Source organism: Telmatherina bonti (assembly GCF_933228915.1).
Source record: "Telmatherina bonti genome assembly, chromosome: 9".
In the NCBI taxonomy this organism is placed as follows: Eukaryota; Metazoa; Chordata; class Actinopteri; order Atheriniformes; family Telmatherinidae; genus Telmatherina; species Telmatherina bonti.
In genome coordinates, this window is record NC_136627.1 from 23568410 (window position 1) to 23712588 (window position 144179).

At 38.4% G+C, this 144179-nt stretch overlaps 7 protein-coding genes across 8 annotated transcripts; 2 read left to right on the forward strand and 5 right to left on the reverse strand.

Moving 5' to 3' along the window:
- Positions 1-8722: 8722 nt before the first annotated feature.
- Positions 8723-10862, forward strand: LOC306760169 (prolactin-releasing peptide receptor; the record flags this gene model as incomplete). Its single annotated transcript, XM_079245962.1, has 3 exons — positions 8723-9068; positions 9429-9826; positions 10635-10862. The coding sequence occupies 3 exons, from the start codon at positions 8723-8725 to the stop codon at positions 10860-10862; spliced, it is 972 nt and encodes a 323-aa protein (XP_079102088.1).
- Positions 10863-17103: 6241 nt separating this feature from the next.
- gpr184 (G protein-coupled receptor 184) lies at positions 17104-18123 on the reverse strand (the record flags this gene model as incomplete). Its single annotated transcript, XM_079245963.1, has 1 exon — positions 17104-18123. The coding sequence occupies one exon, from the start codon at positions 18121-18123 to the stop codon at positions 17104-17106; it is 1020 nt and encodes a 339-aa protein (XP_079102089.1).
- A 7741-nt stretch (positions 18124-25864) lies between these two features.
- On the reverse strand, positions 25865-67806 carry prkd2 (protein kinase D2). Its single transcript, XM_079246789.1, has 19 exons — positions 66964-67806; positions 40592-40730; positions 40080-40211; positions 39715-39914; positions 37391-37574; positions 37232-37303; positions 36958-36975; positions 35328-35487; positions 34817-34928; positions 34037-34114; positions 33634-33952; positions 33418-33470; positions 33261-33333; positions 32928-33034; positions 31530-31691; positions 31212-31310; positions 28324-28591; positions 26874-26959; positions 25865-26272 (listed from the first exon to the last, which is right to left on the reverse strand). Exons 1-19 carry the CDS (start codon positions 67288-67290, stop codon positions 26054-26056), a joined length of 2808 nt encoding a protein of 935 aa, XP_079102915.1. The 5' UTR covers positions 67291-67806; the 3' UTR covers positions 25865-26053.
- A 2438-nt stretch (positions 67807-70244) lies between these two features.
- On the reverse strand, positions 70245-90307 carry strn4 (striatin, calmodulin binding protein 4). Its single transcript, XM_079246991.1, has 18 exons — positions 89853-90307; positions 82433-82536; positions 81914-81990; positions 81662-81740; positions 81348-81533; positions 80561-80738; positions 80300-80456; positions 79630-79725; positions 79202-79320; positions 78927-79102; positions 78713-78760; positions 78500-78621; positions 78225-78392; positions 77308-77448; positions 77087-77185; positions 76713-76799; positions 76354-76542; positions 70245-73555 (listed from the first exon to the last, which is right to left on the reverse strand). The coding sequence occupies exons 1-17, from the start codon at positions 90162-90164 to the stop codon at positions 76373-76375; spliced, it is 2319 nt and encodes a 772-aa protein (XP_079103117.1). The 5' UTR covers positions 90165-90307; the 3' UTR covers positions 70245-73555; positions 76354-76372.
- Positions 90308-92318: 2011 nt separating this feature from the next.
- Positions 92319-93960, forward strand: fkrp (fukutin related protein; the record flags this gene model as incomplete). The annotated part of the gene is given in 2 exon segments (XM_079246170.1): positions 92319-93666; positions 93669-93960. Coding segments are annotated over 2 exon segments (1590 nt in total). The 3' UTR covers positions 93911-93960.
- A 4335-nt stretch (positions 93961-98295) lies between these two features.
- On the reverse strand, positions 98296-104522 carry slc1a5 (solute carrier family 1 member 5). Its single transcript, XM_079246116.1, has 8 exons — positions 103874-104522; positions 100267-100309; positions 100070-100138; positions 99809-99975; positions 99465-99698; positions 99126-99320; positions 98819-98953; positions 98296-98698 (listed from the first exon to the last, which is right to left on the reverse strand). The coding sequence occupies exons 1-8, from the start codon at positions 104404-104406 to the stop codon at positions 98461-98463; spliced, it is 1614 nt and encodes a 537-aa protein (XP_079102242.1). The 5' UTR covers positions 104407-104522; the 3' UTR covers positions 98296-98460.
- Positions 104523-123066: 18544 nt separating this feature from the next.
- On the reverse strand, positions 123067-137344 carry egln2 (egl-9 family hypoxia-inducible factor 2). Of its 2 annotated transcripts, none has more exons than XM_079246382.1 (6): positions 137102-137344; positions 134962-136405; positions 127589-127708; positions 126929-127065; positions 125344-125411; positions 123067-125245 (listed from the first exon to the last, which is right to left on the reverse strand). In XM_079246382.1, exons 2-6 carry the CDS (start codon positions 136180-136182, stop codon positions 125193-125195), a joined length of 1599 nt encoding a protein of 532 aa, XP_079102508.1. In that variant the 5' UTR covers positions 136183-136405; positions 137102-137344; the 3' UTR covers positions 123067-125192. The 2 variants fall into 2 exon arrangements, with proteins under 2 accessions (XP_079102508.1, XP_079102509.1); XM_079246383.1 differs by lacking the exon at positions 137102-137344 and adding an exon at positions 136976-137097.
- Positions 137345-144179: the final 6835 nt, after the last annotated feature.

Below are 144179 nucleotides of genomic sequence, written 5' to 3' on the forward strand. Positions count from 1 at the left end.
TAATTTCTTGCTTAACTGCACAGAAAATTACATTTGCTGGGCACAAAGGCATACCTTTATTTAAGTTCTTCTGATATATTTTGTCTTTATCCTTTGTATGTAAGAGCTGCTTCAAATTCTTTCCACTGAAGTGACAAACTCCAATCAAATTCTCAGTTTCTTTCACGTACTATATTAGAGATCTGCCACAGACTTTCTCCAAGATATGGCAATCCATATTTGTCTGTCATTTTACTCTACTTCTTTGTCAGAGCTTTCATGGTTCACCAGGAGCCATCATTCTATTGAGTGGTCTGTCTTGTATTGAACTGGTCCTGTAAATTGCTGTGACAAGAAGTGGACAGACAGAAGCTATAGGGCAGATTTTTGTGCAGCCGTGTAAAATCATCATCCCACACTCAGCATTAGTGATAAGGAGTAATTTCTGTTCAAGAGGGACTCTGTGAAAAGAGAAAAACAGCCTCAACATTTATTTGATGCTACTTTCATTGCAGCCACCATCAATCTGTCAGCAGGGCTCCTCTGAGAGGGCTTTATATTACAAAGGGCAGAACAAAGATAGATTGGTGGAGAAGTGACATTATGGCTATAGGAGTGCTGCCTTGTATGGAATAAAATTCTATTTGTTTGCTTAATTTTTTTGTCTGTCAAGTGTGTATTTGAAATAAGGAGTGTAGCAATTATGGTACGAGTTTCACCGAAGCAACAAGTGCACTTGATTTGACACATTGTGTAATTATTTATTTTGATATTTTTCTGTTTTTTCAGACGCAGTAACAGCACAGCATCTTTCCATTTGCCACAGCCTTGTGATGTGTTTTTATTTCCAAAGAAATGTTCATTTTCTCCACCACTCCCCATTGAGTGTTGGAATATATTGCAGGCAACAATGGCTTTCAAACACAGCGGAAAGATAAGGTCTTCTACCTGGCTAAATAATAGCTTGCTATTGCTGTTTTTTTTGTGTCTGCAAAGTGTGACTGTGTGTGAACGAAGACACAATAAAGGAGAAAATGTGGGAGGGTGAACATTTTGTACAGACTTGAGGGAGAGAGGAAATGTGGGTCCCTTCTCTCTCTCCCTTTCTCTGTCACTTTCACTCAGCATTGGGTGAGAAACATCTTCTCCTTGCCTGACTCCCCACATAACAGTGGGTTTTTATTTAAGCTGCAGGGAAGCAATTGCCATTACAGATTTGTGATCTGTGAGAAAAAAAGTGAAGAAGAAGTGACAAGGACCTGTCAGTAATTCACACAGGTAAGATATTGTTATCTGTATTACTTCTAATTTTCATAAAGGCATCATTTAAATAACTACTCATATATAAGTTTAATTACCTATGAATTACAGTTTCTAATTAATCCATGATAGTATTATGTTAGATTTAACTTGCAGAGCTGGAAAAATTAAACATATTGTTTTAAAAAAGTTCCTAAAATATTTCATCGTATCTAAATCAGACTGGAAATTTACCCCATACATGAAAGCTATCAAACACCATTGTCAACTTTGAGGTGGTCATAAAGGTTTTTCATGTGTAATGTTAAAAAAGCCCCAGATATTTTATCTTAGCTGTGTGGAATATGGTTTGATGCCTTGCGCATGTTGTGAGCTCACAGCTATGCAATTTGGTCAGAGCCTATTCCAATTTTAGAATAACCACATGAAAATAATTATTTTGATATCTTAAATACATATGTACGTATATATATATATATATATATACGTATAAATATATATATATATATATATATATATATATATATATATATATACGTGTATATATATACGTATATATATACGTATATATATATACGTGTATATATATATATATATATATATATATATATATATATATACGTATATATATACGTATACATACGTATATATATACGTATATACGTATATATATACATACATATATATATATATATATATATATATATATATATATATATATATATATATATATATTCTCACATGTATGTATGTATGTATGTACGTATGTATGTATTTATGAATGAATGAATGAATCAATGTGTATATATATATATATATATATGTGTTCATCTGTAATAAGTGAATAGGACTTGCTGGCCTTCAGATGTAAAAAACACTTCTATTTCAAAGATAATCATTCCAGGAGAAAATACTGTGTAACCCCTATTTTCTCCTTGGCAGGAATAAACCTACTCTGGCTGCTTGACCTTAAAGCCAACTATGTTTAGCTTGTCTTTTACAAAGCTGAATCTATTGGGGATGATTTCACCTCTTAATGGACTGGACTGTAGGCGATAATAACAATTAGCCACCTACTGATCATCAGCCCTGCTGATTATAAAAGACAGTCAAATGGCAGTGTGAAATTTCAATTCCTGAGTTTAAATCACTAGATGTTAGCATGTAATTTATCACAATACAGTAGTTAATGTTAAGTGTCTCACTCGCAGGCATTACAGTGCCAAGTCACAAAAATCTGTCATCCAAAGTTGAAATGAAATTCATTACCTGCCTGTGCTGATCATTCAGAGAGGCAATAATGCAGAGTTTGTCCCTTGAGAACTGCATCTTCACCTTTGTCCTCATCTGTATCTCACATTTGCTTAAACTCTACCCTCAGTTTTGTCTGGATGCTGCTGCTGCCTCAATATTGTGGACATAAAAGAACAAAAATTTATACAAGTTGTTTTATTATGAAATGTCATTGGACTTACAGTACAGAGAAGTGAACATAAAATAATACAGAAAAAGAGTATAATAAACATGATTAGAGAGCATCTACACAAACCATCCTTCCTGTTTTGCATTTTGAGGGTGCTCAATTCTCATCACGCCTCACAAATTAGCTGCAGGGTCTGGATGATTTCCACAAGGCCATGGCAACAGCGTTACTAGGCAAGGGTGGGTTTCTTCTGAGCTATCAAATAAGGTAGACATTTGTGAGACCAGATGGGATCAGAGAATATGCTCCTGCTGTGGAATATAGACACGTGCATAACAAATTGGGAACTGAAGACACAGGGCAGTCTGGCTATTCTCAAAGGAGAGAATGATGCTGAGAAAGTAATGGCTCGTAACAAGTTTTGGATTGGACAGTGAATATTTTCTAACACATTGATCAAACTGATTGCAGTGGCACTACAGTACACGTACTGAGTCATTCAAGTGGATCCATCTGCTAAAGATTTGATCAGCTAAGTGAATCATTTATTTTTTCTGTGAAGAGATTGGAAGACTCAGCTGTGATGTTGCCTTTATTAAAAGATTGATCGTTTATGTGGATTTAAGCACGTTGATAGAACAATTTTAGAGGCAGTCTTTTCAATCATGGCATCATCAATGGGCTTCGGTTCCCTCTAACTGGGGTCATAAACCTTGTTTACAGAAGAAAAGACTATTCTAATGAATAGTCAAAAATGACTCCTTGTATGTAGGTATTATAAGAAAGAATCATTTCAATGTCTGTGGTCTGTCTGCCAGGTATTAGATTCAATTTAGAGAACGCATCGGAGTCATTATTAACCTTTTGTTAATTTGTTTGAAGTTAATTGAATAGACTATCATGAAGCTACATATTTACAATATTCTGAAGATTAGGGGGAGTTCATGTTTAACAATTCAAATCAGGAACATTGCAGCCACCTATAAAATTGTAACAATAATGTACTTAATTCAGTCACCTTTAAAATTAAAGAGTAAACAGAGAAATATGGCACATACATTTTGAGCTGAATGATGTTAAAGAAAACAACCCAAACCAAACCATGCTGTGTTTCCCTTGATGTTCAATTCACAGAAGGAGGGAGATGCTTTGTTTTTGTTCTTGTATAAATGCTGGACTCTGGCGGGCAGGCTTGGTGTGCAAGAAGACTTTGTACCCAATATCCTTAGTAAACAGGGACACTGGAAGTGGTCATGTGGTACCGGATAATGAATGAGGCAAAACACAAAGTCACAGCACACCTTAGCATTAATAATAATAAAAACAAACAAAAGAAACAACCCAGAAAAAAACAAAATATTAAGAGATCTTCTGAAATGATCCCTTACTCAATATAATCAAGGAAGAATACAGGAAATTTGTGTTGCTCCAAGCCCTGTATGTACCTTGAAGTGTCTTTTTCAGGTGTACAATGTTTCCTGTTCTATCAGCACTAATGCAACTCCTTCAAGATGCAGATTTTTGACCTGAGTGCTCATAACAAACTGCATGGAGCTCATCCTCAGTAGTGCAGCGGATACAGCATCAATAATTTCCAAAGGGAAATTCTAACTTTAATTTGTCTGATGGATCAAACCCATCCTATTTGACTTAAATTATGTTCATACACCACCTTTCTAACATGAGTCTAATTAAGGGTGTAGGTTTGATTTTTGACATTAGTATGGATCTAAAAATACTTGACTAAAGCTCCTAGAAGACGTTATTTGATATGCTTACGTTTATTTGGATACATGGTATATATGAGTTGATAGGACATCTGTGCAGTTTGCAATCATCAGCATTACAGAAATTTTTTTCAGTCACGCAATACAAGCAATCCATAACTTCAATTCATCAACTTGATGAACCTTGAAGGAAAATATAATCATTAACAGAAAAAATTGCTAACACAGTGAGAAACCATGGGAAGAAATTCATCATCCTATATCCATTTCTTTGCTTATTCGGGGTTGGGTTGCAGGGACAGGTGCCAGAGAAGCCTACTCTTCCCTCTCAACCAGGAAATGTAATCCTTCAGTGCATCCTGGGTCTTTCCTAGGGTCTGTTCCTGGTAGGACGTGCCCAGAACACCTCATCGGGAGGCATCCTGATTCATTACCCGAGCCATCTCATCTGGTTCTTATCGGTGTGGAAGAGCAGTGGATATACTTCTGAGCCCCTTAGACCAACCATCTCACCCTGTCTTCAAGGGAGGGCCCAGTCAGACTATCAGACAGACCTTACCAAGTGGGCTGAGGATTGTGATCCTACTGTAGTTGGAGCACAGCCTCCAGTACTCCGTTAGAGGAGTAGACTACCCCAGTCTGCCAGTCCAGAGACATGTCAGCCAAGACAGCTCCCCATTATCCCCAGCCTTTAGGAACTCTGGGTAAATCTCATCCACTCCTACTGCCATAAAGGAGCTTTGTAACCACCTTGGTGACTACAGGCATTAAGATGGGAGACTCTCAGCTTCCTCATTGGAAGACATGTCGGTGGGATTGACCAACTTTCACCAACCATCAGCGTCTTGTATTGAAGTCACCAGCATACCATCTGTTATACTGCTTTCCCTTCCAGAGCCACCAGATCGACCAGAATTTTAGAGAGCCGTTCTCCAAGGCCTCTCTGAATTCATCCCATACATTAGTTTTTGCCACAGCAAATGCCTAAACTACTCCACTTAGCCTGTTGATACCTGTTTGCTGCCTCCACAGTTCCATAGCCCTAAAAAGGTCCAATAGGACTCTTTTTTTTAGCTTGACATCATCCATCACTACCAAGTACTAGGATTACTGTTGCATCAGGCACTGTCAACCTTATGGTCGCAGCTCCAATTGGCCAGCTCATAGTTTAAATCAGCATCCTTATGGCACTTACATTTTGAAAAAGAAAATCTAAATGCCATCACTTTGACTCACTGCAGTTTTATAGAATCTGCCATGCTAGAAGGAATGTTAATTTTTTTTAATAATTACTTTAATTACTATAATGCCCTGCAATGGACTGGCAACCTATCCAGGGTGTACCCTGCCTCATGCCCAATGATTTACTCCAGCTTCTCCGCAACCCTGAACTGGACTAAATGAAATGAATGAATGAACACTATGATAATCTTAATTTAAAAACAAGTTGAAACTATTATGGTACATTTCTTGTCATAATCTGTACCAAACAAAAATGTCTTTTAAAGTCATCATCATGTGAATGTCAGATAAGCACGTCGGTATGCCATATAATGAATTTGTTAGCTTTTTATTAATCAAGTATGAGTACTAAATTTTACCTTTCTCAGCATCTCAACCTCTCTCTTATCTACCCGGAAGCTTTGATCTGTCACTTGACAAAAATAACACACTGATGCAAAGTGAAAATGTTATTACTATTATTAATGGATAAATAGCGGTTGGAAAATTATTTCTTTGACTTAAACTTTACGTTGTATCACTCTAAATAACTGCTGTATCCTCCTTTATTGTCTTAGCTGAAATGAAGACACAACAGTTGTTAGCATCACTTTCTGCCAATAGCTAGCACCAAACAATAGCCTATCTTCTTGAACAGAATAAGTGAATTAACCAATCACATTAGCATGAAACAGAAGATTACAGACAATCAGAACAGTTAAAACTTACTAAAAAGGCGGGATTTGAAGCAGCAAAATTACTGATAAACATTTATCTCAGCTGTATGAGAGATAGAAAATAAGAGGGACAACTCAGAAATGGCTGGATATTGGTGGGGACATGTCTTTCAGTCAGTGTGAAAAATCATAGTTTGTTCAGTTTGTTGCAAAACAACAAGCAGTCTCAAGTGTACTGCTGAATTTAGGAGTGAATTAATATTTCATGCAAGCTCCTCTACACAAGTCCATCTCATTCTAGAATGGGTTCAAGTTGTTTCCGTAGTGCATTGTGTTTCTTTAGTTGTTTATGAGGAAAGGTTATGAATTGGAAATTATACTTTAGGCTCCAAAATCATTATATCCCAATATTTGACATTACATAAATTACTTGCAATATGACAAATAGAATATAACAAAATAGAATAAAACATTTCCTTTTAAATTTGAAAAGTGCATGTCAGTATTTTGCAATATGTTAATAAGTCACTTCACTGATATTTCCTAATTCTATTCATAATAGCTTAAAAGGTAAGCGAAAGTGGAAGGTAGTATCATAAAGACACACAACAGAACAAATTGTAATTACCGCCTGATATGATGCTGTCTGAGAACCTTATACTTTTCCACTCAGATGTCAGTTGTTTTTTTAGTGTCTAAATATTCATAATTACTTTGTCTAGACTGGATAAAGGACACGGTTACAGGTTTGCATCATGTCCCCTGAGTGCTACAACTATCTCAGAATTGCGGTGCTTTAATTACACAGGCACTACAACATGGACATGTCCAGGGCAGTACTGCAATATTACAGTTCATGTGTATTTTCACATAACGGTTGAAAAGGATGGGGTCTTGTGTATGTTATGAGTTCTAGACGAGGTCTTACTGCAATAATTATTTCCATATATTGGAAACACTGACTGATGGATAAAGGTCCAGATTTTGATTTGAGATGAGAGAAGCTGACTTTAATGAAAAAGCTTCACAGACAATCTAAAGCAATCTAAAGTGCAGGCAGTGATTTGTTTTGTAGCCATCACAGCTGTTTGCTCTTTTGTTACGTGCCAAAACTTAAAGGCCACACAGTGATGGGGAGCAGCCATTGTAGCCCTGTGCAGCATGAGAATGCAGCTGGTCGGTGGTAAAATCAAATTCCAACCAAACAACAAAACTGGTCAAATTTGATTAAAAAATTATATAATTCTGAGGAGAAAGCAGCACTTTTAAAAAGTCATTGAACCAATTGAGTTTTGAGAAATCAAATTACAACTTAGTTTAGGTTTTAATCTGATTTAAATGTTAGTTTAAACACTTCCTCAAGAAAATTAATTCCCAAACATATTTTTTACAGATACAAAAGACATGCCCAGAAAAAATTCATTTCTGCCAGTAACAGCTGTGAAGACAATGATATACATGGGATTTAGCATGGTGATCATGAGCTGTAAATCTATAAAAATTTGCATGAAAGTGAAGCAGACCCACATAGCTAAGTGCCTTATGACATTTGGAACTGAGAGCAAAAATAAAAGAATTCATGTAAGATCAAAATATATCACAGCATGAGGCATTTCTGATGCATTCAGAGGAGACAGAGCGTACCATTTTGGCATATTTACTCACTGCAGTGGTCCATACAAAAAAGAAAATGATAAAATATGACACATGATTTCAAAGTAGGAATACAAAAAACACTTTCTTTTTGTGGTAAATTAGAAATATCTTAAGACATTAACACAATGCAGATATTTACCCTTGCTGTGACTTATACCTCACATATTGCTTTGGCATTTCAGCTATTATCATAGCGCGATGTCCCATGGGACACATGCATACACTCATCTGAGATTGTGTTTATGCAAAGACCAGATTATTGATCATGTTTTTGATGATGGAAAGGCACATCAGTTAACCTTGTGTGGACAAGCTTAATAAAGATGTTTTACTTCGGCTTCAGTATTTAAGGAACTCAAAATGGAACACATATTACTTGTGTTTCTGGATTACAAGCTTTTTTTTGTATGTGAATGTGTGTTTTAAAATATAAATTTTAATTGGTTGCTATACTGTTGAGTTTGATTTACTTTTGTCTCTGAAAAAGGTTTAATTTTTTCTTTCATTAATATGAAACAATGGTGAGTGAAACTGTTGAATAATTTCTTAGTCAGTCAATTTGACATTCAAAAGAAAAACCAAACCACAGGCTGATTTCTTACTTTTGTTTAAATTTTTTGTTGATTCACAATTGCTTATGCTTCATTTAAAGGTTCACCTCCAAAAACATGGATGTCTTCATGGATGGAAATTTGAGCATGAATGATAACAGCAACCATGAAACAGAAGGACCAGAAGGCAGCAAAAGTCAAGGACTGAACCACAGTGACCCTTTGGACATGTTTATTGGCACGGAGCTTCTTCTGCAGTTCAAACCTCTCTTCCTGCCCCTCTACTGTCTAGTGGTTATAGTGGCTGGAGTTGGAAACTCTTTCCTGTTGGCTTGCATATTGACTGACAAGAAACTCCACAATGTCACCAACTTTTTCATTGGAAATTTAGCAGCCGGCGACCTGCTGATGTGTTTGAGTTGTGTTCCACTGACTGTTTCTTATGCCTTCGACAGCCATGGGTGGTCTTTCGGAAGAGCTCTTTGCCACTTGGTCCCCTTGCTGCAATGTGCCACGGTGTTTGCCTCAGTGCTTTCACTCACTGCCATTGCTGTGGACCGCTACATTGTCGTGGGTAACGGCAATAAGATATTGTCAACTTATTATTTTCAACGAATTGCTGACGATTTGAAAATGTCATTCAAACCCTAGTAATTACAGCGTGTAATTTTTCTTAGCTCATTTGGTTAATGAGATGTTTTGGGCAGAAAGGATCGCAGACTGGTCTGGTTTGACAAAGATAATTAACTTTTCAGATCAATTTAATAACTGTTGTAACCACACCTCTATGCAATGCTATGTAATTTTAACATGATTAGAAGAGGGAAGGGTATGTGTGTGTGTGAGTGCATGCATGTGTGTGTGTCTGTGTATTAGGAGGGAAGTGGGGTTACTAATATGTTTGTCTATTATTTTTGTATTTTTCTTGTCTCAGCTCATCCAGTACGGAAAAGGATCTCTGTGTGGGGTTGTGGTGCAGTGATACTGGGCGTCTGGATCTTATCACTGGTCCTTGCTGCGCCTCCATCTTTCTATACACGCTACTTGGACCTACAGCCCAGCGGCATTGACCTGGTGGTGTGTGAGGAATTTTGGCCTGATAATGGCAACCTGCGACTGATTTACTCCTGCTTCATATTAATAACCTCCTACATGATCCCACTGTTGTCAGTCAGCATATCCTACTGTGCCATAACTGTCAGTCTAAAACGTTATTCAGTGCCTGGGGAACCATCCAATAGTCAGCAACGCTGGAGTCAAAGAAGGAAGAAGACCTTCTCTCTTCTGGTGGCCTCGGTCCTGGCATTCGCTCTGTGCTGGCTCCCTCTCCAGGTGATTGTTTTACAAAATTAAAGCTAAAAAACAAGCAAGTCTAAGCTAAATTACTTTGCATGTCCTTTTTAACCACCTAAACTGCTCAGTGAAAGTTTAGAACAGTCTTCAAAGAAAGTATTCATTTTTTCTTTCTTAATCTTCTGGGAAATTATTAACTTAATAGCACTAAAAAGGCATGAAGTGAAGCTTTTACTGCCTGTGGGAAGATTGGATTTCATGCATCATTTATTATGGAGCCACATCATCAAATACAAAGCTCTCTACAACAAACATAATTTTCTTAATGAGCCATGAAAAATCTAAAAGATCAGGAGATTGAAGAAGAGGGTAAAGTTGACATTGAGGTGCATTGCAAGGACACTGCAAGGAGTACCAGTGGTTTTATATTCCCATTTAGATAAACAGCGGTGGTTTCATTTCATAACTGAAAGTGTTGCATGCCAAAAACCAAACCTTAGTAGGTAAGGTTGTTTATGTGCCACGGGGTATTCACATTGGTGAACATAAGATAATCAGATTTTATCAATTACAACTACCATGTCTAAAATGTGGTGATATACATTCCATTGTAGTTGCATTTTAGAGCTTTATTTTTTATTTAAAGTATTAACATTAGCACTCAAACAAACAGAACCCCAGCAATGAGTGTTTTGCTGAAATGCAACTTCATGTGCTGGTGTTTTGTAAAGTCGAACTGGTTTTTGATAGAAAAACATGAAATTTCCAAACATATACTAAACATTTTTAAGAACTTCTGCAACCTTAGATTAATTTAAGTTTGAACTTTTTTCATCTTGTTGTGTAGGTACTGAACCTTTTGCTGGACCTGGACTCAGACTTCCTCATCATAGGGAAGCGCTACATAAATGTCTTACAAGTTTGCTGTCATTTAGTGGCTATGAGCTCTGCTTGTTACAATCCCTTCATCTATGCCTCACTGCACAGCAAGGTGCGCATGCATCTGAAAGGCTACCTCTGTCCATGCCGCAATCGCCAGAAGAGAACAACGGACCAGACAATATCTAGAAGCTGATATTTTGGTGCAGCTTCTACGGAAACACCTGAAATGCAGAGCATGACATTACCCTCAAGCTGTTGTCTCCATCCAAATACCAATGTTAATATTCAAAGTCTAAGGCAGAATTCAACATTGCTGATAAATATTAATTCAAGTTATCTTTTACCATGCCTTTCCAGTGTTTCCTTTCTTGGACAACATGTGGTCCTTTCATGCTCCTCACCAGATCTACAGATCTCAATAGAGCCTCCTGATAGTACAAACAGGCAAAGAAGCAGCGAGAGTCCAGACAGTATGAAATAGTATGTTTATGAAAAGGAAGAAAGATTATCAGTTTGAATCCTGTTTTGTTCTTAGATGTCAGGCATGTTGGCATCAACATTAGGCAGATCCTGCCGGTTTACAAAGCTTAGCAGATGCATCAACCAGCCCTGAGGCTGTTGTGGCCAGGCAGAAAACACATGCTAGGGAGACAAGGGGTGGCTACACTGGTTTAAAAACCTGATTATACTTGCAGTAAACAACTTAACTTCTGAGACCTGACTTAATAAGGAAAACCATACAGACAGCCCACCAAGAAGAAGAACTGTGAATAAAGGACATGTGACTTTCTGTTTGTGCATTGTAAAGAATAAACTGGCTAACTGGTGCACATAGACTTTAGGATTTCTGGAAGCTCCACAATCACATCTGTGCACATGAACATTTATGTTTGTGTTTGTACATGTAGTTAAAGCCTGGAAAGACCATCATCTTCAATATGGCGAGCACTGGCAGATGAAATATGATGCTTATATGAAACCGTCATTATTTAAACTCTAATCTGAAATTAATTTATAAAGATGCTACAGTCAGCACTGTGGATTTGTCTGGAAAATAAGACTGGAACAATGATCAAATTAATATTCAGGCCACAAGAGCACAAGACAGTCACTCATAAGCATCTCTGTGTTGACATAATTCCTGTCGAGTTTCATCAAGTATGATTAAGGTTTTCAAAGCGTGTGTATCAAGTCAATTTTAGACTGCAGGGAACTGGCTAATGTGATCAAAATTTCATGTAATCTGAATTAATTTTGATCACTTAGTCATCCAGACGCAGTTTTCTGAGGAGCTCATAATTAGGCTAATTTATTTGTTAACAAAACATTACACACAATAATATGTGTAATTGTCCATCAAGAAGCACAATTAGTGCATAATTCAATGCCAAAACATTATTTGTTTGGCAAAGCTCTTGCCAAAACCAAAAAAAAATCCTGTGTTGCTTTAGTTTATTGCATCCCAGGTCTCCTGCCAATACTGGTGATGGCAAATTTTAATAATCATGAAAGTCTTTTGTTTGTTGTCCAGCAGCAGGTATGTATTGGCTTTTCTCGGTTATTTAATCAGAGTAAGGATTCAGCTCAAGGCATTTTGAATTTGGGCCAGTTGTGCTATTTATGCAATTTATACGTTTGAGTTTTCATCTAAATATTCAGACTAATTTCTACCAATCAGATCGACAAAGTACCAAAAGCAAAGCCAGCCAATAAATCAAGCCATGGTCACAGCCAATCAGTATTTAAAAACAGCCTGACGACTTTCTCTGCTGTGATTTAAGTGGAAAGTGGAGTCAGTAATGATTCATTTTTGTTGTTTTTTTTTTTTTTGTTTTGTTTTGTTTGTAACAATCTCTGAGCGAGTCATGTAATAAAACAGCCAGGTTGCTTAAATATGCACCAAGGATAGTAAGAAAAAAAAATCACCCAGAGCGTATAAATATTACATTCCAAATCACATAGCAACTCCTCTATCACACACTGACTCGATGAAAGCATTGTGGTGTTGATTAGAAACTGCTTTTAATGCATGCTATTGTTAACCAAAGGCTCCAGGAAAGTTGCTTTTACACACACATACACACACACACACACACACACACACTTATATATATATATATATATATATATATATATATATATATATATATATATATATATGTGTGTGTGTATATATATGTATATTATATGTATATATATACTAATGTATATAAACTTGACTTTTTAATATAAGTTATCATAATGAAGAAATATACTGTCTGTGTAAGAATTTCATAAGACTGTTTTCGATAGAGTATCTATTGTACTTCTTGTAGAATATGTATCAAACATCTCCAGTTTCAGTGATGCAGACTCCCATCACAGCTGTGCAACTGTCTTCAGATTCTCATTGTGATGGGATCTATTTGTTTTCTCAAATCCTACTGAACTCCCACCACTTTTTCTTAATTTCATGATGTTTCTCAAGGAGGTGCCAAGAAACTGTGATCGAGTTGTGTTGTTTTTGAGTTGTTATAACTTGAGAAATTGAAATATTTCTTCTCAAGACCAGAAACAAGTTATATTTTTGTTGTTTATGTCTTCTTGAAAGCCCTTTAAATATTGCCTAAAATCTAAAAGACTTTTTGACAATCACTTTCTATGTTTAAATAAGCAGCAGTAAATACTAAGAATTCTCTGCTGAAATTTGTGACCAGTTTAAATCTAATATATTGTTTGTTTCACATAACAGAATATTGCATGTAAAGTGTAATTAAGTTTGAGTGATAGCAGGGGTAAATTAGCTCTCCAAACAATGCTGCAAACAGATACCAGAGAGGACATCATTGTTATAAAATAAAAAAGTGGCAACTCAAATGATTTCAGTTATACAGCCAAAGTCTGTAAAAACAGTAAATGATAACAGTTTAGAAAGTTGTCTGCTGCAGCTTTGTTTCACTCCTCTTCAAAGCTGCAAAGCGAGTGAAGGACAAGCATCTCAAGCGGCGTAATCAAAGACAAATTATTGCACAGTGGGTGTAAAATGACAGATAAAATGTTTCATCTCTCTGCCTCTCACAGTCAGCATTGCCTAGAAGTAATGCTTCAGTGCTAGCGGACAGATGTCTAACTAATGAAGTCCTAAGTGTGAAGTCCATTAAAAAAGCAACAACCATTTCACAACCTCCTTCGTTATTTGCATGACTTGTACATCACTTCCTCAGTCTCGAATTACAATATAACAATGGATGGAGACAATCTTGTTCACACTCACACAGAAGGGCCATGAATAATGGAAAATAACTGCTATGGAGAAATTTAAGGCTCTTTACAATGAAGATTGTTGCACAAACTTCATGCACCAAAGAAAATGTTTAAAAAAAAAAAAAAAAAAAGGAAAAAAAGTATAAATCATGCAATTAATTATAGTAATTTGACCCATCCAATTACCATCAAGACTCGAAATGAAGTATTGCCTTGGGATAGTTAAAGCAGGAATAATCAAATGTCCTGAGTTGTTAAGTGGCTTTTGATAGATGGGGGAAATGTCAAACACTTGAACTCTGGCTGACAGTTATTGTGAGCTTTTAGAATTCATGTCTGTAATTAAGCTGTGAAAAAAGAGGAAATGTATAATTTGTTGTATTATGATAATATCAATTGTAACATGTCTTTCACAATTTAGAAGCTCAGCTGTTCACAGAAAACTTCAAATGTAGACAGAATATGTGATAAGTGATTGTTCAGTTTCTAATTGTGTGTTTTGTCTGACAATTAAAACTGTGTGCAGTGTTTTCTGTCATTATGTCTTGTATATGAACACATAGTATAATTATTGTTTAGGAGGCTGAGACGCATTTCTTTGTGGGAAGTGCTTTGTCCTTGTCTACAGTAAAACACACAAAAGCTTTAATGTTACACTTCACATGAGGGAATGGAAATGTCTCTGATTATTTTATTTTACTCACTTGTTATTTACCCTTTATATGCAGACACATTTGAGCTAATTATTCACCAAAGCTCACTATTTTAGATCTACATTCACATACTGTGAAACTACAAACCACAAGCACTGTTTTTTATCCTCTCTTGAAGTTGTGGGAGAGAGAAAAATATGTTCTGAGTCCTGGCACTCAGCTGAGTGCTAAAAATACTGTTTAAGAACAGCTTGTCAGTGCAGTGCATTTATATCCACACTATTATTACAGGTCTATGAGTCATAACAGCCAATCAATGAAACCATACCATATTGATTCTGTTGGAGCCCAGCTGCAACCTAAGCTGGCTCATTAGAAGGTGCATTTGGAGAAAGTGGACTGCTAATATTTCGGACCTAATGGTCCAGAATGACTGGAAGGAGATTTAATTTCTTCAGACTGAAATGCATGAAATATCTTTAAATGTTGATGCAAAACACATTTACTGACTGTTCCTGATCTATTTGCATCAGTTTTATGTTTTTAAGGGTATTGTAGTGAAAAAAATTTAGAACAGTCCCCAGACTTATATATTAACTTTTTGTTTTTGCAAACACATAAAACAAGGAACATTCATTGTTGAATATCCTGTTTTTACTGATTCTAAGGCTTGGTAAGTGTCTCATTTGAACAAGCAACATGGAAGGGCAACTATGCCAAAGTTGGTATCAAGCCCATATCATGTAAATCTAGCTGAAGTATCGCCAAAACAATAAGGGATAAGATGGACAATGCTTGTGATGTGACAAAGAGAAGCAATGGGAAAATGCTTATGTAATGCAAATAGCAACACATTTGTGACTGGCTCTCTTTTTGCAACATATTTACACAAAATATTGCTCTACTCAAGAATTATACACCTCAACTTGGTGTACTTATATTGTATTGCAGGTACTTGTATTATAAAAAATATTGTATTAAATAGTTCATCTTCCCTGATGGCCCTTTACTTTTAGAACAATTATCATTTTTAGGGGAAAATAACATAAAAATAATTAGTCTCAGGATAAAATACAATGGTAAATACCTTTTTTAGTGCTTTTAGTACACAATGGACACAGTGGTTTAAAAGCCTGCTGGAACATTACTTGTCTGAATTGAATCGGCAAAGTTCAGAAGATTACATGTCTTATATGGCCCACTGCTGTTTCTATGTACCGCATTTTTTCAGTAGATTTTACAAGAGTATTAGGACGTGGATGGGAAAACTACTTATTAACAACAAGAACACATAAGTGTTATTGAAATGAGCTTTGTTATTATTTTATTCCATTTTTTCTGGTGTACATCAACATGTGATGTCTCACAGTAATATACAGTAATTATATATATTTGCTTTAATATGTTTTCCTAAAATACCTGGATGCAGGTGGCTTTACTGCAGATATTGTTCAAGTTGAGTTCAGCAAAAAGATGCAATCCCATTTCCACCAATAGGCATCACGCAAAAAAACTTCAATAACATCATTTTAGAAAAAGGCGATGTTACATTTTTCATCTACAATTTAAAAACCATATAAAGGACAGTGTGGACAAAAACAGCATTTTAATGTTAAAACATCAAGTTCTCTCCTGGTTATGTATTGACTTAATAGAAAACGCTAAGAAAATGAAGTCAATGTATAAATATCAGAAAGAAGAACAACTGCAATGTTGTTGATATGCTATATTTCTTTCTGTCTCTTTTCTTTCTTCTCTATTTCGTTTTTGTTTTTTGGAACTTGCATCATATTTACAGAATCTCAACTTTTTCTGACACGTTGCTATCTCTAGAAAATTAAGTTCTTAAATTTGGTTGATTGGTCACCGGTCAGACACAAATTATACTAGGAGGAGTGAGACTGTCAGTCAAACATGATTAGCAAGCTTTATTCACCATTTTGACACCAATCGTCAACACATTTCAAAGGGCAATGCAGGCTTCTATACCCTCCAATACAGGTACAGGTACAATACCAAAACTCCAACATATCAACTGCAAAACAAAACAAAAAATGAATATTTACACATACATATACATACATGCATATAAATAATTCAGCAACAAACTTTGCAGCATAAACATAAGCATAAACGTTTCATTTATCTCAGCTAATTCCCCTTCCTCATTAATATGGTTTGCTCCACAAGCTCTTAAGCAGGTAACTGGGCTGACTTCCTTCCTTTACCTCCACTGAAATGCCAAATAGTAATACCTGCTGAGCCTTTCATTTGACACAGTTGAAAATTTAACAAAATAGAAAAGCATCAGCAGTTGTAAAATCTGCAAATACTGATAAATAGTGATGGCAGTAATGTAATGTTTAATATATTATATATGTATATATATATATATATATATATATATATATATATATATATATATATATATATATATATATATATATATATATATATATATATATATATATATACATACATACATACTATATCTGTGTATGTTCAGGATTTACAACCTTATCCGTTTATCTGTCACTATCATATTAGGCTACTAAATTGCTTTTCTCCATGTTGTGCAGGTACAGTAGAGCCCTCTGTTGGTTTCCGTCCACACGATCTCCAGCAATACTGGAGTTTCTCTTTAATTCCATTTGTGACCAACACATACAGAACAGGGTCCACAACACAGTTCACACTGGACAGTGCCAGTGTGAATGTAAACGTGAAGTGTATTTTTCGTTCAAATCCGCAGTAACTTCCTTTTGATGTGTGGTCATCATTGTTGAAGAAGACGACTGAGCGAGCAAGTAAAAGAATGTGATATGGAGCAAAGCAAAAGGAGAAGATGATTATCACCCCATAAGAGAGGAGGCGAACCTTCCTTTTCGCCTGGGCATTCAGGCCAGGACTTTGTCCCACAGTGGTCATTATCTTCCAGTAGCTTACTGCCAAAACTAGCAGGGGCAGCAGAAAACCAAAAACTACTCTGAGGAGATTAAATTTGGCCACATGTTTCGTCATAGGGTACGTCTCATAGCAAGCACCTTTTTTTTCATCATGTGCATCTGCATGATTGTCATAGACCAGCACAAAGATGTGCAACACTGTCACTGCAACATAAACAATTCCACACTGGAACCAGGCGTAGACGGGTGTACGGTTCGTTCTGAAGCGCAGTGGGTAGCAGACCACCAGGCAGCGGTCCACAGAGATACAGCAGAGTAAGTAGATGCTGATATACATGTTGGAGTAGTAAAAGAAGCCAATTACGTTGCAGGAATTCACACTTAGCACCCACTTGTGGTCATGATGGTAGTAATTAATCCAAAGAGGCAAGGTGGCAATGAAAAGCAAGTCAGAGATAGACAAGCTGAGCAAGAAAATCCCCAGGATATTTTTCTGCTTGACTTGTTTCAAAATGGGGAAAATCGTCAGCACGTTGAAGATTAAACCAAAGATAAAATTAAAGATGTATAAAGACATCAGAATGTCGGTGATGGCACTTGCTTCAGTTCCAACACAATTTTCAGTTCCCACCAAGTCGGATGTGTTATTCATTGTCTCTCAGTCTTCTTTCACTTTTCTTGTTAGAAATTTACCTGAAAAAGGAGCAAAAGAGCTAAATTAAATGATGTACTGTGATTGACATTTTTTGTGGAACAGCAACATGACATTAAATTACACCCACCAGAATTTGGAATACATGTCTCTGATATTTCAATATGTCCCATCTTATTTTTAGAGTGAACCAAGTTTAAGAGGAAAAAACAAATCATTTGGTTATGCTGATGTATCCAAATGTGATGCTATGTAACTCTGAATTACATTATGCTAACCCTCAAGCTCACTGACGGTACAAGGTAGAAAAAATCAACATCCATACATCCATTCATCCATCCACTTTCTTAACTGCTCCAAATACAGTCCAATTCAGGGTCATGGAAAGCTGGTGCTTATCCCAGCAGTCACTGGGAGAGCGGCCTGGACAGGTCACTAGTCCATCCCAAAGACAACACAGATAAACAAAGAACCATTTATGCTCACAATCACTAAAGGGACCATTTAGACCAGGGGTCTCTAATTCCACTCCTTGTGAGCTACCATCCTGCAGGTTTTAGGGTTTGACCCAAATCAATGGCTCATTGGGCAGGTGCAGAAGATAAGTTTTTGGAGAGTCCTTTCCTTTGAATCAACCGTGTTGTACCAGGGAAACACTAAGACCTGCAGGATGGTAGGTCACTAGAACTGGAGTTGGAAACCTCTGATTTAGACAAACCCAGATTTAAATTTATACTGACACTGACAACCTGATAATTTGATTTCCTGTATAGTTTCAATTTAATATGATAGCTGTCACACTAGTAAGGTGTGGGTGTTAACAGTGGTTTGAAAATGAGTAATGTAAGCATCTAGCACATTATGAATTATTCTCTTGCTGATTTTTGATGTGTCAACAGATTACAAGGGGAAGTTATTGCCCAGTGTTTCAAGAGATGGACAGGCAGACAGACAGGCAAATGTCACCTCTTGAGATGGTAACTGCTGATGTACATGTTTAGTAGAAACATTATTGTTTTTTGACTCCTTGGCAAAATTTTCCACTCTTAAAATAGCACAAGAATGCATAAAAAAATTCAGCTTAAAACAGCAAATATTAACCACAATAAGGTAAATTGCTATGGGAAGTCTTCTTTTAGTGTTAATCGTTTAAGCAATGATAGAATTTTATAGTGATTTTGTTTCATGTGTTTTAAAATGAAGGTTTCATTTTAGTTTTCAGAATAATAAAATCTAAAGTGTGGATCTCTGTGGTATTATTCAAATGTCTCCTGTCTATTGGGGGCTCCATCTGGCTCAGCACCATATGTTTACGGGCTCAGGAAGCATCTAAATGTAATTAACATTGGGAAAACTCAATAAGAAGGGAGCCATCTGAAGTCAGACCACTTGAAGTGAACGATAATGTGGAGCTTTGCATGTGGGCATCTGTGTAGTGGTGTTTTTTATGGTGGGTTTCATGTTATGGATTATTCATTATTTATTCATAAGAAATAGGAAATTTGCATTAGGGAACTACAATGAAACTGGAAACTTTTGGTAATTCCTCCATCAGACACTTTCTGTAAACCTTCACAGGTTGTGTCATTATTAGTCTGTATTATATGACGAATACCACTTTGGGATTCCCCGCTTGTAACTGTCTGTAACTCAGTTTATTCTTAATCTTGACTGGACCAGTTCAGGCTTAATTTTGGCCTGACAGTGCCAACTATGTATTTGTTTATGATATATGCAAACATAGATAGTGTTTGTACTGCCTGTAGCTTCTCCTCTCTGACGCGTTCATGCCAATTTTCTGTTCCTTACTAATTCAAAAAATGTTGAAGCTAATGTTTTAACCTTACCTCTCTAATACCAGGACAGTGTTTAAAACTGCTGTAATCCAACTTTAAATTTCTACAAACACTCCTTGTCAAGCCGCTTTCTTTTCTCTAACTTGCTATAGCTGTCATCACTGGGAGAGCATCTAAGATTCAACAATGTAGAGAATCAACGTTTCAACCTAATTATTCTTAAACATTCACTCAAACAATCTCAAGTATGATGTGCTTCCATTGGCAGTAACCTACTTACGGTTTGAAATAAAAGCTACTGGTGTTTGCTTTAAAAAGCAAAGTGAAATGTGATAAACATTACCTCACATTTTTTACTTTGTTTTCACTTTTTTTTTTGGAAGTCTTGTGTGAAGTAAAAACAATATAACTTTAGATAATGTCAACTAAAAATGACCTTACCTGTTCGTTTTGATGAGTCTTTTGTTGCCAAAGAAAAAGGAAAAAGTCCAAGAGGCAAAGATTTTCAGTTTTCTTCAGCTTCAGTTCAGGCAGATCATTCAGATCAGAAAACACACTTCAGGAAAGAGTCCTCAGAGCTGCTGACAAGCAGAGAAACAACCATTTTAAATGATTGCCCAGTAAAGATAACTGCATTTAGTAGAATCTGGATACAGCAAGGATTTCTACCTTATGAGATCATTTTGTTGGGGTGGAGATGGTTTCCAGCTGACAGTAACAGCAGAACTGCCTGTGCAGTCCAGAAAGGGGAAGAAATATGTGTAGTAGGAGGAGAGAAGGTTTGCACGCTTGTAATACAGGAAGTAGTGAGGTGTGGACCAAGAGGAAACGGTAATGGGGTAGATAAAGTGCATGTTAATGCTGTGAAAGACAGAAAAACAACCCCACATGAGATTTACTGTAACTTTGTGGGCAGACAGCATTACACATGTTTTATGGTTTCTAACAATGTGAAATATAAAGGTAAGCCGTTTACACTACAGCCTGCATGCAGGTAAAAACAGAGCAAAACTATTGATTTTTTTCTTATCATTCATTTTCTAGTGAAGCTTGTTACCAAATTTGAACTTTTTATTTAAGCGAACAGTGAACCACAGCAAAGTAAGACCGTTTCAGTGCTACTGTTGTTTCTCCAAAATGGTCTGTGGTTTTACACCCCATACATGCAATCATAAACTTAAAGACTCTCAGGGACATTGAGGTTTTAAAGCAACCATTTAAAAATGTGAAATTATATGAAAGTTGAAATGAGGAATTTCTAAAGTAGCTAGCTGTTACTTTTGAAATTCTGATACTACTACCTTAAAATGTGAACACATTGAGGGTAATATGTTTAACTTATGTCTAACAGTAGTTCTGTCTCTTAAAGGGGATGTTTGAGCAGAGGATTGTGTTTCAAGCGCAGCAAGTTTTTATTGCTCTTGTGTTTGAGCATGTCCCATCAGGCAAGACTTGCTTTGGCTTACACAGGTATTTTACCTGCTTGTGTCTTGGTGCAGCACTTGTGATTAAAAAAAAACTGGCATAATTTAACAAAAATAATCACACCGTGGATGATGTTATAGCTTATAATCACACATTGATAAAGATGCACTGATGATAAGATAGAATTGACAGGATTTTTACATTCATCATGTAAAAATATTCTTGTCCAAATGGAACATTGTTCATTTTATTTAATCATTTTTTACTATTTCATAAAATAAAGATCCAATCGAAGTTTATATCCACACTAATTCTTCAGCTTTGTACTTTTACTGAATCATATTTATTTTCAAAACTCCTCTATAGGAGTCATTAGTTCTAAACGTTGGTCAAGCCACATGTGCTGTCTGCTCCATGATGTAGTCATGTGTAAGATGGAAAAACAAATGTGTGGCTCAACGCGGCAGTTCCACATTCGACCCAAGTTGAAGGAAGGCAGAGTATGATTCATTGTTTCCTGCCCACATGGGGGAAGATCTTAAAAAAAAAAAAAAAAAATATATATATATATATAAAAGTTTTGTGCGGGGAGGAAGAAAATGCTGATGAAGTGCAGCAAACCTCTGTCGACCAGAGTTTGAATTCAGTCATCCAGCACAAATATTTCCATGGTATTGATGGTTTCACTAGCAGTTGTCCATTTTTACTTTGTTTCTTCTTTTGCAGGTGTTTTCTTTCTGTTTTGCAGGTTTTCTCATAGTATGTTTTTTAGAGGCACAAGCAACACCTACTGTGCTCTGCTCATTTATGATCCACACCAACCTGTAGCTGGGGTGCCTTCCTGTTTGGACTGAAATTCTCAGACTCATCATTTCGTCATTATGCGCACTACACACATTACTGTAGGCACAGTCACAACCTAAAAGACTAATACTGGCCAGCAAATTTTTTCATGACTTTGGACTGAATCTGTTACTCTACTGTAGGTATGTATGGCTGAGAAAAATTAGGTGGAGTATAGAATGTTATTAAACCTTGTATTATGTTGGGAAAAAAAAAATCACATTGATTATGTTGCGGGTCATTTTGACCCACACTGTGTAATACTTCTCACAACATTAAAAAAAATCTAGTTCAATCAATAACAACTTTTTCAAATTATGTAAACATTTAGAAAAGAGACATTCATTACAATTTTTTAACCACAACACCATTTTTAATAACTAATTTTGTTTTAAACTTGCCCCATTTTCTCTATTTTTTTCTCAGTTAGAACATTTTCAATCTCCTCCAGATGATGGACAGACAGTAACTGTGTTTTCTACAGAGGTAATTCTTGCAAGTTCTGGCTTATTTTTTCTGACTGTTAACAAACATATAGCTTTCTCTTTTGAAGTTCATGTCCAAGGCAGCAGGATGCAAAGAAGTTGTCACATGTGATGTTATGCACCTCCAGGTGGCTTTTCAGTGTACACTTACATATTTTATGCATTTATTTTTAAGCCATACTTGGCAGGCTTGTTGGGAGTGGACTGTAAGAATCGACAGCTACATTTCCAGTATGCAGAGCACAGTTTACTTATATTGTAAATGAGAGGGGCCCTTTGAGGCCCCCTTTTGGATCAGGTCCCCAAGCATTTGTACACAGGCTCTACTTGTTATATCACCTGCCATCACAAATGCAAAAGTGTGGTCATGTAGATCTCCGGTCTATTTCTCAATAGATCAATAATAATGATAATAATAAAAAAAAAGAAAACATCTGAAAGCATTTGTAGCAATTAGCTGAGGAAAAAGCATTGTTAATCATTTAAAGTATGTTCTTTGAAGCAATTAAAGGACCATAAACTGGCTACAGTACAAAGAAATTACAGTGCTTGTCTGGAAACTTCACATGTTTAGTAAAATCCAAAGTTAACAGTTCAGATGCAATAAGTATTTCAAAAGAATAATTTTAATTATATATTTTTAAGAAGCTTTTGTATAAATTAGGTACAGAAGATATGTTCTTTCCCTCCCTCAACACCATTTCATAACATTTAGACAATTCCCATTTTTCCACACTGTCAAACTGAATTCACTCTTAAATTCTGCTTTTGCAACTCTGGAGTAATTGTCTTCTGGCCTGGCAATTTTTGGGCAAATCCACATTTTTTTTTTTTTTTTTAAACTTGACAATAGAAGTAGGAAAAGAAGCAGAATCATATTAACAAATCAATAAGCAACAAGCTCAGGTTGATGTGTTAATTATCTGCACCAAGTACAAATAATCCCAAACAAATTGACTAATTTTATGAACCTTACCCATAAATATTCTTTAGGCTGGTGAGTATGCTGCTTTCTAATGTTCTTATGTCTCATAAACTTGTACTGTTGAACGCATTTGGTACAAAACATGAGAGAGAAATATCTTAATTTATAAAAAAAAAAAAAACATCCTTCAATAACTGAAGATAAAGCAAGCCAGAGCTTTTAGCAGAAAGCACTCAGCAGTCTTTCCCATAAATTAAATGAAGCAAAACAGAATCTTAAATTCTGGTTTCTGTGACAAGGCTCGACTCCAATTATTTTGCTTACTGAGTGGTAGGTTTTTTTCTTACTTGACATTGCAAAGCTAATAGCCTGAAAAAGTGTGTTCCATATATAACTCTCAACATTTGACAGCGATAAAAGCAAACAGATGCAAACAGTGTCGGAGAAAATTTGGCAAAGATGATGGCCATAATATAGGAGAAAAAAAGGTGAATTTTCACCTGAATTGACTGAAGCATACCCATCACAGAAAGGAAAACAAGTCTTTGCCGCTGTACTGTCATAGACCACTTCAGTTTCACTCAGACAGAGGAGTGTTAAAAAAAAATTTAATCTTTCCGTTGTCAGCTTAGTGTAATTTTGTTTTCCTGGTAACTATATTCATAAATCCATCACGTCTTTAATTAAGTCCATGTCGGGTCCATATCAGAGCAGTGCTGGGGCACCGTTATCAGTACATGTGAACAGAAATTACGAGAGGCGCATCTAGAATAATTTGTCTTCTTTCTGCAAGGGAAAACAACTGTCAGTCAGTGAGGTAAGAAGGAATTCACCCCCCCCCACCCCCTCGCCTCCACACACAGACACCCACCCACACACACACACACACACACACACACACACACACACACACATACACTTTTGTCGTGTTTTTTTCAAAGCTTCCTATCCAGCACAGAGACCCTGAGTGACAGATATTGCTTTAATATAATGTTGGGAAAAAAAACAATTGTCTGAATGTGGATAAGAAGAATTTTATTTGGAGATCTGTACATGCTCAGTTTTGTGCACGTTTTCTCATGAGAATGCAGGAAAAAGTGTGCAGATAGCATAGAAATAAAATGATAGAAGATAAACAGAACATTGTTGAAGTTTGTATTATTTGTTATGAAGGCCAGCATCATCATTCAAACACATTTTACACAGTCTAAATATATTTGACAACTACATAAACTTCAGGTTAAACATTTTTATACTAGACCATCATAACTACAACATGTTGAATGGCATATCTAGATAACTCTACTACACAAAAACATGCAAAATATTAACAAAAAAGGTAGTCAATAAATGACCTAGATACACAGAAAAACCTAGATTGGGGACCTAAAATCAATGCTTCGTCCAAGCTGTTAGGGACTTCTCTCCTCCTGCTGTATTATCTGCTCATCACGTACAATAAAATACCAATGTGACAGTATGTTAGTCATCTTTTAAATGAGCTAGTTGATTTCAAAGCTGAATGACAGTCAGTAGCCAGTATATTGTCACAAAGGAAGCAATTTTCAACACTTACCAGCAGCAACTGAAGCAGATGTTTCATAATCTGTTAGCTGGAGGCAGCAAATGGCATCTGTAATTTCAGATAATTTTCAAGGACTATATTGGCTCAAGTTGAAATTGCAAGAAGTTTTACTTTTTCTAGGTCAATACTACTAGTCTGATTTGAATTTACGGCAGGATATGAAATTATGGGGATCTAATTAAGAGTCAAAATCAATTTCATGCAAATGTGTTGACATTAGTAATTGCCAGAATATGTTATTTGTCATTGTAAAGTGCACCATTACTGAAATGCGTAGAGAAACAATTAGTAGATTTTAGGGGAAGATGTACATTATAAATGCCTGAAGGTAATATCAACTGGTGAGCTGGGTCATTTGCTTTTGAAAGAAAATGCAGGTGTTTTTCTTTGAAAAGAAAAACACCTGCATTTCTTGGATTGTGGCAAAATACTGTTTCTTGCCTCACTTTGAGGACTGTGGCAGTAGAAGAAAAAAAAAACATACTACATGTGAAAGTTTGACTTTCTGATATTGTGTATAAAAAGTCGTCATGCAAAGAGAGAATGTGAAACAGATTCAGGCAGTTTTCATGAGGTCATCAATTCAAAATCGATAAAAGCCAAAAAAAAAGAAAACAAAAAAAAAAAAAAAAAAGCAGGGGTAGATCATTAAATTAAGTGATAAGGACCCCTGCTTGGAGGAGAAAATTTTCATTTCTTGTAGTAAAACTGGCACACAGCAGATGCTGAGCATGAAGACTCTAAACAACTGGACACTGTTGTCGCTTGAAGCCTATCATTCTCTGCAAAGTGGTGTTTTGTTTTTTTCCAGAGTCTGTGTAAACCATAATCATTTCTGTCTCCCGTGTAAATAAGTCCCTTGTCTCTGTGGTCAGAGAATGCTGACCCTCTCAGTAAGGCCTTGCACATCTGCATCCTCCCCACCATCGTCATCATCTGACGCCGTTGCAGGGGGCACAAGGTGAGCGGGGTATGACAGAGTATGCTCACGGGCAAACATTTGCCAGCGGCTGTCGTCGCTCTCATGGGTGATGTAACGCTCGCCAAGTTTAGTCTCCAGCTCCCGCAAGTCCAACCACGTCTGGTAGTCCTGAGAAATGATGAATATACAAGGATGATATTTCAGCCTCAGGGACATGAAAGTTAGACTGATGCTCAAAGGGCTTTTATGGATTCGATGGGTTTGTAGTAACATGGGATCACTTACGCTTTGTGTGTGAGCGTATGTGTGTGTGTGTTTATCTTGATGTGGATGACACAGAAATGGAAAAACACTGAAATCTTAAATGACATTTTTTATCTAGATGGATCTCCTGTGACATCGTAATTTATGAATGGACCGTCTTTTAACAAAACCAACAGCAGACAAGCTTCCAAGTAAAGACGTCTGGTCCTGTTTTTTCCATCTTCAGCATGTTTATTTTAAAGGAAATATCAAAGAGCAGTACACTACCGAGTACTTATACCGAGTACGGTATATAATATCAACCCTGAGCTCAGATATCAATGTAGACTTTCTGTGTTTAAGTGTGTGTGTTAGTCACATGAAGTGATCTTGTTATTGTAAGATATTGTTTTGCTACTACGAGACTGTCTCCTGAGAGGCTGCCACATCTTTAATGTTTATCAGTGGATTTCAATATCCTTCCGCATAGAAATGAAAGAATAGGGCTCGTGTTTCAGTGTTTTACCTGTAAATATGTGTGGCTCAGACTTTTGTCCACGCTGTAACGTTTCCTCATCTTCACTTGCAGCAGATTATTGATCAAGTCAATTGCTGGAAACAGAAAAAGTATTCAGACTACTGACATATATTAAAATACCTTTAACCTGTTTGCCCTCCTCAGGCATGTGTGCATTGTGTGCATCAACACTTTTGGTGATAATTTTGAACACAAATGACAGCTTGTGGCAGGATTTTTTGCAGGAACTCCTCTTTAGTTAATTTAACTCTTCTTTGTCTTTTATACTTTATGCTTTTATACACTTAATGCTTGCAGAATTTTGCACGTTTTGGCAAACATTTGTATCATTTGGACCAAAAGTGTTCACACAAAAGAAGAAATGCTAATAAACTCTTATCTATCAATATCCTTTAGCTTTCTTTTCTTCTTCAGAAATTACCTACTTGCTTAAAAGTTCCAAACATTCAATTATATTATCATTAACTGTGGGTTTGGGTTTTGCCGGGTTGCTGTCCTGGTTTGATATTATCCTTGTTTTTATACCCTGTACTAGTTTGTTCCTTAGTTTCACTTCTTAGTTGTCTATGGTCTCATTTCCTCTTTTTATTTGGAGTTCACCCCCCATTGTGTACTGCATTAAGTTTTACTTCCAGTTTATTAGCACACCTGGTTTAATTTGCTTGATCTGTTCCTGGCTAGATGTCCTGAGTACGTAAACCCCCTGGTTTTGCATTGACGTCCATTAAAACAACTTCTTTTTATTTTAATGTCATTGCATCTTTCAATCTGGTCATATACTGAAAAAATGTCAAATTATTACTCATGGTCACATCACAGTAGTTTTCATGATAATGACATTAAAAAAAAAAAAAAAAGTTCTATTAATGGAAGTGAGGCATTTTTGGTGATAAAAGGTGACCAGAAGGAGAATCTGCCCAAATAGGAAAATGCTAATACAATCCAGTTTTATTGCTAATTTTTGACAAATCCAGGACTCCTATCACTACAAAAACACAACTCCCTTACTATTTATAATACAGAAATTGCTTTGAGTTTTTTTTGTGGTTTGTTGTAATATATTAAATTATTCAAATAATCAAGCTAACATTTAAGCTTAAAACCCTAACGTTTTTTCACATTTGGTTGTTAAAAACAAGTTTGTAGACGTTTAAGGTATTTGGTCATTTAAAAGATAAGAGATGAAAAAGAAAAATAAACATTTTTTTTCTATGCAAATACATTTTTGCCATGCATTTGTAGAAAAGATATTTGAAACTTGAGGAGAGAACCAAAGTTAAATACAGTTGAGACAGTTTCACAGTGCTTAGTAATGTCCTTCCTCATTTCAAGACATTCCTCATTTCCTTAATAACTTTACATTTTACAAGAAACACAAGAGGAAAATTAGTGTCCTACGATGTTTTGTGACAGTTTTGCCAATAATTTGTAGTATTACCATCTTTTGAGATCTGTCTCCAGGGGTTGGGTGGGTACATGAAAGCCGCATTGTGGATCTGATCATTGATATCCTCATCCTCATTGAAGGGGAAAGTCCCACTGAGGCTGACATACATGATGACACCAACTGACCACATGTCCAGTGATCGGTTATAGCCCTGATTCAGCAGAACCTCTGGCGCCAGATAGGCAGGTGTGCCAACCACAGAGCGACGGAAAGACTTCTCACCGATGATTCGTGCAAAGCCAAAGTCACACAGCTTCACCTGAGAGAGGAAACCAGACAGGAGCAGAGTGCAGGGTGTTATGCAATGATAGTAGACATAATGATGAAAATGGAAATTTGAAGAGATGATTGTAGATAATATCTATTCTATGTTCCTAACTATTACACATGTACTGTTTTAGGTTCATCCATCCATTATTTTCTACTGCTTATCCAGGGTAGCGTCATGGAGGAAGCTGTGTAAGCAGAGGAGCCCAGACTTTCCTCTCCCTCTCTGTTTGTGTTAATTTCTTCTAAATAATCAATGCAAATTACAATTATTATTTTATGTTATTTAATAATCTAGATTTTATTGCACAAAACTACTTATGTTTTGTTTTTTTTTGTTTTTTTAATCAAATCACTCCAAAAATGTACACTCGAGGATCATTTTTCTAAAGACAAAACAGAAAACTTTAACAGATCAGTACAGACGTCAAAGAGACATTGTGAAACCTCTTCTGCTGCTTACTGGAAAAAATTGACATCTGCATTTATATATGTGATATCATTGTATTATGACCACCGTTAATAATCTGACACAAGAATTTTAGATTTCTTATAAGTATTATGAAAAAGGCAGCAGGAAGACACCATGGCCGTCTAACATCTTGAAACTACAGCAGCCAGTATAGGACAAAAAGCATAGATGGAGAATAGTGATGCTTTTGCCCTGCAAGCCGGTGCACAGTGATTAACACACTGGAGCAGCGAGAAAGGTTTAATACTTTGATGAGTTGGGAAATCTTTTTCATCGTCATTTATAAAATGAAGGACCATGCATATGCAGCAGCAGCGCAGGGACCATTTAACCATCACCAAGAAAGAAAAAAAGGGCACCTAAAGATGTGTAACTTTTTTACTACAACATTCCAAACTTCTTGGATGACACAATGACATCTATCATGTGTATTTTTAGAGCCACTGCTACCCAGCAGTGTCTCAAGGCTGAAAAACAGCATTTTACAACTTTTTCATCCAGGACACTGTGTGACATCTCTGAACAGAGTTTTGCTTCACACTACAAAACACACTGGCTGTTTTGTACTGTGAAAACAGCACAGCATCACTGATTCAGCAAAGAAACACAAGAAGATTAAAACAAAGAAAGGAACAATTAGTTATTGATAGGGGATGTGTGATGGGGAAAATGGCAAAAGTTCTGTAGTGTTTATTTAAGAGACAGAATGACTAGAGCTTTCAAAACAGGAGGATCAACTTTGGGCTTGCCTTCCACAGATGGGAAGACCTCAAGAAGGAGAAAGATTTTAAAAGGGATGCTGAAGTTGCCAGCTTTCTCCTCGACTCTTCGACTGCACGACCTAAATTAACCTCAAACGAAGAGCAGATCCTGCTAAAATACGGCAGCCTCGTTTCAGTAGCTTTTAAAGTGACTGTATATGTTGGCTTTTTGTCACAATAAATGTGAGCTTATAAAGCCTTTCCACCACGTAAAGCAAGGTTTTAGTCTAGCTTTTAGTCTAGCTTTACCGTGATGGAAAGAGACTTAAAGAGTGTAAACGTAAACGTTCGAACAGATGAGTACAACCAGATTCCACAGTCTGTGTGGTGGCGGTCTTGTTATCTGTGTACTTATTGGATACAGCAGTTGTTTTCGACAAGTCATCTCCATACCATGAATTTGTTCTGCTCACGCACGAATTAGCACAGTGTTTTGGCATGGTTCAGTGGCTCAGCAGAGAGATACACAGCTGGAGATGACTTGCTGAAGTTTTGTTTTTCGGGCGGGGTGGGGGGGCTTTCTGATACACGACAGCTACCGTTGTTGCGAAAGGTGTTCGAAAGAGTGATGTACTCGAATATATAATTTGTTTGAATGTGATACACGATTTGAACATTAGATTGAACATTTTCTCTTTAACATGAGAACACTTCCTTTATATCACCTTAACAGCCCCATTCATCCCCTGAACTCGCAAATGGTTAATATTTTTCTTTTAAGGATTGAGGCCAGGAGATGATGGTAACTAGTTTTTCTCCCTATATGCCCATAGTAGAAAAATGTTCAGTGGTATTTTTTGCAACATTGGTTTGTGTTGCATGGAAATTATTTTACTGCAAAAGGCATTGCTATTCTGTTTATGCTATGGCAGAAAGGAGTTAGTGAAAAACAAGTCACATTTTGCAGAGGACATTTTGATGAGCACCATCTAGGGCCTACTGTCTCCCTACTATTCCAGCCCAAAATATTACTCCACCACCACTTTGCTGACATTGCAGCCTTGTTGGGACGTTGTGTCTGTCCACCAAACATTCAGAACACAGCATACATCAGTGACTAAACTGTTTGCAAACTGGACTTCATCTACTGTATTTCAGAGTCCTCTGCAAATGTTGCACTTTATGAGCATTGACAGGTTTTTTTTAATTAAACCTGTCTGAGATTATTATCAGTGATCTGAGAAAACAACACAAGCAACACTTTCCACAGAAAAACTATAACCAAAATGTTCAGCTGAAATCCTTCCACCCATGATGATATGAAACACTGTGTGAATTAAATAAAATAATTCTTAGATAATATATGCAAACTTCTGATCACATGATAAACACAGCTGAGAGTTTGAAGTGTTAATAGAAGTGTGGGGTTTTGTGTGTACCTGTGGAAAGGGATCAGCAGAGGCCAGAAGCACATTCTCTGGTTTCAGATCACAGTGAACGATGTTTTTGAAGTGCAGATGTCTGAGTGCTGCAAGAATCTGCACACAGACACATGCATGCTGAAATGCATAACCACTGAAGTACAAACAGGATGTAGGGCAGTCTAAAAAGCTCAAAACCCTTGGGTTTTTTTAGACATTATTTTCATGCTGCCCACACAGTTAACATAAAGCTAGAACTCAAAGCACCTAAATATCTCGCTATCATTGAAGCATATGTACAAACAAGTTTATCCGTTACTGGGTTTGCATACACACCTGCGTGATGAGGAATTTTGTAAGCCTCTCTGGCAATCTGCCTTTCTCACTGGAGAGAATCATCTCCAGCATGTCCCCATGCAGCTTCTCCATCACCACAAACACTTTCTCTGGTGTTTCAAACATGCACTCTAGGTTGACAATACCTAGGTGGCGTAAACTCTGAGAAACGTCACACAAGAAGATTGGGGAGGAAAGATTTAATAATGCGAGGTAAAGGAACTGCAATAAATCTGTAGAACTGCAACATACTGTGACAGGAAATATCAGAGACAGTAGACCACAGAACACTAGATATAAAGCAGTAAGGTAGACAGATCGGCAGTGGGGATTTTGATATTTGCAAGAAAGGTGAACCCTGCTGAAAATGAGATGGTGCATCTCAAGCGGTCATCTTTCTGATATATTTCAGAAGGATAACAGTGAAAAACTTCATTTCTAAAACATATTTTACTCGAATTGTGAATATTGAAATCCACCTTGAAGAACAAAGTGTGCTGAATGGAATTAGTCACCTATTGTGACTCACACCTGTAAATAAGATTAAAGAAAAAAACAAAATAGACTTTTGCATCTCTGCCACCATCTGCTGGGGAATATTGTTCTGTACAAGTCTTTCTGACATCTTTGTTGAGATAACCCATGTTCTTTAGTTCAGAATGGCACATTAGCTATACCCTGTTAGTTTAAAAAATGTCTTGTTCATCATAATAAGCAAAACAGGGATAATCTGCCTATAAATATGAAGGAGTCGTAATAATCGCTAAGAATTTTGCCAGTGCCACTAAATTGACAAGACGCTGTATTGATCCCCTCTTGTATGTCAACACCATATTGGATCTTGGCAAATTATCCATTTGTTACAGGACTAAACTGAAGAAAGATGCCTGGATCTTGTGCAGTTTGGGGCTGAACAAACAATTACAACTTTTAACATGATAACCAGGAATTGAAATTTTAGTAACAGATGATGAAAGGAAAAATAACAGTTGTCACTGAAATAAGTAGAAAATATGAAAATTATGACATTGCTTTTTAGTTATGGTTTAACAGAAATAATTTTTGAAAAAAACAAGGAAAAAAACATGATAAACTAATGAATTATATGTCACTCATAAACTAATGTTTTGTTGTACAATCCTTTGAGGCAATCAAGTGTTTTCTGTAACTCTCAATCAGCACATGATGACAGGTATTTTGGCCGACTGTTCATCAAGTTTTTTGGGGGGTTTTTTGAAATTGAAAAGCAAAATCTTATTTCCCTAAATATAATTAATTGATTACTATTTTTTTTAAGTCTCTAGTTATTTGAGTGACTATTGTGAATTTTGTCTTTTCTTTGTTTTTATTTTTATCCTTTTGTGGAGAATCAGAAAAGTGACAAATACACTTATTCACCTGCAGGATGGCCACTTCATTCCTCAGCTGGCTCTCTTGCTTGGTGGGAAACCTAAGTTTATCTATGACTTTAACTGCAACGTCTCTCCCTGTCTTCCTGTGCTTTCCTGAAAAAAAAAAGCAGTATAGGTATGGATGTTTGTGAACTGAAAAAAACTTTATAATGTTCTAAGGAATCATTTGCTAACTAAACATTAATTTCTTATTGGACTTATTATAAGTTATAAAAACTTATTTGACCAATGACAAACATTTTTTTGAAATAATGAAATAAAAACTACCAGTCAAATCCCGACGTCTACATGATCATCATTACTAACCAGATCTACATACCTCCATAAACTACACCAAATTGCCCAGATCCGAGGACTTCGTCAGCAAAAATCTGGTACACTGTACCAATATCCTGTAAGAAAGGAATACTCTGTTGGGTCAACATCACACTTGAACAATATAAAATTTAAGGAAATCTCTAAAATCCATGTCATACCACATTTTCTTGTATTTGACTGTTGGACACAGATATGCTGACAGATGCTTGTCCTACAAAAACAGTAAAAGGTACAGATTAAACAGGATTGTGGTGACTCCTGAGCTGTGTATTTTTATAATAATTGTATGAATGCAATCATTATCTTGATTGCGCTTTATCACAAAAAGCTTTGCAGTGTCTGCTCTTTATCTAAGCAGTGCTTTGTCCTCTTACTGTGAGGTGTATTCCCTTCAGCTGGTGGTGCATCCTGAAAAATGACTGGCATGAGTGCCTGGCGAATGGCGCACTCCCATGCTTTTGCCACCTCACGCCCAATGCCACTGTTAGGGGCCACCTGGCTTGGAGAAGGAGGCATCTGAGGGAGAGCCTGGGGACTGCTGGGGGATATAGAGTGGAGGGTGTTGGGATCCTCCCCTACAAAGTAGCACATATTGCCTGTGATAAGCTCGAAGCAGTGAGGATTGGTGCCTTGCGGGACGAGAGTGAAGTTGCTAGCAGGACGGACCTCCAGAATCTCAGAAAGAGGGATCTCCTGCATTAGTGAGGAAAAATATAAGTTCACTCTTCCTATGTGTGTATTTGGATCAGAGTATTTCCTGGAGTATACTAAGCTTACCTTGTAGTATTTGTTGGTGGTGTTATTCTGGAAAAGGATAATGCACTTACAGTCCAGACGCCAGTAGTGCCTTTTCCTCTGTTTGGGAGTAAGGTGGGATCGGAGGGGACAATAAAGGTTAGGCAGGGCAATAAGGAGTGTGATGTACAGAGGACAGAGAATGAGGAACTGGGTGATGATAATAAACAAAATTCATGGATCAGCAGGAAAAGCCAGATGCAAAGTTGCCAGATGAGGTCAAAGACAAGTAAGGGTATAAGCTGCACAATACAAGAATGGAAATAACGAAAAGGGGGAAAGAGACAAAAGTGAAAGGGGGGAAAAGAGTGTTAGCGTAGTCAGAAAGGAAAAAGAATATAAAAGAACATAGATGCAAATATATTTCTTGAAAGGTCAAATACAGGCTTTAAACATTAGAAGACAGTAAGAGCAGAGATTGATTTTAGACTACATATCTGCTGACTGCCACAGGGCTGTCAGAGAAAGTCATCTCTGTCATCAATCTTGTGCTCCATACATGCACATACTAACACACATTCCTACTTTCACACCAAAAGTACAGATAAAATAGAACCAATGACGGCAGAGACCGACAAATCAAAGTAGAAACTGCTGCAGGAAAAAGCTGTTTGACACAAAACATAAATTGATGCCTTTTGGTTTTAAGTGTCTGGAAGTAAATGAAAAAGAAGCTGAAAAAAAAGTCCATCCTTTCATCTCAGTTGATTTAGACTGGCATTTACAGAGAACCTAGTATGGGAAATCTGAGTGGTATTTTACCAGTGTGTCTTTGTTACTGTAATGAACCATCCATCCTTCTTTGATAGCGGTGCTGGATCGTCGGGTTGTCTGCCTTACTGACTGGACCACTCTCATTAATGGGATGTAAACACTAGAAAAGAGGAAGAGAATTTGACTTACTCTTTACATCACTTTCTAAACAGATGCCTGTTGGTGTTATTGTCAGAGGTTTTGTTATAACGGAGGTCATGGGTACAACCTGGGGTGATCACCAATCCATCACAGAGCAAACACAGGTGAAAAAGACAAATATGCACACTCACACTTGCTCATACAGTAAGTTCTGAATCACCAGTTAAGCTGGCATGCATGTTTTTGTACTATTGTAAAAATCCAGAGCATTCATGCATGCACAAGGACAACATGCAAACTGCAGACAGAAAGGCCCCAACTGAGATTACAACCAAAGATCCTGCTGAGAAGACACAGTACTGAACACGCCATCATGCAGCTGCTGTAACTTATCCCGATGTTTAAAACTTTCTCATACCTTTGGTCTCCACTGGTTCCGTCCTGGTTTTTTTCAGGAGAAAAGGACCCAGGGATACTACAGGCCTCATCTGAGTCATCCATTGAAGATTTGTCTGACGAGTCGTACTCACAGCTGTAGTCCATGGGTACCTCGGGGTCTGCACTGGGACTCAGGATGTCTGAGGCAAAAACAAAGGATGTAAGGGGCTAAGTGTGACCTTACAGGTACATCTCAGAAAATTAGAATATTACGAAAAAGTTCAATATTTTTTGTCAATCATTTCAGAATGTGAAACCTGTATATCATATAGATTTGTTACACATAGAATGAAACATTTCAAACATTTATTTCCTAAAATTTTGATGACTGTGGCTTATAGATAATGAAAACCCAAAATGCAGCGTCTCAGAAAATTTTAACATTACATAAGATTAATGAAAAAAAAATATTTTAAACAGAAATGTCAGGCTTCTGAAAATTATGTTCATTTCCATGCACTCAGTACTTGCTTGGGCCTCCTTTTGCATGAATTAGTGCATTAGTGCGGCGTGGCAATGGAAGTGATCAGCGTGTGGCACTGCTCAGGTGTAATGGAAGTCCAGGTTGCTTTGATAGCAGCCTTCAGATCATCTACATTGTTGGGTCTGGTGTCTCTCATCTTCCTTTTGACAATACACTTCAAAACACAAAACACTTCAGAAAACACAGTGGTCCAACACCAGCAAATGACATGGCTCCCCAAACCATCACTGACTGTGGAAACTTCACACTGGACTTCCAGCAACATGGATTCTGTACCTCTCCACTCTTCCTCCAGACTCTGGGACCTTCATTTCCAAATGAAATGCAGAATTGCTTTCATCTGGTTCAGGACTGGCTTGACACGAGGAATGTGACATTTGTAGCCCATGTCTAGGATTCATCTGTGCGTAGTGGCTCTTGATGTGCAGAGTCCAGCTGCAGTCCACTCCTTGTGAAGCTCCCCAAATTCTTGAATAGATGTTGCTTGACAATGCTCTCAAGGCTGAGGTTATCCCTTTTGCTGGTGCATCTTTTCCTTCCACTCAAATTTCCATTAATACACTTTGATACAGCACTCTGTGAACAACCAACTTCTTTAGAAATGACCTTTTATGGCTTTCCCTCCTTGTGGAGGGTCAGTGATCATCTTCTGGACATCTGTCAAGTCAGCCGTCTTCCCCATGGTTGTGTATCCATCTGACCCAGACTGAGAGACCATTTAAAGGTTTAGGATACCTTTGCAGGTATTTTGAGTTAATTAGTTGATGACACCATGACTTTCTAAGATTAAAGTTTTTCACAATATTGTAATTTTCTGCGACACTGCATTTTGGGTTTTCATTATCTATAAGCCACAATTATCAAAATTTCAAAGACTGAATATTTGAAATGTTTTACTCTATGTGTAATGAATCTATAAAATATATAGGTTTCACATTCTGATATGATAAAAAAATATTGAACTTTTTCAAAATATTTAAATTTTCTTAGATGTACCTGTGTTTAATGTGCTGTGACAAGTACCACCACTTCCTCATGCAAAAAGAAAAAAACTACTAAAACCAGTTATTGATGCAAAAATGGTGCAACTTTGCATGAATCAGTACAAAATACTGATAAAACTTACCAGAGTTACTTCTGTTCTCTGAGAAGATAAAAAAGATTAGTAGCAGTGAGTTTTTAGTGAGACAATGAGTTATAACATATATGGTTATTGAATTTGACAATGAAAATGGGCAAATGAGAAATTGTATCAAATATACTACCACCAGTAAAAAGTTTGGACACACTTTGCCACTGGATTTAAAAAGAAAGTGTGTCCAAGCTTTTGAGTGGTAGTGTACATGCACACTTAAGGGGTTCCTGAACACATTAAGAGTGTAGCTGGTTTCTCCTCTCACCTCCAATGGTCTCTCCAAGGCAGTCATTGGGAACCTTGTATGCACAGCGTTTATGGCAGTTAAACTTGCAGTCTGGGAACAATGCAAGTTAAATAGGAATGGATTAATATTCTGCATGACATTACACATACAGATAAGTGTGTCTTTTTCTAAACTCACCTTTGCACTGTAGACCTTGCCTAAACAGTCCCCTAAGAAGCCTCTTGCAATACTGACACACCGTCGGCCGTGTATACGAGTGAACGGCAAATGTGTGAGGCACCTTCACTTTGCTCATCAACATTTTGTCCAGATGAACTGGTCGACCTGTATAGAAGCGCCGTGTCTCACTGGGTGTCCGTGGCTAGGAGAACATAAAAGACAACAAGATTATTAGCTCAACCAAAGGTGAAAAAAATATTAAACTACTTATGAAACATATTGTTCTTGTTCACTTGAGCAGTCTGGATTTAACATTTTAAACTTGCAATGTAAAATTTCAAGTTTTATATGTGTTCTTCAAGAAGTATTTAAAACAACAATCGTCAAGTTTCATACTGTCTAAACAGGTTTAATCACTAAACAGTCATCCTACACACACACACATTATCATATACATATTTTTTATATATATATATATATATATATATATATATATATATATATATATATATATATATATATATATAGGTTTTATTTTATTTATCTAAATTGATTACCTACATTTTACCATAGTCGACCTATCACCCACTTAATGCTAAATATTGTAATATAATGTAATTTAAAAAAATCCAAAATATGAAACATCTATTTATCTAATAAAAGAAAAATAATAGATTTCTGTGGTAGTGAACTTAGAAATGTTCTGTTATTTTTAAGTTTCTTGTTTTTTACGGCATTAGCAGTTAATCTGGACTGGTATAAGTGGCCTTTCTCTTTTTTTTTAACTTAAACAAAAGATGGGATGGTGTAAAATTTGTTTTAATTCACTGTTTGATTTTATATTAATTCATCTTCTCAGATACCCATTTTCTAAATTTACCATCCCTGTTCTTCGCTCGTCATGCATGAGTTGTTAGAAATGTTATATTATTATATTTTTCACTAACATAACATCTTATATCTGAAGAAACAAGAAGTGATGTTATCCTTTTTTTTCCATTTTTATTTATTTGCCAGTGGGCAGCAGTGTATGGAAAGACTCACTAACATTGATTGAAGTGGTTAAGTATTTTTTATACATGTATATGCAAAGAAACAGATTTTGAATAGGTGTTTGTGGTGGAAACTATGAGTGAAAACACTCAAGAGGGACCTACCAGATGTTGCAGATTGTGTGAGAAAACCCCCAAGACATTTAGTTACTTCTAATTTAGCAGAAATCACTGCACAAAGGTTGACTTTAACTAATGAGGATGATAGTTTAGTCAGGTGATACGATGGATGTAAAGTTGGGATCTTATCAGGCTTAGATTGCTTCGAATAAAATTGATTCAAATGACTAATTTTTCCATCTGGCAAAAAAAAAAAACAGTGCAGCTTGTAGAGAAACTGTCTGGCAAAAATCAGAGATTATGTAACACAAACCAATTTAATGAACATTTTACCAAACAGGTGGTTTCTTAAGAGTTTTATTCTACCCACTCAGTCTCATTCACCTGTTTATGATCTCTGCACTTTGCAAGGTAAATATTACCTAGGTGTAATACAAATTCCTTATTTTCTTTAATGCACCAAGGTATAAAGGCCACCTAGCAACCCAAATGACACAAAGAGCCCCTTTTGAACAGCTAGATAACCCCAACTCCTTCACTCATAAAATAATATGTGATAAAGTGAAGTGTATCACTTTTCTTTTTGCTGTTAAGCAGTTTTTTTGTGTTTCCCTACTGAAAAGAGATACTTGTGACAGAACATGGCACAATATTAGCATGTCAGTCAACCAGTGTGAAGTTACCAGTTTGACAAGTACAGGTCTAAAACCTTAAAAAGCAAAGCTTTGTTGCATTTTTATTGTGCAAGTTCTATGCACGTTTATCATTTTAGGCTTATGTTGTCCGCCTATTCAAATCCTTCTCATGGATCTTATTGTAATTGCTGTAAATTAGGAAAGAAGAATCAGCCAGCAATAAACGCAATTAACTAATCTTTTTAAGATTTCAAGCAATGGTTATAAAACACCCACAGTGGAATGTAGTCCTACAGGCAGTTTTAAACGTTTTGAGATGATTATCAGAAAACCTCTGTAACTACTTATGTTCGCAAGCTGTTTGAGAAGTAAGAGCAAAGACGTTTGAGTTCCTTAAAAAAAGCAGAGCAAAATGACTTTTTTTTTCTTACGACTGTTAAAATGCATCCAAATCCTTTGAAAAATCTAAACTTCTGGCTAAAATGAGTTTTAAAATATTTTTACTCATTTCTCATCTATATTCAGTTGCATAAATGTTCTCCACCAGAAGGCACAATTTTGGACCACAGCAATATGTGAAAGAGTTTCGGAGTACCATTTGAGTTTGAGAGCGAATAAGACTGGTGTCTTCAGCGCAGGTGGAGGCCGTCCCGACACTGTACACTGACTCTGTGGTGGAGAGCCGCAGGGACTGGCTGCTGCTCAGAGAAGTTGTCGACAGACGTCGTTTGCGGGCTCCACTGCAGTTGTTTGGAATGCTGAATGCACAGCGCTTGTGGTAGTTTAGTCCACATCCTACAGGGGGCAGCATAGATCAAAGAGTCAGTGAGCAGGACATTAATCAAGCAGCCAGGTGGTGGGGGGGGGTGTCATAGGTGTGACAGTTCATTTCACAGAGAAATTCTCAGAATCATCAAAGCGTATATCCTAATTCACACTTCATCTCTGTCTCTTTCTCACCATCACACTTGAGTCCTTGTCTGACCAGTCCAAACAGCATCTCTCCACAGTGATCACAGAAGGCCGGGGCCCGGTACGAATGAACATTGAGTGCATGGGGCCGAATCTGGAAATCTTCAAATGTGGCTGCCGCTAAATGAGATAACAGGGACACAATGTGGTTACAGTGGGTGTCAAGATCCAATCATGCATGTAAAATATGGCAAAGCATAGAGTGATTGTATGGATAAGACGGGACAAGGATGTGAAAACAGACATGAGTTCTTTCTGATGGATGAATAGTGTGGTTTGAAACAATGAAAGGAGAGATTAGCCTTGTGGAAGAAAGAATAGTAAAATTAGCTGATGAGGACTGATCTGCAATAGGGAACAAAGACGGAAAAACAGAGGAAGGAAGGAGGAAGGAAGGAAGTAGGAAGGCCATTTAAATTTTGATATGTCCATTTTGCACTACAAAGGGACATTATAGCCATAAGAGATGAGATGAGAAAAGATGAGAAGATATTACTTACCAGAGAGCACCACCTCTACCAGATCTCCCTCCAGAATGTCACTTGCCGCTTTAACAAGTTGCAGAATGTTGTTAGTGGATGTGTCATGCTTGAACAGCAAAATCTTGTCATAAATTCCATAAAAGCCGCACTCTGGGAACTAAAACATTCAACAAAGGAAAAAGCATTTATTAGCATACTAGTAAAAATAACTAAGCAGCACACATTTTTTTTCAACTTCCTCATCATACTGCTACTGTACACAGCCATTTCTGTGTTAGCATATATTATCAAGAAAGTATAATTATAATATACAATGAGTCCCTTTAGAAGGGGCTTAGGCCTCAGAACCATAAATAAGTGAAACCCATTGCTGTTCATTGTTAACCCAAAGCTTCAACTACCACACTGTTGCTTTAACTTTTTACATCTCAGTTTCTTCCTTCAGTACTTTGAGTTTTCAGGGTTTTAGTTCCTTCAACCAAATGTTACCACCATTGGTTGCTATATTCATCACTACTGCCACTTTGTGAAGTTTAATGACCAGTGTCATCACCAGTTTTTGAGTCTGGATCTGGAAGCTCACCACTCCAATCTTGACCCTAAGACATCCAGCCCAAACTCGGAAAAGATTTTCCTCTGTACTTTTCCCACTACATTATGGCACTCTGTAAATGCCAGAAAAGAAAAAAAAAAGAATAAAGACCACCTGATGTGGCATATTGTCGATGGTTGAGGGGACAATCCCAGAGGAATTTGATGAAAGGTGATCTATTTTCTTTTTTTATGCCATACCTAACTGCATCTTACATCCCGTATGTGCTGCGCAGCCTGCACCAGGGGTCCTGCCTGGTTTAGTAGACCCCAGTTTGGTTCATGCTTCTGTGCAGTCATGATCAGTGGCTATTTTGACTTCTTTTTTAAAAAAGGATATTGGAAGTTGCCATGACTGGGAATTATATACATTCCTAGATCACTGAACACTCCTGCAACTTGTTAAAACTGCAAGCGACATTCAGGAGGGAGATTGGGAGGAGGTTATGTTCCCTGCAAAGTAATCTCTCCTTATCTCTTCTTTTCTCTTATGACTGTGGTTCTCAGTCAGAGCAACTTCCAGCAACCTCATAGAAACAAAGCCATACACCTTGTCCCATGCACACAAAGGTAACCACTGATACGTAAAATACACAGGCTGAATTCCACATATCAAGCAACTCGATCAATGTGGAAAGCAAGACAAAAGAGAAACTTTATCCTATCTTCCTATCAGTCATAGAGGAGTACACACACACACACACACACACACACGCATGCACACACACCCAGGTGCTTCCATTAAGCTCTTCCACAGATATGAGAGATGAGAGTGTCAGTCAGAAGTTAGCAGAGCGAGGGAGGCTGTCATAGGGAAACCCTGCTCTCCTGAATAGTTAATAGGGTCTGGATCACTTCAGTGGCCTAAACACACAGTACACCACAGGCACACACGCAGATATTTACATACGTTAATACCTTTTAATAGAAACTGCTACATCAGGAGCTAATGGGGATCTATATAAACAAAAAGAATTTTTCAGAAAGTCCTGAATCACATCTCTTTTAGTAAATACAAGAGAGACCAGAACAAGGAAAAGAAAAATACAGTTAGCTTTAGACTTGAGAGATTTCACCCAACACACACATGCTCACACAAGCAAGCAAAGTCCTCCTTACTGTGCTCTTTTTGTTTTTTGTTTTTACCCTTATGGAGTCAAGATTCACTATTTCACCTTGCGATAGAGACCAAAGGACGGGGCACCCTGCTCTCTGCCTCAGAATGATACAATAATATACACATACACTATCATTTAACAACAGACACACCTCCATTACAAAAAGCAAAACACACCCTGTCTTTTGCCGTGTCTCCCCCTCTCTCACCACATACACAATCTGTCTCTCCAACAGGCTCTCCACACCACCACATCTGAAAAAAAAAAAACAGGCCTGGCTTGTGTTGCTGCCAAGCCACACACTGACTCCACGCCCCAGCTGTGCTACTGCTGCTGACCATAGTCAACAGCAAGACACAAAAAAAGCAATACAGCACTTTTTATTCTTTTTTGCTTCAAAAACCTTCAGACATCCTTTAAGCTAACCTAAAAAGATGTAACCAAATAAGAGACACACGTGGTGCTTAATAGGACACACAGTTTATTGAAATGGGAAGGCTGTATCAAATCAGTAGAGTGCAACCATCCAAACGATGCTTATTTTGTTTCTTAGTTGGTTTTCTGAAAAAAGTTGTTTGTCCTATTTGCACAAAGCACTGATGAGAAGTGCTGTAATGTCACTGATCATAAAAATCCTGCTGTTTACTGAGGAAAACTTCAGGACCTGCTGTCACAAAGGCTGTTTTTTTTTTTTTTTAAGACAAGAAGGCGATAAATACACTGTAATACAACATACTGATTAGATTAGCTTCTTTAAACAATGGCTTTGTTCACCTCCAGTAGATTTAATGGTTTCTAGTTGTGTACATAGCTCTGGTTTCCCAGCATGTGAGATTTCTATTTCTAATATTTCATTGTAGACTCATACTCTAAAGAAATAAATGTTCCACCTGCGACAGAAGCTAGGAGATGTGAACTACTCTGTAGCGGTGGTTCGTCATGATTAGTCTACAAAACAAGATAAACCTGGAAACAAATATCTTAACACTAAAATGATACAAAGCAACAACGCATAGTGCAAAACTTGATTATTGTGTATCTTGCTGTCTTTTTACATCAGTCAGTGTTTTATAGAAGTTTTTGGGCTTATTTTTGTCACTTTTGCAGCACATCTTAACATTCATTGTTTTCTTTGAAACTTGAGTCATGGCTATTTTTTGTATAGTTTTCATCTACTTTTGTACAGTTTACATTTCCATTACATGTAATGGGGGGGGGGGGGGGGGTTTGCATCTTTTTGTGTCACTTTTCTGGACAGTTTTTTTTAGAAGCTCTTAAAATCACATATGTTTTTTGGGGGTTTTTGGTTTTTTTTTTTGTTTTGGTTTTTTTTTTGCATTTATTTTATTCGCCAAGGTGTTTTTATGGTATTTCGTTTGTTTGTTTAGTTTTTTAAAGTAATTTTTATCTATTGATTTTCTTGAGACTTAATTACATACTTCATCTATAAGAATGTAGCCCCCATGGGACCCTATGCGTAGCAGGACTTCCCAGCTGTTTTTTCATGGGGTATTTCACCTTACATTGTTTAGCTCTGAGGACTTCAGATCTATGTGAGTCAGAGGCAGAAGGGTGCTGCTAGCTGCTGAATGACAAGCTTTATCATGGCTCTATGAATGGAAATTTCAGCACAAAAGAGCTCCAACAAAATGGATTATATATTACAGGGGTCCTATTGTGGTATTTTGAGTTTTTCTGAGCTTTCTACAGTGTTACAGTGTTGAGCCCTCATCAGACATGTGAATGGCACTGTTTTTTATCACCTAAATGCATGTTTGAGTTTGAGTTTGAGTTTCAGCACTCGCTCCGTTCGGTGTCCATGGCGACGAAAAACGCGTCGTTTTAGAGAGTTTTTTCTACTTGGAAATCCTTGTGACGTCCCGGGGGATAAGGTTTGGTGATTGGTTACCTTCTACTGGTTAACAAGGGCATGTACAAATACATCAGGCGGGTGGAAAACATCAGATAAAGTTATTTCCAACGATGGCTGGTGAGTTTACCAAAGAGAGACATCCTGCTGCATTCATTGCTGTGGGTTGCTGTTTTCCACTTTGTTTTCAGGATCTGCTTCAGGTTCCAACATGTAGGGCTGTATGTTATGTGTTGACATTGTATTTTTTTATTTTTTTTATTGAGTTCATATTAGCCTAATCCTTCTGTTTACGAGATGTTACAATGACGGCGAAAGCAGGTGCGGTGCGCGCTCCTGATGTAGTGCAGTGGTGGGAGGCAGGGCTTAATGTGGAAGAGTCTCAATCCACTCGTTTTGCCCACAGGCTGATCTGACAGCCTACGGAGAGGGTCGGTCTGAAGTAAATAAAGTGATTTGTGACAAAAACTCGATCAATCCCAGCCCTTCTGGTCTCAGAAATAAAAATAAATTAGCCTGAAATGCACATAATAGTTCCACTTTAATGTGGACTGAATTGATTTTTGGCATCAATGCTCCGAAACTGTAATTTGTCAAATGACGCACCAAGCTCATAGTGAAACAGTGCGGTCAGACTGATGGCTTTCCTTTACATACATCAGTACTTGGGATTGCCACAATGAATATCAAATGCTGCCATTTGCAGTTAGAAACACCCACAGAAACAAGATCTGAGGAGACTTCCAGTTCTTCTCTTACGCTGTTTAAAACTACACAGTCTGCTGTTAATCCCACACTGTTACTGTCACTGCTAACTTAATTCTTACTGAGAAACTCCAGAAATAAGGCGAGTCATATTATCCTGAACTTACTTTCCAAAATATACACAATGCACCAACCACAAGTGCAGCTGCCACATCTGTGCAAACCATAAACCTTTACAGCTCTACTGAAGAGCATAACAGTGAGACTCTGTAAACTATCATTCCCTCTAAGAAAACCATGATTTGCTATTTTCCTACTCTAAGTTTCAGTTACAGTATAAGCATTCAATGGAACCATCACAAAACCAACTAATTACTTCTGTATAGCAGCAGGGTGAGGAACAGTCTTATTTGATTTAGAATTATGTAATCTGTGCTGTACTGTACATTTACCTGTGAGGGCAAAGGTCAGGGAGTATTGTTAACATGAGATTGTGTCTTCGTCTGTGTGTGTGTGTGTGTGTGTGTGTGTGTGTGTGTGTGTGTGCGTGTGTGTGTGTGCAGTCTGCAAACAAAAAGCTTGTTGTATTGTCATATATGCTTTAGTATGGAGTAGTGCAGCTTGCCTGGAGATGGGGTGGGACTGTGGCTGCTTTCTTTAGGTTGTCAAGGATCAGGTTGCCTGCTGTTGCCTGCACGATCCCTGCAGCTCTTCGGGCCAATGAGCCCATTAGAAATAAAATTATTTATGAACTAGTCTTTCTTTGTCCAGTGCACTGCTTTTGTTTCTCATCACTTTTATTTTCCCCTTTGATTGTAACACTTTAGAACTTTCCTTGCATTTTTTTTACTTTTCTTCTTTCAATAAAATATTTTCATTTTATTTAAGTTTCTTAAACAAAGTGCAGCCAAAAGGAAACAAGGATCATAATAAAGGGAAGTGAAGGTGCAAAGAAAAACCCTAGCTCTGTCACCTTTTCTAATCTTTGCCAGATCATTTTCCTTAATGAGATGCAGATTTTGATAGACTTTAAACAATCTTCATCTCCACTGCTCTGTTAAACTATTTAGGTCACTTTTAAAGTTTTTTTTATTAGTCTTATACTAGAATAAATTACTTTGAGATAAAATTTAATTTCAGATTAAATATAAAAAATAATTACAGTATTTTATATTTAAATCACTTAGATAATTAATTAAAGTGAATTTATCCAAATAAATTAAATTGTAAATTAATTACAAAGACATGTCAAAAGTTAAAAGTGCAGGCTTTCATTCTATTGAAAAAAATAAATACGAAATAAGTTCAAATTTGATCACTGCAAAACAATTAAAAATCTGTAAAGATTTATGTCAATGTTGCATAGTCATTGTTTTAATTACACAAACTTTGAGAAGTACAGGGAGTAATTGTATTAGTATTGCAAATGTAGCATAACGGTATCATTTTAGTTCCTCAGGCCCTCTATTGTTGTTTGTTTCATAATTTGCCCGTAGTTTTCAGTAAGTAACAGACCTTCCAGACCAGCAAGTTCAGCATCTGAACTATTCAACAATAAAGCCATGATCATATAAAAGCTGCAGAATGTGGGATCATTTTCCTTCTGAAATAAAAAAGGCTTTCCCAGAAAAATATGTCATATGTTGCTTTACCATAACAGTAAGCATGAATGTATAAATAAGAAAGATTATCATGTGAACACCGTAACAGGGTCCTTCTCCCCTTCAGTCAAGATTTGCTATAAAAATTTTCAGGACAATTTCCTATTTCATAGCAGGTAATCAATTTAGGATCAGTTCAATATAACTTAGTTCAGTTCAGATACACATCACTATTCTGCATCAAAAGAAATAGTAAACGTAAAAAAAATGCATCAAATTTAAAAACAATCCTGTGAGTTTTCCTACTTTGTATGGGTTTTTAACTTACGTTTGTGGAGGCAGTTCTCTGACAGTGTTTTGTAGATCACGTGGTGATTTCTATTCCACAGCTGGGCTCATTGTTGTTTTTTTTTACTACTTTTTGCTTTCCAGACATTTCTCTGGATTCTCAGAATCTTTCCCTCATATAATAACTCGTACTGGGTAAAATACACAATTTCTTTGCATTTTGCTTAAACCAAACTGCCTGGCCAGAAAAACAGTCGCCACCAAAATAAAAGGTCAAACATTCTAATATATTGTTGGTCTGCCTTGAGCTTTGATTACGGCACGCATTCACTAGGATATTGCTTCAGTTGTGCAATGTCATGAGCTTTGTTTCAAGCTAGTGTTGCAATGGTTTTTCAACAAGCTCTTGTATTGATGATGGGTAGGTCCGACCTCTGCAAAGCTTTCTCCAGCAGGTCTGGACTTTTTGGTGGTCAGTCTATGTGTGAACTGATATGTCATGCTCCCTGAACCACTCTTTCACAATTTGAGCCTGATGAATCCGTGCATTATCAATTTTAGAAATTTACCTGTGCCTTCAAGATAAAAAAAATCTATTAATGGAATAACCTGATCATATATTCAGGCAGTCATTGAACTTCATTCTTTAGCCACATAATGTTGCTGAACATAGACATGACCAACTGCAGCCACAGAAGATCACAGACTGTCCCTACAGACTTGTGCAGTATGCACTGACTAGGCACAACAGGTGCATCACCTCATCTGCTTTCCTTCTTGACCTGATGCACCCATCACTCTGGAACATGGTAAATCTGAACTCATCAGACCACATGAGCTTCTTTCATTCATCCAGTCTTTAATAGTTCTTGCAAATTGAAGAAATTTTTGCTTTGGTTAGGAGTTAGAGTTAAAAAACTTGTTGTCAGTTGAAAGATAATCACCTATGCAGTAATTATCCAGTAAGTTTTTTTTTTGCTTAGTTAAATACAGGTGGAAAATTGCAACACACAGTGTAGTTTGACTTATTAATGTCTTAAGTGACTGGAATCTTGTTTTTTTTTTTTTTTTGTCAAAAGTGAACATTAGTTGTCAATTCCCATCTGATTGAGGCCTAACCAGCATGGATAGCTGTCACTTTTCCTGTTGTGTGTCTGAAAGCTGCTGCTACTGTCAGTAAAACATAAAAGGGACAAAAGGAAACATTCTCCATTTAAATTGTGTCAATTTGAAGAAACAAATCCTCAATGAAAGATTGATCATCTCATTATAGCATTGTAATATAATGAAAAACATTTTTTGTGAGTGAAATCTGAGCCCACAATTATATTCAAACAGTTTTAATACAACGCTGACCAAAATTTCCTCTAATATGTTTTCATCCTGTAAGTTTGCTCAATTCTTTGTCGACCACCTCAGCAGTCATATGAGAAAGATCACATGCTTAGAGGTAGTGACTAAGATTTTTTGCCTGACAGCAACAGGCACAAACAAACTGGAACCCGTAGAATATGAAACCCAGAACTAACACCTCCTTCCTCTTCTACTTTACTTTGTGTTTCTGCCCCTGCATCATAGAACCATATGGTAAATTCACGTAACAAGGAAGTCTTTACACAAGCTAAAGAGTTTTATTTATTCAAAGACAGTCAAGAAAAACAGCAATGAATTTAAAAGCCATCGCCTTATTAAAGCATAAACATTCATGCCCAGTTGAGTTATTTCTATTTCACCCTATGGCCATGTCAAACAACAACACAGAGGTCTTCAAATATACACTCTCTTTATATACAGGACACCGCATGTATAAAGAACACAGAGACAAATAAGGACTGCTGAGAAACCTGGTTGCTTCTGCTTTTCATCTTTCTTATCACTTCCCCTCAAGCAGCGAAGCATGAGCCACCTTCAGCAAGCTGCACAGAGGCATTTACACTCTGGTACACACACCAACTTATTGATTCAACTTGTTTGCAAAAACCTCTTGCTATAAAATTAATAGGCATCTTACTGAAGTAACTTTGCATCAGTCATGCAATCAACACCAAGCCTTCTGTTTATATGCGGTCAAAATGTGATAGTAACTTTACCAAACTGTGAATATTTAGGGTGTAACTTATAACCTTGGCAATTTATTTAGGCCATTAGTGTTTTCTCTTGGTTTCCTTGACTTGATAATTATCACATTAGGAAAATTAAGAAAAAATGGCTATCCAGCCTGCACAGAGAAATCTACATTGTCAATGCTGAATTCTCTGCTTTGGTTATAGAGAGACCTTGATTTGTTACCTGTTGGTCGAGGACCAGGTTTGTGTTTACACAGCTCTCCACTTTAGATAAACAAAACAGTCATGTAGAATCAATATGGACTATCTTCAGTAATGACAGCACATGCATAATAACTGGGAATCAGCCTGGCTATAATACAAGACCCGCTGTATGTGACACTGAACACAGCAATGTAAACATTGTGACCTCTACATCCCTACATGGTCCTCCTCACTGATGGGTTTCTGCAGCAGGAGCTGGTTATCACAACAGGAACCTGATCCAGCCATTTTATAGTCAAGAGGAAACATACTGCATCCTTTCAAACAACAGACATTGTTTAAACATCCACGTCTTACTGCGTAAGAAATCATACACTAAAAACCAGCAAAAGTGTGTGCGTTACACACTCACATTCTAATGGTTGGGGATAAGTTCAGATACACCTGTTTTCAGTCTCGGAGAATCGTTACTTGAAATCACCTTTTTAATGAGTGAGGCAGGGGAGCTGGAAAGAGCCTCGCCTTTCTGAAAATGATGAGGTTTTTAATGAGGTATTGTCCTGGCAACCAGCATGTAAAGACGTCAATGTCCTGCCCTCATTAGCTCCTGACAACAACTTGGCGCAACTGGGGAATTTATCCTTTTGTGCTGACAGAGTTGGTGATGGAACAAATGTAATACTGGCACGTTGATCTATTTTTAACTCTTGTGAGGTCACACGCTTATGAAAACATGGAGCAGATTATGAATATGACAAGCATCCCTGTCTTTGCTGAGTCATCAGTTACATGTCTGCACTGCTAACCATGCGGACCTTAAGTAAGTAAAAGGCGAAAATGAGCTGTCTTAAAAAAAAAAAACCCACTCATATTACACATTAAATCACAAGAGTGAGTGATGGCTCTCTCCCAGGAGGACACGGAATAAAATAATAACCATGACGTAAGATAACCCCAGGGCTTGGCAGACAGAAGGAATGAAAACAAAATAAGATGAGTCAAGGAAAGGTGACTGAAAAGTTCATTCATGTATGACGCAAACAATGCCTCACTGACGTCGCAAACAAGATGTCTTTTTAGATCACCTGTAGTCTCAGATGAATGCTGAAATGAATGAACAAAAATTTATCGTATTTCAATGTTGACTCCCCTCATGCAAAATGTAGAAACACAACAGCTTGAATGTGAGCTGACATTATGTCAGAGAGCATGATCTTTGCATGGTGTCATTAAAAACCACATGCAAAAAACACATTTCTTCCTGCATTTGGTACTTTTCCTGTTGAACCAGTACCCAGTGAAGAAAGTAGACATGCTCGTGGGAGTTATAATCTTGCTTTTTTGTTGTAGATTCTCAGTCATCTAGATCATGATAATGTGTCTGAATAGAAAGCGCTTCTCTTTCTTGGTTCTTAAAGATGTTTTATTGTTCAAATAATGTTAGATAAAAAATAGCTGCCATAGACAGATGTTATTTCATTTACTGAATTGAGCAGAAAAAAATCATTCTTAAATATGCAGGATAATGTTTTGGGTTTTTTTTCCTCTTTCTAAGGAGTGCTATGAGGTTGGCAGACACTGAAGTTATGTGCATTTCTGGAGCAATTGCTTCTCATCAGCATCATGAGGCTGAGAAATCAAACTATACAACTTTTTCTCTGGCCGGAGAGCACTCACAGGGCTGGTAGGATGCAAAACAGATGCCAATTTAGCCGTCGATAGGGGGCACGTCACAGAGGAAATCTGCACAAGTTCCGTTGTGCACCTTTATAGTTTAGTTGCCATCTGCGTACGGTAGGGCTGGCAAAATGTGCTCTTGCTTTTGAGCACATTTGCTGTTTAGAAGCTAGTTAATGCATAATTACTGCACAAATTCAACATGAATCTCTAGAAATCAGGAAACAAATTGTAACAATACTGCAAGCAGAGGTGCATGTCAGGTCTGGAAGAGGTGAGTGTCAAGCCTTCGCAAACCTACGTGGAGCATATGGCGATGATGGCGTAACTGACCTTATGCAGACACCACACAAGTATTAGTCCAGTTTTAGGAGATACTGACTTAATTGCTGCAGTGACTGTTTACACATGTTTATTGGATTTGTTGGATTGTGCTGTAAATCTGTTTAAGTCATTTTGCTCCTGACTGGTCAAACACCATTTAATGCTGTATAATTGCTAGTGATTGCCAACTGGTGAAACAGGGATTTGCAGCATGAAATTTTGTTTGGCCGACTGGCGCAACATGTGAAATAGCAGTAACATTCGAAGTAGCACAACCTCAGACTACAAGGCAATCTGCGATTTTTCCAAAAGCACTACCTGTTGCCTCACATGTCACTCTGGTGGTATGTCATGTTTTCCTCTGGCTCCAGTTGTGTGTGTGTTCATTTATGCTTGCTGTGCCGAGTAAAGACTTGACTGCATGCAAACCCAGGGAATATTGTGATTACGAGAACTGAGGAGCTCATGTAAGAGAAAATGTAATTTTTTTAATGCAAGACTTTATTGATGGTAATGGTTACAACTAAGTTTGGTTTAGGCAATCCGTTAAAATTATGAATGTTAGAGTTAGGGTCTGGGAAAGGTTTGGGGTTAGGGTTAGCATTTTGAGCAAAACAGGAGGGGTGGGGCATCATTGAGAGCAGAGACATAATGAGATTTGCATCCCATAGCAGCATGTTTCTACATTCCATACACACCCTCACCTCCATGTAAACTATAAGAAACATCTTGCAAATTGTCAATGACATGCGAACAATAAGAACTTCAAACACAAATGCATGTAATTCTAAATCATATTCACAATTCTGTGTATGTGCATGTACTGAATCCATATGACCTTTTATATTAATTATTCCTGTCAAAATTAAATTGATGTATCCATTAACAGAATGGATGCAAATACTAAACTACAAAAGTCCCAAAGAGTACTGTACAGTCATGCATGCAGTGGAAGAAGTTTAGTCTTAAGAACAGGGACAAAGCATCTCATTCTGCTCTCAGCATCTAGGTGGACAGAGAGGTAATATGAGAGCCAAAACCAGTCATGGGAGAGGGGCCACTTTTGCTCTGAACCAGCCTTTGTTGTTAGCAGCTACCCTCTACATCAACCTTACTATCCCCCTCCATCCTTGGCTTGGTTCTGAGTAGGTTAGCAGATAGGAATATACTGGACTTAATCCACTTTGTGTGCACTGAACAAATGACTGTTTCATGACAAGGACAGACAACAAACTAAACTTTATGCAATGAGATCACAACCTGAGTATGAAGGAAAAGAAGATGAATAAAATTTAAAATGATAAATCTTTTATTTTTCACTTAAAATTATCCAGTCATTGTAACATCAAAATATAGTTGTGAAATGCATTCTTGTCACCGATTTAAGGATATGTGAAATGTATTTCTCAAAATAAAGAAAATCGTCTATACAGCATTTCTAGATGCACTGCCTGGCCAAAAAGAAGCTGGATTTAACCTGACAAATAAGTACAAGCCTCTTATTGGATAATTACTGCATGGGTCATTATTTTTTTTAGCTGGCAACAAGTTATTCAAGTGATGCAGTGAGAAACTTCTAATTTCCTAAACAGCCTTCTTGAAGGACACATCATCTGATAGACTTCAGTTCGTTCATGTAAATGACAAGTCCTCCTCCCAAACTACAGTAAGTCATGGAGTTCCTCAAGGTTCTGTACTTGGACCAGTACTCTTCACGCTATATATGCTCCCTTTAGGCAAAATTATTAGACAGCATGGAATAAACTTTCATTGTTATGCAGATGATACTCAACTATACTTATCCTTTAAACCAGATGAAACAAATCAGCCCAGTAGGCTACAAAATTGTCTCATAGACATAAAGACTTGGATGTCTAGAAATTTTCTCCTCTTAAACTCAGATAAGACTGAAGTAATTCTCGTTGGATCTGAAAAACTCAGAGCTAAATTTTCCGGTTTTGTAATGAACCTGGATGGCATTACTTTAGCTTCCAGTGCTACAGTGAGAAACCTTGGAGTAATATTTGACCCTGACCTGTCCTTTGGTCCACATATTAAGCAGGTTACTAAAACAGCCTTCTTTCATTTACGTAATATAGCCAAAATTAGGGACATTCTGTCTCAGAGTGATGCAGAAAAACTGGTTCACGCTTTTGTTACTTCGAGACTAGATTACTGTAACTCTCTATTACTGGGCTGTCCTAAATATGCCCTGAAAAGCCTTCAGCTGATCCAGAATTCTGCAGCCAGAGTCCTGACCAGAACCAGCAGGAGAGATCATATTTCTCCAGTTTTAGCCTCTCTTCATTGGCTGCCTGTTGAATCTAGAATAGAATTTAAAATCCTTCTCATTACATATAAAGCCCTCCACAGCCAGGCACCACTATATATCAAAGACCTCATAGTTCCTTATATACCAAGCAGAGTACTTCGTTCGCAGACTGCAGGCTTACTTGTGGTTCCTAGAGTCTCAAAGAGCCGAGCAGGAGGCAGAGCCTTTGGTTATCAGGCCCCTCTCTTATGGAATAAGCTCCCAGTTAGTGTTAGGGAAGCAGACACCCTCCCCACCTTTAAGACTAGGCTGAAGACTTATCTTTTTGATAAGTCCTATAGCTAGGGATGGTTAGCATCCCTTAGTTATGCTGCTGTAGGTTTAGACTGCTGAGGGACATTTCCTGATACACTGAGCTTCTTTCTTTTTCTCTTTATCTCTTTCTTTTACCCCCCCCCCATAACAGTGTTGCATCATTAACATGTATGTCTCCTGTCTCAGCAGGTCTCCCTGGCCGGGAGTAGCAGTTCCTGTTGTCTGTTGTCTTTCTGTCCTCTTCCCCCCACACAGCAGAGGCAGATGGCTGCCTGTCCTGAGCCGGGTTCTGCCGGAGGTTTCCTTCCTGTTAAAAGGGAGTTTTTTCCTTCCCACTGTTGCCAGTGTGCTTGCTCAGGATGGGAGATTGAGTTGGACTCAACTCAATCTGTTGGTTTCCTTATATAGGCTATTATGAATTGGCCTTCATTATGTTTTCCCCTCTGTCTGTAAAGCGTCTTGAGATGGCATTGCCGTGATTTGACGCTATATAAATAAAGTTGAATTGAATTGAATCATGTGGTCATGGAAAAGATTTCTGTTTAAGAAGAGTCAAATCACTGGCATGCATCAAGCAGAGAAAACATCTAAGGAGATTGCAGAAACAACTATTACTGGGTTAAGAACTGTCCAACACATTAAGAACTGGAAGGATAGCAGGTAACCTTTGTCTTCCAGAAAGAAATGCGATCAGAAAAACATCTTGAACAATGGTGATCAGCATTTACTTAAATGTTTGGTGAAATCAGAGCACCAGTAGCACTAAGGGCTGTCTTTAACTCTTTCTCCGCCATTGACGAGATATTCCGTCATTCACGTTACAACGCTTCCCCGCCGATGACGAGATCTTCCGGCAATCCGTGTTTTCGCGCTTAAAATGTGGGCGGGGCTGCGGCTGATTTAGTAAATAAACACAAATAACTGGTATCATATAGCAACACAGTAAACAACTCTATCACACTTATAACTAACAATGCCGGCTCCGCAGAAAACGTACTCCGCTACAGAGGTCCTCAAAATGATTATGGACTCCGACAACTCTGTCTTTGATTTGTCAGAGGAGACTGACAGTGACAGGGAAGATGAGGATGAGAGAGAGATCGGATGCCGTGATGAGGGAGAAATTGGACGCCGAAACGAGAAAGAAGTCGGGGGAGGTGAGAAACGAGACGACAGGGGACACGGACATGGAAGAGACGACGATCACAGCCAGACCGAAGTAACTTTTAGGGGGCGTGACAGGAAAAGACGAGCCGTCAGGTGTGGGACAAGACGAGGCGCACCGACTCGTCGTCGTGATGACAGTGGTTGGTCAGGTGATGACACGGAGTGGAGGGACTCAAGGCAGAGATCTCGATCTGGGCTCCCAAATGCCAGAGGCTCAAGAAGTAAGACATCGTTTTATTTAGCATTTGAATAAATAAATGTTTTCTGTAATTTCCGCTGATTTCCCCCTTGATTTGAATTATGTGGTTTAAACAGTGATGCGGCTAATTTGTGTATTTTTATGGAATTAGGGAGTCATTTTGTGCTTCATGCACACACCTTCATCATGAAAATCATATGATATGATCAAAACAGCCTTCAAGAGGCAATCGATGTGGCTGTTGGTAAAGGAAAAAGAGCTGCTGCGCTCAGTGCGGCTTTTATTCTCTGCGCTTAGTTGCGCTCTCTGGTCCTGATAGATAGATAGATAGATAGATAGACAGATAGACAGATAGATAGATAGATGTGCTAATAAATATATTCATATATTCCCTCATACACAGCCAAAAAAATAAACAAAATGTACACACACACACATCATATATATATATATATATATATATATATATATATATATATATATATATATATATATACACACACACACATACATATACACACGTATAGAATATGTATAGATAAATAGAATTTCCTTCTATTATTTATAGATCGAAATCAGCAAAGAGGACGAGGACGTGTTCAAATACAAAGAGATGCTGCCACCGGTGAAGATGGGGGGGCCCGTGAACACCATCCACCTGAAGTTCCTCAACCTTGTAGAGAGTGGCTGGAAAGGGACTGGAAGCCAGTAAACATTCCTTTTACTGAGGTTCCAGGGCCAATCAATGCAGCTGCAGCTCTTCATTCAGAGCAGCCAGTCGATTTTGTTGAGTTGTTCATTTCTGATGAACTTCTTCAGACTATTGTAAACCAGACTAATTTGTATGCAAATCAGTGCATTGAAGCTCAGAGCAATGCTTCATCACATGCTCGCATCCATGCATGGAAACCAGTAACAGTTTCAGAAATGAAAACCTTTCTGGGTCTTTTTTTTCTCACTGGTATAATTCGCAAACCCGAACTGGAAATGTACTGGTCAACAGATGAAATGTTGGCTACTCCCTTCTTTAACAAAGTTATGTCCCGAAACAGATTTGAAATCATTTGGAGATTTCTCCACTTTAGTGATAATGAAACAAGACCAGCCAATTGCAATGATAATCTGTACAAAGTCCGCTCTGTCCTTGATTATCTTGTGACAAAATTTCAGGAAATGTATCAACCCAACACAAACATTTGCATTGATGAGGGAATGCTTCTCTGGCATGGGCGCCTGGCTTTTAGGGTGTACAACCCCCAAAAACCAGTAAAATATGGGATCAAATCCTACATTCTATGTGATTCGGAGACCGGGTACTGCTTCAACCTAAAACCCTACTGCGGAGAAAGTGCCCCACTTGGAGACACAGTTGTCTCTCTACTTGACTGCTTAGCAGGTCATGGCTACAAGTTGTACATGGAAAACTACTATAACTCTGTTGCCCTATGTGAGCGTCTGCTCGACTGAAAAACCCATGTCTGTGGCACACTGAGAAAGAACAGGGGGGAACCATCAGTGATCCGAGATGCTGGAAATGCAGATCTTAGGAGAGAAGGAGAGCCACTTGTGCGTCACAAAAAAAATGTCATGGTCTTAGCTTGGCGAGACAAGCAGATAGTAAAAATGGTTACAATATTCCATCCAAATGAGATGAAAACAATTCAGGTTTGGCAAAGAGGACATAAAGACAGGGTTTCCAAACAAAAGCCAACTTGCATTGTGGAATACAACAATGCCATGAATGGAGTAGATAAATTAGATCAAAATATTGTCTACTACCCCTTTGTCAGAAAGTCCCACAAGTGGACAAAGAAATTTATCACATATTTATTTGAAATCAGTTTATTCAACGCTTTCATCATCTACAAAGCAAAAACCCCATCTGGCAAATGCAGCACGCTTTTGGCATTCATTCAGAGTGTTGTGAAGTCATGGACCAGTCAGGTCCCCGTGAGACAGGCTGAAGGTCCCGAAACCCATGCTGAGGAGGGACGAGACAACCCCACTGCTCAGAAAACCCCTAGAGCTCCTTACATGACCGACCCCAAGAAAAGATTAGATGTCATATTTGCTGCACATCCACTTGTCCCCATCCTGCCAACAGCCAAAAAAGATCACCCAACCAGAAGGTGCAGGGTTTGCACACGTAAGGGGTTGCGTAAGGAAACATCTTATTACTGCAAAGGCTGTGGTGTCCCCTTACACTTTGGACAGTGTTACACTGTGTACCATTCAAAAGCAAATTATAACGCGTAAAAAAAGACAAAAAACTGTTAATCCCAATCACAACAAAATCAATCAATCAACTAATCAATCCTAATTAGGATGGAAATAGGTTTTATGACTGTCCAGTTATTTGTTAGTGATAATTCTGGACAATTTAGTTACAAATGCAATTTATTCTGCAAATTTTTCCAGGTTTTTGTTCAATTTTTGCAGTGCTTGCTTGAAGAAAGAGAATACGATGGATTTATTTATTCATTTATCTATTTGTTATTTAAGAGAAATTGATGGAAATATCTAAAGTCTGTGATATAATCTGCCACGAAAGGAAATTTTTTTTCTAGTGTTGGTGAGCCCTAACATTCTAAAAAAATGTTAGGATATTTTCAAATATATTATTATTATTATTATTATTATTATTATATTATTATATTTGGTTAACTGTGATGCTTTTTTAGTATTTGTAAATAAAAATGTAAATAGCCAATCAGTTTTGTACTGACAATAAATGTTTATCAAAAAAAGTCGTTTTCTGAGATTGTTTTTCAAAATGTTTTTTTTTTTACAAAAATGACCAATATTCAACAGTTGATAACTCAAGAATGAATAAAGATAGAAAAATAGTTTCTTCTTTATTTGAAAGGTCAGATTGTCTTCTTTCTTTTGATAAATGCAGTGTTAACATACTTCAAACACAACATTTCAGGCGGCCTTCAAAGATCGCTGGATATTATCAAAATGCCTGGCGCTGGCTAGCAACTAATTCACAGTTGTCTGGCGGGGAAAGAGTTTTAATACTGAAAGTAAGAGAACTTCCAAATGAGCAATACAAAGGGAATTCAAGGGATTGAGACTGAACAGCTGTGTAGCCTTAAGAAAACCACTACTCAGTGAGGCTTCACTTTGTTACAGAGCATAAAGATTGAACTCAATGGGTGAAGGTCATGTGGTCTGATGAGTCCAGATTTACCCTGTTCCAGAGTGATGGGTGCATCACGGCAAGAAGAGAGGCAGATTAAGTAATGCACCCACTATGCCTAGTACATACTGTACAAGTCTGTATGGGAAGTCTATGATCTGGGGTTACTGATACCGGTCAGGTCGGCAACATTATGTGTCCAAAGAATGAGTTCTGCTGATTTTTGGAATACACTAAATAACCAAGTTATTCCATCAATGGATGTTTTTTCTTTCCTATGCATGGGCATATTCCAACATTACAATGCAAGGACTGATCAGGCTCAAATTGTGAAAGAGTGGTTCAAGGACCATGACATATCATTTTTACACAAAGACTGGCCACCACAGAGTCCAGACTTTAACCCCACTGAGAATCTTTGGTATCCGCCAGAGAAAGCATTGTGGAGAAGTCTGATTCTCCCTTCATTATTTACAAGATCTTAATGAAAAATTACTGCAGCACTTGATGGAAAAAAAAGTTTTTGACAAGTGATATAGATAAAAACTGAGAACTTATATAATCAAATATCTTTTGAAGGCATGCTGTAATATCTTCTTTTACTATTTAGAAGGCTTATACCACATTTATTATTATATTTCAAATGTGACATCAGGTAGTCTCTTTTCTCCTACCATTACTATATTTGATAATTTACTATCATTAATGAACCTTCAGTGAAAGAGTCATGAAGTTAAAATGTACCTGTGTGACGATTGCAAGAGTGTTTGCACATTTTCAGTGTTCCTAAGAGTGCCATGAGCTCACACACACACACACACACACACACACAAAACTGCCTGCCGGTGGCCACAATAAGCCACATTACTGCATTCTGAGTCATCCTCTCCACTTTTATTTCAGCCCCTCTCTACTTTCCACATGCTTTCTTTGCTTGTTTTCTTCTCCTTGTGTGTTGCACAGCTTTGGTTTAGAAGAGAAAAGAAAAAGGGCCAGAGGAGAAACAGAGTAGGAGAAAAGAAAAAGTGCTACCAGCTATATATTAAACTCAGGTCATTTGACAAATGCATGATTATATTTAGAGAGGTGAGTTTCTGTAGCCTAAAGTAGCATCAGAATTATTTCTGATGATTTTGTTTTCATAATAATAAAAACAAAACAGTTTTTAAATATTTTAGTTAATAAAATCTGAAAGATTGTCCAGTTTTCTGTATATTTCCACATGCCCCAAAACCCAACTCAGCACAGTCACCCATGATACTTCTGCCTAGAGTCAGTAGCAGTCCTTAGTTTAAACTGTGTAAAGTTCAGAGCCACATATATTTCAACAAAGTTCGCACATAGGCAAGATACTCTAGCACACAAACCAGTTTCTACCATTTAACCAGGAAGAACTGCAACAAGCAAAAACATGTTTCACCAAATAAGGGTTAATGATTTTCCAATGAACAAATTCTTTTGGCCAAATATTTGTAGTAAGAGCCTGAATATTGCAGGCATATCAGTTTGGTCATTTCCCTAAATATTTCTAATCTTAACCAAAACTGAAGATCATCATAGCAAGCCTTATTTAGACCATAAAAACTATTTGTAAAGGCAATCAATTAAAAAACGGAACAAAGCCGGCTAAAAAGGAAGTATACCTCATCAGCTGTTATATGTCCTGCCACCAGAGTAGGGATGTGTGTGTGTGTGTATGGTTTGTCCACTTGTTCACTCAGTCACTTTACATTTCAATAGATACATGTTGCAAAATGTACAAACCAAATGTGAGGCGATAGAAAGTGTCAACTCGTGCAATACATGAGAATGTAAAGATAGGATGGGAGTGCTAAGCTTTAAAATGTTCTTTCCAACCTTTGTTGTCTGGTTGGATTTTGTCTAGTTTCACAAACAAACTCATAAATCTAGTCAGGAATAGACTAGATGAAAGGAAGAAGAAGATTAGACTTACCAGAATCAACTGAAATACACAATTTAATGCAATACCGGCTTATCAAAAAGCAGATATTTTATCCAGATTAACTAATTCTAATATTTTCGAATCAATTTATCAGTGTTTATTGAAATGAGTTATATGCAATTGACTTCATGAGCACATGACCTATGTGTAAAACAGTGAATCTTTTAAAGTAATAATTCAAGTATTTGGTGGAGACTAAAAGATTCCCTACAGCTCATGTTAAGAACTCCAGACCTGTGGACTACACACTGTTGCACATTTGGTTCTTTCACTGACCAGTCTTCAGTAGGCTTATTGATGTCATGTGTTTATCTACTGAGGTAAGACTGTGGTTTTCCCATTTCCCTTCAAAACTGTACCCTGCATGAAGGCACACACACCTTATGTGTCTATGCTACACTAACACCCTCTGCACTTATGCCCCTTACCGACCAAACCCATCCTGTCAACTCTCACACTGACCCTATTGTCTGCAATAGTTTCCCAAGAGTAATATCTCTCTCCCACACAAACACGTACACACACATTTCAAACACATACTAGAACAGCAAAAAGTTTCAAGCCCTCTGGGTCCCCCCGTGATTTCTATGAGATCATGTAAGATCTGTTAGTGCACTTACGAGTGTCTCTCAAGAGAGTAAAGGAGAGTAAAGATAAAATTTGACCTCAGTTAGCAATATAGTCAAAGAACCAAAAGCAAGACACAAATTACTGACAAGTCTTTCACTTTTGGGGCATTTCAAGGGTATTTATTAACTCAACATTCTTCACATATTTATTTTATCTAGCCTTGATCTTGGGTGCATTCCTTTCTGTAAAAAAAAACAAAAAAAAAAAAAAACAGGAGAAAAACCAAAAACCTTGTGTTTTCTCTGACATGAGAAGAATTTTTGCTCCATCCTGATCACACAAACATTCCACATTGTTAAATGCCACCAAATGCAGCTGAGCTCTGCTCTGCGGTTTCCAATTGGATTATGGCACAAACCCGTTTTCAGTATTACTAATAACTGGATTAGTATCATAAGGTCCCCTTTGCTCAGAACAAGACAAAGAATGCAGGGGTCTGAGAAGCCCTTGGATAAGCCCTTAGAACACAAGAAGTGAGGCAAATGTATAGGTTAAAGGAAAACCCATACTGCATAACCCGTCCTTACGCACATGATACCTCCTAGATGTTTTAGAATCATGATCTCAGCAGCTTCTAAATGCTTACAAAAAATAATCATCTATCATAATCACTTTGTATCCATCATGTTGCTGCAGTTTGGGAACCACTGTGTCCTTTGATTATTTAAATGTCCTGCCATGCAGGCCAAACTTCCCCTTGAGCGCTCTGCCAACAGCTAGGAAACACCAAGCATGGTTAGCAATGCAAAGCTGTCCCGCTACCATGCAAATCAAAAGAGAGAACCAGCACACACACACACACACACACGCGCACACACACACACACACACACACACACAAACACAGTAAAGGACTGGTATTACTAAGCATACATGCTGCTGTTGGTTTAGCCATTTAAGAATAAATATAATTTCCTTTTCAACAGTATGATTTTTATAGATTAAGTAATTATAGTTACTGAGAGGTACCGCAACATTCGCTAAAGCTGCATTATTTGGTAATCACATACAAATAACACTCTTTCTCATGCATGCTGCCTGGTTAAATACTGACCAAAAAGTTTATTTGCCCATAATACACACACATATACATACACACATATATACATACACACATATATATATATATATATATATATATATATATATATATATATATATATATATATATATATATATATATATATATATATATATATATATATATATCCTTCAAAAACTTAGACAAAACCTTAACAGCAGATCTGAATTCTGAGAGAAAGTGTGAGATGGTTTCTTGTTCATTATCATCATGTTGTGTCTTATTTTAGATCCCACCCCTCCCATTTAAAGTATTCATCATTTTATTTCATTTCATGTTATTAGTCTGATTAAATTAAGCTAAAGATGTACATGATCGTGTGCTGTTTTCACACAAAGAGAAGAACCTTGTGTGTCACTCTGGGCCCTTTATCTGGAAAATCAGGGTCACTTGTTCCGTTACTGAGCATGTGTGAAGAATACATGTACAAGTAAGAGAGGTAAACAGGAGGTGCTGTGTATGATCCCATTCCCAGGGCCAAACATCTTCTCCAGGGAAAGAGATAAAGAAACAGCAACTTCCAAAACGGAGGTGAAAACAATGGTCAGGGCAGGGGCTCTCACTCCCAGCTGCGTGTGTGTATATTTATGTATTTGAAGTTAAGAGAGCACATGTGTGCAATGACCATCCACATAAAAGAACCATCTGCCCTTGTCTCCCTGTTTCAGAGGTTCATGTCACAGCATAATCAAATTGTGTTTTTCTTTTTTTTTTTTTAAAGGCGCAAACCTTAAACCTTTAAAGCTCAGCCTAAGAACAACTGGTGTGATAAGTCAAATTTTTTTCAAACTCAAGTCTTAATTTGGCCCTTTAACAAAGTTTTTAAAGATTGTTTCGCGTAACTATTTATGTTTTGGTATTTTTATCATTTATTACCACGCAATAGATCAAAATGATTGTAGTCTTCTGCTTTTTGGTGTCCACCAGGGGGCAGAAGACCAGATTATTATGGTGTACACAAAGGTTTTGAGTAAAGTTTCTACCATAAAGTGTTTCAAAATGTCTTAAACTGTATGTATTAAACATGATATGTTTAGCTTCATTGGGCTAACTGTCTTTCAGTGTTTTGCATAATATATCATTTTAATTTTTTTCAACACCAATTGATCCGTCACAATCCCGGCTGCATTAGTGTGTTGCACAACTCACTATATATGAACCTCACCATTCCCACCAGGTTGCTGTCAGTTCAGTAGTAAACCTCATCATTATCTGTTGGCAATGAAGAGGTTAATTTGCAAACATGTTAAACAATCTGGCAAGGTGAAAGACAGTGATGGCGCTCAGCAAGTTCTCACATGTGTTCATACTCATATATGCACATAACACACCCTGTGACACACGCAAATAACTGGGCATTTCCTTGATGACGAAAACAACACGCTGCTGGCGCAGAGAGACTTTGCTAGCTTGCCACACCTTTTTGCAAACTAAAGGCAGAGAATATTATCTAAATCTACACTGATGATCTTTTGCAGTAGAGGACTCCTGACTGATGGAAACATTTGATAACTCAGTGTGTCTAGAAATAACACAACTGCTACATCTCATCTCTTAGGCCTGATTTCTTCACTTGTTTGAAGTCTTTGCAAGAGGGCAAACAGCCTGAAGGAGGGATGATCTGATAAGACGTGGTAGTTGCAGTGGGTAAAACGATCAGTGAATAAACATGGGGTCTGGTGCATTTTACAAAGGAAAGGAAAAGCAAAGAGAAAAATGGATGGAGTGAAAAAATTTAAGGGAAAAAGAAGTGACTCAGTGAGGCCTGTTCTACGAAAGGAGTAAATGCACCAGAGCTGAAACATGGCAGAATAGAGACGGACGTCTGGTTTCCTGGACCCACTCTTCATTCTTCCTGGATCCAGAGTGGGAGGGGGTGGGGCAAACTTCAAAAGATGTGGGAAGATTTTTTTGACTTAAGTCCCATTTAAACTGTCGCAAAATTCAGATTGGTAAACTGTAATTTATGGTCATCATTTAGAGGGAGCAATGCTAAAACTAGACGCAATGTCGAGGAGAGTGTGATTGCCCACTGAGAAGTGAACGGAAAAATTTGTCAATGGAACACAAGGAGGGATCCTGTGAATAAACAAAGCCGATGACTCACCCTTTCTGGGATGGGAGAGATGATCGTGGGTAGGGGTGTGGGTACTGAACTACCTTCAGTAAACCTCCAAACAAACTAATGCAGGCATTCACGCGTGCACACACAGTCCAACTCATGTGCCACATTCAGTTGGCCAAGCCAGGACAAGCTACCTATTGTCCAACTCTCCCACCTAAAGCTGCAGCTCCAAGCAGGGCAGGAGTGTTGTATTTAGGGGATTTTGGGGATTGTTAAGCATATCCGTGTGTGTGTGTGTGTGTGTGTGTGTGTGTGTGTATTTGTGTGTGTTACTGGAGTAACACGATTTGAAAAAGATCGGGCTATGCATGTTTTCGTTTGAAAAAATGAAGTGGGGTTTTTTTTTTTCCATTTTTTCCTCTCTTTGCTTCAATTTCAAGAAAATAAACAGTGAAAGCTATGAAGTATGAATAACAATGCACGCCTCCACCTATTCCCTCTGGACCACACTCAACAAAAACACCTCTTAGCTGTATAGTTCAAGTGTTTTTAAAAAAGGGACTTTCACAAGATTTTTTTGTCCAAGTTTGAACCAAACTTGTATTAAACTAATGAATTCATGAGAAATGTGTCCACTACACTGCTTGTGCAGATAGAAGCAGAGGATGGAGTCCTCTATGAAAAAAAAGGGAAGCTGATGTAGCCTAAAATGCAACATGTATATTTTGTGGGATGTGTGGAAACTTGAGCACCAAGAGGGACAAAGGGAAAGCAGAGAAACCCAACACAGATCATTTTAAAGCAGCCTGTGGTGTAATTATCCTACAGTCCACCGACCAATCACCGCTTATCTGGGGAGATACAAACAAGGTTAACACAAACTTCCAACTTTCAGGTTGAAAAAGGGCTTTGATCAACCTATGTCCATTCAAATATCAACACCCTTTATAATTTTAAATTTTAAAAGAGTTTTAACCCCGTTGGCACATCTTTGCTGAGATTTCAGTTGACATGAATGAAATAAGCAATTAACACAACTGAACATTTTCTCTTGACTTCTGACTGTGCCAAAAACCCAGAAACATAGGTTCAGACATCAGAAATAAGAGATTCCTTCTCGGGAATGGACTCTGTCAACCTTGTCTTCTCTCTGATCAAACTGAACCAAGACTGAACCGAACTGAAAGTAGCAGATGTAGAGCTGACCTGCATGTTGGTGGATGGAAGCATACTGAGAGAAACAAAACTGTTGAGTTATAACTTAGCTGTTTAAAGCAGGAAGGGATTCAGTTCATGGAAAAATGTTAAAAATTTAAATATTAAAATATTGTCAAAAACGGGAAAGTTATCTTACATCATGCAATCTGAAAGAATGTTGTATTTACTGTCTTTGCACAGATTTCCACTAAAGTGACTAAGTCCACTAAGTTTGTTAAAGATATGAAATAATTAAATTCAAACTGTGCAACTCTTCTTCAAAGGTTAATATTTTGGATCCCCGCTCCACACACACACACACTTCTGCTTCAGCTGTTTTCTCCTGTCTTCTGTGATCCTTTGTCAGTTTTTTTTCTTACTTTGAAGCTGCATGTTGGGTTACCCATGAGTGTGTGTGTGTGTGTGTGTGTGTGTGTGTGTGTGTGTGTGTGTGTGTATGGAAGTGTGGTCCCCCCTCAACCACTTTTCCTTATAATTAATCATAAGCCAACACACCTGGTCTCCATGTGCATTATAATATTCAAACCCAAACTGTCAACCTGTTGTTTGCCATCGTTCTGATGTTACCGAAATGCTGCAGGTTTGCTGAGATTTGTTCATGTTCTTGTTTTTACTTTGTCTTTTGCATGTTGCTTTTTTTTCTGCTAACAAACATTAAGTTTCCCGCTACTTCTGTATTCAAGCTTCCACCTTTATAATGATGCTTTTGCTTGCAAATGTTAGCTACAGTTCTCTTAAAAAGACAGGATTGCCCTGAATGTACATTGCTTCCTGTTACAGAGAGGATGTCACTATTTCTCCTCCTCCAAACATCTTTGTTTTAATGCACGTGTGTTTTGAAGTTTTCAGTTGAATAAAAGTTGATAAACACTTGTGGAGAAGAGGGTGTGTGTTGGGGGATTATGCGTTTTTTTATATGCAATGCAAAGTTTGAGTTATCTTTACCTTTATCTTTCCCTTTCCTTTCTTTCTTGTTTTTGTTTTTAAATTTGAATTATGTTTGTTATTTTTTAACTTGTCTCTGTAAAGCACTTTGGTGCAATACAAATAAACTTTTCCTGCTTTGCTATACTTGCTAGGCAAGATACCAGAATAAATTTAAGGCCAGCATTGACTAATTAGGAAAAGAAATCAATGAAGCGCTCAGCATTGAGACTAAAATTGGCCTTTTTGTGATCTGATGGCATGAAATGCAAAACTTCTAACGTTGCACTGGGGAGAAGTGAAAGGGTCTTATGACAATCAAAAGATCACAAAAATGGTAGGGGATTTCATCCTGCAACAGAAGCAAATCAAACCTCACTTATCTTCATTTGTTCATTTAACATTCAGAAACTGATTTTGCACCTGAAGAGCGTTTTGTAGAAGAAAACCAAGAAAAAAACAAAAAACAAAAAAAACAAAAAAAACAATGCCTCTAAATAATCCATACTTCTAAGCCAAAATGAAAAAAAAAACTAATCTATTCAAAGTGGCACATGTATTTGCTATGTACAATAAACTGGTGTTTCCTGTACAACACATCTGTGGCCCCAAGGGTAAACATCTGGATGAAACGTACTCTGAGCCTGTCAAACATCCCTCTGCTTCTCTGCTGTGCTAGATGTGGCTAAAGAAAGCCTAACTAAAAAGTGTCTTCTTCCAACAATGTAAGGAAAAATGCTAATTGTCAAAATTACAACAGAATGCTGCACGATTCCCCAGAGTGAAAGAAGGACACGAGAAAGAAGAGAAAACGACAACCCAAACTTTTCATTTCACACATAGTTGGAAAAACAACACAGGAAAAACAAACAAAATGAAAATTTGGCTTGATGATCGATGCACATCGGTCATTTTCTGCCCATTTTTTTTTTGCCAAACATGCCACCATCCTTAGTCTGCACTTTTCTTACCTTGGTGTCAACAATGGAGCAGGCAATTTGTTTCACGTAAGCCAGATCAGCAGTCTGCGGCATCAGAACAGATTCTCTGGTCAGACCAATCTGGATGATGAAAGAAACCCCTGCTGGAGTGGGAGGCAGGGAGGGCATAACAGCACCACCAGGACACTGCACTGGTATCAGGTCCATCACAGGAAAACCACCCTGAGCGGGCACAGATGTCGATGGTATCTGGGTCCCTTGTTGCACCACAGCTGAGACAGGGGGAGAAGTGCCCCCAGGAGGGAAGAAGACCTGGGCCATTGCCCCTGAGGGCATACAGGGGCTAGCATTCGCCATTCAGAGTCCACAGACTAGTCTGCTGGCTGCCTGAAGCTCTCAACATACACAATGACGAGCACACGCCCAGGTGCAATGTAAAGTTCTCAGAAAAGCCACAGTCATTCAAACAGTCCCAGTGGAACAGAGGAAACGTGGACACAAACTAAACATGCAGTGCCTGTTCCTCTGGGTCCCCTGTCTGCCCCCTTTCAGTGGATCAAGGAAGAAATCCCTCTCCAGGAAGCAGGGCTTCTGTCTCCTCTCTCACACACTTCTTTCTTGTCGTAAGACTTCTTCTATTCTCCTGGCATGACAAGAATTAGCAACACTCAAAAAAAGAAAGATAAACTGCGGGAGAACTACCCTCCTGCTGCTGTTGCGTCTCCCTCCTTTTTGTCCAAAGACGTTGCTCTGCAAAGGAGAAAGTCCAAACTTGGTTGTGAAAGTCCCACCTGTGGGTGAGAGTACAAAAAAAAAAGAAGAAGAAAACAAAACAATGCCAAACTCTGTTGTGCTCTGTTCCAGGGTTGGGTAACAAAATGGCCTCCTTAGACAGGAAACCGTGAGAATAAGGGAGAGCAACACAGTGCACTCCTTTTACAAGTCTTCTTACCCTGTTTCAGTTTCAACCCCAGTACAGTCTTTTTTTTGTCAAAAAGCTCAGACAGAGCTGTCTGAGGGTACCTCCCTCTGCCCTCCCTCCTGCCCTCTCATCTGTGCTCTTGCCACAACCAAGGAGGAAGTGAAATGATTGACACATTGTGAGGCCAATAGATGTTCAGTAAGTTCCGCCCTCTCAGTCCTTTCTTCCAAGCTGCTCCCCCTCCCTTTCCTCTTTCTTTCCTCCTTCCTTGGCTATTCGACTTGTTTGCTCCCTCCCTCAGACGAGGTCAGCGAAGATCCTCTTACAGTGCCTGAGGGGGCAGCTCCACAATGAAAGAAAAAAAAAAACATCACTTCCTCATCCTCCCACCAAACTTCACCGGCCACTTTAAGGCCCACTGTAGAGCTGTATTTTCTGTTGGGTTTTTTTTTCTTTTGAAGCATTTTTTTTTCGCATGCTTGGACAACAAAACTCTTTAAGTCAGTTTTAGTAAACCAGAAATCCCACAGGCTGGGAAACGTGGGGTGTTTCATAACGTGAACATGACAAATTACAGGCTTGGTTACCACAGTTATCAGCAAGACTGACTCCATATGGTAATCTTATCATCTGCAAGATGAAACAATGCATGTGAAAATAGTGGTTCTCTAGTTTAGGTCACAAACCACTCTAGATGCTCAACTCCACACATACTGTTTGCTGCTTATCTATTTTCTTGACACCACAAACTTTCAATAATATCATCTTCCAAATTGAACTTGTTTTAAAAACTAGAGTAACCTCTGACAAACATCCATGTGATATCAGACCTCAATAATTCAGTAACTTCAAACATTGCTGAGTATTTTTCAACCACAAGAGGGCGCTGTTTTTTAAAGCAAGACATTTCCAAGCCTTGCAGTCGTTGCGTATCAAATCTTTTTTTTTTAAAAATCTCGTTTACAACTGTGCATATCCCCTTTGTTTAGCAATAGTCTATAAATATTTGGGAACTCAAGAGACCAGTTTTTGAACTTCTGGAAGAGTAATGTTTTCCCATTCCTTTTTATTTTGCATGTGCGTTCATTTTTTCAGTTAATGAAAAGTATGGACAAGCAGGCATGTAGGCCAGTCCAGCACCAGGATTCTTCTATTACAAAGCCATATTTTAGTAATGGAAGGACCATATGCAATTTATCATCGTCTTGCTGCAAGTCAATCCATAAAAAAGAAGGGTTGGCTGGATAGGCATGCATGTTGATCTATAACCTGCAGAATCCTTTCAGCATTGATGGTGCCTTCCCAGATCTGCATGTTGCCAGTTCTGCCAGGAACAATCCCACTTTATACCATCAGAGATGTCTTTCAATTGTCATTTTGAGCTGATAAACTCAACAGATTTTCTCTTAGGTTCAGAAAAAGTCTGTTGATTTCCTGAAATAATTCTAAATTTGGGTTCCTCTGAGCATAAAACAGTTTCCCACTTTGTCTCAGTTCATTTTAATTGAGGTTTTCCACAGAGAATTCAGAGGTGTTTCTGGATCTGGATTACGTTTACCAATGAATTGTTTGCACAAAAGACCTTTAACCTGCTTTTGTTAGTATTATGACAAACTCCGGAAGTGCTTTCTGGACATGTTCCTGTGACTATGCCGCATCTTACCTGGTTTTAATGCGGCTGCTTGAGGACCTAAAGATCTTGGGCACTCAGTATTGATTTGCACACAGAAATGTTCTCAGAAGATATGCATTGTAGAAACATATACATATAACTAAGCAAAGTTTTGGCAATGTTACTTTAATGAACTGTATTTTTAAAATTCTCTAATTTTCAGTCATTTTTTCCCAGATTGGTGTAATTCTGCAAATCCTTCATTTTAAGAAACTTGTTCTGTAAAATGTAGTTTTTTAGATCTGTTCCCATTATATCTAATCGGTCCAACGCTCAGAGGCTTCTGTTTAGTTCCATTTGATTCTCCTACAATTAGTTGCCCCACTTCACCTTATTTTCCTATAGATATATTGCTAAACCTTATCATCGTTTGAGATTCTTTTTCTAAAGAAATAATACATTTATTGGATTTGCAAAACCATTAGTTTTTTTATTTATTTATTTATTTATTTATTTATATTGTTCCAATCTTTTCAAAACTGGGACTGCATGAAGTTAAGTTTTTCAGGTCTGATTTTTAAACAGACCAATAAAAATCAGTATCACATTTTTTTTTCATCCTCCTACAGCTGAAAGTGCAATAAGCTGCAGAAAAAAAAACCAATATTCCTTTATTCTTCCTTTCTTCCCTTAAAAGAATTCCATCTAGAACAAGAAAGACACAACACTCGCTTCACTGTACAAAATTTTCATTTTTTTTTTTTGTTTTCTTTTCTTCCTTAATGACATCCAACAGGGACCCGTAAACAAAAAGATTCATTTGATACAAGCTAGAATGCAGTTCAAAAATATATAATAAAACAAAATCAATAAAAAGCAGGTATTTTGTCCCTTGTAGTTTGAGTAAATTGTTTGAGTACAGCTTAATATGATGTACAAAATATCACACAGTGATAAATTGCTAATAATAAAAAAAAATAAAAAATAAAAAAACCACAAAGAAATGAGAGTCCTTTACCCTTGGCCTCTGACTGGTAACTTTTTTTTTTTTTTTTAAACATTTTCAAAATGTTTCTTGCTTCTTTTTTTTTTTAACCATTTTAGTTTGTTTTTTTTACAAGATTTACATTGCCATTATTAATCACAAGCAATTTCTATGCCTAGCGAGGAAGAATGATTCACTTATGATACTACAGTTTTCTTACATATCGATAAATCATATGAAAAAAAATGCGAGAAAGTAAAAAGGAAATGATAGACATTTACACATAATGGCAGCTCTAGTCATCATTTACAACCTCTGTTTCGATATCATTTTTTGATGTGTCATACTGATTTGTCTTCTTTTTGTTCCTCAGTGAGGGCACAGTAGCTCAGAGTGAAAAAAATAAGCAGCAGCTGACCATCAGTAGCTTGCTATCAAATGGGTGTGAGCCACAGCAGGTTGCACCCTCGTGGCTATCACCAGGTTGTAAAAGAAACATCTGCGAAGCATTGTTTCTTCACCCTGTATGTCCACTCCTAAACTAAGCATCCACTTTTAGATGTAGTGCAATATGGATCCAAAGAGCAGTAAAATGTGACAATAGGATATTGTGACCTTCTGTAGAACAACAATGTAGTGGCAACTGGTTGTTTTCTTTGACAGATTCATGTCAAAACAGCAGCAGATTGGCGTGTTGCCTAATCCCAAACATTAGTCCACCACCCTCCCTTAAAAAGCAAACAGATTCTGAATGTTAATGCTGGGGAAATAGTAGAGAAGTCTTTATCTATGAAGTTGTTTTAATACTCTGACCTGACATCTGAACCCATATATGACCCTGTAGGTTTAACAGCCGATTTCACATCATGTTCTTGCACTTTTTTCAAGTTAAAAAAAAAAAAATAAAGTATTCACTGAATATTTTTAGGTCAAGGGGCAATTTTTCTTTAAATAAAGGTGTGACCTATTTTTTCTTTCTTTTTTTTTTCTTTTTATAGATTTTGTATGGAATCCATCAGGGGTAGACAGGGGTAGACTAATGAATAACATTTCTGAACGGCAATGTTTCTGAGTTTACTGAGCAGCCTGTTAATATCTGGACAGTAATCAGGTGAATGAATTTCAGTCTATGTCTTCTGCATCTACTAGTCTCCAAACAAAGTTCTGTTACATGCAGCCTATGCTTGCATAAGTTAAATCAATACAACCCAGACTACAAACTTTTAACAATCATGTTCTCTGCATTAGAACATGCAATCTTACGCAGATGTCAATAGAAATTTCAGTCTGATGGAAGGTGTCGAAGAAGAAAACCATTTCCACAAGAAGAAAAACAGCTATTTCTGGGTTACGTTCAAAACAAAACCAGCAAATTCTATCAACAATATTAAATTACATTGATGATATTTTTGTAGCAGAATTCCCGTTTTCCTCTCCTCAATCCTTTTTAAAAAGAGAAAACGACTTTCACTAGCGTCCTGGCTGATGTGTCTCTTGTGCAACTGATGCACTCCATGAAAGGGAACCTTAACACACCAGCAAAAGTGCCATCAGCGCTTTTCCGAAGCCTAAATAAAGAGCAACAAACCAAAAACAACTTCTCCCCAAAAAAGACCTGGCACCAACTTGAAAAAAGACCAAATGACATCTGAGGAAAAGTTACCCTGCAGATTCTCGCTTTAATCCTTGCCTCTGTACACTCAAGCCTGAAACAATCAATGTTTATGTCCCTCTATTTAATAGCGACAGTCCATTCTGAAATGTGAACACATTAAATGAAATCCTACAACAATTAGACGCGGTTTAAAAAGGTGATTTCAATATCTGTAGCCCCGTGAGTGAGAAAAACACTCTCTTTCACACACAAATACACTGAACAGGTCCCTGATTCTGACGCAAGACTGACAAGGTCCTTCATAGCACCATGATTTCACTAGCGCACTTACAAACACACATCATACACACTTGTCTGTACAGTAAAAAGCACTAATTGGCAGACTGTGTGCAATTTGTTGAGCGAGCACACACCACCTCTGACTTCAGCTGCACTCATGATGCCTGTCTGTAGCTAGTTAATGTGGTGCGAGAGCATCAGTCTGCAGAGCAGAGGTTGAAATAGATAAGGATTGTGGAAATGTGTTTTTTTGTATCATGTACAGCAAAGTGACATATATTACACACACACACGCACGCACGCACACAGGGGCAGAACCACAGGGATGATAATCAGTCTTACAATGAGACTATATGTCTAACTGACACATCTGAAATTAAAGCTATTTGTTGAACACTGGCTAACCATCGTCTAGTGCCTCCTCGCAAACAACTAAGTTAAACATTCTCCAACCTAAATACACACACACACACACACACACACACACACACACACACACACACACACACACACACACACACACACACACACACACACACACACACACACACACACACACACACACACACACACACACACACACACACACACACACACACACACACACACACACACTACCTGGAGTCTTTGGAATGTAATACATTGATTCCCAATGCAGACTGGGTTGGGTTTTTTCTGTCACCACTGGGAACCATAACTGCTTTAGGTCATGCATACATGTTATACTAGCCACTAGTACTTTCAACTATTTAAAAGAAGCTGTAAAATGCAATGTGGCAGTGTGTTTGTGCAGTGTGTGCAGTGTTTCCTAGTTGATTCACTTGGAAATGGGAGTAATGTGTGTCAGCAGCTGAAGCGCACAATCATTTACACAAAGTGCTTTGTACTAATAGTTGGCAGACTGGGGAAAAAAAATGCAGAACAGAATACTGTAGTGTAGAAAAGTGTTACTTGAAATGTGATTACATGAAAACAGAGCAGCCAGGATTTTAAAGTTATAAAAAAGCATTACAAGATGTGATTAGTATAACAAGAAGTCACTGAGGCATCAGAGAACTGTGAGAAGTTGAATGGGGGAGGATGGTGTCCTGTGCTGATGGCCCAACCAGTGGGGTGCAGGACAAGTGTGTGTGTCAGTGGGAGAGAGCAGATGAAATGTATCCGCTGTCATCTTCAGTCTCTTTTTGTCCCAGTTGTGGTTGGAGAACTCTAAATGAAGACAAGCAATGGAAAAAGTTAGACTGGCCAGAACTGCTCACAAAACAAATGAAGGACGATGCACAAGACCCCATCTCACAATAAATTCATGCCTAACATACTGAAGTCATGAGGTCTAAAAGTGTACACTGCTTTAATTAAATTTAATGGGCCCTTTTGAAACAGAAGCTCTAGCTAGAGGCCAAGGTGTAACTGGACGAGTGACTCAACTTATTTCATTGGCTCAGGGTGGATTTTCAATTATTCATCAACATTTTTATATTAAAATTCAGTATTCATGGACTAAATTAAAATGCAGTAAAGCTAGAAAACCCAGTGTGTTTCCTTATTTAGATCTTCATTACAAGATGAACATCTGTTATGGCAGTGAAATGGGACTCATTTAATGGTTACACTGGAAAATACATGCTCACATGCAACAGCATTTTAAAGATGCATTAGTTTCAGTGATTAAAAAATAATGTCATCAATGAAATTCTTAACGATTGATTAATCAGTCAATAAATATGCCCATCATGGACAGGTGTGGGCTACTGGTTTATTAGTTCTTCATAACTTCATCCAGAAACTGTTCCTACGGACCATCAACACGCAGACAAAAAAACTCTCGGTATCAATACTTAAAAAATATAATTGGCATAACCCAACAGTACTGAGTCATAAACAGCCCGCATTAAACAGTGTGAATCATGACCTTCTGTTCCTTATATACTTAAGTTACAGGTATAGATCAGGGAACAGTCTAAATATTTTTAGCACTCACTGTATATTTATTTCAAAAAGGGGAAAGAAACTATGTGTGGCCCACTGTCTATAGCTGTTCTTCCTGGCTGTATCCTAATTCTCATGGGTGGTGAGCATACTCTCAGCTGAAGTATCGTCACTAAACTTTGCTTGATAATTCAGCTGGTGGGATTTAACCAAGATTGACTTGTGTTCCCTGCTCCTATGGGGATTGCCAGGCTACCTGTGCCGTGCCGTGCCTCACCTGTTAGCAGGAACAAACACAGGGGTAGACAAAACGGTTGGCTAGTGAAGCTGAAGGCATCAGAGCAGATCCCTACCCAGTCACTTGCTTCCCATTGCTCTGCTGTATTTCAGCAGTTTAAACATGTGTCACTTGGACTTTAGGAGACATTATTGGTCAGTAAAAAAGGAAAAACCTGTTATGGACCCCTTTAGCTTTGTCTAATTTTAAACCCATATCTTAGCTTGTTTTCCAAAATAAAAAGAGAGGTTTTTTTTAAACCAACTGAAGGCAAATTTTAGATGGAGAGAAAATTTTTTAGGTCTTTCAGTCTGGTTTTAAACTTCGTCTCACCATGGAAACTGCACTTTTAAAAGATTTTAATGACACCTTACTTACCACAGATTGAGGGGATGCTGTTTTTCTGTTGCTTTTAGATTTGATGGCAACCTTTGACGATGTCAACCATAAAATCTTACGATTGCATTTGGAACACTGCGTTGGCACACAAGGTTCCACCCTAAGCAGGAGTTCCTGTGAGTCTTAAAGACTTTGTTATTATTAGCACCACCCTATCAGACCTACTCAACCCTACACTTCTTCACTACATTTAAAGTCTTCTGGCAGCTCCTCTTGGTTCCTTAGACGAGACTGAAACTGAGAGGGGATCAGGCTTTTGTGGTAGCAGCACCAAAGCTGTGTTAACAAACACAGTCAAACATTAAACAGGCGTCATCACTGTCTGATTTTAAAACTCTCCTTATAACACGGTCAGTGATGAATCTAAAGCCAACTGGCACGCATTATTTTCATACATAGTCGCACATAGTTCAACAAGGGACTCAATTACAGGCATCACTATAGCAACACATCAACTGCTTAAGATCAGCTGGCTTTTGACAGCTGAATGATAGAAACGCGCTGTAGCTTGACAACAGTTATTTTAGCATAAGTACCTCAAGGCCAACATGAAATTGTTCCTATACTTCAGTTTATTCAGCAAGTTTTTTAAAAAAAAACAAAAAAAAAAAAAACACTCCACTGTGCATTGTGTTGTTCTATACTCCGTGTCCTGCATTATAACCATGTAATGCACAACTCCTCGTTGTTTAATCCTTACTTAAAACCCAATTATTTTCTTTGGCTTCTAACACTAATTTAAGCAAGTCGTTCATGTATTTTAAGGATTCAATTCATCTTAAAGATCATTTAATAAATTCTTGACTGTTTATGTTTCTTGGCCTACATCATATGTATTTAGATATGTTTTTTGTTGTTGTTTTATTATTCAGCACTTTGATCATTGCTGTGTTTAAAGTGCTACATAAAAATTTTAATCGAAAATCTTAAATCATAAAAGTCCCACAAGCCTTTACATAAAAAGAGGCCAAAAGCTATAAAAGAAAAGTAATAGTAAAGGTCTGAATAAAGTAAATAAATATGGGTTCAGCTTTAGGATTTTTAAAGTCAACTATTTGATCCCCAAAATGGAACCAAGCATGAAACAGCTCTGTGAAGCCACAGAAAATAATATGATTTAGTGAGACATTAACATTATTGTCTGACAAAAATCCAACACAGATTTTTTTTTTTTTTTTTGGCCTTTTGTCCTCATACAGATTAAAAGTGCAAACCAACAGTTAGTTGTATTTCCACAAAGCTGGGCAACTTGCAATAGACAGAATTTAATTTAAAGGGCTTCATAGTTAAAAAGCCCTTCTTTTTTACTTCTCTGATTTGCACTAACACTCACAAAGATCTGTAAACCTCAACAAGGCCTGCTCTGAATCCAGTCCTTGCTTCTTGTCAGCCTCCTACTCACCAGGATGACAACAGTGCTTTCACACAAAGATCTTGGCGAGTGCATCTGCACCAGCGCTGGCAATGAAGGGCTGGGAAGAGTGGAAGGCCACATCATGAATGGCCTCATCATGCTTCTTCCTGTGAGCGGTGATCTCCTGCACACATGTTCTGTTTTCCAGCATCCACAGGCGGACTGAGCAGTCATGGCCTTGAGGAAGTAAAGACAATGTGTTAAGACAAGTAAAAATGACTACATAGTACCGTGTATAGGAATCTAATACACTGTTACAACTGGACTACTTTCAGAATGCATAAAATCTAAGTAATTATTTTGAGCGCATTTACTTTGGAAGACATTAGATTTTGAGAAATACTTACTGCCAGAGATGAGGTAAGTGCCTTTAGGATCTGTAGTAAGACATGTGACTGCATCTAAGTGGGCCACCATTGAATGGACAACTTTACCTGCAGAAAAACACAACGCACCAACTTTGTAGGGCTAATTAACAGACAAGTTATGCACTCACACTGCCACCCTCAATGGGATTTAAACATAAATCTCATCTAAAGAAATTGATAAGAGTTTCCTGTAAACAGGAATCACATCATACAATACCATGTCAATATCTATACATAAACTGCATTTATGGGACCATAATATTACCAATGCACAAATTATTAATAAACAAATTACAACAACAAACTTTGGGCAGAAATACAACTTGCAGCAATCTTCCTCGACAATAACAAACCTGTCTTGTTGTCCAGAAAGCGGATAGTGCGGTTTTCATGTGCAGTAATGGAAACAGGCTCTGTTGGGTGACTGACAACGCGGTTGATGAGTTCGCTGCCTGCAAAATCAAAACAAAGTGTCAAATTAATTCTATTCATTCATCTATTTGCTCTTCGTATACTTCCAAAACAAATTTACTTTTGGTGGACAATTAGCTTCTTTGTAGTGTTCAGATCATACCATCTTTCGTCTGGGTCTCCAGTGCAGTGACGCTCTGCTCTGTGTTGAGGTCGTAAAGAAGTGTCTCGCCAGCATCAAAGGACACCACCACCTGGTTGGGGTCAGTGGCCACAAACGCCACTGAAGTGGGCGTTCCATGCTCTGGAAAAAGGCAAGACCTTATGAAGTTGTTGAGACTGGACACAGCAGATCTATGAACCCTTCAGTACAGTAGAAAAGAGGTGCACAACACACTGCTTGGTTTAAAAAAAAAAAAAATATATATATATATATACAAATCTAAAGTGCAACACAGGGGAAAAAAGGAGTTGCAATAAAATAATTGCTGTTCCCCATATCCTTGCTCCTCCTGCCTGTGATAGTAGCAAAAGGTTATAAAGAAAGCCTGCATTCCTAAAAATCCAGCAGAATGAGAGAGAGGAGGCTTGCTGAAGGAGCTATAAGCTAAAAGTTTTACGAACAGATCAGGTGAAACTAAAGAAATAAACTGACTGAAGATGAACTGAAAGATCTTTAAAAAAATAAAATAAAAAAGCCTAGAAAATTACTGATCAAAGCAAATTTAGAAATGACAAGAAAGTTAGACAATTTTAAAAGAAAACATTAAGAAATTACATTTAACTCAATATATTTGAGCATAGAATTGTACAAAGCTGTTGATTCCACTTCTTTGTCCTTGTTTCTGTTTTGTTATATTTTCTGCATTAAAGTTATGTTTTGTATTTTAATGTTTTATAAATGCTTGTCAAGTTTTCTAAAATTTTGCCTTATTTCCTGTTTTGTAAAATGTATTTTTCTTGCATTTCTTGCTTTGTTGCTTTCTGTTATGCTGCTGATTTGCTTTTTTTTTGTCATTTATGTTTTTGGCTTTGTTCCGGTTTTGTACCTGTGGGCAACAACACAGCACAGATGTGTACCTCTTTCTTTATTGAAGACAGACACACAGGGAGATGAGCTCTGAGGATCCCAGATGCGAATGGTGCCATCAGCTGAACATGAAGCGAGACGATGGTGAACTCCTGAGTATGTCAGACCCCAAACGCTGTCCTCGTGGCCTGCTAGCACACTGCTCTCAATGCCAGGATCTGAATGAAGACAAAAAAACCAAACAATTTTAATGTGACATTAACACACAAAAGAAAAATCACAGATTAGGAGTAAGCTGAATGTGTAACAGCTGGTTAAGACTTACCATAATTATCGTAAGGATCTACGTTGAGGTCAGGCATCTTCCAACACCTCACAGTTCCATCCAAACCTCCACTGTAGCAGGATTCTCCATCCTCACTCATCGTCAGTGACAGAGCAGCTCCACTACACGAAAAGAGCCAGGCTTTAGTGATGTGGTGCATTGGATGTGTACAAAGGATAAACTGTCATCAGTAATGTGTGAGGTCGAACTCACCTGTGTGCTCTAAATGTGTAGATGGGCTCAACATCCAAAGCAGCGTTCCTGTGGACAGATGGACAGGCATGAATGACTATTCATTTTGCTGCATTGTTTGGGTTTATATTTGTATATCTGTGTGATATCAGAAAGTAGCAAGTTATTTTTTTTAGAAAAAAAAAATAAAGGGGAGGGGGCTTCAGAAATTAGCTTGATTATATGATGTTCTTACTTTTTAGAGTGCATGGCCTTGTTCAGGTTCCACAGTTTTAGTGTACCATCCTCAGATGCTGTGAGCAGCACTGCTTGACTGGGATGAAAGGTCAAAGCCCGGATGGCATCGAAGTGGCTGCGTAGTGTAAAGCGAGGGTTCCACGTCTTCTTAAATTCCTCTCTGTTATCCTGCATCTGAAGGGACATGAACACGAGAGGGAAACATTCATAACTGGGTAGAACAAGTGTGCAGTAGTTTACAATGAGCGTTGACCAGACGGAATCTGTATTTACATCCATTGAGAGATCATTGTCATTGGCCACAGTGAGATCAGCTAGTTCACCAAGGTTCATGTCCCCTCCTCCAACTGCATCCATAATGAAGACATCAGAGGAGAAACCTAGGGCTCCACCTGCAGGTGGAAGTGGAAAAGCACAAGCACTGCATTTCTTGAAAAACATCACCACTCTATAAATGCTATGCTTTATATGGCAAAGAATCATATAAGGCATTGATCATTCGTTTTTTTTTTTTTTTTTTTTTTTTTTTACTCCCACACTATGTAGTAGAGGAAATATTTACAATTGTGGGACAAGTCCTTGTAGCACACCCCCACGCAGGGTTTATAACAATATCAGCTACTGTGTGGGATGCTGAAGAGAATGAAGTAGACGATGATAATCTATGTTTTTTTCTGGCATTTTAGATGTGGAAGTCTTACCTTCCCCGGAGCGAGCTTGTCCTGATACAGAAGGGGGTGGGGTAGGTTTAGGGGGGAAGTCCGACATCATGCCTTGTAACTTGTTCCTGCGATTCTCTGAGCCCAGCAAAGGGAGAAAGAAAAAATAAAAAACATAAAAAAAAAATCAAAAATAAAAAACCAGTCACGCCAACAGGCAGGAAATGGACGGAGGCCAACAGATGGAGAGATGACAAAAATGCAGGTGGAAAAAGGCAAAGAGAGATTCTATTTTCTTCAGATATAATAAAAAAGAAACTAACTATTTGGATTCATCGTCATGGGAGAAAGGAAATCTTTAGAACCAACAAAGCCATTGTGCAAGTATGATAGGAAGAATGAAATGTCAACACATAACTAGAGGAGGCAGCATGCGTGATAACCTTTGAATGGCCTCTGGACCACAAAAAGTAACTTTACACACAGATGACAGCCACACAGCTCTACAAGTCACAGACTGACAGCTCGTGAAACAGGACAGAGACATGTGGTTGGGAAAAGAGGCTGGTTTTATTGACAAGAAGAGATGCCAAGACACAACGAGAAGTAAAAGGTAAAAAGGTGAGCAAGGGGAGAAAAAAAAAAAAAAGACAGGTACACTGGTGGCAGTGATTCTGGCAGTGCTGGTGATGTTGCTATGGCAACAGCGTACCTAACTCCCGTCCATCCCCTGAGATCCTGGCCTCTCCCGCCCCCTCCCCATCCTCCCCCGAGCCAAGAAAGTCAAATTCACTGAGGGCGTCTTCTGAGTCATCTTCGTCCTCCTCATCCTCGGGGTCCAGACCTGTGGTCATAGGCTCTGAACTCATCTGGATGGAAGAGCAGAGCACATGACAAGTCATCCACATTACGCAAGGCTGACTGAGAAACTATTTGCAGGTGAAGTTACTGATTTTCGCATCACTAATCAGACCTTCACGCGAGACTTTTTGTTCTTTTGTGGACTATCTATGCAGTCAGTGGCTATGCCTTGGAAGTCATCTTCCTCATCGCTGTCGTCTTCATCATCGTCCTCGCAGCCATGCAGGAAAGGGATCTTATCCAGGACTGAGCCACCCGCACGTACCTTGGGGCTTTCCTTGCCGGCATTCCTATGGGCAAGTTCACAGTTTATTAAACTTACACAAACATGAGTTTGGGTTAACACCAGACAGTAGGATGACACGATGAGTCCTTAGCTTCAGGTTTTAAAGCCATAAGCTTCTTTCCTTGACATAGTTTGTCAAACCTTTACAGCAGCAGCTTTTAATAACTACTTGATATTGGTTCCTCTCAGTTTTGTCTTTAATACGTGAGAAGCAAACTTAGTCAACTTCGTGCTTTATCATATAAGAACATTATAATTTGTTGCTTTAGTTAAAGAGCTCTTGAGCTGTAGCAGTATGTTTATCATTTATCATCACCTGCATCCATCTATACTGTCGAGATATCTTGTTTAAACAGCACTGATTGAATCTGAACATGAATTGAATGAGTTCCTTCTGCTGTTTTTATTAGTACTGACATCAGTAGTAAACACCTGTGACTCAGTTCCACTGGCAGCAATACTTGATAGCCATCCCATGACTTTGACCATGTTGGACAGATAAGTTAGACACTTTGGGATGCATGGGCTTTTCTTTTTTTGCCCTTTACTACTTCTTCCCATCTTTCTGGTGGAGTAAATAGCAGAGATGAAGAGTCAACTTTAACATTATTACCTTTTAATTTGTTCCTCTATTTGTCTGACCAACAAGGACTCTCCTCCTGCTCTCAGCTCTGGCTCAGGACAGCTTTCACTGGGTGGGGGCCCATTAGCTTCTGGGCTGCTCCGCCCCAGCAGGGATCTCACACGTTTAGAGCGCATGTCCAGAATAGTGTCTGAATAACCAACTTCCTCAAGATATCTACATTCACAGAAAAATATAGTGTACATTTATCACAGAAGTATACACACACTATTAAAAAACCAAATACATAAAAGGCTCAGGACACATTTGTATGGTATAAAAATCAGACAATAGAAAGGACTTACTTGCGTAGTAGTTGACGTCCTTCCTTCCAGGACATCTGATTGGCTGGCTCAGAGTCTGACTCTGCTGGTCCATTGGGAACTACAGAAAATAGATTGTTTGGTAGTGATGTAACAACAAGGCATTAACAGAAGAGGAGAAAAGCAGAAACCACATTTCCCTGAAAATACAACAGTAGCAGTAACAGAGTCAACAGTAGTAGACAATGGAAGTTATCCAAACAATACAGTGGATAAAGCTTTTTTTTGACATACGTTGATCTGTCTCTATCTCTGGCTTCTTGTCTCCAGGACTCTGGTCATTCCCCGTCTTCAGCTTCTGGTGTTTTGCTCTGCAGACCCACAAAGACCACATGAGGGCAACATTACAGGCTAATGCAAGACAATATCTCACAGCCTTGTTTCTACCAAGGCGAAAACAGACCAGTCGATGAAATTCTTTTTAAAACTGAATTGAACTAAGAAAGAAAGAAAGAAAGAAAGAAAGAAAGAAAGAAAGAAAGAAAGAAAGAAAGAAAGAAAGAAAGAAAGAAAGAAAGAAAGAAAGAAAGAAAGAAAGAAAGAAAGAAAGAAAGAAAGAAAGAAAGAAAGAAAGAAAGAAAGAAAGAAAGAAAGAAAGAAAGAAAGAAAAGAAAGAAAAGAAAGAAAAGAAAGAAAAGAAAGAAAAGAAAGAAAAGAAAGAAAAGAAAGAAAAGAAAGAAAAGAAAGAAAGAAAGAAAGAAAGAAAGAAAGAAAGAAAGAAAAAGAAATAACAACACTTAGAATTTATTTTACCTTTCTTGTTTGAGGGCATACTCTAACATTTTGATCCGCCTCACCAGATCCTGCTTCATGTTTTCCTGCCCTTTCCTCTCACCCTGTAGGAATGCCACCTGTGCCTGAAACACAAACATGCATAGGATGGAAATGAAATATTCACCAAGAGACATATCAAAAATATATATCATGAAGCCCAAATAATTCATAATCATACCAATATTTGACTACTTTGATTTGAGGAGCAATTTTAAATGAAAACGTTGAGGAAAAAAAACTGTAATCACTGATAGTACATACAGTATTTATGTTGGACTTGATTCACCGCTGTGACAACACACCTGTATGCCCAAAATCAGCTTGTCTCACGGAGATAACGCCAAATTCATATTATTATCATGGCATCTGCACCAACTTTGTCATCCATCCATCCATCCATCCAGTTAAAAAAGTGTTGAAAATTGGAGGTGCCAATTTCACAGTTATCGCTGAATTAATGGTTTAATGTTAACAAAACTGATAAAAATACCAAACTTATTTAATAAATGCAGGCTATATATTTTTTACAATTATCTGGCGACCGCCTGAAATTATCCTGCAAGCCTCGTAGGGGTCCCAACCCCCAAGTTGAGAACCACTGGCGTACAGGATGCAAAGAATGGGCCCTCATTTTCTGCTTGTGCAGTTTTCTTTTCTGAACAATCAGCTCCAGCAGTTCCAGAGTTATTACCAGCATCGAACCAGCCTTTTTGATTAGTTTATTCTGTCTCTTTAAGTCTCTGGTTCTTCTGCTGCAACCTCTACAGATTGCTGCAAAGCTGACTGCACTTTCAACAGACTTATTCAAGTTACGCAACATCTTGGTGCAGACACTCAAGGATCTCAGCTTCCTTAAGAAGTAGAATCTGCTCTGTCTTTTCTTGCAGATGCTTCATGTTGTATTTCCAGTCCAGTCTGTTGTCTAGCTGAACACCAAAGTACTTGCATTCCTCTATCACCTCCACTTCAAACTTCTGACTAATTTGCCCAGATGAGAGTGGGCTCTCTGCAGCAAGTAGATGATGGTGTCTTCAACTCCAAGCCCATTAACTGTAATTGATGCTTTTTTAGATCATATATTATCCTGAAAAAGGCCATAGTGCTGCTCAAATTTGTTTTTTTTTTTTTTCTCTTTCTGCAGCTTGAAACTTAATGTAATCCCTTCTACATAGACGTTATCACCGTGGTCACTCTGACAAGCTACAGCATTGCTAATATCACCATCTGAACATACCAGTACTCAAGCTCAAGCTAGACACGATTTATCTCCACAGACACCAATACTGTTTCTATATTATACCGAATTTAAGCTCATCTAACTGTAGAAAAACTCACTTTGGTAAAGAAACTAGTTTAATAAAATCTGAAGTGGAATAAGAAAAAAAAAATGGGGTTAAAAAAAAAAGGGGGGTTTATTACTGACCATTTATATCTCTAAAAATAACCTTGTATCTTTTCCAAGTTGTTTACATCATTTGCAGCCACAAGAAACCTTCTGTTAAACATTTCATTACCAAAAGAAATGGTTAGTAGGGACTAAGTATGAAAAAAGTCTGATTTGACAAGAAAACAAACTTTTGGAAAATCAAAGAAATTAGGTGGTGGGGGGGGGGGGGGGGGGGGGGGGGGGGGGGGCCTTAAAGTCTTAAAGTCTTAAAGAGGGCCTCAGTGTGCAGCTGGAGAGGAGTAAAAACAAGACTCAGACCAGTCAAATTTAAACAGCTTCTTTAAAGAAACATCCTTCCTGACATTTCCAGTTCATTTCCTTCCTTGCTGCTGAGAAAAAAACTTCTTAACTTGAGGAAAGAGACTTCTTTATGGCCCATCCTGGCCTTTTGTCAAGCAACGGGTTTTGTTAGAGGGGAAAAAAAACACCCCAGTAACTTCAAGTTTCTTGAGGAACTATTTGTTTAGGAAAAAAATAGTAGAAAAGATGATGATTTATAACAAGTATAAAACCTACTGAATATCAGTAAAGTAGACAGTTCACATCCAACAACTAAAATCTTGCCCTCTGTTGGTCAAAGGAAAAAAAAAAATGCCCCAGAATCCCAATTAGAAGTAGGTTAAAAAGACCTAACCCAGTTTCTACTCTAAGGATTTTCATGCAGGTGATTGTACAATAGCTTTCCACATTTCCTCTCCCTCCCTTTCTGTCAGTCTCAGTGCCAAGTGGTGCTGGAGCATTATTTCAGCTAGTTTTTACAGACCATTTCTCCTCCATTCGTCCCTGCCCGTGTCCACGAGTCTGCTCCCACACGCAAACACTTCTGTAAAACTAGAACAGTCTAAATTTGCCTTCTCATAAGCCAGACTCTTGGTCTGCTTCAGAGTACAGTCAATCTAAGAGGAAAGCACATAGACACACACAAACAGTCATGTAACCAGCAAGGAGGGCTAGTTGAATAAGGGATTATCTGCCAAGCAAACCTTACTGCTGCTGCTGAGTAATCCTGACTAATGCAATGTGATTTTATATGCTTATCTGAGAGTTTGGGAGATCACTGTCACAGCTAGCATATCAACACTGTAGGTGAGCTTAGAGGCCTTGAAATATGGGTTCATTTGTGTGGCCGAGACTTTACTTAAATTCATATGGGGCAAGTCAACTCATGCAAATTATCAAAGCTTTTCATATAAAATGCAACACCAACAATATTAACTGTTTCATGAAACAACAAAAGCCTTGTGAAACATAAAACAGTCTACTTCAGAATAAACAGCCATGTAAAATATTATCTTTTATAGTTACGTGGATTGATAGAGCAGCTGGGACAGAATTTGCCACAACAGTTTGAGAAGCATTTCCAGTTATACATTTTGTAATGGTTGATTAAATACTGTGTTTCCACATTTCACAGAAGCAGAAAAGACTTGTTTTGATGTGACATAATCAGGGCTACATTTCAAACTAAAATCCAAGTCAAACAGAGCAGGGCTGTTGTGATAACTGGGCAGTGTCATCATGTGGGAGGCTTAGTTACAGGAAGAAAGATGTCAATGTACTGCTTTCTATGATGAAACACAAATAGTAACAGTTAAAGATAAAAAAAAATAAAAACCAGTGCATTTCATAATACAGTGCACCCTGAAGAGGCAGAAGACACATTTTTACCGTTGTTCAAACACAAGTGAGCTACTACCTGCCCTCTCTCACTGATAACAATCAAAATCACATGTGCCAGTCTCACACTGCTCCTCTCTGTTCCCAATGACAACATAAAATCCCTGACACAGTCTTGTTGGCCAAGTTAATGACAACACTGTTTGTGTAAATATAACAGCCGATACACTTTAGAAACGGATGTTTCCTGACATCAACATAAGCCAAAATAAGAGGGATGCTTATGTCAAATGGTTCAATTTGTTAGAAACTATTTTTATGTTCTGACATTGCTTCACTTCTCCATCCTTTCAACAGTATTTGTCAAAAATGATAAGATTGTAAATCTAATGTTAACTACTTATCTACTTCTACAGCATATATTACCATAGAGACAACACACACTGTTCTAGATAGCTGCTGAAGGGGAAAATGGGCCTAAATTTTAAAGCTGAAATGGATGTTTTCAATTTATTAAAAGCATTGGCAACTTTGATGGAGACATTTTTCAATTTAAGAGATCAAAATGTAACATTATAACGTTTAACTTGTGTTTGCTAGTTTTCTGCCCTTTTCCTGCCTCAGAACCATGAGGGTATGCTTGTTTAGTATGGGACCTAAGCCAACAGGCCTAAGACCAGAAAGTCCATTCATCAGCTATTTAAGGCATTCTTATCAACTGCTGTGGCGCAGCAGGTCAAAATAAATCCCTACTTATATCACGAAAGACTAAATATAACATTTCCATCTACTAAAAACAAACCAAACAAAACAATCAGTCTCTTATTGATGACATGTAGTTATTGTCTTCATGCCATGATGGTAATATAACAATACCTGGATGACAAAGGAACCTTGTTGTGAGCAAACCTGCCGTGCCATCTGATCTCTTTTGCCTGCAGGTGGGTGCTTCTCCATGTAACCTACTGTTGTTGACCTTTCAAGAATTTGTAACAGCACACAGACACACATTTTGGCCTGTTCTGTCAGTCCTTCTCTACATGCTGCAGAACAGGGTCAAGGGCAGCTTCCCCCGCCACTGGCCACCCTCCATCTTTTCATCCTTTCTTCCCCAGGAGAAAATCCATGAGCCAACAAGTAAAGCAATGAACGTTTCTGGGACAGCTTGCTTTGAGGGAGTATCTCAAAGAGAATGTGTGTTGTACTGAAATCAGTGCAGAATGCCACCCTAAAAAGCTGGGCTTAATGGCAAAGTTTGGTTAGAAGGTGCTTGACTAGGAACAAAAGAAAATACTGTTGATGTCAGGCGTAAAAATTTTTTTTAATGAATTATTGAGGTGATACTTAAATGTAGAAAAAAAGGAATACATATTAAAAAGCACCTTATGCATATAATACAAGTCCTCTAAGTGTGTGTGGGTAGGAGGCAGGCAGTGTAGTAATGTACTGCATACAAATGTCATGTGTGTCATAGTGCAGAGGACAAAACTATTAATTGGAGATGTGTACCCAGGGACCTTTTAGCCCGCATGTACCAGGAAGTGATGTTACATAGGTTACCAGTAATCCATTCTACACTCTTGAAAGATGGTTCATAAAATCAAATAGCTAAAATGTTTGAACAATTCAAAGAAGGAAAGGTCTCTGCCAAAATGTGCAGCATAGTTAGTACACTAAAATGTACTGATGAGGTTTTGACAACAACAAGCATATCATAGACAGACATTTTTATGTGTGCACTGCAATTTGAACATTTTTATACTGTATTTAATAGTGTCTGAAAGACCAAAGGAACAGGTTCACCACCACCTGTCTCCTGTCCCATGTTTGACCTGGGATGTCCCATCTAGTCCAAAGAGGGGGGCTTAATTCCTAGTCTGTCAGTGGAGACATGGCACCACAGGTGGCCTCTCAGACTACAAACACACCAAAAGAGACAGGATGTGCGTAATGGTCTCACAGAAACATACTATGCCTCAGAGAAAGACATTTACACTGCCACATACAAAGTCACACAGTTGTAAGATGATAGTGTTGTTTTCCTCTCAAAAACATTTAAGATTTTGCATGTTTCTATGATAATTTTGTCATTTTAGGTGCACAAAATGCCATGTGAGTAATATATGAGCCAACTATACTACACACATCTACAGTATGTTGTTAACGGTGCAGGATTTAGCCAGCAGGCATGCTAGCTGGCATGCTGAGAGCTGTGCAAGCATGCTGGCAACAAAAGCCAGAGGCCTGTGGCCTGTGGGTGTTAAAATGTAAGCTAGGTCAATTTTTCAGTCTGGCACTCCAGTTATCTTCCTATTCGCTCAGCACAGGACGTGGTGCTAATTGTACCCATGAAACCAGATCATGTGCAGCAAATGTGCACATGGAAGAACAGTTCCATAACAAGCACTAATAACATGTTGGGCATGGCGAAGGCCTGCTTCTGATTTCCATTCCGACACTTACCCATGCCGATAAAAGCAGCAAGTACAGGCAGTTTTGTTATTGTTCATCCATATTTTATTAAGGTCCTATTTATAACTACATGGGTTTGAGTCAGGGGCAAAGTGAGGAGCAGAGTAACAGAAGGATGTGCACTTTCTGTAGTTTTTGTCCAGCTTGCAAACTCCAGAGGACCGTTCAGCCGACTGTAAAAACAATGTGGTAACAGAAGGAAGGTCATATTTGAATTTAAGAATGAAAAGCCAAACTATTACAAATGCAGCAAAGAAACACATTGTTTTTTGTGTACATGTTTTCCTAACCTTTCTTAATCCTTGTACAAGCAATGCTTTGCCTCAGTTGCTTCTATACAAAGAGCTTCATAGTTCGCTTCTGTCTCCCGCTGTTGACATCTGAATAACTGGGACTATTAGGGGACTAATGTCTTGCTCAAGGGCACTTGTATGACCCTGCGTCACACATTTATATAGATTGTCCTAGCTATTTTACAGATTCACATCAATGACCTTTAAATGTTGCCCACCCACTTATCTAACTTACAGGCAGAAGCTTTATCGATATACTTTATACAATGAAGCATTTCACAAATACCACCCACAAGCCTGGCAGTAGGTAGATCTGTGCTTGACTGTATTATAAGACAGTCAAGGATAGACCTATGATATTAAAATATACAAAAAGCATTAGAGGCAGCCACGTAGATCCCCCCCACACCACTGACTCACTCATGTGTGTGGATTGCTTTTGCTTTCAGAGCCACAAAATGTAGAGAAATATCCTTTTCTACAGGCCAACATCAGTTATGAATTAAAGACGTTAAAATTACCAGCTGTTCTGTATGGATGTAGAGCACAGAGGCCTTTGTCCAAACGCCCTCTTGATCATTTTTTTTTTTTTTTACTGTTCCAATTGTTTTATGAATAAAATAACTGACACTTTACAGTCAGTCTAAAAGGTCACCTACTCCTGTCCTCTTTGGCCAGTGTTCTGTGTATTTTAGTTGTGTTGCAGCAGAGAAACATCAAACTCAAATCAAAGGGTCATTAAGAACCATTTCCAGAACTATGCAAGAAGCTATTGGAAAACCATTTCATTTAAATCAGGTAAATCAGGTGTGTTGCAGCAAGAAAACATTGAAAACATGCAAGGTGCTGGCTCAAGAAGTCCAGAGTTGGTGATCCCTGATATATTCCATTGAAGGGAAACTTTCTTTACTATTTACTCCTCAAGGCAGAGATTTCAGCGCACAACTGTCTGGCACAGTCATAATTTTCAACCACAACTGAACAACCACAGATAACTTGATTTGTCCCTGTGGGGTTAAAAATCAGATAACTATCTGCTTACAGACTAGTTTCGCACAAGATTGCCAAAATACAACTGTCTTTAAACTGACACAGGTGTGTATGAATGCAAAGAAAAGGAAAGGTAGACACACCTAATGCGTTTAGCAGTATTTAATTGTAGCTTTGCAGGCTGACAGAAATCTATTACATGGTTGTGTTGTATATATTTGGGACAGGGATCTATGTGCGTCTGAACCCCACAAAGCACTTATAATAGTATCTTTTTAACCAATGTTTATTGCATAGGGGCTAGTGGTTTTCTAATAGTTGAGCATGAGCTAGAAGTTGCAAGGTTTTTTCACAAACATTTATTGCTTTCATTTTCGAGAAAGCAATGATGCACCATGGTCGTTGCAATAAACACAATGTATAACATTAGCCAATTAGCATGTTGACATCCTGAACTGACTGCTGAGCATATGAACATCCCCAGACCAAATCTTGTACCTCTGGCATTTTCCGTTCTGGGTTTAACTCGGAATTACCGCAACAAATGTACATTTATTAATTTACAAAGGAAAAAAAGTACCCTGAGTTCGTCTCTTTCAGCCTCCCAGCGATATTTCTCGGCCTGGAAGCGTCCCCACTCGTACTGGATGAAGTGCAGGATTCCGGGAAGCGTCATACCCGAGTCCGCGTCTTGTGTTTCCCGGGACTGTAACGACCCTGGAATGGCCCCGGCTGCTGCGGCTGCCGCCGCCGCCGCTGCCATCGCCCCGACAGCCGCAGCTGATGTCGCCTGGCCCGGTGTTGCTTTGGGCCCGTTTGGGTTGCGCCCCACTCCACTGCCGCCGCCTCCGGAGTTCGGGTTTGGTCCTCCGCCGGATCTGTCCGCCTCCATTTTAACCGTTCAACCTTTCGCCAGGATAATGATATGTAAACGATTATATTTTGTAAAGAAAATTATAACAAAAAAGTACTGCGAACCCTTTCCTAAACCAGCTGTTCTTCTCTATCAACTACCCTCTATTCTTCTTCCTTTCCTCACACGGCACAGAGCAAAATTACTATTCACTTAGTAAAATACTACACTTCCGCTTTCAAACCTTCAACATAAATCAGTACTTTACGACAGGTTTGGAAGGTCCAGGCATTTTAAGAGACAAACAGACCACATTAAAGAGGAAACATGAATAAAAACAATAACTCAAAATTAAAACAAAGAAACACCAATATGTGGTCACTCACTCAAAACAAATGTAACGCTGTATTGGCACCTCTTATTTTGCAGTAAGTAGAACTGTTTCCGCCTCCCTGTTTGCGGGTAGACATGCCCCTGGTGGGTGACAAATAAAGGACCGTGTTTTCTGTTATACACAATAAGCACGTCGCCAAGGGACTTAATTTCCTGCCATTTTGTGAGCAGGATTTGTCATGAAAGTAAATGTCGCCAACATAAGTGATGCTGTTTCCTGTTCTAGCGTCGTTTCAAAGCTGTACTGTTTACAGTTTACATCTACTGCATACTGTACAACTATATCTTGAAGAAAAAGAAAAACTTTGATCAGTCTGCTTTTTCATTAATAACAAACCTATTATGTTTATATCCCCCATCATAAAACAAATTATTTATCTTGGGAAAAAATAACGATCATTTATCAGTTTATGTTTTGCTTGTAGTTATTTTAGCTAACGGTAATATACCGACCAAAGATATAATACTCATTTAAAAATTGTACCAAGGTTACATGCTCATTTGTCACATTTTACTCATTAAGTGAAGAATATTATTGGGGTGATAATCAGGAAACTAGTTCTTTAGGATTTCACAATAAACACGATGGTGTATCGGTCATTGATACAGGAAAGGAGGCTGATGCGTGTTCCTTCATTGAACTCTCTGTTCCTCTTTTGTATCAGTTCAAATTCTACAATGTTACAACAGTTTCTCGTCGTTGACTTTACACTGGAGTTATCAAACTGGCTTGAAAACATCCGAAGAACACACATCTCCAACAGTAAGGATGTATCGAGCAGGTATGCTTCTCCTTGTTAAACCACTTTTTCACTTATTCTATACCCTACGTCATGGCAACGCGAACCTAGAATAAATGCACATACATACATGAACATGTAACATACATAACAACATGTAACATACATGTATGCATATACATACATGAACATCTAACATTATCAATCTTAATCTCAATCTTTAATACAAATATTATTGTATAATAAATTTAGAACTTTATTTTATTTAGTTTAGTTTAGTTTAGTTTAGTTTAGTTTAGTTTAGTTTGTGAGAAGGGAGTTGAGCTTTTATTATGAAGAAAGATAACTGGAAGTACTTGTATTGTTGTGGAAAACAAAACTGGAAAGCATGCTAGCACAATGCTAAAACTGTCCATTGACTTTACTGGGCTGCAAATTCTAGATAATGCAACTGAAATGTCTTTTTGATTACTAAATAGAGCTGTATTTTTAAATTTGGATACTCGATTCGTACCACAGATGTACAAATATTAGCAAACGATGCAGATAAATATCTGTTTTTTCCGTGACCCATTCAGGTAGGTTTCTGCTTCTCCTTCACATCTGGCTGAAATCCACCTCCAGACATCCGTAGAACTATGGTTAAAAAGACTGTGTTCAGCGGCTCTCTGGTGGTAAATCTACTGATAACTGTTGAGAAAGAGCTATTCATTCAGATGAAGGTGTGTAATGTGAAGGATAAACCAGCTGGTGCTGCAGCTAAGATTGGATGATATTATAATTGAGTCTGCTAATATTTTAAATATACTGTTGACAGCATAATTTTAATTTTGTTTCAGTCTAAATTAGTATGAAATTCTGCTATAAATAATAGCACATTTGTACAATTTATAAGGCTTTGGAATGTGAGTGATTATTTTTTCTTGTCTTTTTGTCTTTCAGTTTGTTCCCAGCCCTCATTTGCCCGCAGTTCCACACATGGATCCAGGACCAACCACTTGATGTGTTTATTAAAAATTAAATCCTTCCTCTGAGAAACTTTGTAAAACTATCATTTGCAATGCGTATCAGTTTTTGCCAAGGCCTTTTAACTGGTGCCATCATCCTCAACCTCCTCATCCTCTACTATGTGTCTCGAGCTCAGCACCAAATGATGGAGAAGAGAAAGGAGCTCGGCAGGGGCACAAGAAGGGCTGTTCTACCATCATCTGGTCTGGCTGGAGGGGTTCTAGGATTAGTTGGAGGAGCTGGAAGTGTGCATGGAGTAGAGGGACACAGTCGAGGCCCACGTGTTACTGTCATACTTCGAGAGTTTGAAAACTTTGAAAATTATGTTGGGGATGTGGCTAATTCCTTCCTCCATCATCGCCCAGAGCTTCCTTTTTTGGCTGTAGCTGATCTGCCCCCATACCCTCCTCTGGTACTTCCAGAGGGTGCTCGGCTTCTAGTTCTCACCCCCAGCCCAGATCAGCCACCGCAAGCTCACAGGCCAGAGTTTCATGTACAGACGGAGTTTGTCCTGCTGGTGCCTGATGGAGTTGAGCTGGAGCAGCCTCGGGTTATTGATAGGCTCATCAGGGAGTTAGAAGGTGAGGGTGGAGGGCCTGTGAGGCTGGTAGCTGCACCTGTGCTAGCCCGATCTGCTGTGCAGTGCCTCCACCTCAGGGTGAACCTGAGAGAATGGACAGCCACGTACACGCCGGCTGCATCTGGGAGCAGCGGGAGTGTGTGTACGGCTTTACAAGGAGATGCGATCGTGCTAATTCATACAGAGGATCTTTTTAACCTCTCTGTTCCTCTGGGCCGGCCCATCTTTTCAGCCCTTTTCATCCAGACTGCTTTGAGAGGTTGGAAAGTCAAACTGCTAGAAAGCCCATGTTTCTCCGCAAACCACCGGCCACTTTTCAGCTCCGCGCACAACCAGTGGAAGGCTGACACACGACTGAAGGAGACTACGAGTAAGCTCATGAGGAGCTTTGGTCTGAAGCGCCTCTTGCTGCCTGAAGGAAAAGAGCAGTGGTATGGCTGCAGTAAAGAGACGCCACGTTGCTTCGGTACCGTGCAAGATGACACGCCAGATTATCTTTACCTGGATCGTTGGACGCCTCCTTGTTGTCTGCGAGCTCTCAGAGAAACTACCAAATATGTTATAAATATCTTGGAGAGCTCTGGTGTTCGCTATTGGCTGGAAGGGGGTTCCCTTTTGGGGGCCATTCGTCATCAAGACATCATCCCATGGGATTATGATGTCGACCTGGGCATCTACCTGGAGGATATACCTAACTGCGATCACTTAAAAAACCTTGACTCAGGCTCTCTGGTGGATGCTAATGGCTATGTATGGGAGCGTGCAGTGGAAGGAGACTTTTACAGAGTCCAGTACAGCGAGGCCAACCATCTGCATGTTGACTGTGGCCCTTCTATTCACGTAACGGTGTCATGACCAAAGATACATGGACAGAACACAAACAAGATGTGGAGTTCCCAGAACATTTCCTGCTGCCGTTGGTACCCATGCCTTTTGTTGGTATCACAGCCTATGGCCCCAACAACCACAGAGCCTTCTTGGAGCTGAAGTTTGGAGAGGGGGTCATTGAGAACCCACAGTACCCCAATCCTGCAAAAAAAAGGCTGGACAGAAGCAAATTATGAGAGATGACAGCAACTCGCAAAGCCCTTTTATGTTATGTTGTGTATTTGTTTACCTGGAACATCGTGCATCAGATGTTTTTACTTTAGAGATACTGCCAGAAAAACTCAGACTTCTATGGTGCCAAACTGACTGTATTTGCTGATAGGTCTTCCAGGGTTCTGTATGACCACATAACTGTAGACTCAAAGTTGGACAATTTTTTATTTATTTATTTATTTGTTTTTAAACTATTGTTTAGAAATTAAATATGATGTTAGAACTGTTTTTTTTTTTCATGTTTATGAAAGAGGTGAAGTTGCTGTTTTTTTTTGGGTTTTTTTTTTTACAACATTGGACTTGGACTTATGACTAATGTAAATCTATACACTAATGTATCAGCATTGAGGGTTTCTTAAATAATCAGGCTGATTTTAATGTATGTGCTGAATGTGTTGCACAGTGTATATATCACGACTGTACATGGATATCATTAAATATCTTATTAAATATGTTAAAAGCTACATTTCAAATCCCACTAAGCAGGATTAAAGATATTGTACAGTTGTTTTAGATAAGTGACTTTGACATGTCAGGTCATTTTATGGTTTGTTAAATCTTTTGCCTTATTTTACAACCACTTGTTTATCAATGAATGTTAGTATCATGCCATTTGCATTATACTGTATTTATTTGTGTACACTTAATTATTTTTTTGTGGCCGTTTAACACTTCTTGCTTGCTGTTGTGGCTTATTTGCATTTCATTGTGGATAACTTTTTATTTTTGCAATTTGCAACGTCTTTGAAGGCTTTTTTTTTATCATCACAGTTTGAGTGTACAAATTTTAAAATGTAAGATTTAAATAAGTATAAAAATCTCACTTTTTCATAACAAGACAACAGAATTAGAATGAAAAATGACTCGTGTAAAATGATAATTCAGTGAAATTTTGAAGCATCTTACGTTTGTCACCTCCTTTACATCTCTTTTCCATCAAATCTTGGTTGCTGTGTCTGTATGGGTTATTTATTTTCTGCGGTGGAACCAGAGTCCCAGGGGGCTGATGTCCAATAAACCCATTTCGTAATGTTAATAGTCAAAGTCTGTGTGGGGAAATAAGCCGCACATCATTCATCCTATCATGGACGAGTCATTACCTTTTCAGCCTTAATAAATTGTATCCATCACAAAAAATATAAGCACACACACATTTTGAATTATATGGAATTTCAGTTTCAGGGATACTTAAAAGAAAATGTTTGTTAGAAAAAAAAAAAAGTTAATTTTGTGATTACTAGGCTTTCATGTATATGAACTGGTGAAATAAAGGAATTTCAGTTCTCTTTAATTGTTTCTCCAGGTGAACAGTAGGTGGCACCACACAGCTAATCTAGTACCGGTGGAGGATTTTATAACTGTAAACAACATATCTCACAGTAACACAGCTCAGATTATAAATAATCCTGTTCAGAGATCACCACTGTTCTCAGACTGATGATACATTAAATATACACGAGTGTTTCTACCCTTGTCTTTGCTGAATCACAGGCAGAGATTGCATCAGGTCTGATAGTTGGATTCAGTATTTACACAAGTTATAAGATGTGGGGTTATTTTTAGATGTAAAACATATGGCATATCAGACTTTCAACAGGGCTCTCCACTTGCAAGCTATTTCAGTGGCAGGGACTTGCGTAACATGGCTGTAGCTTTTAGCTAAAACATATGTGACTTGTTAGCTTCAGTATGCAGAACAATCTACTGAACATCTACAAACACACAAATGAACTCAAAATAATTAAATAAAAAACAGCTTTATTGTTTAAAACCTAATAACAGCACATTTAGATGATAACCAGCAACATTTTCTATGTTTAAAATAAAGCCTCATTGTGTTAAAATTATTGCAACCATCATGCACAAACATCCAAATCTGACTGAATCTCATTTTTCATTGCATTACAGATGGAATGATAACATTTATACAACCTTGCACCAGAAAAAAAGAGACTTGCAGCACTTTCGTACGACACATCAGACTTGACGTAAGAAATGATGAGACCTTATGTCTACAATGAATACATGAATGTGCACCTTATAGATTGTCAAACAGATCATGCTGCATTCTCCTCCTGCTGGAGGGTTGAACATATGGATTAAGAAAAAAAAAAAAATCACTCATCCCAGTGCTGCTCATCTTATCACCAAGTTCTCTTGAGAGGACAAAATACTAATTTAAAGACAGTCAGAAATAAAGTTTAAAAAAATAAAATAAAATCTTTGGATTTTGACTAGAAATTAATATTGGGGGAAAAAAAACTAAAATCTGAGAGAAAAGAAGTCCACATAATAATTATTTCCTTTCTGTGGCTACAAAATCTAAAACAAAGCAGCAAAATTATGACATGAGTAAACCTTCTGGCATTACTCCACCAGGTATGAACTAACCGTCATTTAACCACTAGACGGTCTTGTTGTGAAAATTAATTTCCTACTTATGACACATTCCTCATCACACTGTGCTAACAATAGACATTTATAGTTTGAGAAGCCAAACTCTACAAAAAAGTTATAGCATTGTCCAACTTCATCAGGAGTTTGGTGATCTCCTCCCTACGTTAATGTAATGTTTGGTTTAAAAGTATTTAAAGAGCTGTGGTAGAACGCTTTTCACAGAAAAGTCATTCCTGAGGTTCTCTTGTGTACCATAATGTCAGCTGAAGAGGCTGTATTTGCTGTGTGTGTGTGTGTGTGTATGCTCCCTCATTTAACTTTGGGAACTTTGAGGCTATTATTTAACTTCTTTTTCTTTTTTTAGAAAACAAATCACTCCATTACTCTTCTGTAACATGGTAAAGGCATTGTATACTAAAAGAACCAATGGCTTAGAGCAACCACAAATTTAAGAGACGAAGAAAGGGGATTTAGTAATCCCTTCTCTTCTGAAGGTAAAGCTACTATTTGTGCATTTTTGTCAAATATTATCATGGCCATTTTCATGCAGGCGCAAGTATTACAGTTAATTACATCCCAGCAGTGACAGGGATGTGCATCTCCATCACTGCGGCCAGAAGGACAGACCTCAATGTACAGTCTGCAAACACTAAACATGCATATAAAGCAACTACCAACATAACTCAATACAATGCAAAGCAAAAGAATAGTAAGATGTGCAGTCCTGTATGGTACAGATAAATAGAGGAAAATTTTTTACCTTTGGATCATATGCAGAGGTAAATCAAATCAAACCAAAAAAAAAAAATAAAAAGGTGCTTTTGTTTGTTTTAAAAACCTAAAAGGCCTGGACTTTAAAGAAGTCCTTTCTTATTTTCTGTCTGTCACTTTCATACCACCTTTTCTCACAATTACCAACTTAACTTTAAAGATAATAAAAGAAAAAAACAATGAAGCACTTGACACTGTGCATTAACTATCACCACCAACTACTTTTCCTATTAGTCCTTTTTTCCTGAGGCTACCGCTGTGACTAAACAAAGCACAACGACAGTGCGGTGCAGTCATCTCAGGTGATATTACCTCCTAGTGATATGGGATGTTTTACACACTGCATTTACTCTGTAAAGAATTGTGATCTCAATCAAAAAATCTAAATCATCACTAAATATTTAGCTCTTTCTCCCCTACAAGCTAGACCTCCGTCTCAAGAGAAGCCTAAACTAATAGTTATTGTGCAGAAATTTAACAGAATATCAATAAGATAAATTAAAATCCATTGGTCACATCTCAAAGCTACCATGGCACTTGTATCTGTAGCTTCTACACAGATGCATTGATGTAAATCTGAAATTTTCCAGCCTAATTGCATTACATGTACAACATATAAAACACAAGTGCACTGGATGAAACCTGCATGAAAGTGGCTATAAATATGGAGAACAAAATGCACATATATTGATAAACAAAACACAAACAAGATATTTGGAAGAGCATGTGCATAATATTGTGTTTCTCTTATTGCTCAATTTCATCAAGGAGGAAATCTGACTCAGATTTAACAGATTTTGTCAAATACATTAAGAATTCACTCGATTTCATATGCGGACTGCGGCGATCTACACGGGGCGGAGCTGTGTCAACGTTTAAAGTCAGAGTAAGGTGTGCCATGAGCCGAGACAAAGCTTTGGGAATAGCGATGCGCGCTGACAATATCTCCGCCCTAAATAAATGTAGCACTTCTTCATTAGCTTTAACCAACCGAACCCCTGATGAGAACTAGCTGTGTAGTGAATCAAGAACATCCAATAAAAATACACACATCACTTGTTTTGTGACGATATGCTTACTTCAAAGTTGACATAGACCAGTGTTATTGCAAGACCAAGCCGACGAATTCAGTCTTAAAACATGGCTGCCCCCCCCCCCACCCCCCCAAACCCCCCCCACGTTGAGGTAAGAGAGTGTTTCTTTGCATTGTAGTGTGCATGTCCATCCTCTCTCCTTACACCTTCATCTTCGGGGCAGGAAACACGAAGGCAACTGGGGCTTGAACTTTGGGTTCTACTTGCAGGAGTGTAGGTCAATGGAGTTCTTCATCATTTCCGCAGCAGGATTACATCGCTGACTCTTTTTCACTGGAAAGCACCATCTTGGCGCCCTCTGCACTGTCCATCTCACCTCGTTTTTCAATGAGAGGCGAGTGTTCGGGAGTGGCAGCTGACATGTCTCCCTCCACCCTGATCTCGCTCATCTCTGCTCCTTCTTGTTTGGAGCTGCGGTCCACAAAGTGCTGTAAGATCCCGGCGCCAAATGCATCACCCTCCACATTGAGCACTGTACAGGTACGGTCGCTATAGCAGGGGACGACAGACGGTAAGCTAGTTTAATATTCTGATGCAGAAGTTTTACATGAGGATCAACTGTGGAAGTGCATTTCACAAAGACCACATCTGCAAAGATCGAGTACTTACACAAGCCAGTCAACGGCCAGGATAAGAGAAATGTCAGTGGTGGGGAGTCCTATCGCTTCCAGAATAATAGCTAGTGTCAACACACCGCCTGCAGGGATACCTGCTGCTCCGACACTGGATGCTGTAGCTGTCACGCTAATAAATAAAAATGGGAGAAAGCCACAGTTACAGACAGAATATAAAAAGCATGAAGACAAACCTGTATCTCACTAGTCACACTTCATATTTGCAGGAGGTGTCACAAGCCCACGTAGAATTTTAACACAGCTGTCGAACTGTAGATGTACTCAGTGGCTTTCGCACTCACAGGATAGTGATGACTTGGATGAAGTTGAGAGACGAGTTGTTCAGCTGAGCGATAAAAACCGCAGCAACACACTGGAACAGAGCTGCTCCGTCCATGTTCACCGTTGCCCCAATGGGAAGGATGAAGCGGCTGATGTGCTTGGATACGCCATTATTTTCCTCCACGCACTTCATCATGAGGGGCAGAGTAGCGGAGCTGAAAGTAGGGAATGAAGGGTGTGAGTGTGTGAGAGCAGAAAATATGTGAATGCGGCACGAGCGCAGTGTTTATGTAAGAACAGAGCAACCTCAGTATTTGAAATTTAACAGCCCGACAAGCTGATAAGTAGCAGCCTAATACCTGGAGCTTGTTCCAAAGGCTGTCGCCAAAGCTGTGAATATCCCCCAGAGGAAGGTGTACGGGTTCTTTCTTGTAATGATAAAGTAGATTCCTGGGAGCACCACGAAACCATGGATGGCGTGTCCAATCATACAGCAGGCTATGTATTTCCCTAGACTGGCAAACAGTTTGCCAACATCTTCCATTTCCACAATCTTGCCAGCGACGAGGAACATGATACCAAGAGGAGCATACCTGCAGACGCACAAGGGAAAACGTTGTTGATTATCTGTCATGAAAACAGCAGAAAAAGAAAAAAAAACAAAAAAGCTGCATTTTGCACATGAACATGCAGTTCTCCTCACCACATGATCCAGGAGACAAGCACCATGGTTGCCTCATTGAAAGAGTTGAAGAACTTGATCAGGATCTCTCCTTCCTCGCCCAGTTTCCTCAAGGCCACACCAAACACGATTGCAAACACTACCAGACCGAGGATATTCATGCCATCCTGGTCTGTTCCAGTGGGTACCTGGATAAACAAACATGCAGAAACATAAATAGACAACCTGTGGCGCATTTATAAAGCAATATCTCAGAAGAGAAATGCAATTCACACCGCTGACCTTCTCCACCGTGATGTTTGGGTTGCCATCTGTGCCGTTGGTTTTAACCAGCTTGTAAGAAGTTGCATACTAGTTGGAGGGAAAACAGTTTGTTAGATTAGAACACTAATCAGTCCGCAATCAGCTTATCAAGCCATTGCTGTTATATAATGTCATCATGATTGTGCAAAAACATGGAATTATAATCCAGCACTCACAGACTGAAAGGCGGCAGACACCAGGTTGGAGGGAAAGATGTTTCTGTGGACACACACACACACACAAAAAGAGAGAAAAGTTTCTATCAGTCAGCTTTGGGAAAAATCAGGTGAATTAAAACAGTGTCAGCAAGTTATAAATGTTTAAGCCTTGCCCACCCTACACACACACACACCACCCCACTTTAAAACACTAACTTCTTACATCCAGTAACACACACAAACACACGCACAGACAATGGCTACAATGTAAATACATTAAGAAACCATTAACTGGCCTCTTCCGAACACTTTCTGCTGAGGTACAGAGGTTTTGATCAACTGCAAAGCATCTCTGTGTCACCGGTTGTGTTGCAGGACCGCAGCCAATTCCTCCGCTAAGTCAGTGATGCCGAAAACGGTCAGAATCACAAGGCTGATCATGTGAAAAATACCATACAAGAATTTAACTATTAATCCCCTCCTTCATTTCCTTGGTGTTGCGTCGTTAATAATTCTCGGCTGACTAGTACATACATTAGGTCGAGTTTTCTATTAAATCTCAAAGAGCTTGTGAAACACTGTGTACTCGATACCCCCATACTCAGCTGAGTTTAACAGATTTAGAGTAAGAAGGCTTTAACTTTGTGAGCTCTTTGCAATCATTCATTTTGTTTCGTTAGTAACTGTTCATTAAGTTTTAATCATCGATCATGCGATCGGGCTGTGAACCACACGTTAAATTCTGGTTGCATGGAGAAGGCAGAAAGGGGTAGCCAGCTATACTATTTGGGCTTTTAGAGGCCTAGTCATTTTAGAGGGGGGGGGCTTACATGTCATTTGTGGGGGGGGGGGGGGGGGGGGGAGCATTGGACACTCTGGATGTGACAGCATCGTCTTATGATACACTGCTTTTGTCATATTGCTACAGGACGTCATGAGAAACATACACATTCCTCAGATATTAGCAATATATCAAAAACTATTGCAACTTCTACATGCAGTGGAACCAATATCAAGGTCTCAGATGATACTAAAGTTTTTCAAACTTTATATGCTAATGACTTGAAACTGTTTGAGCGAAGAGAAACCTGGAAAAATTGGATTGTGCTGGCATAATGCAGAACTTCCCTGTTCTGGCTATTTTTTTGCAAATGACACTCTAATAATGAACACATGAAGTCGCCAGCTCAACTTCCTGTCACAGGATTTGCCCACACATGGTTAATACTATAAATACCAATATATAAAAGAACTGGCCAAATATATTTATCAACTAGACCTGGCAAATACATTATCGGTAAATATTGTCTTTGCACTATGACCTGCGATAAACAAATACTTCATTATGTCATTTCAGGAAGTTTAACAAAGGCTGCATTATACCTTTACACCTGTTTATGGTGGCTGGTTGTAAAACCCTTTATTTGAATGAAACCTCATTAATACAGCATGCTAGAAGTCTAAATTCCATCACAATAGTCGCTTTTGGGGGGAAATTGGTATTACAAATGTTTAATCTGCAACAGAAATGGGACTTTTTAAATATTGTACGGCTCCATCACCAACACTTTGTTACATGTTTAAACTGTACATCCGGTATATAAGCAATGCTTTGGACACGCAGTAAGAGCAGCCAGTAAATGAGCTGCTTTGGGAAATGACTGTGTATGGACTCACTTCTTTTCCGCAGCACAAGATAAATATTGATCATGGTGAATAAATCAACATCACCAAGGAACTTGGACATTTGGCTTGTGAGAAAAGAACTCACAGGAAATTAGGAATGTCAACAAGCGTGTACGGGAGTGGCGCATCATTTGTTCGGTTTTAAAAGTGTGTCCTAACAATGATAGCCAAGCATTACAGAGAGCCTGTGACTCTGAACAATGACCAGCCCGTTTTTATGCTTTGGTGAACAGCTCAGCTCCACCGAGCAAGTTCCACTCAGTCTTTGTTGGATAAATTCACCAGGACACCCACTGAGAGGGCTCGCTCTAATTAGAGACCTGCTGTCCAGTTAAGATAAAGTGGGAACGTGTGTGTGTGTGTGTGTGTGTGCAGTGGTGGAAAGTGTCCAACAAAAGATACTCCCCACCCCTTTTTGTCCCTTTAAACTAAAAACACATAACATCTGTAGTGAGAGCAGGACTCATGAACTAATTCTAGAAATAAATGTAATTTTCTGGAGGCTTTTAGAGCTGTAATGCAGTGTTACTTTTTCCCGTTTTTTCTTTTCCAGCTCAGTAAAAAAAAAAAATGTTGAAAAACTTGAGAAATGTAAACCAGACTGTTGTGTTGTAACTTGTAGACCTGGTTATGTAACAATGTTAATCTGTGAAAAGCTGCCTGGTCTGTTTGAAAAGTTATTAGGTGTACGTATATTACATCAAGGTGAATTAATGGTAATTAAAACACCTTTTTGGTGCGTGTGTCTAACTTCCATGACATACCATAAAAGAATAATACCCTGCTGACCTGCTCTTTTGCTTCCCATTTTGTGCGTCACATGCAGACCTTAAAATACGTAGGAATGAGGCGTGAACCGTCTTCAGATAGGTGTGCTATTCATATTCAATACCAAATCACATCCATTAGTGACGTGCAAACTACAAAGCTTTTAAGGAACAGGACATCCTGCTGTGGTTTGGTCACACAAATGGAGCGAGATGGCAGAACCAATTCCTCCACAGACTATATCTTGGCGGAACACTGGCCTAAACTAAGGAACATCACACTCAGATATGAATTATCTCCTCCTCATCTGGTTTCCATGTGTTGCACATTCACGTTAAATGTTTCTTAATTCTGTGTCATAATTCAGCAGATCGTTGTGACATCTCTTGAATGAACTCTTTTCATAACTTCTCTCCACAGATTATAGCATTTCTAATGAATGTCCCATTAATGTGACGCAAGTACAGAGCCAATAAAGTGAGTTGTGAATATACAAGTACAAAATGTCTAAACTGGTTCCACAAGTTTAAGGCCAGTTTCTTGCTTCGGACACGCACCAGAGTACACGTGGCTCCACAAGTATGGTCTACACTATTTTCAACAGATGACATTTCTTTTTTTTTTTTTTTCTTTTTTTTCTTTCGGAATTCTTTCGGAATTCCTCTTAACAACCCCCATCGTAACGGAAAATTGAGAAACGAGAAGTGACGCAACTGTACTTTTATTTAATTATTTATTTTCTAACTGGGGCAGGAACATTTTAATCAGTGTAAGAAAAACTTGTACGTGTTGTTTCCACCTTTAAAACTTTAGACGTGAAATAACAACAGGAATAAGTACTTTGAATCACTGTGAAAAGATATTTGTAAAAGTGGATTACGAAGTGCGCGCGCAGTGAGAGCTGCTGGTACTCTGCTTCAGGAAACAAACCCACGTGAGAACAGAAGCTGATGCAACAACATGTTACTATGAGCGTATCATGCACGCGGAGAGAACCTGAATGATGGCTTCCCCTTTGGGGGGGGGTTATGAAATAGTTATATTGCCCGCGTGTCTGTGGAAATAGAATCAGTAAAATTGAAGAGTAAAATTCTTCAACAATTACGCTGAACATTTACGCGCCGCATCTCTTTAAAGTCGAGCTTGATATAAGTTTTGTGGTTCTACTCACCTTATCAAATCTAAGAAGGAGTCTATAACTTCTTTATGGGCTGGCACGCTGTCATCCAGGTTTGTGGGTTTGCTGACGGACACTGATCCCGGCGAAATGATGAACGCCATCACAACTCCGATAGAAGACGCTATCAATGTGGTGACCAGAAAGAAGAGCATTGCCCAGCCACCAAGTTTACCCAAAGCTTTGGGGTCGATGCTCGCTGCCCCAGACACCAGACTGCAGACAACCAGGGGGATGATGATCATCTTCAGAAGCCGGATGAGCAGCTCACCTGGGAAACCGATGTAAATGATCTGGGTTTTCGTCAGAGCCACATTACGCACACCAAGTCCAATAAAAACACCGACGATGACCCCAGAAACGGTGAGAATCACAAGCAAGTTTGCCAACACGATTCTCGTCACCCGCTTGGAGAGCGGCTCCGGGTGGCTCTTCTTGTGGCCGCTCAGCCCGTTTGCCAGCGTCTCGTCCAGGTGCGCGTCGCCGTTGGATGTCTTTGTTTCCTCCATGTTTACCAAAGATGCCATTGTTGGCGAGAAAAGTCTCACCTAAACTTATCGCAAGGGTTTAAATGTTTTTGTAGAAAATAAATTTGTGTCAATGAAGGAAGACCAACTGTATAGTAAGCGGTAAGTTTGAGACTGCCGGGTTGCGGATGCTGACTTGCCGCCGCGGTAGCTTATCTAGCATACCGGTCATTCAGCCCACACCCCGAAATCCATGACGCAACTCGAGGGGCGTGTTTACAGAGGAAACTGGTCGCTAATATGCTGTTATTAAATTGAATAGTGAACGAGCTTGTGACAAGTTACTTTGAAATAACTGGTATACACTGCCCTTTTAAGTTGCGTCTATTTCAGGGCTGCGATGTTTGGTACAACACTGTCTCATAAAGGAACTTTTTATACTGACCATGTATGGAGAACAACATGAAGGTGCCAAACTTTCTTGGAAAGCTGGCTCGAAAGTACGGAGCCCCCCTGGGGTCAGAGTAAAGTTTAAAAAACGGTGTAAAATCGCGCATTCGGTTTACTAAAATGTAAGCACGTTTTTGCTTCTTACTCTGATCCCATGGAACCTCGTACGAAAGTGCAACGTTTGCTTGTGCATTAAACATGACAAAGTGCAGAGTATGTTCTGGGATATGCAGCTAATATATATATATATATATAATATATATATATATATATATATATATATATATATATATATATATATATATATATATATATATATATATATATATATATATATACATACATACATACATACATATATACATATATAACATTTTTCTGTTGAATATTTTATGGCTTGAAACAAGTGAGGTGTGTTGCATCATGCAGTAAAAACCTGTGGTCGCTGTGCAGGCGACCACAGGACTTTGATGTAACCTCCCCCCTTTGTGTGCTTATTTGGGCTTCTCAGCAGTGTCAAATCAACAAAGAATACATTTTGTGTTGGACTTGTCACATCAAAGTGAAATGCACATGAAACCACTATCTGGCATGTTTAAATGCCTGATAGATCACTGAGAAACAGCATGTCCTTCCGCAAATTCCAGCTGTTTTGTTTCTTACTCACTCATCACTGGGATTAGAAAATGACTGAGGCTTGGCTTTAAGCCAAATCTGTTTCTTTTCGCTGCGGCATTCTGCTAGAAAAAATAATTTAAAAGAAAAATCAGCAAATTTTGCAAATATTATTGAGCAAGAATGAAAGTTAGAGACAGAAAAAGCAGAATAGGGGTTTAGAATTTCCTTGAGATGATGCGTTTCTGGCTACCATCCTGAAATCTTTCGCAAGGTCCATGTTAAACAGTAACAAAAGACAGACCTTCATTGTCTCGGATACAGAGACTTGCAGTCTGATAGCTTAAAATGTGGGTGTAAGGGTCCATGACCCGCTGGGGTTAGCTTACACTCAAACAACAATCTAAGTCTTTTCTTAAATACGTTCCACTGGCAGTAATTTGTGGGAAAAGCACCTTTAACACCAAAGAATGCCCACAGGACCTTAACGCGGGCTGGTAGGGAGCTGTCCTCTAAGCACCCAGTTTGTTATATTAAGCTTGTCCTTTGTTCCCTCTCCCTGTGTGAATGATTGGAAGGAATCGCCGTGATTCTGTGAAATAGTTCTTCACTGTGTGAGAAAGGACAACTTCAATGACTAAACCCACAGGCACACATGAGCTGGGAGTTTTTCAAGAATAGACACCATCTATAGATTGCACGCAGTCGCCACACATGCTGGGAAAATTAGTTCCTGCTAACATATCAAAATTCAACAAGCTATTTGCGACATTTCAATGCTGACTTGTCGAGTTTTTCTCATACACTGACCTTTAAAACTTAACTTATATGTCAGTAAAACGCACCTGTACAAAGCTGTTTGCTCCAACAACAGAAGCAAACGTCTTCAAAGATATAATATAATCTTATTGAAATGTAAGGGTCAAAGTTTTTTTCTGGAATGTGCAATGTAGTACTGTTTCCTAAACCCCCTGCAAATAGGTTTGCAGATGTGGTTAGGAAATGTTAAAACTTTTTTTTGTTACTTAACAGTGAAAAATACATGGCAGAAGCAGACAGATCCTTCTTGTCCACACAGAAACAGGAACAAGTAGGTAACAATACACAGGTGTCTCAGGTATTATGTGAATAACAGGTGAGAAATAGAGAGCCTGACAGTAAATAATAAGCAGGTAAGGAAACTTAAAACCTCATCTGAGTGGACCAGTAAAGGAAAGCCTCACCCTTTTTTTTTTTAGCTTTGTTGGATTTTGTCATTGCATTGAGGTGCATTAGAAATAATTTTTTTAAAAGGCTTTCCTTGAATATTTAATGTTTTTTTCCTCCTTTCTCATGCAAAGGATAAAGGGATGGTGTATTTAATCAGAATGTTCTTGAAAACAAAAGATAACATCACAAGAATGTTTGTCCAAGAAACTACAGTGGACAAAAGAAAGTGCTGAGTCATGGTGAGAATGCATAGCGGAACGTTAATCTAAAAAGAATGCTAGAGGAAAGAAAAGAAAACTTTTAAATTGTTGATATCTTTTTCATCTTTCACTGAGATCCAAGGGGAAAATTCAATAAAACCACATATTTGAAGTGTTGTGTTTAAGGTTTAGGAATGGTGCAGATGTAAGCAACTGCAGAGAAACACATTAGGAAACTGAAATGACAGAAAACAAGAAGGGAGTGAAAGATAATTAGATTCAGAGACATTTTGTCATTACTGTCGAGAAAAAAAACATTAAAACTTTAATTTTAGTTGCTTTGAATCTACATTGTGAAATTGTTGACACTACTTGTGTTTGGAGCAATAAGAACTGCCGTTCTGTTGTTTAGCACTAACTTGTCTTGTTTTGGGGGAAATGCTGAGTCATGTTAAGGACAGTAGGCGTCACTTCAGTTCTGATTCAAAATGTTTCAATTTTCACTACTAGTTGCAAGATTTAAATGCTTTACCAGGAGCTTTTGGCATCACATTTGACTATTTTGAAGATTATTTTTCAACAGACATGGTGATTATTAGCATTTACTGGTCCATGATCGGTGTCTCAGCTTGGTTAAATTAATGTTTAAAATTCAGTGTAACAAAAAGAGTAGTTATGTTCTAATCCAGACCAAAAACTCCCAGTGTAGAACCAGATGTACATGAGTCAGGGGAAATAATACAAATATTTTGGGGTTCAAAGAGACTCTAAGCAGTTTTAGGTTGCAGGTAAAATGGTTTGCTGTGAGTCAAATTCAGTACATTAAATTTTTGTTTTATGAGACACTTATCAATGCAGACAGCCAAGGTGTTGCATGCAATGAATATGTTGAATACCAACTACTGTTTAACAACTTCTCACTGGCAAACATAAACACACTTTAAATCATTAGAAGTTTTATTTTTTTTTTTAAAAAAATCTGGTTAATTGTAAGAAACAATTACAATATCACCACTGCATAATTTTGCAAAAACATCTCCTCAATTGGGAGAACTTCATAAAATATGCTAATTTGTGCCTGATGTTTAGAATTATTAATGGTCTATAATCTCCTCCGCTTAGCCAGTTTGCAAACACTGGAAAAACTCATATCGACAAACAGCAGGAAGAACGACAGCATTGTTCCAATAAGACAAGTGCTTTAAGTCAGCGTTCATTTTCAGTAATAGCTGCACAGGACTGGAACTCTGTGCTAGTGAACATCAGAGAACACAACTGGCCTCATATAATATTATCAAAAACCATTTGAAAAAAAAAATGGTTTATCAAAAGTCAGATGTGCCTTCATTAACTTTTCTGAGTATGTGTGCCATGTGCTGACCTTATCACAATCTTCTGATGTCATGGTAATATTGTGTATTGAATATTTTTAATTAACTGTTCGTATTTTATTTAAATACTGTATTTTACTGTTTACTTTACTTTACTTTACTTTACTTTACTTTACGTTTAGAATTTTCCAAAGTAAAGACTGTTGTTGTTGTTAGTGTTTCATATGTACATTTATCTTCATTGTTATTTGTATATGTGTAAATTTTTGTCATGTTATTTGTTTTATTTTGTTTTTATCCTCATCCAGAGACTGCAGATGTAAAATAGCCATTTGGCTAATTCTTGTACATTTTCAGTGGTGGTTATTATTGTACAATGTCCCCATAAAATAAACCAAATAAACAAATTTAGACTTTTTCAAAGGAGATGATGTCTGAAAAATAGCAGTCTTTATTTAGTAGTTGGAAAGCAGGTGGGAAAAAGAAGAATTTCTGTTCAACTAATTTGTTTTAACACTGATAAAATTCTACCATTGCCAAAGAAAATATTCAAGTTTTGCCTTTTTGATCCTAGTACATCCCACAGCATGTCTGGTTTGCCATAAGTGTTATTCCTGTAGGCAAGAGGTGATGGGATGTCCCCTAAACACTGTCTGATCTCTCAGAGCTTTGTTTGACCATGAGAGGCCACCTGTAGTTATTTACAGATTTACACTGTGTAATAAGACTCACATGTCCTGCCCACAGCTATCATTAGTGTCTTTCGCAACCTGCTTTTGAATGGTAAAACTAGCTGTTTAGGTCTAAATATTTCAGTCACTACAGTGTTAAATTTTAGTATTTATATGCACAACTAAGCAGCTAAGAGCATTTTCAGCCATGTGATATGTGCCTCAACGGCTAAGCCACTGAGTCACCTTAAAGTAAGTTTTCTTGGAAAAACAAATAACTTAAACTAACATTATATGTTTTGGACAAAAAAAATCCAATTAGGCATTTTATAAAACTGCATTTTAAAACTGCAGAGCTGTCATGCTTCTTCATAGGTAATAAGGTGGGCAAACTATCCTGGAAAGCTAGAGCCAGTTGGTCTGTGGATTTGGTTTGGTCATGTTTCATCTCTTTATTCATATAATCATGATCAGATTGCACAATACTGGGATTAGAGCTTTGTGGCCACAGCACTTTGCTGAGCAAATCTGATACCAGTCATATGACAATCCCTGACTGAAAACTATAGAAAATGTGTACGAATGCTGTTGTTAAAACATATCAGGGGTCTAAAATAAATCCATACTCAGCTGATCATATAAGTCCTGATTGGAATCTGTGGGCTTTTTACAATTAAAATGTACAAAATATTTCCTTTCATCTCCTTTGTCGACTAACCTGATAGCCTGACCTGATATTTATATCAACTATTAAATCAGGTTTTAAATATCTGTGTGTCTGTTTAAACCTTCTGTCACACATAAAACTCAATTTTGAACTAATTATCAACACACACTGTACATCCAAAGGAAGCATTCATTTTAGAGGAGCTTGTTTAGATCCCCTTAGTTTTTCCTTATTGTCATAAGTCTTGCATGGTTTAAAAATTAATTGGACTTGCAATGCTGACATGTGTTTTGTTTTCTTAGGTTGTGCATTTAAGTTCATGCTGACTTTCCAAATTTTCAATATATGGTAGTCAGCACAATGATCTAACTACTGTTTTATTGTTCATTATATTATCTTCAGATAACTCATCTTTCCTTTACCTGATAGAACTGAAGGAGCACAGAGAATAGAAATAATTTTCCTTCCTCTTCCCCTCCCCACAGTTCAGTCATTTGATCTCTCTGCATGCTCTCTGCAATAAGCAGGGTCAGTTACCTGCTAGAGGTCGAATTTGTCTGTAAACCAGCGTGGTGAAAATACTCCCACAAGGAGACAGGGACCTTTCCTCGACCCGGAGAGGCACAACAATTCTGCACTGTTATGTGCTTGCATTCAGGCATTTTTACATTTTGGTACATTTGCCTTTAAATATGATCAGTTCAGTAAGTTTCATGCATTTAGATATGTGCCTAACCTTTGGGGATTTGTACATGTAACAACTGGTTTGTACACTCATAAACCTTTTGTTGCATAATTTTGGGTACATGCAAATGCATGTTCAAATGCATAGACAAGTATCTAATAAATTTACATATGCACAAATTACAAGCATGCACAAACATTAAAAGTCTGCACTGATCTTTTAAAACACTCATCTTCACTAATCTAATATTTTCATGTTCATAAATGTAAGTGTGCATGAATCACCTGGTATCACCTACAAGTACATGAGGGGAACCTCACAGCTTTGTGTGTACATGGTGGCTTTAAGTGTTGGAAAGCTGGGTCCTCTGAGAAAAATGTGGCTCTGGTGTCCCCAGATGTGCCCCCACCACCCACCCAACCTGCAATTATGCAATACATAAAAAACGTGCTTGCACTACAGCTGCTGATACGCAAGCGCAGTGCTGTCATGTCCATCAATAACTGAGATAAAACTTCTCTGGAGAAGTAGACAGATGTGGCCTGCTCTGTCCTTAATCCCTCAAGGATATTTAAAGTGATCACAAGTTGACTTGTGGTTTCAAAAAACTACTTTTGTGTAGCAATTTCTGCTTCCTATAGTCAGTAGTAAATGTCACACTTAAGTTGACTTAAGTCAGCTTTGCTGTTAACTACAGCTTGACATAGAAAGATTCAACAACTTTTCCATCATTCTTTTAAAAATCAATCTCAGTGGTGGTTGTCTGGATTGAGATGGAAAACTGAGTGTTTCAACCAGCACACATCCATCCACATATTCAAATTTCAATTCAAATTTTATCTATGAAGCACTTTTCCAACATAAAAAATGTGACTCGAAGAGCTTCACAGTTTAAAATCATTCCCTGTAAAATCATTACAGACAGAACAGAAGAACCCCCTTCCCCCATTGTTTTAAGAACATTCTCTCTCTACCAAAGCCAGGACACAGGGAAACATATCTACCATCTAATGTTTCATGTCCACATTAGGCATTTCCATTTATCTGTTGTTACTTTCATAGTACAAATCACTCAATAAATGTACCCATCTGGTCATGTTTGTTAGTAGTAAAGCTTTTGCCACAAGCTGAAATACCACAACTCTGAAAAGTCATTGAACAGTCAGACAGTCAGGGCCAGCTGAAGAAAGACTTGTCAAGAAGTTTCAGTCACACGGGCAACAGCTAAAGCATGCAACCTAATGTTGAAAGCATTTCATTAAAAGTTAAAATGCTCTATTTTAGTTTATGTTTTTTTAATCTATTTCTTAAAAGATAGTTCTGCAACTACATGTATTTAAACAGCTGTCCTCAGCAACAAATGATTTAAAGTTGTGGTATCTTTGTCCACTGGCAAGAAAAGCTCGCTGAGGGCTGACCTATGAGCAGGAAGATGAATGTGAGTGAGCTGTGAGTGGCTGGGAGAGCAGGCAACCTGTGCACTAAAACATTGGCAGAACACAGGCTTCCAACAGGACATCTGTGGGGAACATTCAGGCTGGGGCAGTACAAACCAGCCTGGACAAGCGAGGGCTCTGATTCGCTGAGATCATCACGCCCTTCTTGTCACGCCTCCCATTACCTTTCCCAGCTCCTTAACCCACAGCTCTGCCATGGAAGTCATACGATACTGTACAGCTTGAAGGAACACACAATCTGCGCTTTTCATCAACCCACCCTGTCTCATTTTCAGCCTCCTACTTCCTTCTTGTACAGTAGTTTTCTTTGTGTTGATAAGAACTGAGCCAAAAGAACAAAGAATCAAGGGAAAAACATGTAACTGTACTGTTTCTTAAGCCACTTTCCGTCTTAATTTAAAAATGTAAAGTCATAAACTTGTATGACAAGGTAACCTTCGCTGTGAGGTTAAGAGGGGAGTTTTAGTAAAATGGGTTGTGAACATGGAATACCGACAGCATTCATCTCAGTTTTCCTTACTTAAAAAATTGCAATCCAGTCTTTTCGAGAGGAGTGTGCACAAGCATGTGCACGGCATGAACCCTGTTTCTGTTTAATGGCTGCAAACCCACAGGAATCGCTCCTCTGCAGCTCTTGCTCTTTTGGCCAATAACCTTTTGTTGAACAAAGAGAAAACTAAACTAGAGACCTGTCATCTCTGCCTGCTTATTTATTTCAGCAAATGAAAACCTGAAACCTTCCTACTCTAAAATCAGTCACTGGCTTGAAAAAGCGACAGACTGATAATTTGACACAAAACAAATTTTGCAACATTGCATTCAAGATGCATTCATAGTTTTCATCTCAGCAAGTTTATGTACTGTATCAGAAAAATCCATATTTACCATTTTTAGCTACTCAGCTTTCGAGAGGTTAAAAATGTTTGCTCTAAACTGGATATGGACTTCATATCTTGAGGATAAATACTAGAATAAGTAATGTGAAGCCAAATGCATAAAGAAGTATGAGTAAGGTACATGCCAGTTCACTGACTTCAATACACACTTAGTCCATTTATTATGCACCATTTATTGAAGTTACAGCACTATGCCAGAGTCTTGAGCCTCCCTGGTTTCTTTATGTCTTGTTTACGATCTGATTTTAAGATGCTTGTAATCTTTTAAACTGTCTGTACAGAAAATAGTGGAGCAGTCCTTAAAGTTTCAGTGGACATATCTCCAGAGTTCCCACAGTTATCTGTGAGCTCACGCAGCTGTCTCTGCAGCAGTGTCTGCACGTGTAAAAAGTATGTGGATGTCTACATATCCATGCTGTATCACCCCCCCCCCCCCATTTCTCCATGAGAATATTAAACTTGTAACACGTATATATTACAGTCCCGTTCACACAAGCAGTGTCTGGCTGTGACAGACTTGTTCTCAGGCAGTGCTAACTCAAATTTGAAATGAGTTTACACAAGATTGGAGTTGGCGGTGTTACCATCTCGTTTCCTGGTACTTGGTGCTGCTGTGTTTCACTGGCTTGCATCGTCACATGGCTTTTACAAATGGTTTTTAATAACCAAGACTTTAGAGATTTAAACACTAAAAAGGTAGGAGACATATAGATCCCTCCATTCATTAGTGTTCAACCACTGCTAACATCAAGCTGGATTGAATTTGTTCAATTTGCAGATGGAGATTTAGGAAACAGGTGAATTAATCCAGGCTTAATTACTAAGTCCCTGACTAAGAAGATGCAGCGGAGGCAGTCAGCGGTGCCATGGGGATGGTGATGTGATCAACATCTCCTGGGAAAACTGAAAGCAGGAAAGACAGGTGTGTGGATCACATTACCTGGCAAATGCATGAACTACTCCCATTTGGGTTGTGAAAAGTAAACTTTAGTTCGGAAAGCCAGGTTTTATTTTTAATTAAATATCACTGTCCCTCCTGCCTTCTTTGAATAAACAAAATATTTTCTTATCCTTTCTTATTTGCTTCATAATCCTCAGTACATCCTCAGATCCTTTTCTCATACCCATCACTGCCATCTTAGTCCTTCAATATTGAAAGCAGAAGTCTAAAAAGTCATGATGGTAACTTCTGAGAAGTCTAATTTCAGGGGGTCAGCATTATTTAAGGAAATTAAGTAAATGAAAACACAGTTGGAGGTCTTTGACAAGCTACACAAACTGTAGAAATCATTTTCCCAGTAATGAACTGAAAGCTCTGTTTGCTTTGTACTTCCTTTCTCTGGGATTTCATTGAAACAGAGTGATCTAAGCAAGTTTAATTAATATTTAAAATAAAAAAAAAAAAATCTCTCAATCTCATCTTCATCAGTCTTGAGATCCATCGGCATTCCTCCCCCATACATTTCACATTCTGTCTTTCCCTCCTCTCCTTCTCATTGTGAGCTCACATGGCAGCCTGTAATCCCCTTACTGTAGCCGATAATGCCTGTTGGCCTGAGCTGTTGGCCGCAATAGCAGACTGGATCTAGTGCAGCATCGCCTTAATGGTTAGATAAACTGTTCCGGCTCCCACTGACACAGTTTCCCCCTCTCTCATTTAACAAGTGTACTTCTTCCTAATCTAAAAAGCTCACACTGAAATGACACTCCCTGCATCTACTAGTCCATACTGGTAGCTTGTCTTGCTTTATCTTTTTTTTTTCTCTCTGCCCCAGTTATTTTCACAACATAATCCTCCTCTTTCACTGCTGTAGCTTTGGATTCATTTTCAACTCCCATCTATTCAAATACACGGGCTTCAGAAATTATTTGCCCCACCCAATCGAACCAACACCCCTGGACTATCCTCGTGTGAATGCCTCAAAAGCTACCTGCCCTGGACCAAGCTTTGTCTCATTCTTAGAGTGTCTTTTGTTTTCACATTGCTGGTGTTGTTTCTCCTCTCTGATTTAGTTTATTTGTTTGTTTGCAGTGTTCCAGTGTTCAACCCTCTCCTGCCTTCACATGTAAACCTAAGACCCATCAATCAGTGACGTTTATAGAGTACACATGCTTTAATCTGCATGACCTGGCTGTGGAGGCAGCAAAAAGTTCTCCAAATTGTCAAAGTAGAATCTAAACAGGCTGTAAGTGGCAACATTGCAAGGTCATAGCTCTTGTGTAAAGGTGTGATGTGCAAACCTACAGAATACATAATGTCAAAATGGGGAAAAGCTACTTTTCTATTTCTGAATTGGAATAAATTAAGTACATCAGTTGATGTTGGATGAGTGTTTTTTTTTTTTTTTTTTTTTATCTTACCAGGTATATCATTGGTAGATTGATACTTCATCCACTCACTTGACAATTATTTCTTTTTTAACCACCCATCCATTTCCCTGTGATTTCTGTAAACATCACACAAGGTTCAGGGATACCAACTGTGATGGATATATGCAGGTTTACTGCTCAGTTTTTCTCTCACCCGCTCCACAAAGATCCACAAAACAGCAAGTCTCCACTGTGAAACGCCATCATTCTAGCAGCTTGCATAATGCAATAACATATTGCTACATAGATGAGTTTGCCATAAATGCTCCCACATCCGATAGACGCAACACATTCCTTCAGGCACACGAGGCTTAATGGAGACTAAATGTATTTGCTGTACATAACCTGACCAAGGAGCGCAGTAACCATCATAGGGATGCTAAGCTAAGCAGCTAGGACGTTTTCATGGAATTTTTAATAGTTTATGGAAACATCTGAAAACACCTGAAGTCATAAGTTAACAAGAATTTGCTCAGAGAGCCCATTTTAACATCTGTCTCAGACTACACTCACTTTGATTTAGTTTAAGCTGTCCGGGTAGCTTTACTTTATTGCAGGGCTAATAAGGCACTCTTTTGGAAGTTTGAGTGCATGCAACATAACTTTCCCCCACTGTTTTTTTAAAACCTAGACCTGAAAGAATCTTGCCGAGGGGGCCTGCACAGACAGACGCCAATAGAGAGCAGGTTCGTGGGGCCCGTTGCTCCAACAGTCGGGGGTCAGACAGAGAGGTCAGACGGTCTAAACCTCTGTGTGTGCTGGATATGGCCCTAGGATAGGTGCTTGGACACACCCCATCCCGTGAGAACGATCACACAGCATAGCTCCCTGGGACACAAAGACAGATACAAGTCAGCAAATAAAGTCTGTCTATCCAACCATCCTTAAGTATGTCTGTCACTCTATAAACTCACATAAACACTGACATTACTCTATATAGGCCGAGAGTGAATTGCTCTAGTAAGCTTGTTAAATTCCAAATCTGCTACAGACAAAAACAGCAGATCTGAAAAATATATATAAATGCACATGCAAGCACTAGCAGAAACTTTTCACTACATATAAATATGAAGCTGTGCATTGATTTCACTATATCAGATAAGCTGGTCAATGCAACATGGGATCCAAAGAACCATCAGAGATTATGTCTGCAGAGCAGGATATCTATCACCATGGCAACTATAAATGTGATCTTAAACCAGAAGGTATGTACTGTTGATGCAACATAGTATATCACAAACACCAGATCATACAATAATGCAATTTTTTACATATATGTGAAATCCAATGTAGTATTTGTTTTGAATGGACACAAGCGATGTACCTTTTTGTTTTATTTTTATCCTTTGTGTTAACTATTGTTTATCTACAGGTATTTTTTACAGTAATGTTTTGCAGGGAAAAGATGAACAGAGGAATCTATAATTACATGTTTTTGCTGCATAAAAAGGACAGAGTTTTCCTTTGGCACCAAAGAAACACTTTTTCTGCCATTTGTCAAACGTGGCTTCCATATAAGCCAGAAATACTCATAGTGAAAGCAAAGAAATACAACTAGAAGCACTTCTTGACAAAAACAACAAGGGCTGACCACCACAGATATCATCCCTTTACTCCACTGAGCGTCTTTGAGATGTTGATGTTGAAGAATGCTTTTTGTATGCCTTTTGCTTTCTGACATTCCTATCATCACATGATCAAGGGAAAAAATGAATGCAACTCTAGATGGAAATAAATGTGATCTTGTGTAAGTTTATTCAAACAGTGCAAATATGCCGTCAAATCCAAAAGAAGTCCAACAGAATAAGTTGGACTCTTTTTTTCTTTCTTGGCCAGACTTTGTAAGTAGCTGCAACAAAGAAAACTATTTGTTTGACTTCATCTGCAGGACATATCAGTATGAATGAATAAATGACTGTTTATTATAATTTATATATATATATATATATATATATATATATATATATATATATATATATATATATAATGTTGTTGTTGAAGTTGTTTTGTGTTTCTGGAATAAAGATAAACAGATAAATCCAAAGTGAGTGAAATTTTACCTTTGACTTGATCATTTGGCACAGTCTTAACCTACTGCAAACTGTTAGATATGTCTGAGGATGCATTCACGCCGGCACTCTTAGGCTCGCTTTCAGTGGCCTTTGATTGGCTATGAATAGTCTGCTTTGGTTATACAGTAGTAGTCTGAATATTCATTCACATTCCGGTACAGACCACAGAAGTAAACTGTAAACCATATCAGGCTTTAACACCAAAGTAAAAACAGAAACCCAAACACAGCATAAACTTGGAGTTGATCCATTGTTCACCTGCAGTGAATGACCGGCTGAAGTGGAAAGGTATATATTCAGTCCTGGCCAGTTGAAGTAGAAGGTTTTTTTGTTGTTGTTGTTTTTTGCTTCATCCAGCTGCTTTTATCCTTTGTCTGCGGTCATATCGTTAACACAAACCCTTATAACTGAGTGAGGCCTGTCCAGGTGGTTTGGCCCATTTCAGTAAAGTCCAGAGTGAAAGAAAAGCAAACCAAAAGAAGATGTGGAATTTTTCTGAATTCTCTCCCAAGCAGAACCAAGTCCCCAGGGCCATCCTGGTGTGAATGTGTTCTGATTTTCATTCAAAAGTTACCTTTTGCAAATTTTCCTGGTGGTCAAGATAGATAGATAAATACTTATACTGAATCTAATAGCTGATCATGATATTTGGAGATGTGATGGAGGTAACTTTGCATCACCTGCATGACATGGATTTAAAAAAAAAAGTATTAAAATTCACTTGATAACCCATAATACAGAAATTTCTGATAGTTTCAGACTGGAGTTGGCCTGGGCAGGTCAGGTAAACATAGACTGAGGCACAACTATGGTCCTGGCTCATGTACTGAAATCATCAAAGTAAAGTTGCAGCCAGACATCAAATTTCCTGAGAGAGGGTCACTCCTTTGATGATAATGTGTGTGTGCATGTGTGTGTTTTGTCATTCAAGATTCACAAGATAAAGTGAGCAACAGACACAGTGCTATGATGAAATTAACCCACAAAATCTAAAATATGAGAAGTGCTTAACTCAAACTTAACCACGTGTTTTAACCTTGTCTTGTCTTCTTGTCCTTGTCCTGATTCATCGGCTACACCTGCTTACTCCACTGGAGGGTTTCAAGGTGGCTTGGGCCTATCGTGGCTGCTACAAAGCACAAGGCAGTACACATCACTATCATGAAGCCACTGAAGTCTCGCTCTTTTTCTTTATAGGCTCTACCTTTGTTTCCATATATGCAAACCCCAGTCATCAGCAAAATATGTATATGCATCACATCAGGAGTGCTCTGCAGAAATTTAAAATGTAACTACAGGACATCTAATTCATGTGTTTGTCAAGTATCTATAAATAATGGTTGAGGACTGTGATATTTATTATGAGTGTTGACATCCCAACCCTAAAACTTCAATAGTTCCATCAGAATGCAACTAATTAAGGGAAAAAAGTGAATCATAATGCTAAAAATGCCAAATGCAAAATCTATTATGGCAATGAGGACATGGTTTAGGAGTTCTAGGAGTGAGACACACAAACTAAACCAAATTCATTCACACGTCTGGTTGAAGGGCTGTGTGGCAACAATTGAATGAGTAATAGCATAACTTTTAATAGTCCTCTAAATAAAATATAAATTCAAGAAGCCCTAATAAAGCGCAATTCTAAACTTCATTTGATTTTATGTTTGATGTTTGTTGCAAAGCCATGAAACCTTGAATTATGGTTGCTGCAGTATAAATAAGAACATTTTGTACCCCCATAAGAGTAGATACACCTGCTATCCTCTCACATGCTGTGCCTTTTTCAGTATCGAATGTGTCTGTTTGGCACTGGTAACTTGTGTGGGGATATAAATCTAGATTAAAAACGTGCCTTTATAAAGACTTTTTGAGTTTTGGAATACAAATGAATTCCTCGGAGTTCAAAAGAAATATATTTTTTGGGTTAAAAAGCATTAAGGTTAGAGTCGGGGTTGTTTGTTCTTTTTCTTTTGTGTGCGTGTGTGTATGTAGATGTAATGTTGGCAGACATTTAAGTGGATGTGAGTTACATGAGGACTATGCTGATTTTCTCACAAATCAAACACTGTATTTACATTTATTAGTATCTAAACAACATATTTTCACATTTTCTTTGTCTGCACCTGATTTTCAATGCATAGTACACCCCCCTCTGATTCTGTGTCCTATTGGGCTCTTTCAGGAGACTCTCAGTGCACACTGGTGTGCAACATAGAGAGCTAAGTCTGATACATAGAAGCCCAGAAGGGCCAGAAAGTTTTTTTTTTTTTTTTTTTAAAAAAAACAGCTTCTTCAATACTGGGAGCTTTGGTGGAATAACTTGTGAGTTCATCCTAATTGATTTATTATGAATTCCACCTGATACCTGACTATTGATATTTGTTTTGGATATTGCTTGGTAGCCTTTTATTGTTGGAAATGAAAAGAAAAAATAAAAGAAATGAGTGCCCACCGCAATGCCTCAACAAAGCACCCCAAAAATCTCAATGCCCAAAGCTGTGTAGATTAAAATGAGCCTAAAGTGAGTTAAAAAAAGAAAATTCAGATCTTTTTCACAGGTGTTTTAAGCTTATTCCCATTGCTGTGACCTCAGGGTACAGGTGTCCATCTAAACCACTACCAGGCTGGTTTGGTTAAAGTGACCTTCCATAAGTGTTTTAGTACATTCTGTACTGTTGTGCAATAAGGGAGGCATTGAGCTTCAGATGTCAAGTTTACATTATAAAAAAAACTCCATATGGATATTTTATTGTAGGCGATGACCTCTGTTGGTCACTTAGGGTACTACAGGAGAAAATAGCTCCACTCTGTTGTAAAGGACATTAACCACAAGGTGGAAGGAGATGACTCAATGAAACTATAGTTTACCAGGGAGACGTTACTGATCATTTGAATATTCAGTCAAACCAACAGATATAAAATGGCAGGAAGCCACAACTCTATAGCCTGGCCTCTATAGTCTCTACAGCAATGTGAAAGAAGAAACTTCTCATTGTGCACATGTTTTCATTTTCGTGTAGGCACTGCCAGGGGTTCACGCTGACACGATGCTAAGCAGAATGAAAGACTCAACAGAAAGGTTTTCATCAGAAGTTAGATGTTCAACTACGCGTATTAAGATTTTTGTTTTTTCCAGAGTTGATTTGGCTAATTTGGAAATGTTTTTTTTAAAAAAAAAACAAAATTAAAAACAGACATAAAAAAAAGTACAGGTGTCATGCAAATGAGTCAGTTTTTAGTTTGGTGTAGGTTTGGGGCAAGATTACAGGATTGTGCAAAGTGGAGGATGAAGCTGGAAGAGTCCTCAAAAACAGCATCTAAATGTACAATGTTCATTGCATTGGTTTGTGTTATTTGCGAATTGTTAACACTTGTTTGAGGCACTTAGCCTGTTTTGTGTGAAGCCAAAAGCCAAGGGTATTCCAACACTTGGTTGATACAGTCTGTTTTGTGCATCTTATGAGTGTAAAAAGTATACTATCATGAACAACATCTGTGTTTCTGTTTGTTTTGATGAATCATTTCCACTGGCAGAAGCTGTTGTGATGATGATGCACTGTCATGAGTGTGATAATTAAATGGGTCAGAGTGTCAAGCATTTCAAATCCTGCTTGCATGTGTCCCCACCTTCGTTGTTTCTCAGCTTGCAATCCTGAAATCTACTCCTTTTTTCACTTTAACATCAGCATGTGTTGAGGAATGATAGAGTTGAAACATGATAATCCTCTGATCCACTCATGTTTTGATGAGGTAAATAAACAACAGTAAACAGTGAAATGTCGACCTCAATTCATAAAAACCAAACATAACAACATCAAGTTTACTGTTTGTTGTGAGAAACATGCTATCAACTTAATTAGAACAGAAAATGATAATACTAATGGTATTTCATTTGCAATTAAACAGGTTCACCCTGGTTAAAGGTAGGTAGATTTTTTCTGAGAGAAATTTTACTATATTACCTAAAATTCCCTTCAAACCCCGGTTGCAGGCAATTAATTAAATGCTTTACTGCAAAAAAAAAAAAAAAAAAAAAAAAAAAAAAAGTATATATATATATATATATATATATATATATATATATATATATATATATATATATATATATATATATATATATGTTTAGTCACCTGTGGAATGGATTATCCCAATCCATGTTTATGCACCCCACACTCACTCACACATACACACACATACACATATATACTAACATACAATGGAAATCCACATATACACTATGTATGTACAAAGTACAGTAACATGACCATGGCTCTGTGGAAGCAGCTGTCAAATCAACAAGAGGTTTTATTTGTCTATCTCTCCTGCTTGACAGTAAAAGTTCAAAGTGATGGTAAGCAGGATGGGATGAGTCCTTGATGTTTGTTGCCCTCTATAGGCAGCAGGATGTATACATGCCCTTGATAGCAGGAAGGGGTGAATTTATTATTTGCCTTGCAGCTTTTGTTTTATCACCTCTGCAGAGCCTATTCGTCAGCTACTGAACTGCTGCCTTATACTAGGATACATCACTGTTCAGTGATAAAACAACAGTGAAGTACCTGTTGTGCTTTGTTCTCAAGGTGATTTGTGTTATGAGTCCATGTCAAGTCCCCTGATATGCCAACGTATTGGACGTTTTTCATCATCTCCAACACATTGTTTTCCATTTATTACCAGATCAGCTCTGTCAGAAGAACAATGTTTTTAAATGAATTCTTTTAGATACTTGAGCTCAGAAATAAAAATGTTGAACAATATTCTACTTTAATGAATGGAAATGACTGTTCTATTGCCTGCGTTATTGTTTCACATCAATCGTTGGATCCTAAATCGATTCTAAACTAAATCAGATTGTGACTGAATTTGAGATCCCGACAAACATCAAATCATTAAATTGCTAAATCGTATTGTGATCAAATTGATCATCTACACCGCAACTGTGCAGACGGTGAATGTGGGGGAGTGAGCTAATGAGTGACTGAATTCCCATGTCCATAAGCAGATGTTATGATGTAGGCTGAGGTTTTCTGGAAAGGTGTGCAGGGGAAGAGGGCGTTGATCTGTTTCTTTTATATGCATATGGAGGTCCAGATTAATAGCTAGAGCGGCTCTGATGTGTTTAAGCCCAAAGTTCTCCATGCTCTTAGTTAGTTAGTGCCACAAGCCTGCAGTCATTCCGACTCCCCACATGTTGTTTGGGTAGGGCACTATGGTAGTTGTCTGTAAACATGTAGGGACTCTGCAATGAGGCAAGGAGATATTAAATATATGTTTGAGATGGACAAGTACAGTCCCTGAGGACCCGCCCTGGAAAACCATCAGGGACTTGTTGATTTGTGTGTCTTAATGGGTACCTATGCAGAGTGCAGGATGAGGGATCTGGTTGGTCTGCGGTGGACTGGGACGGCCCAGGTAATGGGTGGTGTAATGCCAGTTCTGAACAATGCTGTCCTGCAGGTTTTGGGTGTATCGATGTTGGTGTTTGCCCAGGGCTTAAAACAATCCAGAACCACCATTACCTGTATTTCTCATAGGCGTTCCAGATGCCGCTCTATAATTCCAAGGTGGTAAAGCTGTAGGCTACTGTAGGCTGCAGAATTGTCAGATCTGACAGCTGTTTCAAGCCTTAAGCAGAAGTTTGATGTTGTATTGATAAATTGAACTGACAACCAGATTTATTAAGATGTCAGGGAATGATTCATGTCTTCAAAATATGTAAAGCAGCCAAGGTTAAGAAGCATAGTCTTTCAGATATCATTGGGTTTAAATTGTCCTTAGGGAAGCAATGATTAATGGACCGCAATGAGCCCAGAGTGACGCTTTAATTGCTTAATATGTTATGTTGCATATCATAATTTGTACTGAACTTATGCAGAACCTGTAGGATCTGTTCTAAACAAACATTTATTTATCACCAACAATGAGTCATGAGGGCTATTTTCTGTTTCCTGACACAAGTCACAAAATGATGTTCTTATACCCAACACAAGTATTGTGGTTTGTTGATGTCTGCATAAAAAAATAATGCAGAATTCTTGTAAATATATTCAAATAAATCTTTAAAGCAAACACACATTAGAGAAACAAATTTAGGGAACAATTTGTTTTTATTGAAGTTAATTTTCAGTCACAAAGAATGTCTTTTGTAAATCAGCGTTTGATAATAACAATGGTCAACATGTCTGTTGCCAAACGCTTCTGAGGCCTGGACTGTGTCACAGAACACTTGCTGTGGGTTTAATAATAACCACAGCAACTCTTTTCTACTGAACAACACACACACTCAGCTTGACTGTACTGCTGCAGCTGATTCCTAATGCAACGTGCAGTTTTTCATATGCTTTAAAAATCACTATGAAAACAAATTTCTTCTTTGTATGTGTTATTTGTATAATAGAAATTGAATTAAAAATGTCACTTTTTTTGCAAAGCCAAATGCTCCATTATAATGGTACTTTGATCCCTCATATAGAAAGAAACTGAAAGTGGTTGTATCTTTCTATAAAAATGGTTTTGGAGCTTCTTTCTTGGTCTAATCACATATAAAACAAAATTAAGCTGTGGTTTAGTGTCAACCTTTTCCGAGTAAATCAATTATAATTTCTTCATGTACAAAAAACAGGCATGTTTTCATTAAATACTTCAAAAAAATAGGCAAACAATTTCAATTTGTTCTCACTGTTTTAGTTTCTATTGCATTTGAATGTCATATTGTATTATTCACAACATGAAAGGCATCACCCTACATCTTTAGTTTAATTGTTTCTGTCATTTTATCATGGCATATTAAACGATAAAGTGCTTTTAAAAACAAAACAAAAAAACCCTTCTCTTTAACCAGTTTAGCATACACCGAGACAATACTTGCGTCCATCTTGAAGTTGGTGGAATTTGTCTCATACATGTGCAAGAACACGTTTACAAAAACTCGATTCAACACATGAGCGGGCAGAAGTTGCACCCAGCAGTTCACATACAGTGTATCCTTAACCCTGTGCTTCACACTCAAAAAGGTGTTTTAGGCTGATTGAAGCTATCAATGCAAATACTGTTTATTTTTTTGAGTGTCTTTCTGGGGCAGTTTTGTTCAACAGCATCCATGCTGGTCACACTTGTGGTTTCCGTGCTGGTCAGAGCACATTGAAGTCAAGCAGGAGGGCATACATTCTCTCTCATACACACACACATACACACCTCAGTTAAACCCTGTTTTGACCACTATTGGTTAACAGCTCGCCTCTAATCTCAGGTGTTAGCTGTGTGATTCAGTCAAACAGTGAGCACAGCGCATCAAGCATGCAGAAAAACTTTAAGCAAACTTTAGTTATCAGTCTTGACAACCCGATAACTAAAAAGAACATTTTCATACTTATTTTCTTTTTTTTCCTTTGCACTATCATTTTGAGGCCGCTTTTCAGAGGAAATTCTGAAGTTTTGGGAACTCTACTTAGTGTTTATACAAAGTCAAACTACAGTGTGGAGTCAGCCTCATGTGCTGCTTATAAGTGGAGAGCAGATCACTGGAATATTTAGGGTTTGTTCTTGAATCAGGACTGAACACACAAGTGTCACAGGGCAACCTTCTACTGCATTAACCACATAATGGCGTGCCAAGGCCCATTTCTTTTCTGGTTTTTTCTTTAACACTATCCATACATGCTTGCCCAGACTGTGAGACGAGGGCACTGCTTCACATCCATGGAGGGATTGGGAATTACAGGGGCATTGATCTCTACTGCTTGTGCCCTCTTTTCCCTCCGCTGTGTCATCATTTCTGCTCCTAGTGTTGTCATGAAAAGTCACACTAGAGCAAATTAAAACATTTATATTGCAATACGTCACTAGAATCACTGATAACTGAAAACAGGCAAAACCGCAAGAAAATAACACTGAAGATTTTTTTTCCAGGTAGTTCTCCTCACCGGTGATTCAGCAAGAGGCTGAAGTCATCTTCTTCAGCATCCACTCCTATTTCCGATGTCACCGTTGCCGTACAAGCCAGTCCATTGTGCTCCACATTTCTGCTGCAGCTTTGATCGGCAACCCCGTCATCACATCACAGCTGGTGACGTGAATCTAACAGCTGACACTCTGCAGAGGGGGGTGAAGAGCTGCAGCACTGACTGGCAGTTTTATTGTGTCTCCCTTTATAATCACGTTCCTTAACAGTTCAGGAAGGCACTGAATACTCAAGGGTGCTCTTCAGTCACTTGAGGAGTTTTATGTTCTGCTGCTTTGAGTGACAGGCACTTGAACACCTTTCTGTCCTTTTGCTATGAAGAGAAACAACAAAAAGAGTCTCATTTGATATCACAATACATCAAATCTTAAGAGAAGGCCAAACTAACAAGTTGATTATGGGAATGCTTACCTAAACTGTACTTTTCTTTCGCCTCTGACCTCTCTTTGGCATCAAAGTACCAGACTGTGATGGCATAACTGCAAAACACAGGAGAGTGATATTAAGAATACAATCTTTTTCAGACACACACAAGCACTTAAAATAACTATATAAACTGGGTACTTTTTTATTACTTGTGTTCTGTTATGTTGTCTTGTACATGAATTCACCCCATTGCATTTTTTAGCTTGTGCTTGGACATGTCAGTAGATTTTTGGGGGGATTTGTATTGTTGGATAAACTCAGCATGCATCACTTCAATGCTCATTTAGCTAATTTAGAAATGCGATTTTTGTTCATTCTTTAAAGCAAAGCTGCTGAATGAGTTCTGTTGGTGCGCCGCAATCTTTAAGTAGCTCTATAGACCGACACCCCAACCTCTGTAGCGCTTACGGCCTCTCTGTCATCCGTGCAAATAACGTCCTCCTCGGTTGGCATTTCTCAGCAGGTCTGTTGCATTACCATTGTTTTGTTCTTGTTTTTTATTTTGGGTTTTTTTTTTTTTGCTTGTTCTTGTTATAACGGTGTTAAAAGAACTAGTCACATTTTTTCAATATTTAAGATTCAATGCTGAACTGTACTTTTCTGAATGTTCCAGACTTTTTTTGGCCTCAGACCTGAATTAAACTAGTTCTGTGACTTCTGAGGTAATAAGAATTAACAGATATTAGTGATAAGCTTTGAAAGGCATACGTTACACTGTCACTTTCTCTCAACTAATTTGTTTTGCTGGTCCCAAAACATGCATTATGACTCGAGATTATAGGGCAAAATAAAAGTACAAAGTGAAACAAGACACTGTCTTGGGACATTTTTGGAAAAGGATCAAATGGGAAACAAAGAACTGCAACAAAGGCCAAAATACCTGATAGATTACATTAAAAAGGCAAACAATGTCTGTTGGATCCAACAAAGATACAACATCCTCCTGCTGAACAGATATCCTCGGCAGCAGAGGGTTAATTTCTACTGTTTCTCATCTCTCCTGTGGGGCTTGATTGTTTATTCCTGTCTCTCGTGTGTGTGCCTCTCCAGCACGAGTCCTGCTATCGAACCTTCCTCTCCTCTCCCTCCCACCAACCTCCTCAGGAAACACATACTTCCTGCCACCGGCTCCACCTCGCCCCCCAGCAGTCAGATGGAGAGGAGAGGCAGGATATGTTTCACGTGAGCTAAATATCAGCCCGTCTAGGCACAAAGCAAGTCCATCTCCTGTCAGCATTTAGGAAGTCACAATGGCTGTGGATCCTGCTAATCAGTATTATTATAAGTACTGCTTAACAACAATCATCACTGGCAAAGTTTTTGAGCTCAGTGAGGTAAATCTGCCAGATGAGGTAGCTTGGAAAACACATTCTGTTTAAAAATAACAGATTAAAGTAGGTTTTATTATGATGCAATCATTAAGCTGTTGTGCATGTAGGCATTGTGGTAATTCTTAAAGTAAATTTACTATGATGAGGAAACTAAATGCTTTGTCTTAGTACAATATAAAATTAAGACGTAGTCTTCTATTTGTGTGTGTATATGTATACGTAGAATATAAACTAGTAACCGAGTGGCGTAGGCTGGCTTCACTTCATGTGGGTTCCTGCGGTCAGACCAGAAGATGAGCAGTCTGTCAAACAAAGGTTCAATGTTGGCAACCACACTTTTGCCTTCAGGGTAGATCTGCAGCAGACCTCCTTGTTTCTGCAAAGACAAACCCAACAATAGTCAGATATTTGCAGTGCACACACTGGATTTGCAAGTTCAGCTTGTGTCAGTGTAACATTTTTTAAGGAAAGGTGAGTCTCTGGTGTTGAAATTGGAATTTTGCTTGTTCAGCCACCAAGCAACTTAGTTTTTTTTTTTCTCCAAAGAACTTAATGAAAAACACAAAAATGACAGCTAGGAATGCTGGAATCATTAATAAAGATCAAAACCACCATTTTCTGCAATCTAATTTATCTTACTTTCTTTATTTTATTTGTTAAAAAGTGACTGAAGGATGAAATTAAAGTATTTCACTTTATCACATTAATTCAAATAATGATGCTTGTATTAGCTGAAAAACAACTCTTAATAGTAGACAGATTCAAAGAAGCAGACAGGCAAAAGCTTCAGACTTAATTCACATGTACAGTTGACATGACATGACATTGTATCTTTCTGTATTTGTATTTTTGAGTGTTAAATAAAACGCAAATGTGCAAAAAACCAAATATAAATATACCTTGACATCCCAGTTCTTGTTAAGATAGTAGATGCATGTGATGCAGCGTCCATCACCGTTCGGGTTGTCAACGTGTCGGACATAACCTGCCCCATTACCTGGATAACAGGCAACCATAGCCTACAAACAGAAGAAAAGAGATTAGTATCTGTGCAATTGCAGACTATAACAAGTCCCAGAGCTTTCCACACATTTTTAATTTGAGAACAGAGCTGAGAAATATGCCAGAGTTCAGCGGTTGTTCAGACAGAAATGATCTGCAGATACAGTATCCATTTTCAAACAATGGTCTCACACTGGTATTTCCCCTGCTTGACGTCTGAGCGTTGAAGGCTGTGAGGCGACCTCTTGGGACTTGAAGGGAACCGAGACTTGTGTGTAAGTTTTTGGGTCATTGTGCATTCCAGGAAAGGGTCAGCATGAGATCATGTGTCTGTAAATGTTCTGCAAGTGAAATGACAGCACTGCACCGCCATCGAAATGAGCAGAGTGTGAGCATACGTCAGAGTGACAAAGAAGCCTGAGCCATGGGAACGTGCTCAGCTTTCAAGATACTGTAAATAGTTTCCAAGCAGTTTCCATTGCCTGTAATAACCTTTTAGTCTATCTCTTTGTAATAAGATCCGTCTGTAGCAGATGCTGATTCATATCAGAAAGTATTTTATGAATCAAAGTCCCTGAAAGTTAACGACATAGGAAGATGGTGTCAGTGTCTTCACTTACACTGCTCCATATGAAAAAGCAAAAGCCCTGTCAGTGCATTGCTGGAGCTCAGCTCAGGGACAATAATCCTCACAACATTATCACTTTAACTTGCCTGGTGCAATCATCTGAGCTCTAGTAACACATTGTAAGAGTCTTAGGAAAGACAAACACACCTATTCCTGTGCTATTTGTGAAACTCAGATAAAAGTGATGCCCTGCGTAGGAGGGTTTCAGTCACAGCGCACGTAATCTTCCTCGTACTCTTGTGGCGCTTCCCTCCTCGTTCGCAGCCAAGTGAGTTTTGCTGCGTTGTATCCGACTCTTTCAGCCAACATTGTCAGCCCTCATTACCGGTCAACACTCGCAGTTGAAGCTCATTAACCTCCGGACTTTTTCCTCCAAACTCCCACTGCCATTGAGACTCTTAAGTCACTAAGAAAATACTGTATCCTGGCAGATGAAAATAAAAGTGCACATTTAAGCCAATTAAATATAGCTGAATTTATGGTTTAGTAAAGATTGATATTTTTTTAAACAGGGCTTTTTCCTGTTACCACTAAAACAATATCACAACATAACAAGAAGTCAGCCAATCTCATTTGAGTGATTTGTCAAGTGTAAAGGTTGAAGTTATATGTAATACCTGATATTTAGACTCATTTGTCATGTGGTCAGTCCTGCTATACAAACTCAGTTGCATGTTATTAGCTGCAGTTTAGTTAGACCTGCGGAAATATGAGAAAGAAATACAAGAGGGAAAATGTGTCCATAGATTAACTTCTTGTCTTTAAGACTGAATAAAAAACATCATTGCAGCTCATCTGGAATCACCTTTTTGTTATCTAACCTTTAGTTTTTTCTTTGTTTTCCCCAACTCCTTAGAAAATTTCACTAAAACATTTAGCTTCTCTGTCAGTTTGCAGTTTGGTGCCGAGTAACTAGCTTGAAAATCATGCTAGGATTACACAGACTAAATAAATGTGGCCAACATGTAGGCAAACTAAAACACTGTTTTCTGTAAATATGTTGATGTGAGCCATTTCAGAACTATTGTGTTTTATTTATTTATCTATTTTTAACCCTTAATGAAATGATGTGGTGAAGCTGATGTTATGTTAGCAGCTTGTGCTATCGAGGTAAAAATCATTAAGTTATTGTAAAGGTGTAAGTTGATATTGCGATTGCGTATATTTAAGTATTTAAATATATCAAATATTTATAAATATAGATTGACTTTAAGAAGAAGAAATTTAAATAAAATGAGATTACAGAGAAGAAAACAGACAGTAATATTGTGTCTGTGCTTAACACATAGCAACAAATGGTCAATTATTTTATGATAATGATGAGATTAGCAGACGGTGGCAGTAACTTCTTAAAAAAAAATATATATATATATTTAATACAATCCTTGCATGTGTTGAGAAGACCTTACAGGTAACATGTGTATTAACTGGAAAAGATTGACTTTTTTACAATAAAAAAAGAAAAATATACCTAACCTCCTTCAGTTTCTTTTAAAATTCCATAAATAATATTTTTGACAAAACTTTTGAGATATATCTTGAAAACCTGCTGATGCTGCAACATTGTGGCAAGTTACGGCAAGAAAAATACCAGACAAGAGCTTTTTGCACACTGCAGTCACTTTCAAGTTCTCATATTGCCCTGCCTTTCTGATCAATGTGCCAAAGTGATAACAACTGATACTCTGTCTTGTAAGGACACCTGCACTCATCTGCAAACAAGAACCTGCTCTGTTGGTCTGCACTACAAAGATGTACACAGTCTTACAAGGACTGATATCTTGTGGGTGGTGTGTGAGGGGAGGTTGGGGTGGGGTGGGGGGGGGGTTACAAAATAAAACTTGATTTTCACTCATTGAAAAAAGACAGAAAGAAATATTAATACTTAAAATTTTCCAAATACTTCACAAAATTGCCATGAGAGTAATCTGATCCTGAATATGGAGAATGAACACATGAAAATGGTACATTTTAATATAAAATATATTTACTATCAAGCTTTGGGGCCCTGTGATGGACTTGCGTCCTGTTGTGTACCCTGCCTCCTGCCTGCCAGTTGCTGGGATATGTTCCAGCTTCACTGCATCCCTGAAAGCAGTATTGAAAATGAATGAATGATCACTGGCTTTGCTCGAGGATAACTTGTTAGTTCTGGGTCTATGTGTATTAAAGAGAGCAGATTTTCCTAACAAACCTAGTAAGAGTCTTAACAACTGCAATTAACCACAAGAACAAGTAATGTGCCGTATGAGACAACTCAGCCCTAGCCTGAAGCATAAACGCATCAAATGCACATAAACATACAGATTGTGCACATCAAGGCTTACACAAGACCAGAATACCATTTAAAGGAAGGTTATGTTCTTCATTCTAAGACCACATGAGGCATCAATAAAGCATATCAGATACTAAAGTTGAAAATGCCTCAGCAAAGCCAGTTGTTCTGAAAGCGAGCAAAGATTATAGGCAATGCTGTGCTATTTTATGATAAGACCAATGATCTGCACCACCTGCTAAGGCTGCTTTCGACTGAGAATTGTTCTACATCTATTATTTCTTCTTTGTGGATTATGTAGGTATCTATTATTACTATTACTCAACTTATTTAAAAGCTAATTTACAATAAAATAAAAGAAGATTTTACATGTTAAAGATAAAAAACTGAAGGAAAAATGTGTTTTTGTTGACACTATCAAGTCCATTACACCTCTAAACAAGGGATCAGGCTTCCAGAGTACTATAAATACTTACTGCTTATAATACAGAAAGAGTATTAGAAGATTGATCACAGCTGAAATGTGCAGATCACTGCAATTTTGACTGACATGCAATTTTGATGGATTACATCAGGTAAAAACAGCTTATCGTGAAAAGTTTTTTAAGCAATTAGCTCGTCACTTAAACAGTTTCTCAGACTGAGTTCAAACCACCTGGGTTGCTGACAGAGAGGAAGCTGTGCATATCCCTTAATTTCCATGTCTGGTCAGCCACAAGCAGCCTGGATGACATGGCATGAGAAGAAATTGGGTCAGCTATTATAAGTAGTTTCAGCTTAATTAAATCTGAATCAACTGAAGGAGATGGATATCTAGTAACTAAACTGAACTGTGATGAACTGCTTAGTCAGTCTCAGCTTATATATCTATACCCATGCCGTCTGTCCTGGTTCATATTACCTGCATTATTCAGCTAAATTCCCCTCCGTTATTGCCCCTACCAGCTGATAATGCTGTTTTTTATGTTTGTTTTGGTGTAGAAAAAACTGTTAATAGTAGAAGTAAAAAGAAGAAAAAAAAACTTGCAGATTTTGGCAGTCATATTTAGAGAAGGTGCTGCTTTTATTTCACAATAAATTCTAATTAATGTCATACATTTGCACTGTTGTGTTTCAAATTTTATTGACAAAATACATTTTTTAATACCTCCACCTTTATTACAACTCAGTGTCACTATAACCGCAGTGATGCCCATCATGACTCATCGCTGAGCAGCAAAGGAAGTGTGCATGCACTTCAGTTACTGAGTTCAAACGTACACAAAAAATAATTACATGAAATGATAACGTGGAACTGTTCATTTGAGTTCTTCTACAAATAAAAACAATATGACTATTGTATATTTCTCAATTAGTCTATATAATTATAGAATGCAATGAAAATATCCAATGTCCCCAACTCTATGCTGATGTCCTGAATTTGCCTGTTTTTATCTGAGTAATTGGTAAAAAACCACCAGGACACTGATGGGTCTAAATAGTAGATCAAATGTATAACTATGTCAGCATAACTGTTAAATTAAAGGCAAAAAAAACCCTAGTTTTTATCACCTCAGAAATAACCAGGTTATGTTGACATGTCTTTTTCTTTAGAATCTGCCATATCCCTGAATGGACAAAATACCATCTAGTGAGCAAGAACTTCCACTTGTTAAAGGCAAACATTGACCTTCTTACACTCTTAGGAGAGGAAACAGCGGTTTTAGGTAATTGCACTCTACAACCTCCCTATCAGATATCTCTATCTTAAATTCATTGAGGTTCTGTGTTTAGCCATCTACAATGATATTACACACAAACAACACACACACACAAAGCTTTATCACAGCATCATAAATACATTAAAACAAACCTGGGTATGCATAAGTGCCCAAGTCAGCCAAGAACAACGTGTACCGTTGGAAAATATTACACCAGATGAACAAACTGTCACTGACTGGGGCGAGTAATAAAGGTGAGCAGGGTGGTTTTAATTGAAACTAAATTTATACCCAAGTACCGAGTTATTCTTTCCACTTATCCATCCAACAATCTGTTCGAACAAGCTAGCAGCTCTGCAGCTTCACTGCGTAACAGTATGACTTCTGACTCCTGCCTGTGTGGTGGCACTGCTGAGCTTTAGGAGGGACATGGGAGAAAGCAGTGCTGCAGCTGACATAATGCCAAAGCTTCTACTGCATCTCCCTTATTCACTCGTTCAAGTCGTTGCTTGCTATTCTCTCTTACCCTTCCACTCTCACTTCCAGTTTATCCCCGCCCATTTCTTGTATCTCATTCTTTGTGCAGAGTTGTTTTCCCACCATCAATTTGGACAACATTAACTGCATTACAATTCCTTTTGTTAACACTGTAATCCTTCTAACCGTACACCTCGCAGCCTTCACAGACTCTGCCTCACCAGCGGTGAGACAGAGTCTGGGCATCGCCAACTGTTCTCTTTTTTTCTCTTCATCGCTTCCTTACACAATGCCCTGTTCTAGTCTGTATGGGCCTGTTACCAAGGTAACGGCAGGAAAATATTTTGTCCAAAAAGCAAAAGGGATTGATAAGATGAATGAAAAAGGAAGAGAAGTAAAGGAAAAGGATGCAAGAATAAAAGTGAGGAAAAAGGGAGGGAAAAAGACGGTTTGGGGAAAAACTGACAAAGAAGAGGTGGACGGAAAAGCCGCAGTGACCTCATATTTAGCTGCACTCCTGCCCGATCTCCCTCTTTTCCTCTCTCTCCCAAGCACACTCCATCGGTTTACCTATTGCTATGGTGTCTACTGTGCTCATCAACAGAAACGCCCAGACTAGAACAGTTTGTACCGCAAGCAGTCGAACGTTCAAACCAAAGAATTTCTCATTAATTCCATACCACGCCGAATAAGAAAGAAAATCCGTGGCACAACAATCAGTTTAGTGAGACTGCAGAATAGCACATAAGTTCATCTTCAGTGTCTAAATACACGAATGACACTGATCTTCTCTAACAAACCTCCTGTTAAAGGTGGCACCTTTCATGTTTTACCGATTTCACTGATGAATTGACTCAGTTTTTGAAGCAGTAAAGTCATCCCCAGTCAAAGAGAGCAAAGGCCACTGATGTGCCGGTGTTTAAACACTGCCTCATGCTTATGTAAATGACTAGACGTGCACTCAAGGCAAGGTGCTACATGTGGTGTTGAACAGATGGGGTGAGCAATGTTGCAACACAAATACTTAAGAAGAGAGAGAAACATCCAGATACAAAATCATGGGACAGGTTGATAGAAAGGCAAAACGATTTTATGACTACAGATGACAGAGTAAGAAACTTAAGGTGAATTGTCAGTTCACTGCTGCTCTGTATTTCTTATGTTGTTCTGTAAGGCCCATTCATTTCCATGCTAAATAAGCAATGACTAAACAAGTCATGTTATGGCTCCGTACCTGCTGGCGACGGCTTTTGCTAAATTTTTCCATGGGGAGTAATGATATAAAGACTACGTAAATCAGAACTGACATGCATCAAAGTTTCTCCAGGATCTATTTTCCTCGTGGGACTTCATGAACAGTTTAATGTGAATTAAACCATCTTAGCAAAGATTTGACTAACATGGTTAAATCTTATTTCTATCTTTTTACCTTTCTGTCAGACATTTCAGCTGAGCAGTCTGAGGGCGCAACTTTATAAATACGTTCTGAAGGGTCTGCTGAACACTGACCACATGAAACAGTCTTACTGACATGTACTGGTTAACTCCCAACATACAGACTTATAACCACAGCCATTATGACAGATCACAGAGTAACAAACACAGACAGACTGATACAGAGTGGAAAGTGTGAGAAAGATATGTTGGGAGTGTTTTTAAACTCTAATTCCATGTTTTCCAAATTACATTTAGCTCACGTGACATTAAGCATCAGATAAAGCAGAGAAAAATAAACCAAAAGAGCTCCCTTCTACCATGACTGCGTCATGTTTGTGTGCTTAAAGTGATGGTAGAAAATGCTGGAAGAGATAAAGTGATGGAAGTAAAGATACAGCCTCTGAGATCTTTTTTTCTTTCTAGGTACTAAAGGTATGAAGACAGGAACAGAGGCAGCAACCTTCCTGTCCACGTGCAACTAATTCACATGGCTCCGCTTGACATGCTACTTCTAGTGTGAAGGTCTGTGTGTATTTGTGTGTGTGTGTGTGTAAGTATGAGTGTTTGCCTGCCCACATGTCGGCATTATAAACGCAGAGATAAAGCAGAGTGAACAAGTCACAATCTCTAAGCCAAAATCTTAATGACATCATAAGACTTTGTTATGTTAGCATGTTTGCAAGCTTTGTTTTGACCGAGATGCAGCTTGAAAAACATCCCAACCAATCTTCATCACCCTGCACATGCTCTCACCTTTGTGCGTCCATTGATGACACAGTTCCCCAGCTGTCCATTGGCCGCGCTGTGCATGACGGCTTCATCGATGTGAGCCATCAGAGCCCCGATGTTCTTGCACCCAGGCTCTTGTCCCTCCACCCAGGCAATCTGGTCCCCTCGGATGTTCCCAGAGGGAATGGTCTTCTGGCTAACAAGCTGCCCACCATGAAATTTCCCACTGTGATTTAGAATCTCCACTTCCTCGAGAATCCTGTCACCCAACTGGGTGCCCAGGAAGTCATCTTTCACACAAATACCATAGTATTTCATGCAGGGGACGATGTACTGCTGGGCTATACGTTCTGCTGACCAGCCAGTACCTGCGGGAGGTTGCGGGGTTTGGATGGCGTTTATTCCTCGTGGCGAGGTCAGGCTGGTTGCAGCTGCTGAATCTGAGGATGCCATATAATGTCCATTGTGCTGGTTAATATAACAGGCATCAGGGTTGAAGTTTGGGTTGCTATGGGAACCATTGCTACAGTTCCCAGTGGCCATGAGCGGGGCAACCGCTCTGGCCAATCTGGAAGCCTCCGACGACTTGCTAGCAACCAATCCATCCGCCAATTTCCTTCTCTTAAAGTCCGAGTCCCCTGATGCAAAAACTAGGTCTGCAGAACTTCCTAAACCAGGTGACCCATTTAAGTGACCATTAAGGTTTTCTGACCCTATGTCCCTGTTTTCCCCACCCCTTCTTTTTTGTTGTTGTGCCTGTCTGACTTTTAGGTCACCATTGATTCTCCTCATTACTAAAGAGCAGTTGTCATGAGCAGTCCTGTCCCCGTTTTCCATCAGACAGCCCCTGCTGGTAAGAGGGTGCGTCGGCACCGCCACCCCATTCACTTGAACTGGGAGGCCATGAGCTAAAAGGTTCGCCGGGTTCCCCTCCATGGTGGCAGGGGTAGGCACCATCCCGCCGTTATAAAGTGGCATGCTGCTCTTATTCAGACCTTGCTTAGCCAGGGTTGTGATTCCATTAGAGTCGGTATGAGTGGCCAACCCCACGAGTAACTCCTCAGTCGCCGGACTCCCGCTGGACACTGCACAGAATCCGTTAAGACCCATGTCCGCTCGGTACGTGTGGTGAATCTCTGTCGGTCCGGTGAAGAGCTGCTGACCGTTCGTCCCTCTCTCTGAAAACGCGACGGATCCACGAGAAGAGCTTGGCTTTAAAAGGTCCGTCCGTCCCAAACTCTCCATTTGATCTCGTCATCAGCTGGATGCGCACGTACCTCACGTCCTCGCTTCATTTTCTAGCTGAGCTGCTGTTTTCTCTTATGATGAGGAGCTGTGCCACAGCCACTGGAAGTTTCATGTCCTCTTCTCCCGGCTTTTCTCCCACCCGTTACTCGCAATAAGGCGCTCTAAAGCTGCGTGTTTGTTTCTATCCTCCTTTTAAACTATTTCAGACAGTGAGGGGTATCTGCGGAGAGTAAAATGATATACTTTAGGGCTATAAAAAGCTGAGTGCAGACCACCTGCCACAGTCACCAGAAGTAAATAAAACAAGAATATTTTGCGAGGGGATAAATAAATAAACAGTTATATACATAGAAAAAAACGTGTACACCTGTGGTATCTTTTTTTTATTTATTTATTTATTTTTATTATTATTGTAAAAGAATGTGGCTTATTGATAAGGGCTCATACTTTGTAGGCCTGTTATCACTATAATCAAATGCAGACTTTTGTATGCAAACACGATGTTGATCAGACTGCAATATTAACTGCAGCCTTTTAGTTAAATTTCAACAGTTATCATTAAAAATGAGGAATCGGGGGTAAATACTTAGTTTGACTTGTTCATCAAAATAAGACTGAATTACGGACTAAACGTTATATGGACGTTCTTTCTGCTATTAATATTAGTTTAAAATATTCATATGGATATATATCAATGACAACCCGTTAAAAACAATATATTTTGTCTTTGTCTAATTCTGATCAACTTTACAATATGACGTTTGGGTCCTCCAAACAAACAGAGGCTTACATTTATGCTTCCATTGTGTTGAAAAGTAGGATTTAAAAAACGTGGAAAAAATAGTTTAAAATATAGTTAAAACAGTTTGAGAAGCATGTAAAATCTGTCCCCGTCAGAATATGATCCTCTGCTTACCTACGGCAGCCATACAGCAATGCAAATCCTCAGCGAGCGTACGTGACAGGCTGAGAGTACGCATGTTATTTCCGGGATTGTCTTGCACGGGTGTGCGTCCCATCCAGTTTTCGTGTCGGTTATAAATAATATCCAGGTGGTGACGGCAGCCAACGCTGACCTGACACACTAAAGCCGACCGTCGGAACAAGGCAGACGCTCTGGGCCGCATAAAGCCCGTTGAATCTCCAAAAACAGCGCTCTCCCCGTTGTGTCGATAAGCGCCCCCACTTTCTGTCTGCACCCCCCCCCCCCCCCACCTTTCCCTCCTCCTCTTCCACCCTCAGCCCTTTCTCCACTCCCGCCTGCGTTTTGCATTCATACAAGCCATGTGACCTGCTACTACGGTCGACCATCAGCTGCACTAACAGACAACGTTGTACTATAACAGATAATAAAACTTCGCCTCTTGTGATTTCGTGCGGCGGTTGTGCGTTGTCCCAGGGCCAAAATACGCACATGGGACTGCATTAAAATGTCCAAAGCGCTACGCTATCCTGGTAATAGTAAAAATAATGCTTGAGAACAAAATGTTCTTTGAGAGATTTTCGGTATGATGGAACTAATGTCGTGCATTTACTTCGGTAATATTTAGTGCATTGTTTATAACAGCTAATATATTCAGCCATGGCTTACTTGCAGTCTTTCATAAAGTATAAATCATTTCTGTAAAAAAAAAAAGAAGAAATACCCTATACTTAGGAGTGAGGCTGTAAAAGAAAAGAAGGGATAGCCTTTTATGCAAGGAAGACCATTGTATTTTTTAATGATATAATTTAAAATATTATGGCTGAATGATGAAAAGCTTAGTGACTTCAGAATAAAGTCTTTTTATCCAGTCATTATATTTTATCTGGCAATTTAAATGTATTGTAGTCAGTTTCAGCTGACTTGTATGTGGTGTAAATCCGATTGGAATTCTTCAGATTTATGTAACTTGCCTCTAAATTGACCTGAATTTCAAGTGAGTCACAAAAACAGACACATTTTTTCAGACTCAATTTACATGTCATACATTCCTATACAACAGAGGCTAAAAAAATATGCTAGCATTTATAAAGAAAAAGATTTAAAAAAAAAAAAAAAAAAAAGCTTGTGAGATGCAACTTTTGACAGTCTGCTATAGTTTGTATATTCAAATTTTAAGAATGTGAGTTTTGGTAAGAAGGTTGTTTTACCCACAGTTCTTTGACCTCTGTGTAAGCTGTGCCAGATAACTGCTCACAAAGAACTGCTCACATGTTTGAATAGTAGGAGGAAATGAGGTAGTGTGCTGTTACCGAGCCTGGACAGGGGTTAGGTCATCAGATTAATGCCTCACCCTGAGGGATTAGGGACAGTGCAGGCCACATCCATCTCCTTTTCCAGAGCATTCTTATCTCAGTTTATTGATGGATGTGACTGCACTGTGCTTGCATATCAGCAGCTGTGGGGCAAAGCATGTTTTTTAATACTTTAACTATCTGTCTGTCTGTCTGTCTGTCTGTCTATCTATCTATCTATCTATCTATCTATCTATCTATCTATCTATCTATCTATCTATACATACATACACACACACACACATAAGTGTTTTTTTGCACTTCTTTCAGTTCAATAGTTCAATAATTAAAAAGTTAAAGCACAAGGGCCTTTAACTTATTCCAACTTAGTTTAAAAGCAGTTGTCTTTCAACTGGAAAGTTTGAAGGTCGATTCCAGGCTTCCCCTGATTACTTGTCAAAGTGTCCTGGGCCAAGACATCGAACCCCAAGCTGCCCCCCGCTGTGCCTGTCGAGATATGAGTGTGTGTGTGTGAGTGGGTGAATGTGACAAGTAGTGCAAAGCGCTTTGACTGGTCTGCATGACTGGAAAAGTACAATATCAGTGCAAGTCCATTTACCGTTTACCATTTCCACACAACACAGATAAGAAATAACAGAGTGTGTTCAGTGAGAGGTTTCTTCAAGTTGACTGAAAGACAACAAAAGTAAAGGAGATCACTTCTACTAGCATCCGTTGCCATCTGAAAAGATTTTGACTTTTGTAAATTACAGTTTTTCTCAGTTGCTTTGGTGCATTTCTCACATCGCTATTTACATTTGCATAACAGTTAAAGCATTTCTCAAAACAATCAGGACAAACTGCAAAACCAAGTTGATAACCTGCAAAAGTGTGTCACTTACTCAGAATGGATGGTTCATTCCTCAAAAGCAAGTATTAATGTCAATGAAGTTGTCTGTGTCATCAAGATGAAAAGTCCTGACACCATTGTTTATTAACAGGATAATCAAATGGCTTTGTCATGTTTCCATTATGACAGTTTACTCTGTAAATGTTTTCCGATGCAAAAAAGTCAGATCTTTGTGACACTACCTGAAAATGCTCAAGACAGCACTAAATATTCTTTGCACCGCTGTATGTAGTGAAGTAACTGAGAACAAGATGCTGAAAATGCATGTTTCACATTTTTACTGCATATGCTCTTTGCAATTCTAATTTGTTCCCAGCATTTTGCAAAAGCAAAAACATACTCTTATTTACAACAAACATAAACTCCCTTTGGGTAGATATGTGCACAACTGTAAACAATAATGCAGTACTTATATTGGAACTGAACATACAACATAAATAGTACTGTAAATCATTCATGCACATCCAGACGTTCCTCTCTGTCTGGCCACATATTTTCATCTACATCACAGTGAATATCATCTCTTGCAACGCAGTGAGGAAAGTATCTCCTTGAGTGGCGAATCCACCCTCTGCTGTGATGCTGCATCCATGGCCCCTACCAGGACCATTTGGGTATGTGGATGTCAAGTCTTTACTGTAACACTACAATAAACTAAATATGTGATGCAGTAAAGCTGTAAGTCTAAATGTAAAATGTAAAAAGTGACAAGTTCTTGTCCCACTTCAAGCTTCATGTATGACACATTGACAGTAAAGTATTGCAGATTGTTTGGTGCTGAATTACTGTCCATTCATACTCACCTGTTCTCCAGATCCAGAAATGTTTGAATAATTGAATTTACATTGGTTCTTCCAACATTTGGCTGCACCCTTCGACCAACCTCAGCCATTGTAAGGCCATGATTGACCACATGATCCACAACTGTAGCCCGGATTTCATCAGGAATCCGTTTATGTACTTAGCTTCTTCTTCCTGTTTCCCTGTTTTGTCCCCTTCCCATTCCTCCCCGCACCCTCACCCCTCTTCTGCTTCCATTTCTGTGTCACAGTAATGTAGAAATGGTACACACTATGTCCTGCTTAGTTCATATATGCTTGTGATATGGGGGTTTATGGGATTCAGCTCTGAGTAAATGTAGAGAAGTGGCTCATTGGCTGCAACTAACGCTTCACAAAACCCATTCTCATCAGTGAAAGCTGAGGTTCACCTGAAAGACATTTCTCAATTTAGGACACATTTTCAGGAAAAAAAAATTAAAAATATTCATACAATTTGCTTGACAGATTTTGACGAGTTCAACATTTTTGTATGTTCACAAGTACAGTTAATTTTGACTGACATGACCTTAGCAAATGATAATGTTATAAAACAGCAGAGTTGTATGAAAACAATTGATGCATGTCCAAAAGCATTTGCAATTTGTTGGAAGGAATGAGAAACTGCGACTATGATGTGCACAAATGACTAAATGTTGTGGAAGTTGAACTAACTGTTGTGCAAATGTAAATAGTGATGTGAGAAGTGCACCAAAGCGACTGAGAAAAAATACAATTATTATTTAATAAAAATAAAATACCACAACATTGCAATTTTATTTCTTCCTTCCTTTCATCCATCCTTTCATCCATCCATCCATCAATTTTTTCATTGCTGCTGTGGGGACAGTTGTCTAAGCAGAGAAACCCACATGCCCTCTCACTGCCCACTTTTTCAGCTCCCCCAGGGGAATCTCAAAGCATGGGGACTTTCTTCCTGGTGAGAAATGAAAAACCTTTCCAGGTAGGTGTCCAGGATGTATTCTAAACAGATGCCTGAATCTTCTCATCTGGCTCCTCTCGATATGGAGGAAGTCCAAGTCCCTCCTGGAAAACTGAACTTTACACCCTTTTTCTGAGACAGAGACCAGCCAGTCTGCAGGGGAAACTCTTTTCAACCACTTGCAATCTTATTGTTTTGGTCAGTACCCACAGCTTGTGACCAAAGCTAGGAATCAACCAGTAAACTGAGAGCTTTACTTTTTTGGTTCAAGCTCCTTCCTTACCACAGCAGACAGATGCAGAGTCTACATCACTGCCAATGACACACTAGTCCACAACTTTTCCTTCCCTTATGAACAGGACTCGGAGATACTGGAACTCCTCCACTTGGGGCAGGATCTCAGTCCTGACGTAAAGAGAATATGTCACCCTTTTCTGGCTAAGGGAAATGGTCTTGGATTTGAAGTTGCTGATTCTTATCCCAACCACTTCACAAGTGGAGATGAATCGTTCCAGTGGAATCTTACTCATACATACTCATACAGAAATCCCGATCTTATCACGCCAGAAGAACCACATCATTTCTAAAAACAGAAACCCAATCCTGATGCTACCAAACCAGGCTTCCTCAACACCATGGGTGCAACATAAAATTCTGTCCATAAGTTATGAACAAAAAGGGCAACTGAGTCTGAGGCAAAGTCCAACCCTCACCAGAAACAAATCAAACTTACTGCTGGCAATTCAGTGAGTTCCCAGCAGTAAGTTAGCTCTGACATCAGTTACACAGGGATCAAATAGCTCATAGTGTCCAGTACTCCATATTCCTGGAACACCCCCTCTAGTGTGTGGTTCCCCTGCAGTTGGAACACACAGCACTAGTGCCGTCTGCCAGACTAGACGGAGTGTACCCGATGTCCATGCAGTGTTGCATAGGCATGTCAAGCGGAAGAGCTCCTAAAAATCCAGAACTTTAAAGATATCTGAGGAGATCGTGTACATCCCTGGGAGATTTTTAACCCCAGATTCTGCTTCCTTCAACATGTCCTCCATTTCAAGACATGTCAGTGGGAATGAGGAGGGCCAAGAATTCCTTCCACCGATCTACAACGTATTGAGCTGAAGTAAGCAGCATCCCATGATTGTGCTCTGCTTCCCCTTCCTGAACTGTCAGATGGTGAACTAGAAGCCACACTCTTTGCTTGCCAGTACCTATCAGCTGCCTCAGGAGTCCCAGAACCCAAAAAGGCCTGATGGGACACTTTCTTCAGCCTGACAGAATCAGTCACTCCAGGTGTGCGCCAACAAATTTGGGGTTTTCTCTTTCAACAGGCACAGACCACTTAATGGACACAGAGCTGGTCGGGCACCTCAACAATGGAGAAGCACAAACACAAATTAAATGTCCTTTTCCTTACTTCAGGACATGATTGGAGCTGAAACTCTTTCTGACAGTGGACTCCGGCAGATGTTCTCCAAAAGCTTTCACAACACGTTTGGGTCAGGCTGGCCTCACCATCTGATCCAACTCAACACCAGGTGGTGATTCACTGACAGCTCTGCCCTTCTCTTCACTCAAAATATTGCAATTTATCTCTGGGATAAATAAAGTGTTTTCAGTTTTATTTAATTTTGAATTCCAAGTAAAAAATAGTATACACAGTAAGATTTTACCTCTAGGAATCATGAATGGAAACTAATTATTGACACTGCAGTTAGATTGGCTGGCAGACAGAAAAGGCCATACTATAGCAGGTGGCCAATAACAAAGCTAGTTTTGCTGCTAAATCAGATGGCAGATATTTGTTAAAATTTAATATTATGAGTAAAACTATTTTACTCTTTCTGGGACACACTAAATTCCTCATTCCATTATAATAATTTCTTCTAAGTTAGCAGAATTAACAAAATCTAAATAATATTTCAGTATCCCTATGAGGTCCAAAACACTGTTCGGTCTCAGGGAAATTTGCTACAATAAAAGATCATTTCAGCCTCATGACAGCACAAAATTACCATAATGAATGATTATCACACTTGGGTGTAAAGGTGACATTTTATTGGTATTTTAAAAGAAACAGAGGCCAGCTCATCAATATGTCATACTGTTGCTGACATGGAAGAGATCAAACATTTTATGGTGTTTATTTTGAACAACAAGAAATGACGGGACGTGCATGATTCTGAAGTAGCCTTTCCCCTAGTTGGCCAAAGGTCAATTTGAATTTTAGGCAGAGAAATAAGAAGAGATAGTGTGAGTATTGTGATAAAGAAAATAGTTCTAAATACAATTCTGTGTTTGGGCACTTCAGTTCAGATTCAAGTCATGCAGTGAGTGGAAGAAATTAGACTTTCAGTCTGAGTTTTGTCACTGTGAAGCAGCCAGAGCCTTTACTGATATTACTTTAAGAACAGATAATACAGATATTACTGTAAAAATGATATGACAGTCTATACAGTAAGAAAGATGAAACACAATTTTTTGTTTGGTCTGAATTGTAAGGGAGAAGCAAGTTCCTCGGCTGCTTTCATGCAAGGTGTTAGGAAAGCATACAAAGTGCTTTTACAGTTATACAGGAATTAACACCGCTTCTGTGCAAGCAAACATTGGATGTGATACGACACATGCCTAAACACACAAATGTGCACATGGTATCTTTTGCCTTACATGATGTAATGTGAAAAATTTTGATAAATAAACTGAAAACAGCACATCCGTTTTTTTATGAAACACATTAGAATTATTTTACAGGAGTATTCTTGTGTATTTATTGAGTGGCATGGCTACTTGTTAAACAATAACCTTTCTTAGTTCAATAATGTGAGTAAATAATTTGTCTGCTGACCAGCAGAGACTTGTATCTAACACTTGTTTGTCCCAGGGAGTGAAAAAAACATCATGCTCTTTGCCAAGGTCAGTGCTCCCTGTGTAGCTGGCTGAAATCCCCCAGACTGTGTAACACCGACTTGTGCAGCTTTGCACGTATACACATCTCCTCCTCTGTCCCTCACACTATCTGTCTCTCCCTCTATTTCCTCCGTTTTGTTGATACCACAGGACTCAAGCAGAGATAACAATGAGTTAATGCACACTGTTAAGGCTTAAA

What these genes read in the sequence shown, in the direction of transcription:
- prkd2 (XM_079246789.1), bottom strand. Translation starts at nt 67,290, where the DNA reads ATGGCGAATGCTAGCCCCTGTATGCCCTCAGGGGCAATGGCCCAGGTC. An exon ending in TGAAGGGAATACACCTCACA is followed by an intron (nt 33,471 to 33,633) that starts GTAAGAGGACAA and finishes CTGTTTTTGTAG; the next exon opens with GACAAGCATCTGTCAGCATA. An exon ending in GTCAAATACAAGAAAATGTG is followed by an intron (nt 33,334 to 33,417) that starts GTATGACATGGA and finishes CCTTTCTTACAG; the next exon opens with GATATTGGTACAGTGTACCA.
- strn4 (XM_079246991.1), bottom strand. Translation starts at nt 90,164, where the DNA reads ATGGAGGCGGACAGATCCGGCGGAGGACCAAACCCGAACTCCGGAGGC. An exon ending in GGACGTCAACTACTACGCAA is followed by an intron (nt 81,534 to 81,661) that starts GTAAGTCCTTTC and finishes CTGTGAATGTAG; the next exon opens with ATATCTTGAGGAAGTTGGTT. An exon ending in TACACATTTAGAGCACACAG is followed by an intron (nt 78,622 to 78,712) that starts GTGAGTTCGACC and finishes CTTTTCGTGTAG; the next exon opens with TGGAGCTGCTCTGTCACTGA.
- slc1a5 (XM_079246116.1), bottom strand. Translation starts at nt 104,406, where the DNA reads ATGGCATCTTTGGTAAACATGGAGGAAACAAAGACATCCAACGGCGAC. An exon ending in TCCTTCTTAGATTTGATAAG is followed by an intron (nt 100,310 to 103,873) that starts GTGAGTAGAACC and finishes GTGTGTCCACAG; the next exon opens with AAACATCTTTCCCTCCAACC. An exon ending in CTGGCCGTTGACTGGCTTGT is followed by an intron (nt 98,699 to 98,818) that starts GTAAGTACTCGA and finishes CCCCTGCTATAG; the next exon opens with CGACCGTACCTGTACAGTGC.
- egln2 (XM_079246382.1), bottom strand. Translation starts at nt 136,182, where the DNA reads ATGGAGAGTTTGGGACGGACGGACCTTTTAAAGCCAAGCTCTTCTCGT. An exon ending in ACAAGAACTGGGATGTCAAG is followed by an intron (nt 127,066 to 127,588) that starts GTATATTTATAT and finishes TTGTCTTTGCAG; the next exon opens with AAACAAGGAGGTCTGCTGCA. An exon ending in AAGCCAGCCTACGCCACTCG is followed by an intron (nt 125,412 to 126,928) that starts GTTACTAGTTTA and finishes TGTGTTTTGCAG; the next exon opens with TTATGCCATCACAGTCTGGT.